The following is a 142,177-nucleotide window of genomic DNA, read 5'->3' as shown; positions in this document are numbered from 1 at the left end:
TTTAATCTAATGCTGGATCCAATAATTGAATCCTAATTATTAATTATTATTATTATTAATTCTAATTATTAGAATCGACTTTTGTGTAGTTGTTTTTTAACAACTGTCTGAGTTTTGAAAGTTAAGTTTGTGTTTTATTTGATTTTTCACTAAGTATGGACACTAAGTATCGTTATTAAATGATTCACATTAAAAAAATTTGATATGTATATCTCACATGATCGACTCCTTAAATACGCTCCTGGCGCTTTGGAGTCCATAGGCTTAATCACTCTGGTGCCCTCCCTCTCCTTATTCACACTACTAAGCAGGTGCGTACACAAAAAAAATGATGTGAGAGGTTTTAGGTTGTATATTTTCATACTTAAATAATCTATTAACCATTTTAACACTATAAAAATATATTTATTAATTTTCCTGAATTTCGTTGGAAGAAGTCCATCCTTCAGAAATGTCCAGATTTTACTACTCAGATCCGACACATCAGCCGAGACGGACCCAGTCAAAGTGCAGTGCCTTTACGATACATCATCCAGATCTAATGCCCAATTAATAAAAATGATGACCGACATCATGTACAGGAAGAGGAGGATAAAAGGCTGCTTGAGAGAGCACAAATCCATAGATAACTACCAAGTTCTATTAATTATATTTTGCCATTTTGACTTATCTAAAAATATGTATTTATATTTTATACATATATTGTAATGCGATAGGTAATACTAATTATTATTATATTAATTAAAATAGCACTGAGTAACAAACTTTTAGGTTTTAGAAATACGAATAAGTATAATCTATTTTATAACGCTTTGATTTTTTTTTTTTTTTAAATAAGCATAGTAAATTATTCTTAGAAATAATAGTGTTATAAAAATGCTATGAAAAAAAATCGTTAAATCGTTTAATTTAATAATTTTTGACCAGGTCGATAACTGCGCAGTTGAAAATTAATTATTAAATGATACTATTAAAAAACTATTAAAAAACTATTAGAAACTATTTAAAAACTATTAATTTTCTTTTTGGTATTAAATGATGGGTATTGCATAAATATTAAATAACAAGATCCCGCAACAGGTACCAAAACAATCAAGAATGTTAGTTCGAAGGATTATTATGCATAACGGTTAATGATTAGATGCAATCAGGGCAACGTTATTCTACGATGTCATCAACTTTGTCAACAGTTTATGATCAACATGTATGTGAAAGATAGAGAGTGAACGATTCAATCAAAAAAATCTGCGTGCGAAGGTTCTCAAAACAATTGTTAGATATCGGTGATGGGAAAGTTACTACAGATGAAACGGGATGTATACAATTACCGACCGATTTCTGCACAATCATTGATTCGCAAGATGCTCTCATTGGCCAGATATTTCTCAATGTACACAAACAATACACAAATCATGAGTGGCTGGCAGAAAAAGTAATTTTAGCAGCAAAAAATGTGGACATCAACGAATTGAATCTCAAGATACAAACATTTGTTACCAGGAGACCTGGTTTCATACAAATCTCTTGATACGGTTTGCGATGCTACTGAAGCTGTAAATTATCCAACAGAATTTTTAAACTCATTGGATTTACCAGGCATTCCACCGCATAATTTATAACTGAAGGTTGGATCTCCGGTTATTTTGCTTCGTAATTTGAACCCACCACGTTTGTGTAACGGCACGCGATTAGTCATTAAAAAATTAATGAAAAATGCTATCGAAGTCATCATTTTCAATGGCAAATTCTGATATGAAAATATATTATTACCTTGAATCCCTATTATACCCACATATGTGCCAATACAATTTAAACGCCTTCAATTTCCAATTAAATTGGCATTTTCAATGACTATAAATAAGTCTCAAGGCCAAACGATGTCTGTCAGTGACTTAAATTTGAAACACATCATGTTTTTCACGCTGACAATTTAAAATGGCGTGCTCTCGAACCATCCAGTTTGTTTGTGTTGGCAAAAAATGGAATAACAACAAATATTGTACACTCTGTTGCAGGCTGTATCCAAATTGCATGCCAAAAAAAAAAATGTCCGAATTGCATGCCAGGTCTTACAGGGGTCCATTAGAATTGCATGCTACGTCTCAATGGTGTATGTTCGAATTGCATGCCGGTTCGATTTTAGCAATTTTTTTTATTACTTATTTTTAATATCCTGGGATGCTGTATTTTTCCAATCCATTTCCCTCTCATTTTGATATCAGTTCTATCTTTCTTATCTATAATAGGTAATATTTCAAAAATTACATCATACAATTTTAAAATTAATCGTCTATACTACTTTATTTCTATAGTCAATACTCTATCTTATCGATATAATAATACTATTATCTGGTATTGGACATCAATTAATGTCTATACATACGTACGTATACATACCTATAGCTTAAAAATTAAATTTTAAACATTTCTAAAAATAAGTTAAATTCTAAATTGCCCTAACACATTACAATTTTTAAAAATTCGCCCAAACGGCTTTCCGGCATGTAATTCGGACATACACCTCTAAGACCTGGCATGCAATTAGAACACTCCAATTTATGTTTATTTTTTTGCCATGCAATTCGGACGCACCGCTGTTGCATTAAGGAATTTATATGGTTTTTTTTCTAATATTGTCATAATTAGCGATATATATATAATTTTAAAGGATTAATTTTAATAAATAATTAAAAAAATAAATGTTTGATATTTTTTCATTTTTATATTCTGTCCCCGTTCACAGCACTCCATACCTCTTCCACTTATATAGCACATCCTTACACACTTATATCAAATTTGTTAGTTTTTCTAGCAAAATATTCTCTAGAAATAATTGATATGACAAAACAAACGTTTGTCGGGTCAGATAGTTATGTTTAAATTTCAAGGCATTTAACACAAAAATGTTTTATATTCTTAATATACCTATTTAACATATTTACTCGTTACTTATTACGCGGCTATAATTATTACGTTATTTCGAAAATCGAAAATGTCTTGCTAGGAATATTTTTGGAATCTCAACTGTAATCTAATAAAATACTATATGTAATTAGGAAATTAAATTGATAGTTTACAAACAGTAGATGGATAATATACGGGAATATTATATTTATAATAATAATAATCTTATATAATTGTCTACTATTAAGTAATATTACTATCGTAAATATAGAAAATATAACTTAATTTTCATTATAAGTTATATAAAAAAAAAGTTTTAAGTTTTAGTTTAATTTTTGTAAACTTTAAGTCTTGTTTAGCTTTAATTGCGTTTGTAAATTAAATTTTCTAAAAATTAAAGTTTTGGTTTTTTAAACCTTAAAATGCAATATTTACCTTATTTAAGCAGTATATAGCTATTAACTTTAATTTTTTTTTTTTAAAAAAAATTGGTAATTCCTAATCTACAATCACCTTCTTAAATTTATAATCACTTAATTCATGGTAATGAACCATAAAAATTAGTAGTAAGTAATAACAGAAATTTCAGTTATTTTTCGAAAAAAATATTCAAACAGGTTATCGAAAGAAACCCAATACTCGCAGGTGTTAAATTACAATACTTATCATTAATCTAGTATTCATGTAAACTTGAATCGTATAACAAAATACAAGTGAAATTAATATATTAAATTATATGTAAATTTTATCATAATATTAATATTGTTAACATCAATATCAAAAATTATCTTAATGAAATTAGAAAACAACTGTACGATACGTATGTATTTTATCTTACTGAAAACAAAATTCCTCGACACAATCAAGAAGTGGTGAGAGGAGAATAAGGGTGTTAAATCTATTAATTTTTCCAAATAATTCAACTAGTTATACTTTTTTATTTTATACACAATATTTTTACTAATTTTAATTTTAGTTTGTAAAAAAATTATTGATAAATATCAGAAGAATTTTTAGTATTTTTTTTTTTTATATACCCAATTTTGTTTTGTATAAATATACTTTTATACATGTATACTCCATATTAATATATCCATTAATAACGGTAAATTATACACATAAAAATTATGATGATAGCATTAAATTCCCAATATTAGTTGAATCTTCTTAGTTAAATATATAAGACTATCTTACATGTCTTATTTATTTGTGAACATTTTTTGTAAAATAAATGGTAGTATAATATACTAAAATGGATTACAAATGCGAAATACTGTTTTATATTTTAACCTATTCAATCCATATAAACAGTTAATCTAAGTTGTGACTGTTTATCACCAAACAATAAATGTGCCTTTTTTCAATGGCCCTACGATGAGTTGATTGAGATATTATAGTTCCTCTTGAAATTAACTTTTGTTTTACTAAACTAAATTTAAACTAAATTCCTATTTTCAGAACTTCAATAAATACCTACGTGCAAATGTATATACAGTACAGTGTGTGATCAACGAATATTAAGTGATTCGTGGTCACACTATCCTACCCAAGCATCAATAAGGCTACATTTTAAAAGCTTTTATACGTTTTGTAAGAATTAGTTTTAATTGCGTCACTGCTCACCAAGTATTTTGGATTCTGAGTGAATGAGAAATGCTTGTAGGTTTTAAAAGGTATTCTATTTTTTTTTCGCTGATCAAACTTCCAAGTAGTTCCAAGTATCCAAGTTCACCAAAGTCCAAACATAAATTTAAATACATTACAGACAATTACTAAGCTGTGTTTGGAATAATTTTTAAATGTAAAGATTTATCTAATTAACATAGTTTATAATATATACAAAATTAAAAATATTTCATAGAATTTTTATAGAACATCCGTTCTAGTGACCTACGCAAAGCCCTACCTTTCCCCGTATATCCACCATCAGTATCCTGCGTAGTGATAAAAGAAACTACTTGAACTCTGTATCCTGTACATATTTCCAGTGGCGTAGCAAACTACAAATAATATAGAAATTTAACAGTTTATTAATGACCCCTCCCTACTCAACCAATTTATACTATACTCATAATAATATTCTCCTCCTAATTATCAACATTTTGAAAATATGAATCTATATATATGTTATTATTTAACTTCAAAGTAAATTAAAGTCATTAAAATAACCGATGTGGCACATTGTGTTAGTAAGTTTTACCAATAATTATTACTAGAACACTATAGTAGTAGTTTCTTAGTGTGACAGTAACTCAGTAATAGCGTTCACTCTACACCAGGGACGGCCAATCCGAATGATCTTGCGGGCCACTTTGGAAATACATTATGATCCCGAGGGCCACATATAAAATTATATAAGTATTTTGCCCTAATATAAAAAAATTTGGAGTAAACTTTTTAAACAAAATTAATTATTATTATAAAATAAGTTTTGGTGTATTAATTAATGTAATTAATTTAATAATTAACTTAATGTAATTCACTGTTTTTATTACTATTTGTATAACATGGTTCACCGATAATACTTGAGAACAAAGATTTTGTTGGTGAATCAAATAGTTTGTTGCGATTACGTTGTTAATAATACGGATTTTGCGCTGTGAGGGAATTCCAGAATATTTTATTGGGACAAAATACATTTTTTTTGTAAATGTTTAATAAATCTCGTGGGTCGCAAACTTTCCAAAGTGGGCCGCAAGTTGGCCATCCCTGCTCTACACCATCTAAGATTCATTTATACTTAACTACCGCCTTTCAACTTACCAAATCAATTACCAGTGTGTTACCAAGTCACGTTCCACCACTAACGCTCCTGAAATCTAGAAGTAACTGCTCCTGGAAAACATGGTTCGCCCTGCCGTTGCATTTTTCAACAATATTGCTGTACCATATTACCCTTCGAGGATGTTACTTTATAATAAATAATAAATAAATGAATAAAATTTATTTGTAATTTCTTTTATTTTATTGTTAATTTTGAATGTGCAATATTTTTAAAGCTAGGCTTATAAGAAAATAAACACCCTAACTATATAATTTTAGTAGTATTATGAATTTATTTTTTAATTCTCATACAATAAACGTGTCGTTCTAATTAAAACGAGCTGTTATCGCATTTCCGTTGTTCACAGAATGGTTAACATTTTATAATAGTAACCATACATACATTTTAATTATATTTACCTTCTTTCGATGATGATAAGTGAAATATAAATATAAATGTTATTTATTATCTTGGATTATAAACTGTTTTTGTGATATTTGTCTACTTTAAAAATATTTTCTGATGCGCCACTGCGACACTATCATGTAAGCAACCATATCATGAACCATATCATATAATATAATCACATATTCTATAGTTTCATTATTTTTGTAAACTATACTATCATATACAGGCATTAACCATAGTAAAGAGGTACTTCCTTGAAATTCCAACGTTGGCATAATATGATATGTTACACATTTTAAATTCTTATTGCAGCATAATTTAGTAAATGCTGAGAGTTTTTAATTTTATTTTGGTGGTATTATATTTTAACTTAGGCATTATTAAAATCATAAAATATTTTTAAAAAAATAAAAAATGTCCAGTTCATATTTTTATCACCTTTCCATTACATGAACTGTTTATTGTATTAGTTACCAAATTTAAAATCGACAAAGCCTCGTGTTACATGCATGGTGTACGTACATTTTTTTTGTGTACATTGATTCAAACCGATAAAACCTATTGATTTATCTATTAAGTAAAATAATATTTGCCTAAGATCTTTTTTAACGATAATATTACAGACAGACTAATACCTTTTAAAAACAATGATGTTGTTAACAGGCAATTAATCATTATTGATATATGAATGAACGTTGCACAGAATAATTTAGAATTGTTAGTATATACTTTGAAGAAACAGAAATCACAAAGTACCACATGTTACCATTAGTTTTTACCAGCTTTATTCTTATTCAACTTGCAAAGTAATTATACATAAATAAATAAATAACAAAAAAAAAAAAAAAAATTAACAGTAATAAAATACTATTATGTTCGAGTTTAAGAAACATTCTCCCTCAACCCTTTACATAAGTCATAAAACAATACGAGACTCGACGCAGACAAGCAATACTTAAAATAATAAAATTAAACAATCAATACTCAATGGTTTACACTGCATGTATAGCATCGGAAGCATATTCGTTTATCTATTGAAGCGGCACAGCAGTATCTAGTTTTGACTAATCCGAGATGTTGATAGAGAATAATACTATTATCGCATTGACGTTGATGTATGTTTAACGTTTTACTATAAGCACATTTTATATGATTTTAAATGGTTTGATCGGTAGGCATATATATAATTATATAAATCGGCAGATCCACAGCACTGTATATTATATCTGAACGAAGAGAATCGATTAAGTGCAGTAAACGTTTACGGTGTCCGGGCGATATGAATCCACACGTGGATTACGAGTATTCTAAGCATTGGGCAGCATCGGGTAGAGGAATGTCGACGTGGAATCTCGGCTTACGGAATTTTCCACGACACAAGTGTACTCACCCATGTCCGACCAGCTCAAATTGTTCAGGATCAGCTCGCCTTCGGTTCCCATCTGTGAAATCGACACCGTATACGGTTATTTTATCGTGCCGCCAAACAAAATCTGTATAATAATATTGTTGAAGTTGAAGTTGATAATTTACCTTACGCCGCGGATCCATGTCGGTGTCCACTATGTTGCCGAAGTTATCCTTCCAGTATTGCCGGTACAGTGAATTACCCGACGCCACGCAGGGGATCACCACGTTTGTGCCGATCATTTGCGTGATAATCGGACTCCACTTTGTTATTCTAGCTTTACCTTTGGAACACTGAACGGGCCTGCCTAAACATTTCAATAAACACGCTTGTTCAATATTTGTCAATGTACAGATATAAGGTGTTCACACACACACACACACACGTCAACAAAACATGGGAAGTTAAATCGTCATTGAATTCCGCGGCTAGTCGAAATTCGTTTTTAAATCATGAATATCTTATTAATGTTGTAGTACTGCTCATAATGATATGTCATTTTTAATCCATACCTTCAACTGAAATTGCCACGGGGTCACTAGCCATTGTCTGATCTCTTGCCTGACCGGTACAAGTGTACAACCCTTGGTGATGAGGTTGGACGCAATCGATTATATGCCTTATAGTCATTTTACCAACACTTTGAAATTCTCCAGAATCCTCGAATTCATTAGGACCCACTGTAATCTAATTATATAATAATTTTTTCACATTAGTTATACATAAAACATTTTATTCTGTATTTATTTATTTATTTATTACACGCTGGGAGGCCACTATAATTTACAGAGATTATTAATATTGGTAAGTATTTAAGTTACCTGATTGAGTTGTACTCCTCGAGTCCACAGAGCATGGGGTACGGGACTACCGAAAACCGTACATTCAAGTTCAACCCTGCCACCAGGAGGAACTCGAATAGGTTCCGAAGGTGTTGTTTTTACCATTACCCAATCCTTAAGTTCTAATTTCACAGTAGCTCTTTCATTATCTATCAATGAAATTAATTATTTAAGTGTTATATTTCATTTGACGTAAATAAATGAATTTTATTCTCATAGTTATTTACATTTTTTTTTTTTATGTATATTTAAATATATAATTTAAATCATTCAAATTAAATAAGAAAAACTAACCTCTGAATGTCGATTCATCCACAGAGTTCTGAAAAAAACAAAATCGAACATATCGAATAAATAAATAATTCAATAATCAATCAGATCGAATTAAAAATGATTGTATATATATTTAATAAAATAACTTAAAATAATTTCTTATCATTTATACGATGAACCCTCAACATTTATACATAATTTTTATTTCTTTGGACACATAAAATAAACTTTAAAAATGAAAAAAATAAAATTTGAAATATTAATAGCATATATTAATATGGTTCAATTAGTATAACGGAGCTATGTACGGTTGACCTATTTAAACAATATAATATATATTTATAACCAATGGGTTAGGTCTTAAATTAAATTGTATCCATTGTGGCCTACTATCGTTTTTTTGCATCAAAAGTAATAGTTTACTTTGAGTTTTATACATGCCGCATTACAATATCGCGTGTTATTCTTATAATGAAAACATTTTTCTGAAGATTAAATTTAATATTATTCGACATTCGAATTATATTATAATTTTTTTTTTATTAATATAATATCATGGATAATTAACTTATGGGGTATGAAGTTAAGTCTGTGTATAAATTATGGTAAATGTTAAATATATATAAATTGATAAAGTAATAGTAGATTACAATTTACAATAATATTTAAATTTAATAAAAATCAAATAATGCAAAAAAAAAAAAACAATAAAAACACGTACATTTTTTCGTATTGTAAAATAAATATAAGAGAAGACCGAACTTCGAATGTATACATTTGAAAGATAATTCTAAGATTAAATATCTGTGATTAAATAAAGTGTAGTTACTCAACAAATATTATTTTACTCAAAACTAAAGATAAACTAACAAATGGCTAAACTACTACTCATTTAAATTATTCCTAAAAATAATCCATAAAATAAAATCCTGATCGTAATATTAAATTTTAATGTAAACGTACACACATATTGATACTATTAATACCTTTGAGTAGAATGCAATACGAGCCTAATTCTATGCTAACAATACGATTTGATATGAAAGAAAAATATGCGCAGTTATTTCATTCTTTGATTGAGTATATTAATTCGATCGTCTAATCATAATAAAACTAAACACTAATTAATTATTTTATAAATAGTATTTACCATCACCACTTCTGAAACCGAAACTATTAAAAACTTTTTTAAACTTTTATACAGTTAGAACATAATATTTATCATTTTATCAGCAGTAACTTATGAACCATACTAAAATTAACTAATTTAATACTTTTATTTATTGTATAAGGATAATCATAAAAAAAAAAAACTTAAGAGCTTACCTCAACAATGTGGTTTATCGGTATGACTGCTGCGAATCCAGTGCTGTTGATCAACACCAACCAGGAAAATCCCAGTAGTATTGCAGAGTATCCCATAATTGCGTTTTTATGTATTTTTAAAATTTACTGTAAGAGACGAAAAATGAAATCACTATTTAAACGTGAAACTATTCTATTATAACCGTTATAATATTACAAATAAACCAATATTATACAAATGAAAAATTACTAAAATAAAAATAATTTTTTTAATATTATGTTATTAGAAGAACAAAAGAGGATTGGATCCTTGGTTTGGATTCTTTGTAGTCGCCGAATGGTGTTGAGAGTTGGATTTGGGAAGTAGTATAAGACATGTTTCAGGAATTTGGTGAGTGCTGGTTAAGCGGAAATCTGTATTAGTCTGTTTAGTGTGGTGTCTTAGAAAGGAGTGACTACTACGGCGTCCAGTTGGGTCTTTTATACTCTAGCATTATCTAAGAACTCTGTAATATTGCGTCAGCCGACGCAAACCGTTGAATTAGTATTCAATTTTTATATCAAAGGTCAAGTTTCTTAAATCCTGTTTAGATAAATGAACGTGTACTAACGTGTACTTAATACTTATACAAGTAAAAATAAATAATTAAGTTAAAATAACTTGTCTAAACTAAACATGGAATGGAATTTGATTGAAACATATTTTTAAACATATTCACTAATTCGCCGAACGAGTATAAACCAGTAACTGATGAAATATTCAGATCAACTTTTTTAAACATACCATTACTTGCTGATGTCAACGTCTACTTATATTTACAACATACCTGTATAAACTGTTTTAATAATATTTACGTTTTTAAAAAAATCTAAATAATAAACATTAAATAGACATATATTTTATACGTATTTGACAATCATCTTGACATTTCAACATTTTAGATTTTTCATTTATGAGATTAATTTTTTTTTTCATGTTCGTATACTGCAGAGTACTTAATATTAAATAGGCATGTCATACGATGATATGATTTCCGATCTCGAACTTATCTAAATAATAGTTATTATATTCTAAAGTAGGTATAATTACCATATGAATACATACATGTTGCTACTTACTACTGAATAGTACATGATATAAGTAGTATGATATAACGTTATGTAATGTTATAACACGATTAAAATAATATAAACACAGACAGATTAACATAGAATTTTTATAATAAATTTATGAATCGCGTCTTTCTGAGTAATTTTTAATCGCATACCGCATTTAATCAACTTTTACATTAATTGTATTTAATAACTACTTATTGCTTACAAGATGTTTGCGTAATGAATAACGCATTTTTTGTATTAAATTAAATTTGAAAATAATAAATGGTTTAATTTATCTGACCGAGGGTGAAGACGTAGGAATATAAACTATTAAATCATTGAATAGATTAATGTATTCATTAAATTCAATAGGATTTTATACATATATAAAGTAATTTTTTTAAATTTTATTCAACACAAATTTACTCGATTGTGGTACTTTTTACGGTAAATTACATTTTTTATTTCATATTTTGAAACCGAAAATCAAATTTCGAAGTAGTATTTTATTATTTTTAAATGTTCAATGTTTAAACGAGCATTGGCACTTCGTACGGTATCCCCAATAAACAGCCCTCTCTGCTAATTAATCTAAGCATTAAATAATTACTAGTTTTAAACTAGATTTTAGGTAGGTATCTATGTTTATAAATATAAAAAAAATTATTGAAAAATACGTAATTTAAAATATATTTTGTCCATAAACGAAATTAAAAAAATTAATTGTTACATGATACAAATTATAAATAATAAAATTATATTAAATGACGTGACTTAGAAAATGAGTGTTTAATGTTAAAAAAAACTCAATATATATTTATTTATTTATTTGTGTTAAGTACGCATTTTGAATCACATCTTGTGATCGATTTTAAAGTGTTTTACAGATATAATTTACTTTAGAGCTAACCAATTGTACATCATATTATGCAACCATGTCTTATCGAGACTAAAATATTTATAATATTTTGTTAAACTCATGATAGGTAGACATGTTCATACCGGCCCGGAAAAAGTAAATAATGTACGTTCCACGATTAAAATATATACTTATGGCATTGATGATGAACTCAATAAAGAAGGGCACGGGCCTGATATCTATTTATTTTTTTTACCTAAAGTATCATTATGCTCATTACATTATTAACATGTTGCAACATTTCTTCGAGTAGTCGCTGAGTCCGGAAACGTACACACATTTTTTGACTGCTAATCAAGAAAATATCTATGATATGCTTCTGCAGGAATCTTATCTACCATTTTACATGAAAAAAAGTCAATTTTTGGAAATACAATTATATTATTAATCACGTCCGACATAAATGATGACTGTTAATAATATTAAAATAAGTCTAATCTATAAATGCCAAACTTTTATAATATACTTATTGATGAGTATTAAATTAAGTACCCTTTGTTATACAATTGTTTTTAACTCTTAATTCTGAAAAATCGATAACCTCTCACGTGGAGATTTTTTCAAGAAGCAATTAGGATTATTTGATTGTAATATTTAGTACACGTGGTTCATACATTCGTAGTACAATTTATTTAATATTGTAAATTCCAAATAATCATTTCAACATTAAAACTATGATTTTTGTATTCATGAAAACAAAACTATAGATACTGCAGTAATAATCCTATTATTATTTTATTTTATTTTTTAATATTTTTTTTTAAAAAAACAGTCTATAAACGTGTTATGTTTATTGATCAATATAGACAATATTATTCATATGTCATTACAATATTATTTGATTTAAAATTTTTTAAAAATAACAAGTATATAAAAATATTAAAGAACAAATTTATAATCAACATTTTAAAATAGCCTAGATTTTTGTTAAATCAACGAAATATTAAAAACTGTTTGACCTTATAATTTTTTTTCGAATATTCATTTAATATTCATTACAATATTCAATATTCCTTTTTCAATCCTATATTTTGTTCCTTTAATTTAATATAAAATAACTATAATATAATAATTATTTAATACACGTTAATTTATTCTTTTCTTACATTTTGTAAAGTTAATTTTTAATTTTTCAAAACTTAAAAATGCATTACCTATTATCTATATTCGCAATCGTAAGTACGTAAATAAAAAAAAAAATAAAACATTAAGCCATGTTAAACTGTAAGGATAGTGACCCAACTACGGCGATTTCGGTACTTAATGCAAACAACCTCATTTCTTTAATCGGCTTCAAAGAATATTTCTATCATTTACATTTGATAAATATGTATATAGTTACTGCATATTCTTAAAGTCCAGAGTAGTTTTATGAGTATTTAAGTTAACTTCTTTTTCCTGAATAAAACTCGATTAGGGTTGCATTACGGTCATAATATAAGGAAGGCTACTTGATAAGGCTATTTCATCCAAAACAATTCAATTTTTTTATTTCAATTTAGTAAATTGTAACAAATATTAATTAAAATAAGTATAGTATGTTTGTATATTGTAGTATAGTCATAGTTAATTGATAATACAGTACTTTATACTTATTAGCCAACGATTATAAAAAGCATTGTGGTCCTTTTCAACTTACAACCCGGAGCTACAGCCACCTCCCTTGATCCAGCCCTGAACCCAAATACATACTTTTTCATCAAATCAGTGATTAAAACAAACATTTTGCATAGTTACATTTTAATAATTATCACATATCAAACTAAATCTATTTTTTAAGACAATTTTTTTATATAATATATACACAGTATATTTCATTTCGTGCCATTTAAATAATAATTAAGTATATTTTGCTTACGTCATTATTATAGATAATTTATAATATAACTTTCAAGTTTAGTAATCCTTGTATGTGGTTAAAAATAAAACATATGGCATCATAAAAATATATGTATATATTTAAAAAATGTGCATTGATAGCCGATAAAACAGTGCAAAACCAAACTATTGTAGTAAAGACCTTTGCCACATACTAGTACTTATTGTTACTATTATAAAGTACTAATTCATATAAGAATTATAAATTTAAAAGTGCTATGTTTTATGTATATCTATTGTTCGATTAATTTATACGGCGCAATATATAATGATTGTTTCTAATTTTAAATATTTTTTTATACATATTTATTAGTTACAAGAATATAATATAATATGTATACTAATAAGGTAAAATAATTCTATAACTTTTACTATATCTATGTTTTCAGAATATAATTTAATTATTTGATTATGATTAAATGTAAAATAAATTCAAAATTTATTCATAGATAAAATATCTGCATTAAAAAAGTATTCAAGTTTGTAAGTACACCTCTGAATCATAAAAAGTTGAGATCGAAAATTTGAATAAAGAAACGATGATAGACATTTTACATGTAAAAATTAATTATTTTAACGATAAAATAGACCTTAGTATTTAAAATTTTTTATGTGAATATTCAAAATAAACTTCTTGGTTACAATATGACATAACTATTGTTATTATTAACACTATATATTAATGAACATTGATTAAGCATAAAATTATTAAATACCTATCATTAATCCCGTTTTGAGATTATTTGTTTAATCGTTTGTCATTAGTAGTTAGACACGGTTGTGTCTGAAAATGCTAATAAGTGAAAGAAACATCTCTAATACTGGTATGCGTACTGTTCATTTTGTGTTCAATATGTGCCTACCAAAAATCAAAAAATACATAAATAAACTAAAAAATCTTAAATCATGAATTATTTAGACAAATTTATGAATTATCAATATCTTTTTAACATATAAATTCATTTTGAGATTACAATAATTAAGAAAATTCTATAAAAATGTATGATAGTGTGATAATGATAGTTTAGTGTCTAAATAGCTTGTGTAATTAATAAAAAAAAAACCATGTCTATACATGATAAGTGATAACCATTAAGTACTTGATTCTAATTAATTTGTTAAAATTATAAAATAAATATTGACTTGTAATTTTGTTGAGTTTATAATTGTTCATGAAATTTGAAGTTTAACACTAAGACTGTTATAAAATGTAGTTGACATTCTGTATAAATTATGTGTAACTTCTTGTCCATTAATTAATATTATTTATAACATATATAGGAATTTTCTTACGTGTAAATAATTATAAAACTTAATTTATTGAATTATGAAATAATAATAATACTGACTCAAACTATAAATAATTGTTTTAATTGTTTTATTATTTTACCTTAAATTTTCATTTAACCAATTATATCAAATTAAAATTTGCAATAAATTCTATATAACTTCATCTTATACGTTTTAAGTCGATATAAAAATATAATAATACAATATGAAATTAATATTTAATATAGTTTTAAAACTTAATAGTTGTTTATAAATAAAAGCAAGGGAAAAGAAAAATATTACAGTATTTTTTAATTTTTTGGTCATAAATATTTTCATGTTATATTTGTACAAAAATAATTAATGAAACATTTTTACTTTATTTATTCAGTACATTACAAGTGTTATTAAAATAAAATATATTTTATGATACATATTTCTGTTGAAATTATTCAGAGAACGAATTACGTTTAAAGTATAAAATGAGACATTAAAATATTTCGAATTTTGATGACATTCAGATAAGTTATATAGTAATTTACAACAAGTATTTGATTTGAAGTATAGTTTCCTTTAACTTAGTTTAAAATATTATTAATATTTATAATATTTCTGCATATCGTAAAAATGTGGTTACCAATTTGTTTTGTCATACTGGTATTAATGAATATGAAATATATTAATACCAATATTAAATTATTATATTGTGATCAGTGGTTGTGAATTAATTAATTAAATGTATTTTCAATAACTTAACACATTTTCATTTTACGATTTCTCTTTATGAAAAAATAAATAAATAAATAAAAACTAGTAATATGTTCAAATAAATTATTAGGTTTTTAAATTAAAAAAATTTCAAGAAACATGTTTTTATAATATTAGTAAAATTTATATAACACAAAAAGTAACTAAAATTTAAATTTAACTAATGCTGCTGTAAGTTACAAAATATATAACTGTGTTATACAGATTTAAAAAATTGATCGTTGTCTGAAAGAATAAAAAATACTATAAAATATTTTATGATTTAAACTTTATTACAACATTTCCTTTAATAATATTTTAAGTTTTTTTAGACAGTTGTATATTTAGGCTCTATAGCTTAGTTTATTTTATAGATTATTCCATAAATCTATGTCTTTCGTTCAAAACTTACAAAATATTTAAAAAGTTAAACCCTTCATGTGAAGCCAAAGTAAAAAAAAAAAAAAAATCAACACACATGTCGCAATAAAATAAATTTTTTTTTAAACCACTCCGTGGTAATATGTAATTATAATTATATTTTTCCACTAAAAATAAATTAGTAAGCCCTATGGAATTTTTTTAATCAAAACATATTAGGAGGTATGGAATAAGTTATCAATTAAAAAAAAAAAACCATTAACGTATAAGACAACAATGATATTTTTAAGTAGTTTAAAGAAGTCTATTTTTAATTATGAAAATTTATGTTATGTGTATAAATTAAAAAATAAAGTATAAAATGTTTATATACTATATTACTATATTTAATACGATCGAAGACAAAATAATTGTAAAGATTGTCAAAAAATAATTTAGTTACTCGAAATATTTCTACATCATCTGATATTTTTAAATTAATTTAAAAATGAAAAAGGTTATTAAACAAATAGAATTATAATCCAAACATTGATTACAACTCTGTTAATAATATTAGTCAGACAGAAACGTAGTAGATACTCACGTACTTGAAAGTGTGTTTTCTTAGCGAAAGTTTGTGCGCCGTGTTCAGGATTGAATGCAACAAGTCGTAATGATCTGAGTATTGGTTCCTCTAGACTTTATAAACCGTAGTCACAGCTGTTATGTGACGCAAGCGTCGGGTCAGGAAACATACGAAATCGTTATTAATCATCTTAGTGTGTGTGCATTTCTATAAGTAAGCTGATAGAAAAACCCCGTTGATCCTTAACAGGATATTAAACTAACATTATTGGCTATTGTGAACTTCGTGGGTGGTAAACATTACTCAATAATCTAAACAGCACCGCCAATCAATCCAAGACAATTTTTTTGTGAAAAAAAAAAATGAATTAATCTATCGTTTCATATTTATCACACGACGTGACGATCAATCTTAAAAAATTGAAACAATTATTACAATAACATATATAATGTGAACTCGTGTGCAGATAAATACAAAAATATAGCAACACTTATATATGTGTGTGTATATAAAATAAAAAAAAAACTGGTATATAAACAAAATATACTATTTGACAAATTACAGTCATATAACATAATTTAATTACTTGCCATCAGTGATCATTGTATTTTTGTCCTACAATGTAATATTATTGTTACGTTTATTTTGATTGATTCTGCTGTATACGTTATTACTTCGGCAAATACAATTTTTAATTTAATTGTTATTTTCATTTTCTAACAAAACCCACTGTTGTGTTTTGAACAGTGTTCATTAAATATTAATAAACTATAAATTTTCGGTCATAGATGTAAGATGGATAATGAACAAACTACATGTATTGTATATATATATATATATTTATAAACATCAGATTGACTCATTGAATATACTTACACTCAAGTGCAATGATTATGTAATATATCTTACGTAAATTTCGTACAAAATTAAGCATCATCAAGTATATCAAGCTATTAAAAATAGTCCTCAACAATGGTTAATATATTACAAATACACCTTCAATTTAAATTAAGGGTTTTGTTACGTCAAATGAATATGATAATAATATCTTGATTTTAGATTTGGTAAAACTTAAAAAAATCAAAGAGAGTATTAGTTTTAACATGAAGTTTATTAGTTAATTACTATATGACACAATATCTATGAATTAATATAATCTTTAGTTAATTATAAAATAATAATTTAATCTTTTGTCTTAATTTTTATTTTTTTGTTTAAGATATAGCAGATTTCTAAAAGAATCGTATTATCCCATGATTAGATATTTAAGGCATAAAATATGGTGTATTCAATAATGATGTCATTTGATCAAGGTATTCTACATTACTCACAAAATAAAATTTGATTTCTTGTTCAATGTAAAATAAATAAATTTAAATAACTTACAATTATTTACAAAAAACTATATTTTATATATATTTAATACATTTTACATTATTATTCCATATTGACATTAAATTAAAACGAGTTGTTGAGTTTTATTATACATACATTTTATTCTAAAAATGTTTCAATAAATTATATAAATTACTTAAACATAATTCCTGACATTTTAACATCAAATTACTTATATTATATTTAAAATTAAATATATTTGTTAATATTTAATTGAGATATTTTAAAAATAGTTTTCTTAGTAAATTTGTTATTTCAAATTAAATCACTAAAATTCTTTTAAAAATATTTAACATGCTTTAAATTTTTATAGAAAATAAACTTGTATAAACTGCAAACCTACTATTTTATAGCAAAACGTATTCGCATTCAACTATATTCTATTTGAGCAGTTTCATAGAAGTGAATGTTAAAAAAAGTTATCATTATAAGGAATTAAGGCTGCATAATATGATAATCACTACCTTTTCTACTATAATTGTATACTACTATAATCGAAATAAATAATAAAACAATACACTATTAAATATTACTTATACTATAATGACAATCATTAATTATGCACAATTTTCTGGCCAAATTCAAAATCAACTTCAGCATAAAATTAATGAATTTAACTGTACGTTTATTCATTATACAAACAGTTGATATTTTTTTCAAATCATTATCATGTGTGATATTATACAAACTAACTAAAATAATTATGTAATTTAAATTATTCAATTTATAGTTATGACTAAATATGATTCACAGAAAAATAAAACATAAAATTAAAAAAGTCATTATTTTTAATTAATTTAACATTTATTTATTTAATATCATCAAAAAATATAATGTATTACAACCTTTTCATTCGACTTTATAATTAGAAAAATCAGAACTATCGATTGTGTTTGTCTAAATGTGTAATGAAATAAATGGTTATTTAATTTACCACGTGTTTATTATTGTTGGGTTAAATTTTTACAGTTGATTTACTTAATTAAAGCATTAATTATTTACATAAATAATATAATTAATTTCATTAATTTTATTAGTAAAATAATATAAAATATTAATAGCATAATTGCATACTTTATGAACATACTAATAATATATTGTCCATGAATCTATTTAAAAATATGAATTATAGTATAAAAAAAGGATAGTCACGGTTTTTTTAAAAATGTAGGTACATTGCTAAGTAAAATAGATTTTTAAATGTCAAACGTTAATAATTGAATTTGTCCTTATCTTAGATAATTTTTTTTTAATCCCTATAACTTATATACTTGATGGTTAATAAGTCTGGATGATTTAAAGTTGGATTATCTATTTTTTTTTAATCCCTATAACTTATATACTTGATGGTTAATAAGTCTGGATGATTTAAAGTTGGATTATCTATTTTTTTTTTAATCCCTATAACTTATATACTTGATGGTTAATAAGTCTGGATGATTTAAAGTTGGATTATCTATATACTTATTAATGGATAAAAGTTTATTAATTTGTTGCAATAAGAAACTTTCGGTGGTGTTACTAAAACATCACTGTAAGATCAATATATATTTCATTTCACTTAGAACTAAAATTATTTTTTTCATTAACACTAAATATTTCAAAATATGTTATTGTTTTGCTTGATATTTTGTAATCACAAAAATCAACCACAAAAAAAATCATATATACTGGTTAAGAGTTGTGTAAAATAAATTAAAAATTTTGGTTGGCTTAGAAGTAATAAAGTACTCAATATTTTTAAGTTGAACATTTTAGTTATTTTTTTACAACAGAAATTTCAAGCTTTCCTTTCACATGCTAGATATTTGGTGAACATTTCAAAGTAAATTTCCAATTTTTTCGTAAATGAACTTTAAATTAAGAATTTTGTTGGTTTGTTGGTTTACTTGATTTACTCAATTTAATGTTTTAATGAAATATGACCCGGAAATATTAAATTATAATTTAAATTTATCATTGTGGTTTATAAAAAAGGAAGACATTTTTGATTCTTGACATTCACTAAATGTTTATAGTAGTATAGATCTTGATAGTGTACCGCCTTTTATATGAGTATTAAAATAATGCAAAAATGTTCTTACCAAACCACTACGTGAATTGTTTAACTTGTCGCTTTCTACTGGTTCTTTTCCATTATAACGGAAAAAGTTCTATATGTTTCCTATTTATAAAAGTTGAGATAAATGTAATTTTATTAATTACAGGCTAATCTCTAAATTATCTATTATTCCTAAATTATCTGGATCCATTATTATTAAATAACTATCAAAACTATTGTCTAATTATATTTGTCCTATTCAACATGGGTTAATTATGTTATTTAACATAGGTCTAAAAATCTATATTTACAAATATAATAACTTACCATTCTGATTTTATCTCCACTATCGAAAACAGCTTACAAGTTGATACTGTTTATACAGATTATAGTAAAGCCTTTAATAGAGTGAATCATGACTTACTTAAGCTTTTTGTGCTTTTTCTGTGTAATCAAATTCGTAACAATGTCGATTTCTTTTATATGTCCCGTGAAAGTTTAAGAATGAAAGCTTTATCTATTTTCTCAAATTAAACTTATATTACATATCATTTATTATAGTCCAATATCTATAAATTATCTAACTATTTATGTTCTAAAATTATGCAAATATGTTCTTTTTTTTCTTAATTAGTACACTTCCTTTTTGGTTATTATAAATATATTATTCTATATATAAAGGGTTCGTTCCATTCATGGGTAAACAATGAAACCTATGCTATGTAACTCGTATACAATAAAAAAATTATCTATATTCAATAAAAAAAATTGAAACCTAAAGTGTTAGTTTTCAAGTTAAATATATTAAGCAAGTACCTACTCGTAATATATAATTAAGAAAAATTATTTACTCATAAAAATTATTATTACTTTTGGCGATGGATGTTAACACCCGGAACCATATGAGCATTTAGTCACGTAGGCATACTTACTTCCACTTAACGAAAGAGTTTTTTGGCACATTTTTGTTCTATACATAGCAGCTTAACTCGTTTCAAATTATAAGCCAAAATCTTAAGATTATTGTCTATGATAAATTATAATTCCAATAAGTACAACAGTTCCTGATTTAGTAATTACCTAGTTCATTATATTTTCAATCTGAATATTCGAGTGAAAAAATAAAGTTTACGTATGATTAGGTATAATTCTACTTAAAATACATAGGTTTATTTATAGATAAAAAAAAATCAAAAACTAAACCTTATACTCACTTATATTAAGTTATCAATCAATTAAGTTATGTCATTAATGATGACTTTTTTATAAATACCAATATGTAATAAGTCTAATTGATTCATTCAGGCGAATTATGTAGGCAGTGGCATAGTTACGGGGAGGGTGTAAGGGGTTTCCACCCCCCCCCCTCATAGATTTTTTTTTTATTTATATTTGATTATTATTTATTAATATTTATATATTATAGTAAAATATTTTGATTTTACTATGATTAGGTATATATTAAAAATTGAATAACAAAATAATTTTCATTAATACGGGACATAATAACACTATTTTAAATGTAATATTATATATGATCTCGTTTTAAGATATACTACGAACACTTAAAAACTTACTCTTAAACACCCCCCCCCCCCCCCCAGAAAAGAATTGTATCTACGCTACTGTATGTAGGTATTGTTCTTTAAAATATATCAATATTTAAATAAATAAAATATCATAACATGTTCAATCTTGTAGCTTATTAAAGTAAAAAATCCCAAGCATATAAAAGATTAATATAATTAAAATACCTAATCAATATTTTTAAAGTCTTACTCAATCGGTAAAATTTAAATTTTATAGTATTTAATAATTAATGATAATAGAATTAATATAATACTATAAACATAAAAACATTTTGCATTATATTGTATTATGATTTAATGTTTATTGTCTTTTTTTATGGATATTCAAAACATAGCTTGTACTTAGATTTTAGATATACTCATAGTATATTTTTCATATTTAACTAATTTATATTAAATTATTGACTAAACGTCTGTAGATGCTTAAACGATAAATCTCTCATTTTACTTTTTTGAGAGACATATTTAACAATGATAAATACTATGATAAATATCTACTCATAGGCAAATTAATAGTATATACAACAATGTATATTTCCTATACTTTAAGTTCTCTATGACTATTGGTATAGAGTTTTTCTTAGTATAATATATAATTATAAACAAGTAACACTATAGTATATATAATATATATAATACTTGTTTTTTTAGATTCTAAGTGAAAATAGGAATATATTTTTTTCATTACGCTATATGATATAATTTGGCACACCTTTTGACTAAAGCCCAGCACATTACATAAATATAATTTAATTTCTATAAACTTCTTCACTTTAAAATTTTTATCAACATTTATTTAGTTTTTGCTGTTGTCGTTAGTTTATGTAATTGTTTTTTTTTATAAATTAATTTTAAAAGTTTTAGTTATTTGTAATAAGTTTAGTTACCTATACTACAAATATTTGCATATTATTAGTATTTTTATTATTTTTTTTAATTTGTTTTTATTTAAGATATTAAACATAACGTATATTATTTTGCACATTTAGTGATTAGGATATTATCTGTGCGTGCACAGACCTGTATTTTAGAGGATGTCCAGTGGCTTATTTGGGGGGAGTCTCAGGTCTTGAATTCCATCCAGAAGAAAAAAAAAAAGGTTATGGTTTAGCAATGTTATCAATAAATAAAAACTTCCTAATAACAACTTAAGATATTATTGATGAACTGACAAAAAACGTTTACCATTTTTATTATAAATAACTCTTCATTTGTATTTATAATAATAAAATAATAATATAATTATTAATTCATACCTTATATGTATTTTTTATAATATATATGGTAATCACTTTTTTTAAAAAAAATTTTAAGCTCTCTCCCACAAAAAAATTGTAAATACACCACAAGGGGTACCAAAATAATTTTGGGTCCTAACTTAACAAAACGTGTAGGTATATTTAATAAATTATAATATATAAATAATTAAATAAACATAACATTAATTTTTTATTTAATATTGTAGTATATTAGCATTAACGAATATGTTTTCCTTAATCTCGTATATTTTTCTCAGATAACTTAAATTATTTCTGATTTATACTTTTCTAGTCAATTGTAGCTATTACTATTTTATTTATTTTATTATTATTTACTATTGCTATTATTATTATTATCATGATACATTTTTGCATGAAAGTTAAGAAAATGAATAATTATAATAATTATATTTTCTATAATAAATCATATAAAATAAATTATATTTTATTTGAGCAACCTCGAGTAAAATAAGGGTCCTTTGCTCTAAGACTTAAATTGTAGGGCTTCATTCGCAACATTTCGAGGAGTGCCCGAGCACACCCAGTATCTCCCTGAGCACATATATGATATTAATATATATATTTAAACATTACATACATATCTATATTGAGGAATTCATCCAATGGCAATACATCAACATTAATTGCATCAGCTTACAATAGAAAATCGCCTTTCTAATTTAGTTTAAGTTTACAAAGAGGGTTATCGGATATTTATACTGTTGCCATGTTTTGATGTAAATAAGGAAGTTTTGTGAATCCTGTGACTTTTTAAATTCTCTAGCCTTTATGCAGTGAATAATTAGTCATGTACCATGAAGAACCAGCAATAGACGAAGAACTGTGTTCGAGAAATTGTATGGGACAATTGTTTAAAGATTTGAACAGTCACCAAAAATGCCATAGGTATAGATGGATCTTATCATTGTGATGTATAATAGCATTTTATTAGTGATTATATATATTAACATACTAACTACCGTATGTGTAATTATAATATATACATACTCAAACGTTTCAATTTGAATGATTTGTATTTTTAAATACATAAAATATAGAGAGTGAATTCTACAGTACTAATTCCTACACCACATTATCGTGACAACCATAACCAATCATTTACTACGTTTATATGATAGCGTTAAAACGGTTTGAAATTAAATCGTTTTGAAATTAAGACCCATTAACGTCATGTAAACACTTAAAAACGGTTTAAAAAATGTAAACCGTTTTAAAAGTTAAAACGCTCGCGCAGTTTAAGAATTTAAAACCGTTTTATATGCTCAAACCGGATTATTAAATGTATATATAAACGCGGGATATGTTTTGCATTAATACGTTTATCACAATTATTGTGATTCATGTTATCAGTTATCACTTATCAGATTTTGTTTTTATATATTTATTATTTAATTATATTAATTTTTATATATTATTATTTGTATAACTTAATAATAATTTAATAAGAACACAATAAATGCAAAATTATAAATTTATTATGAAAATATATTATGAATCAATATATTACTTATCAGATATCCTCCTGGAACAAACGACCAAAGTCATGAAGTAAAAATATTAATTTTAAAACGGTTTATAAAATATTAGCTAAACCGATTTAGTATACATATATTTGTATATAAACATCTAAAATTGGTTTAAGCTAAACTGTTTTAAATAATTTTAAAACGGTTAAATTTTAAACTGTTTTAACGCTATCATATAAACGTAGTAATTTACCGTTAATTTTAAAAAATACAGAAAATATTAAAAAAAAAAAAAAGTACATCCACAATTACTAGAAATATTTAATAATTTTTTTTTTTTTTTTTCATGATATATTAGTGCATAATTACAAATTCAATTTAAAACGTCTGTCAGAAATATTTTAAGACTTAATAGATAGGAAATTGTAGCGGTGCACACTAACTCGTTAATCATCAATTAGTCACCAAGTTAATTTAAGCCAATGTTTGTCCATTCAACTATGTACTTTAGTGGCAATCTAACCTGATTTACTTAATGAACGAATCACGAATATGTAAGTTAATATTAACAAATATTAACAATATAGAATAGTATAACGATAACAATAAAATATACTACATTGTAATAATATAAAATTAATATGAATCTATAGTCTACGTAATTAGATAGTTGGTGCGATTTTAGATATATTTGTAATGACTGTATTATAAGTTTTGTATAACTTCTTATATAGGTTCATAATTGAATAGAATGATGACTGAGAGTTTTAATATATACTTATTTTCAAAGCTGATGCTGCACTTAAAATTCTAAATAGCAAAATCTTTCCTATAAATATTCCTATGTATATATATATTATACGTGTACGATAATTTTTAGAGTTTTCGTTGCATAATTTTGTAAAATTACGTGTTTTGCATTAAATGTCTAATAATAACTAATATCACACTACTTCCAGAATAGTTCAGAACAGACATTCTGAAATTCTTGATTCAGAGTAGCATTGATTAAACTAAAATCATTTTATCGATCATAAAATTTACCAACAATTTTGAATGTAAGCATTCAAACAATTTATTATTTACGAATATTTTTAAAAATAATTTAAAAATGTTTTAGGTAAATTATAACCACAGTAACATAACATATATCTTTGAAAATTACCTGTGGTTGTGAAGTTCACGGAAAACTATTTTTTATAACAAATAAACTACCTTTGTGCACCGAAAGCTTAACTTTTATTTTGCATCGAAAAATAGTAAAAAAAATATACAAGTTCTATATACAATTAGGTTTTTTTCGTTAACAAATATGTTAATACAATATTTTTGTAAACATATTTTTCATTGCAATTATATTCAATCAATTATCAGTGACGTAAAGATTTAATCTTGTAGGTGTATCGCATCAATGATTATTGATAATGGTACATGGAATTTGTAAAATAGATATGTAATTCTTAGAATTTATAATGATGTATAAATAAATATAACTACTTTGCAGTATACGTATAAAAAGTATAATGCTATAATATTAGATTCGACATGAACTTTCTCGGAAAAAAATTTACAATTAGTTTGACAGTGGATTCCCCACGACTCATGAATTGTGATATGTTCTCATCAAACGTTAAAACGCTAAAGCTCTTGAGAACTATTGTGAAAAATTATTCGAAACAGCTGCTGTTATCTTTAAAGATGAGTTTGAAGTTCTTTATATTGCAGTTGACAAAAATCAAATTTTGTCACTGTGGTTTATTCCACAATACGCGTATGTATTCAGTATAAGCTACCTGTCGGTAATTTAACCACGGATATCTTCATAATATCTATACATCTTACTATAATATTAGCAGAAAAGGCAGTCCCTCTATAATTCGTTTCTCAGTAGGCATTAAATAAATATTTTTGATTTCCGGTGTGTAATCATTTCCATAATATACTTTCTTATCTAAACGAAGTATTACCCAGTCGTTTCACTGACATCTATTGAATATTGAATTTTCCACACCACAACGCATAAGCGTTCGACGATAAGATTATAAAAAGTGCTTTGTGATTATATACGCGTATTGTACTTCATCCTATAGAAGCATTGATAAAAATATAAACGTAGGCTAGAGCAGTAACAATCAAGCGAGTGTTTAAATCATCATTAACGTTATATTTACCGATAGCCATGAACAACTAATTTATTAAATTTTACCGAATCGAACATACAACACTATACATTTCTACAAAAAATATTTTATGCCTAATAATATAACTACACATTTTACCACTTACGTTGATTATGTTCACACGAGGTACCTAACTATTATATCGATTGTATTATGCATAAAAAATAATAGAGCATACAAACTATTGGTCCGAGAAAAATTAAAAAAATTTAATTGCAGAACTAAACAAAAATTGAGTTAAATTTTAATATTTAATATTATAATATTTAAGTCGCAGTTTAACATGAAATATCAAAATACATTGCAAAACTGTATATTGTAAAAAATCATTATGAATATAGGTGTTCCGCCTAAAAAATTCTTGATTGGCATTATACAAGTATTCATAAATTTTATATGGAAACCCTACTCAAGAACGTTTATTACAATTATATATATACATAATATTTGTATTACAATTAAACTATAGATTTTTAGAATTCGTTTATAAGTGGACACATATCATTAAATACTTTAAACAAAGAAACTCCGGAAATTAATTATTTTAATTATTTAAAGGGATTATAGTTTACTAAACCTTGTTTTAAGCGATTTTTACTATTATACCTTATTATCATACAAATATGTAAATATTAATTTGAATAAAAGAATTATGAACATGATGGAAACAGTTGTTCATTATTTATTGACATTTTTATGAAATAAATTCCAAACAAATTCGAAGTCACAACAAAAACATACATTAATTTAAGGGGCTTTTTATTGGAAATTTTACTGTAAAAGTGTATAATTGTTAAGATAATGTATACAAGAACTACAAAATGTTTCAATCGTTTCTAAACGAATTGATATTCGTATTACGATATTCTACTTATTAAGTAGGTACAAATTGTTCAAAAAATCATAATTTTTTCTCATTGACAATATGACAAAATAGTTATCATAGAGATATAATTATAAATCATATTCTAACTATATCGCATAATGCTTTGCCCATTGTTATTTTGTACATTTCTACATCCCATTTAATTTATGTTTAAATAATCAATCAAAATTCGTGATATTTATGCAGTTACATAATAAATAATATTCATGCAAATTAATTTTAAAAAAACACCATCAGTTAATTTGTATGTTTTTATTTTGTAATGAAAACATTTTTTGTACGATCATTTATCGTTGTTTTACCCTACTATCGAAACCTAGTTATTTCAGTAATAACAATATTGAGAGTTTTTAAGTGGCATAAGGCTATATCGATCAGCCGATTCTTTTTTTTTACAAATGAGAAGGATAATAAAGTGTACTTATTATTTTTACCAATAACCGAATTTGTGATAAGATATTAATGAACGTTATGTATATACAGTGGCACACACAGGATTTTTTTTCGGAGGGGGGATCAAGGTAAAAATATAACACATTTTACAATTAACAAAATTATGCAAATCCTTAATATATTTTGACTTAAATAATAGCATTGATAATAGAATAGACTATTCTATAATCAATGATACTAGGTAATCAATACTAGCTCTTCATATTTTAAACTTGTAAAATTTGTAAATTTTAACCTAGTTAAACCTTTAACTAATCGGAGAAAATTTCGGGGGGAGGGGGTACAACTCCATAACCCTACCCCCTTGCGTGCGCCACTGTGTACATATGTAATAATATAGTATTAATTCTTATAATTGTTACTGTTGTGAAAATTATCATGGAATTATCCATAAAATTTGTAATGAGTAGGTAGTCAGCGTGGGTTGCTGTTCAGAATTCGAAAGGATATTCTGGGAATGCTGCAGGAATTTCTACGATTTTTAAAATACAGTGAAGTAGCCAGGAATTATACAATTAAACGTCAAATGTACAGAAAATCAAATGGAACAGATTTAATATTGGATTTCAAAAACATTAATCCGTGACCACCCTTATACTGTAAAAACAATCACTTCAAAAGTATAAAGTATACCTATATTACGTAGGTACAATATTATTTCAGCAATATTCATTATTTACATTATTATTATAATTGACTAAAAAAACATAGAAACATTGATTTACAAAATAATGCGGTTGGTAGATAAATAATAAAATTTGCAATTTTAAAAAATAGCTTGAAGAACTCGAATAGATAAGTTTAAATAATTTCCGAGCACCAACATACAATATAATTGCATATTCTTTAATTATACTTCAATTATAAGTGTATTGTTTTTATCTGACAACGAGACTCCCGGGTGATAATTTACTAATTTAGATGAAAGCAATTACTATTTCAGTGTAAGAATATGTATATATTTTAATATTTATATTAATTTACATCACCTCAATCGATAATTATGAAATCAACACAAAACATATAAAACATTTCCTGTTAGGAAATTTTCCTAGATATCCAAAGAGTGGAAAAATGTATACAGGCCAGAGCACAAAACTGTTTGTTCCCTTATAAATGCGATTTTCGAAAAATCTTTTCTTAGTGTCTGTCAGAGAATGGTATTTTAATTGTATATATATATATATATATATATATATATATATAGATTGGATACGTTAAAATTATTTTTACTATCATTTTTGATGCTAATCGTTATTTTATTGTTGTTATTTACTACTTACCTATTATTGTTAGTATTTTGATCATTCTCGTGCGCAAGATTGTTTGTGGATACGTGCATCTTCTTGGGCCTATTTTATGAACGATCGAAATTTAATTTTCTTCACTTGAATATTTTGCAACAAATCAATCATTACAAAAAATGTTTGAACCCAATGGAGAAAATTAAATGTCAACAATTTAAATCGAACAAACCCATAGCTTTTTACTGATTGTGTATAAGGTTTATGATCTATACAAAACTGATAATGAGAACCTTAGTTCCAAGTTAACTCTGGAACTTATACCTAAAACCAGGGAGTAAAAAAAGGTAACCTGAATTTTTTCAAGCTACGAAACACGAACAATTTGAAACAGTACGTGACAACCACTCTATAATATTCCAAATATTATATTCATCGTGTTGAATAAAAAGTATTTATACAAACATAGTACATTGGTACTGTTCTCGAGACAGTATCGACTGATGGTTCTCGAGACCCCATATATATTAATTCATTAATTATTTAAATAAATCTATATTTATTAATTTTATTATATAACTAAATAGGTGTATACTATAACTATATTTTGAACATTCATCGATCGTCGTCGACGATAAACAGTTTTACAAGCATATGCCTGTAAAGCTATGTATGTAATTGGCACCGTCTTGATTTTCGCCAATAACAACCCGTTTCTTGAGAAAACCACAAAGGCCGTAATTTGCGTAATACTGCGAATTTTTGTTTACAGATAAAATGGTATTCGTAATACATAACATGCAGGGCCCCATACAAGCAAGGGCCGGTACAGTCGTACCCCTTGCCACCCCATAGGACCGGCACTATCTCCAAGATATTACAAAACTATTATTTCAACTGCGGTCCGAAAAACATAATATTATTATTGAAAATATTATCTTTTTTTAATTATAATATTTGTTGATTTATTTTTCTGTAGTGAGCTCTGCTTCCGCACTGCCCTAGCTTAAAACCGTTTTTAGACACGAAACCCGTAACCTCAAATTTATGGACCTGTTTTTACTCCCTGTTTAATACATGCTTAGCAGTTTCTATTCTAATTTGAAGAAAAAAAAATCGCATGCAATTGGATAATGTAAGTTGTTTCAAAGCCATACCGTAACAAAAATTCTCATATAAGTGACAGTGGCATATTTTCAATTTTTTTGTGGGGTGTTTACATTTTTTCTTAAAAAATAGGTGATTTTATAATATTATAAAAAATTCATATAAGGTATGAATTAATTATTACATTATTATTTTGTGATTATAAATACAAATGAAAAGTTATAAATGTAATAAGCACCTATGTGTTCATTACTTTATAATCCATGCCCATAAGCTGAATATGAATACTAGTTATTTATTTATTTATTACTGACCTATGTCCAATTACAAAATAAGCAGTAGTTATCCAATATCAATGCTTATTATTGCTATCCATTGCCTATTGCTATAATTTTATATACATTCCTCTGAGTTAACCAGTTAATAAAAACCAGTTTCTGGGGCGTCGTAGTTTGGGGTTATCAAAATATTTCAATGGCTTTCAATCTTCTATAGACATTTTTCCAAAAATCGGACCAGTAGTTTTTGAGACTTAATTTAAAATACATTAAAATATATTTTAGAACACATTATATATTATAAAAATATAATATATAATTTGGTATTAGTACATTTTTATAATTTTGACGTAAATGAATAAATATAAAACTTAATAAGTTATATAAAATAATTTTTAGTGATATTAATAAATTAAATTTAAATTTAAAATACAGTCGGATTATACTTTTTTTTGTTGTTACATCTTCCCCGCCATGTTGGGAAATCGTAAATTTTTACAAATTCCAATAATCAAGATAAGACGATGTAAAGATATAATACATAATATAATAGACAAAAAAATTTTTTTTAGTAATATATATATATATATATATATGAAATATTCAACAGTTTCAGTTAAATTTATTAATAATAAAATGAAAATAACCTATACCTATACCTGTTAAATATATTTTCATTTTAATGAATAAAAAAATAAGGAAATATTACTGTATATAATGAAGTAGAATAAATATTTAAAAAGAATATGAATTATAAAATTTTAATTTATTTAGTTTATTTAACAAAATCAAAAAATTTGATAAATTAAAAAACATTCTTAACAATATTATATATTAGTTAACTCTGAAAATAAGTTAGCAACCATGTAATCATCACGCTTTTCTAACATTTTTGGAGTCTTATCTATTTTATTATAATTTCTAGAATCTTGTGGAATGGTTATTAAATCTTTAACATTATTTGTAATATTTAAAGAATGCAACCAACTTTTAGGAATCTGTTCTAGAAAACATTTTCTAAATACCATACAATGTAAATGGGTTAGCTTTACATATTTAATACGCCAAAATCCTAAACTACTTAACGATATCTTCCAATTTTTCATTAACATCGAGTTGGAAGAAGCATGGTTTGAATCTGGTGTTATAATAACTAATAAACCACCAGGTCTTAAAACTTTATAAGCTTTTTCACAACATTTGTACCTTTGTAGTGGTGATGGAAAATATTCAAGAAATAATGAAAATACAACTATATCAAAGCTAGATAATGGTAAAGTTTGACAAACATTTTTAAAAATGTTTAACTTAGTGTCTAATGGTACTAAAAGGAAATCACATTTTATAACATTTTCAGTTGCTGGTGCTATGTCTATAGGCAATACTTTAAAAGGTAAATACTTTTGAAAAGGATTATAACAACTTCCAACATCAAGAAGATAAAAAGGTTTTTCTGGCATGCAGATTACATTATTATCAACCCAATTCACAATAAACTTTTCAGCTAAAGATTTTTCTCGAACTACTTCATGAAAATAATCTTCTTGGAAATATTTTAAAACGTTGTAAGTAATCCATGATATTCTACAACTTGAAGGATCATTTTTGTTGTTTGCATCCCAAAATTGTGATGCCAGTTTATGCATGCTTTGAGAATAATTCTGAAACAAATACGGTCGTAAATACACAAGTAAATAAATATTTGATTTATAAAAGTAAACAAAAAGATAAGAAAATAATGATAATAATAAATTTGAAGAATACTAATTCATATTTTTACTTTTAAAAGTGACTCGTCTAAACAGTGATTTGTCCATGCTTCATCTGCACCAATATCCATTGAATTTATTCTCAATTTTAAATGACATTTTTTAATAAATTCAGCATGTTGTAGATGTTCATCGTCTGCTGGTTTACAAGAATATTTTTTTCCTTTCTTGTTAATTCTAAAAAATATTTAACCTTTAAAAATAATCAAATGTTTTAAGACTTCAAATATAAACAAAAGATTGTTGTTATTAAACTAAAAAATTTCAAAATATGGATATCAATGTAAAATGTTTAATTTACAACAGTGGTATACCTATGAGAGCTGTATAATTATGTTTAACAATATACTACCTATGTTTTTTATTAAATTTTTAAAATTATGTTAAATGTATCCAAATAAGAGTGAACTCTGTGACTAAAATCTGACTTAAAAATATCGAAAAAATGCTTAAATAATTATACCTTAGTAAATGAGTATCTCAATTGTGTTAATATATGAATAATAATCAACAATAATTTTTGAATGGGAATGTTTTTTTTTCTTCTATTAAAAATATTATATAAAAAAATGTATGTAGGTTAAGAAAGAAAAGAAGAACTTGATTAAATTAATTGAAATATAAATGTTAATAAAATAATAGGAAACGTGCAAGATTTGATATTTAAACATATAATGATTAGAGACCAAATTTTGGTTTCTACATTACAGAATTAAAAATATAAAAATATTACTTACACATTTGACATATTTATAAATTATGTTACATAAACTATGTGGTTATAGTGTGATATCGGGATAGGAACATCAAAATATGAAAGAAAACATATTTATCATTCGTCAATAACTTTACTACCAGATAAACACATAATGTTTAAATTCAATTAAAAAAATTATTTATTTTATGTAACAGAAATAAAATAAAACAATAGACACATAATTTAAAACATTGATTATTAGTTTTTAAAACTAAGAATACTGCAATAATTCCAGCAATACAATGTTTCTATACATGTCAATATTATTGATAACTATTGCTTATATTGATAACAAAGACATTATTGATAATCATACATGGCCATGAAGTTATGTATGTGTTTCATACTTCATTCATACCGGAAAATCGGACCAATGAAATTTCGCCAGGTCGAGTTAGGATAATATTCTGTAGTAACATAATAAAAAGTTGTGGGCATATTGATATTGAATACATTTTGAAATGTTCCTAACAAATTGTTGTGTATGTGTCTTAAATTATTTTCATTAAACTCTTAAAAAAAAAACCCTTTCAAATAACTTAAATACTATAAGTTTAATGTATAATATAAATCTTTAAATTTATTACAAAGGGATAGAAAAAGAATTGTTCAAGTGTGTGTGAATATTAAACTATAAATTCAAAATGGATATTCATATATTATTAGCTTGTGTGTTCTTCTATGTACAAATATTACAAGTACAATCACGTTCATTTGCAGAAGAAGATTGTCCAGGTTAGTTAAAATATTATTATAAATATTTTAAATATTTAATTTTATTTTTATTTGTACTTATAGTTTGTGTGTCTACAATTGATAAATTTTCAAAAACACTTGAAGGTGAAACCAACACAAAAGTTATTGAAGAAAAATTCAGGAAATATTGTCGTTCGTCAAGAATTGATAAAGAAAAAAGGCTGGTTAGTAGAATGGAACTTTTTAATTTTGTTTAAAACAATTTCAATTTATTCATTCAAAATCACTTGTAATATAAGTAAAGATTAGTACACTGACTTTTTGTGTTTTCAGTTATTCAGATTCATTTTTATAAAAATATCTGTACATGTTTTATTTTTCTACATGCATCTATGTTTTTAAAATCGTAATTGTTTTATAAAACAAGTTGCCCTTAAAACTAGAATTTATTTCAAGATGATGACTAAAATACTCCTTGGTAGTTATTATAAACTATTCATGAAGAATATTATTTACAAATATTTTTAAGATATATTATAGTTAATCTGGAGCATTAAATATCTCCTAGGATCTACGGTTACATTTCAAATAATGATTATTTTGAATTTTATAAACCATTTTTATGTTATTGAAATCCTTCAACTTCCTTTTCTTTGGTTCATTTTACAGTAATTTAATAATTTAGACTTATTCATTCTCCTCTTTCAATACACTGATTAATGTAGTGATACAAAAATTGTTTTCAAAACTGATTTCTTCAAGGTTTTCATAATGATTTCATTCTATTAATCGTGATGAATCTAAATAGAATAAAATTGAAAATTCAAATAAATGCATTTTTAATACATTTAAAAAGTTAAAATTTATTTTTAAAATTCTTGTAAAATCATTAGATCAATTAGTATAATTAAAAAATGTTAGTCTACTATTGGCGTAATAGACTGAAATAGCCTAACTACCAAGGCTCTTAAGACAACTCTTAACTATTTCTTTTAATTATGTAATATTACTAAAAATAAAAATATTTCAGTGTTACTATTTGGGTGGTGTAGAAGATTCTGCAACTGGTATTTTAAGTGAAATGTCTAAACCATTATCATGGTCCATGCCTGCACTTAAAGTCTGTGAACGTTTAAAGAAAATGGATGCTCAAATTTGCGATATAAAATTCGGTAAGTTTTAAAAAAAATATTCATAAACTCTCGGAGAAATCAACATGTATAAAATAAAAAATAATTATCAATTTCATTTTAGACAAAGAGATAGATTGGAAGACAGTTAACCTCAAAAAACTAAAGGTTAAAGATTTGAAGAAAATATTAGATAACTGGGGAGAAAATTGTGATGGCTGCCTGGAAAAAACCGATTTTATTAAAAGAGTTGAAGAACTAAAATCCATTTACGTCAAAGAAGATTTATAAATAATAAAATTTATTTTACAAAATACTGTACAAATATGCCGTTTTTTTACTACAATATTATCCTTTGTATTATGTTTTATAATTTATTTAAGGTATAAAATAAAGGGCTTAAGTTAAATTTAACAATAATAAAATTGAATAAAAAACGTCTTACTTTTATTTTATTTCGATATATAACATTAATTGTTTTAGTATTTAATATTTATTACAAAGTTATTACTATTCATTATATTTTCTTTATAATATAAAATTTTATAAGATTGACAAAATATAGATATTTAAATAAATTGGACATTGGATCAGTCAATTCACAATACTTCCATTGGACTTTGGCTAAGACTGTTATCAGCATGAGAAGACAACAAAGATGATACCTCATCATCCATTTCTTGTAAGTTTGAATCCTCCTCATTCACATGACAATTAGCTTGCATTCCATTACTAGTAGATGGTTGCTCAGAATCATCCCAATTGATCTTAAATCTGGTTACTCTAGGTTCAGTTCCCAATATATTTCTAGTCATCTTAAACATAAAATTACTAATTTGAAGAAAATGTAAAAAACTATAATTCTAAAATCAATTAAATAAAATAGTCAAATTATTGAAATTTATCAAGTTAAAATTAATAAAAATCTATAATACAAGAATTATAATTATACATATATGTATTTTTTTTTTTTTTTAAGATAAAGTTTCAAAAATTGTTATTGGACTATATAATTATAATTATATGAGGCTATATTTACATTATTAAAGCATGAAATTATTAAATTTATTTCATCATTGATATATCAATATATAGACGCAATGTTTTTATCAAATAGAGAAATAAAATTAACAAATTTTGTTTTAAAATCAAAACATAAATATATTAGAACAAATATAATGTTATAATTTGATATATAATATTAAATAGCATCATAACCTACAGAACAATTAAATTTACCAAAATGCTATGAAGTTCGATCAAATATATGAATTGAAAATGATGGGTTAATCAAAGAGATTAATTAAAAGTAATCAAAATTAACTAAAATAGTTAAATAAATAAATATAAAATATAATCTTATATTTTAAAAATAAAAAATAAATTGTATAATATGAGTAAATGATAAACGTAATTAACTGTTACTAATAATCAAACAATAAAATAAGTAATTAAAAAATTAATAGATAAAATAAAATATTATTTTTATCAATAATTGATATAGTAATAATAGTCCATTAAAAATGATTTTAATGATAATTGATTGTTCTTCAACAATCAATTGTCAAAAATCAACAATCATCTAGCCCTAATTGTAATATAAACAATATGAAGCTATTGTTTTTATTAAAAAAAAAAAAAAAACCAGTAAATATCAAATCATAATTTATAATTATAATATTAGAACAGTTTGTCAAATTGAGAAAATGCAGTATACAATTATATATTTTAATTATCATAAAATAAATTAAATATTTTAAATAAAATAAAAATTATTAAATAATTAATATTTGTAAATAAATATATAAATAGATCATATATATTTAGAAATAAATAAATGATTAGCCTGGAATATTATATTTGTAATGAATGACTGGTTTTGAATTAAAAATTTATCATTATGTGTATACAAAGTTAATAAAATCATGACTGTATGGCTAAGTATTTATTTATTTCTACTAACTATTTATTAATATTTTTAAAAGATCAATTCAGTATTTAAGCTATCTAAAAATACCTTATCAAACTGAGGTGTAGCAGGAGGATTTTCTTGAATTTCTGGATCGGTGTATTCATTGTTGATAAAATATCCAACTCTGACAAATTCTTGATTTCGGTAGCAACAAGTCAATAGTACAACAGTTACACCGACAGCATCTTGTTCAGGAATTTTAGAGACATCAGGTGGATTGGCCTATAGAATAGTTTTTCAATATCAGTTTAATTTATTGTACATTATATTATAAGAGAAATGCTACGTGTGTGTGTAATGTGTTTAAAATAAATATATATTATTATGAACAATTGAAATATAAATTAATAATATAAATAACTTTAAATGTAGTTTCATATAGGTTATTAACTTATATTTTTATTAATTTATAATAATAATGGGTAAATTAATACATTTTTTAAGGGAATCTGAATGTAACAAATTATATTAAAAAGTAAAAATTGAAATTTAGAATGTCAATTATTAAGATACATAAATTGTTCATGTAATAGATTGAATATTTTGAAATAGCATTAGTGTATATGTGTATACATGATATAAATTTAAAAATTAATAATAGTAATAATTTATAAAATGTTATTGGATTATATCATCATACATTACTATATTATCAGTAATTATTAGCTATCATATTTTAATAAATTATTAAATTTAAAATATTTTTCAACATTTCCATAAAAAAAAATAAATAGTACTTAAAAACCTATTAGCAATGTAGTAAATGACTTCCATAAATAAATTTCAGTTAATTAATATTAATCTAGGTCTTAGATTTTACGAAAATATCTAAACCTGTCTATAGTAATTGGATGTTCAAATATGGTTATGGAAAACATTTGTGATAAATTACAAAATAATTTCATATAGTAATAAATTATATTTAATTACTTAATAAAAATATTCAATGAGGTTAATATTATTAATTTATTAATTAGAAAAATATTCAAATTTTAACACAAAATATGTTACAGACATTTATCATAACCAAATTTTAATTTCATAATTGGTCTAATTTTGTAACTAAAAGTGCAAGTGATTAAAATGAAATACAATAAGCTATAAAACCCATTTATTCTTTTAAAATTGTTTTTATAAATATTAACTGGTAATATGCATATTAAGCTTTCAGGATTTAAATAGTTATGAATGCAGAGGCGGATTTATCTTTTTTACGGCTATAGGCACCAACAATTTGCCGCCCCTATAATAGATGAAGAAGTTATATTACCCCTTCCAAAATACCTAATCTAAATATTATATATACATATATATATCTATATATAAACGTATGTACCTAGATCCATTTGAATTTTTAGACTTTTTTTCGCTTTAATTAATTAGTCTATTATGAAAAAAATGTCAATGGATGTCCACTAAATTTTATTAAAAACAGTTTTTCATAATAACAGAATAGGATTATAAATATAGAGTCGAATTAGTAATATAGTGTGGCAATGGGGGTATTTAATTTTCCCCGAAATTCCGACGATAACATAATAACAAAATACACCCATTATTATACAATTATTTTTCGTAAATATAAAGTAAATAATTTTCCAATTTTTTTTGCATACATTTGATGATTTCTAATAAAATACTACAGAATTAGCCGCCCCCAAATTTTGCCATCCTAGGCAGATGCCTACAGTGCCTAATGGGAAATCCGCCTCTATATGAATGAGAAAATTGGAGTATACTCAACTTTATTGCAATTTACTTTTGATTTAGGATTTAACAAATATAAATGCTACAATTGTTACCTCAAAAACAAACATATGTCTTCCTTCAGGAACAGGACCTACATAAATAGTATCAAGTATTTGATCATGTTCTTCACTTTCAGCTGAACCAACATAAATCATTTTCCATTCCAGATCTAGAAACATAATATTTGAAGAAATACATTTAAATACATATTTATATACATTATTTATATATAAATACCTTCGTTTAAATCTTCAATGCACTCAAAAGTAAGCTCAAATTGAAAAGGATTTAAAAATGGAGATGGATTATCTAGGACAACCACATTTGACAGCTGTACCTTAGCCATAATACCTGCTTATAAATCAAATAAAATCATACCAAATAAATTATTAAATTAAACAGTGTCCTCAGGGGAAAAGGCGAATAAGGCGGTCCTGTAATAACCTTTTTTTTCTTCCAAATTTTCATTATTTGTTATTTATATAATACTAAGAAAATACATAAATAAAGTTTGACTCCCCCCCTCCATATAAGAGTCTAGGGACGTCACTGCAATTGAACAAATGTAGCCAATAATGTAGATGCTTAATATAATAAAATATAATAATGACGATACAAAAATATTTTATTTAAAAATCATAGAAAAATTATAAATGGTGCAAACTGGATTAGATCTAATTAAATGGTACGACACGGTTAAAGAAAAGAATTGATAACTGTAAAATATATTAAAATATTTTAACACAAGCAAAGGTGCCAGATACACTGAGTAAACAGGGTAATTGGTTATGCGTAATGGAAACACAAAAGTATTGAATCTAGTGAAATGAGAACAGGATTCCACCAATAAATTAATGTAAATACATCAAATTCGTCTAGGTTTATCCATAACTGGACTTTAATTGAACTAAGGGCGGTTTTGCTCTCAGTGAGAGAAGTATCTTATATGATTATTACTGTTCCATGAACTAAAATCTTGTACAAAGTTTAATACTTTAAATTTTGTGAATTATCATAAAAACAATTTTTTAGTATTACTACAATCATAAGTGATACATAGGCTGTACTATAATAATTATTCATATTTAATTACAGCAAGAGATAATATATGCATAATGCTTTTAAAGGGCAGAAATACACTTAAATTCAAACTGAATAAATAAATAACAAATTAAATTAATCCAATCATATTAACAAAATATATAACTTACCAGTGCTTTTAATATGATACACTAGTATAAATGAATAACAGTTAATTAATTAATAAACAAAAGATGTAATAGAACTATACTTTACATGAAAAAAAACAGTTGTCGCTATTCAAAACGAGCACTGAACATTGAGTAGAAAAACACACAGAAATAGAAATTCGAATCGTTAATAATTGGAAAAAACACTTATTAAGAACGCGACAGGCAAATAGTACCAATATCCAACATCATTTTTTCATTACACAATCTGTTAACAAAAAAGGAAAACAGTTTTTCCCTCCAATCAGCCATCTTTTTTTTTATCAACCAAATCAGCTGTTTATGAATTAGTTTTCGGTAAAGGTAAGCCCAAGGATATTATATAAATTAAAGTTCACAATATAAATTACGTGGTATGTACGAGCTTTTTATTTTATTTTCTGTTAATTTTTTTTATTTCATAAAACAACTGAGCTTCGAAAAGGATATATACTTGAATATTTCTACAACAGTGATTATACTCACTGACGTCAGTGTTAATGTCGTAGAACAATTAACACGAAACACGTAATACAGCCTGCCAAAATGTAATTTGACTGTGTACGTTCTTCGTAATCCGTTGACAAAATGTCGCCCACCAAAAATCTATCTTACAATGCTACCAACCGTATATTTGAGCATGATTGTTATTAATTTTTTTTTGCAATTATGAAATTGTAGTTCAACGAAGCCAACCGTCGTGTAGTCGCAGAACCAGTGTCGCATTTTGACAATTTGTGCTCCAGGACAAAAATAAATTGGCGCCCCTTACAGGAGCTTGCACATAGAGAAATAGATCCCACATGAGCTATTTAGATTTTGAACTAAGCAAATAGTGTATTGGTTTTACACAATGCTCGACTTGGAAAAATTAAAGAAGAGGGATTCTATTTACTTTAAAAAAAGAGCGTCCCCAAAACTTGTTAAGCGTTATAATTGTAACATAATAATAGTAGAGGAACGCTCAAATTTCTGAAAATTAGTTGGGGTACTGGGTACTGGCTGGGGACTTCAGGCAAACACTACCTGTTGTTCCTCCAGTAACTCGTGCTGATAAGGTAAGGGCCTGCCTTAAATCATCCTACCTATGGCCCAAGATCCAAGTCAAATCCTTACGAGTCAGCATGAGAGTATACCTTAAAGGCGATCCTGAGGCAGAGGATTTTTCCAATTTACTCCTTCAAATAGGAAATGGAGATTTACATGAAGATGATGATAGGAAAGTGAACATTCCAAACAATTTGTGTGCAGTCGTTAAGGATATAAAAAGTTTGAGTGAGCAAATATATCTGAATTTAAATAATTTACATTCAGAAAACCTGACTTGGCTTAACGAAAGAGCCATTCTTACACCAAAGAATGACACTGCAGCAAGCATCAATGATTCCTTATTGGACCAGCTTCCTACTGAAATAGTGAAATATCCATCTGTGGACTCTGTTGTGGAGTTAGAAGATGTAGTTAATTATCCTGTAGAGTTCCTTCACACTTTAAATCCACCAGGAATTCCATTTCACAACCTATGTTTGAAAATTGGAGCTCTGATAATGCTATTGCGTAACCTTATACCTCCAAAACTTTGTAATGGCACACGAATTCAGGTTAAGACCTTACATAAAAATGTAATTGAAGCAACTATCTTTATAGGCTGCGGTATGGGAAAAACAGTTTTTCTACCAAGAATACCTTTAATTCCATCTGACTACCACTTTCAATTCAAACGGCTACAGTTTCCCGTAAAGGTATGTTTTTCCATAACAATTAACAAAGCACAAGGACAGTCTTTGAAAGTGGCAGGAGTGGATTTAAGGAATGAATGTTTCTCCCATGGCCAATTACACGTAGCCTGTTCACGTGTAAGCTCTCCTGATAGTCTGGTAATACTGTCTCCCGAAGGAAGAACCAAAAATATTGTATATAAGGAGGTACTATAAAAAATGCGAAAACGACTTTGCATAAAAAAATAGTTAGCACACAACAATATTACCCATAACATTTTAAAATAATATTGTAAGTATGAAAAAAATATACACATGGATGAAGCCGGATAATTATAAAAAAAAAGCAAAAACAATTGACTAAGTATAACAAATATATAGCACTCAAAAATATTACCCATATAATTACACATGTGACTACAAATTTAATATTATATAATTTACATTTAAAAAGACATTCTTCTTTTCGACAACGCTTCCACAGCGTTTTACACCTAAAAGGAGTTTTTCCGGGCAATGCCGGGTATTTCAGCTAGTATATATATATATATACAGTGGCGTACATTCAATCTTGCTCTACTGTGGGAGGGGGGGGGTTAACAAAAATAATCGTTATCTTTTTTTTTTCTTAGCACAGATAAATAACTGCTATAAATAGATATTATTTTATACAAATTTTTTATCAATTTACAGTTTATTTTTACATTACAGTTAATTAATAGCTATTGAATTATAAAAACAGCATAGTTAATAAAACTTTTCAAACACCTATCAATATAATTATTTAATTATTATAATATTTGTATAGTTGTATATTTTAAGTTCAAAACGTAATAATGGAACTACGAATATATTACACGTCATCAATAGTAAAATAATTTTCTTTTCTTTTTTTTTTGGCCCTGGGGGGGTTTGACCCCGCCCCCCCCCCCCCCGTATGTACGTTTCTGTATAAATATGAAACTTGTGATCGAAGGAAACTTACTGCGGCCCAGCAATTTATTTCTGCATTGATATTTATTTCTGCATAATCGACCTTTAAGAACAGACCGCACCAAGTATATGCATATATATGGGCATGTGTGTGCAAGCTTGAATGTGTATGTGTTTGTATGTGTGTGTGTAAACGCATAGGGGAACGCATGGAAAGTCAAATGTTTTGAATAAAATTATTTACGAGTTAAGTATTCAAAACAAATGTGGTAGAACGATTAAATGTCGTGTGCAGTCGATTTTGGATAGAATCATATCAATAAAGCAAACCGACCAAATTCTATCTTAGACTAATAAATGCAAAGGAAACGATTAATTATTTGAAGATAAAACGAAAAACTTTTTATAGCATTAAGATACTATGGTGATTTCAAAAATATTCATAATCACGAAACGAAGATTGATTGACATATTAAAAGATCTTTATCCTAAAAAATGTCCGTACACTTATAGAACGCAAACATAAAAAGCTTCATTCTATTAATGTTTATTTAAAGTTTTTTTTTTATTATAGAAAATATTAGTTCGATATTTTCTTCAAAAATGATGCCAATATTTTTATTTCATTTTATTTTTTTTTTGTTAATTTATCGCAAACGTTATAACCAATTTCAATTATTTCATGTCACGTTGTTACGTTATTTTTGACATTTTAAAAAGAGAAAAAGTACGATAATATTTTAATGTAATGCATATTACATAGTAATATAATTTTATATACAAAACTTTAAATAATTGTCTTGTAGGTACTCTTCTCCATAAATAAAAATAATAATCAACTAATAAACTATTTTTAACTCGATATTCGACCGTGCAGCATGCACGGTCTGCAGCTACGACGCGCGATGGCGTGATTACGGAATATTATGTATTATGTCGTGTAAGACGTTAATGTTTTGAACAACGACTTGCGGTATTTAATATCCCATATTCGTAATTTGTCATGATATTGTCGACTAACTTCGGTGCAATGTTAATACTAGACCAAGTCGTTGAAAATGAAATTAACGACCAGCCGCTAATAGCAGTGGTGGGAATCATCACGGCTGCACGTCGTATACTCGCACTGCAACGCTGATCGCCGAAAACTTATTGTTTATATCTGTGCATCACTGCATCAGTATTGTACTAGTACTATTGTTAATTATTATTTACTATTTAGTTCTATCTTTTATGCATTTTTATTGCAATTGATTGATAATTCAAGACAGTTACTAGGTATTTATTTTTTTTTAAGATACTCTTGGTATTAATTTACAATACGTGTCTTATAGTAAACTTATTCCATATTAACAATATGTGTAACCGTAGCGAAGTTGTAAATCAATTAAAACAAAAATGCTTTTCAAGACTTTCATTTGCTGAAAAAAAAGTTTTAGTTGAAAATGGTAAACCGTGTCCAGATCTTGACATTTTAACAACAGTAAAAATTAAAAAGACAACAGATAATACTCGGCATTTTCGTAAAGAGCTTTATAATATATCTGATTGGTTATGTGGTTGTGAAATATCGAATAAATTTTTTTGTTGGTCTTGTTTACTATTTTCTACGAAAAAAACTGTTTGGAATAATCAAGGGTATGATGATTAAAATCATTTAAATACAGCTGTTAAAAAACATACTGAATAAGAAATTCATACAGGTGGATATTTTAAACTTAAGACATTTTTATCATCATCAACTGCTAGAATTGACACATCATTAGATAAACAAAGAAAAATAGATATTTAATTACATAATGAAAAAACAGCAAAAAATAGAGAAATATTAAAAAGATTAATAAATGCAGTATGTTTTTTAGCTAAACAGGAATTATCTTTTAGGGGACATAATGAAAACAAATATTCAGTAAATAGGGGAAACTATATGGAGTTATTGATTTCCACCCAAGAATTTGATCCATTATTACAAGAGCATTTATATACATCTACTATTTTTCGAGATACTTCTGTTTCCATACAAAATGATTTAATAAATTGATGTTATTAAACATGAGATATTTAATGAAATTCAAAATACACAATACGTGGCAATTATGCTTGATGAAACAACTGATATTAGTAATAAATCACAATATCGACAGTACTGAGATATTTTTCAAAAAACGAAAACAAAATTGTTGAACGTTTTCTTGGATTTGATGACATGAGTGCTGACAAAACAGCAACCTCTTTATTTAAACACGTTAATCGAGTAGTTGAAAAATTTAAAATTGAAAACAAATTAGTGGCACAAACATATGACGGGGCAGCAGTAATGTCTGGCCATTTAAACGGGTTGCAAAGTAAAGTATTAGAGAAATATCCTAAAGCTATATTTACTCATTGTTATGCGCGTGTTATTAATTTAATACTTCAACAATTATTAGAATGCAATAAGGAACTTAAAATTTTTTTTCAAGGTCTTAACTCTTTACCTGTATTTTTTTCTCACTCTCCTAAAAGACTAAAAGCACTTTCAGAATTTATGACCAAAAAGTTACCCACATTAGCTACTACTCGTTGGAACTTACTTCACAATTAGTTCATATAGTTCATAATCATTGAACATCATTAGTTGATTTTTTTATGTTTGTTTATGAAAGTGGTGATTTTGATAATGTTATTGGAATGACAGCAAAAGGATTTGCAAATTTCCTTCAAGAAAATAAAAACATTTTTATTATACAAATATTATCTAATCTTCTTATTTTTACTGACGTATTGTTCAATATTTTACAGTCAAAAAATTTTTATATTTTATTTTGTAGTCAAAAAATACTTGATTTTCAAAACCAATTATACCAAGAAAGCGAAAATTTTGATACTTTATGGGCATCATTTACTGAAAATGCTAACGAACTTTTTGTAAGCAATCGCAGGGCTAGACAAATAGAAACCGACAAAAAAGATTATTATAGACGTCTTTATTTTGATATTATTGACAATATACAATCTCAAATTAATATCCATTTTAAATCGTTTGAAAAATTGCAATGTTTTAACTTACTTAATCCTACGAAAATTAAATGCATTGCGAAAAAAGATAATTTTCCATTTAATTTAATTAAAAATTTACAAGATATTTATGGCGATTTTTTCAAGTATGGTAAACTATAAAATGAACTTCATGTATAGTACACCTTAAAGGAATTATCCGATAAAAGCTCTATTGAAATTATGAATTATCTTTCTGAAATGAGCTTAAACAGTGGATTTTCCGAGGTGTATAAGTTGACTCAATTAATATCTACTATACCAACATCAACCGCTTCAGTGGAGAGATCATTTTCATCTTTAAAAAGAATCCTTACATATTGTCGCTCAACTCAAACACAAGAAAGAATGAACAGCTTAAATGTAATATCAATAAAAAAAAGAATTGGTTTTCAAATTAAGAGCAAACAGAAATAAATTTTATGAAGATGTTATAAACAAATTTACTGAAAAAGAGGGAAGAATCGAATTTGAATTCAAATAAAAATCAATCTATAATAGAATATATTTATTAAAACATTTTCAGTTTGTATAATAATTTAATTTTATAAATATTTTATGTATTTTTAAAAACTTAAAAAGTATGTAAAATAAATAACTTTAATAACATGTTGATATTTAATAAAAATTTATTTTTCATACGGGGGGGGGGGGGGTCCTAATCAATCACACATTAACGCCTAACGCCGAAAGTCAGGAAACGCCACTGCTGAAATTAATAAAATAGTAATCTTTAAGGTATGACATTTTCACTGAATGCTTATATTACAGTACGCTATGACAATATAATTCCTAATACATTTTTTTTCTACTATTTATAGTAAATCTTCTTATAACTTATTACAGTGTTTAATTAATTTAAAATACTTTTAAAATTTGTTTTGTACTCGTTCACGAAAATTATCATAGCATTGGAATGGTATTGATTAGACACTCAAATGCAAACAAATAATTGATGAGAACCTTTAATTCAAAAAATCATATCATGTCTCAAGTTTCTATTTTTACTGATCTAAAAGGTTTGGACACGAACAGCTAGAGTGCGCTGCAAAGCACGTTTGTCATAAAATTCGTCATTGAGTAAAATATTTAATATTATACCATAGTTACAGGGGCGTAATATAGTTCAATACAGGGCAAAATAATGAGACAAAAAAAATTTTCGTCGCTTCACTCGGATAATTATTTCTTCAACTCCACATTATTATTGAGTTTCACACTTTATTGATGTAGATTACAACTATATATTTTTGACTTAAAATTAAATTACATTATGTTGCAATAAAATAAACATTGATATAACCTTCATGAATGAATATAGTTTAGGTACCTACATTCATAATCATAATTCATATTTTTGTATCTGTTTACATGCAAATATATGTAAATTATTATATTATTAATTATTATCTTTATAGCCAATATGATGTACTATATGAGAAGAAATTATTGTGGCTTGTGTTATTATTGAAATATAGTTATAGAAAACTCTCAAATAATATATCAAAACTTCTATATTTTTAATTAATATCAGTAAGATAATAAGTAGGGTCAGCGACGGATTGGCCCACTGGGATATCGGGAAAGTTCCCGGTGGGCCAGTAGTCATACTATAACACTGGGTCGATGTACTTGGATTAAAAATGATTTTATAAAAATTATGTATTAATAAGTATATTATATTTAATTGTAAGATTGTGATAAAAACCTAGTATAAACGTGATGTAAACAGTTCTACAAGCATTTAATCCATGAATAAAGGAGACTTTTATAGACAATAATTATTATTATTATTGGATGGTGGGCCGATTATGCGGTAATTTCCCGGGCCGAAATGTTTAACCAATCCGTCTCTGAGTAGAGCTCGGGACTTCTAGGAATTTGCATGTTTTTAAATAATCATCAAAAACATAGCTAAGTAATATATAAATTTGTTTTATAGCAATATAAGTTTGTATTTAAAATTTATAGTTGCATACACAGGCGGATAGGCTAAATTAATGTTACCGGGAAATATATTTTCCGTACGGGCCCAATAAAAGTAAAAGAAATACATTTTTACCACGCACATATAATTCATATTTTTCTAACTAAAACTATCTTCTACAGTTAAATTACTTTCAAGTGATTCTAACTTTATATTGGCCCTTTGAACGAATTTATCTGCCGCTTCTTTGGTGGCAGAAAATCTCGAGATATATCTTTAATACTACTTATTATATTTGTTACCATCCTATGAGCTTGTAATAAATCTAGACCTCGCGTCTGCAAATATTTTGATAAATGTGTGGTGTGTTTAAAGATACGTAAAAATGTTTGGGCTGTTAAAATAGTTTCGTATTTAAAAAGAGATTCCAATAAACCTATTGACTTGTAGCGTATATCTGATTTAATATTAGAATCTGTGTATATCTCTTCTAGCGTTGTTATTAACTCAATATAAAGACTATTTTCTTGTTCATTAAAATGTCCAAATATTTTTGATAAAGCTATATATTTTGCCCACCATCTAGTTTGTCTAATGGTACCAAGTCGTTTATTTGAACACTTTTCTAACCAAATATCCATTCTTTTGTATGATTCTCTAATAAATACAGTACAACTATTGAGTAAACCAAACAAAGATAATGCTTCTACTTTATTTTCAGTAACATCGCAAATGACTAAGTTTAAGACGTGTGCATAGCACCAAATATGTAGTTGGGTAGCCCCCGTTTCACTGAGTTTTTCCGAAAACCCTCTATATTGCCCCTGCATATTAACCGCTCCATCAGTTGAATTTCCCACGCAATTTAATATATCAATATTAGCAGTTTTAAGAACATTCAGCAGTAGTTCAACAAATGCTTGTCCAGTCGACGATTTACATTTTACCATAACTATTAATCTTTCTTTTACACTAAATTTTGAAACGTATCTTATTATTATTGAGCATTGATCATTTATTGAAGTATCTTGGGTTGTATCCAGTTGAATTGAGTACAACCCAGCCTCGATAACTTCTTTTTAAATACTAGATTTTATCATAGAAGAACAAGTATCCAATATATAACCTACAGTAGTCTTAGATAGAAATGTTAAGGTACCACCTCCTTGTTTAGAACCGGAATTATGACATAATTTACTTTTTTCAATTGAAGAGTCAACGTGTAATTTTAGAATAGAGTCATATTTACTTAATAAAATAACCGTTTCAAGAAATGTGCCATGGTCTATTGTATGGTCATTTAGGGTATACGTAGCTTCATTGGAACTTGTTCCTCTATAACTAAGTCCACGTTTTCCTATCATTTTAATTATATCAATGTTTCTTGTTAGTACCTGTCTCTTTTCATCTACTTGTTTTTTCTCAAATTACATTGGTCATATATAAGTAATTGATCAATCGAACTACTACTATTTTTCAAGAAGTAAACATCTACACTATTACCATGTGTTTTACTTTTTTCATGCTCTTTAATACGTTGGTAAATATGTCGCCAATCATTTACGCCTACTGTAAATGTATTTTTGTCACTCACAGTTCCAAACGCTAGATATATACTACAAAATAAAGCTGAATGTTTGGAACTTTAAGTTAACCAAATTCGTTTACTACCATCATAACGATAGAATGCTCTATTTGATATAAAAGGAATGTCTCTATCTGGTTGATTTGGATGATACAACATAAAATGATTAATAAAATTATAGTTCGGTTTTCTAAAATAGTCTATCTCATTAATTTCATTGATATTATTTATCGGTTTTTCAATAATAATGTCCTTATTTGTTTTCAACACACTCTGCTTATTCTGACTAACATCATTTTTATTTAAAATTTCAATTTCTAATCCAATTGTTTGATGTTCAATAGGTAAAGGCAGTTTTTTGATATTATTAACATTTTGTTCAACATTATCAGATGTTTCAAAAGTTGTTGAAAATTTAAAAAAATTATTTATTTTCATACAAGTTTTTTCTTGTTCAATTAATAATTGTTTTTGTTTTTCTAGACGTTTTTCATGGCCACTTTTAAATTTTTTTATTTTTGGTTGTTGGTCATCCATATTATCTACTTGTTCGATCGAATAATATAATTATTAAGTGTAAAATTACTTTTACTCACTTGAAAACAGAAGGCGGAGACTGAGGAGAGTATTCAAAAATAAAAATCTTTGTTGTTTCGGTAGCGAAATAAGGAAAAATATAAAATAGTTTATAACGCAGTCGGATCGTCAAATAATATTATTGTGACAGTTCATATTAGTATTTCGTACAATAATTGTACAATTATTGTAGAATGTACCGATATTCGATAAAACTCCAATTAGATAAGGTCGACCGCCATGCGCCGATGCTATATAGATTCTATTAATGTAAGTATGTGGGGCCATACGTTCCATTATTGTTAATTTTAGTATTTAGCTTAATTTTTATTATTTGTAAAATTATTATTTATTTTATTAGGTATAAATTGTATAAAAAGTTACATATTAGGTCGGCCCAGTGTGGATGTGTATATTTTTAAGTATTGACTATTGAGTAGCTACTATATCGAACTCTGTAATTATAAGAGTGTATAAACAAAAAAAAATTAATTTAGAGAGGAGGGCCTACCGGGATTTGCCCGGTATCCCGATGGGCCTATCCGCCACTGGTTGCATATTTTGCATATTTGACCATTTTTCATTTATAAGTGAATATTTGACAATTATTTATATGAAGGAGTAAGTTTATACATTTTATAAAAAAAATTATGGATTTATTTCTTCATATATCACTCGACTAGGAACTTAAGGTGTTTTATTGGTGCACCAACTGAATGCATTAAAATAATTAAAACTACAAAAAAACAAATACATTCTGCAAAAATTGAAGGATCTGCACAAGTTAAGGGCTATTTATGACAAAATTAAAAATTTTTGGAGAAAAAGGTTGGATTTGATCAACTACAAAAAATATCGAACACTTTAAAAGGAAAAAATGAATCTATGGATGAATTTCCTGTAGATATTAGTAATAGTGACCAACCATTTTTAAAGTTTGCTCCTATAAGTACCGTAGACGTGTAACGTTCCTTTTCTAAATATAAAAATATTTTGGCTTATAACAGGCAGTCATTTAAATTTCCCAACTTAAGAAAATATCTTATATTCCAATGTAATGCTCAAGGTAATTATAACTTTATAAAAAATAGAAAAAGTGTTTTCAATTTAATTTATTTTTAAAACCATTTTAAATATTTTGTTTTAGATAAAAACTCAATATAAGATAAAAACAAATTTGAAAAGAAGAAAATAATTACCTCAAATCATCATAACTATCGTATAGAAAAATATTATTATTATTTATTACTAATTACATTTTTTTATTTAATTAAGAGTATGAAGTCCCTAGCCCTAATAATAAGTAACCCAATAATTCACATAACCCGCAAATATAGCGGTATGACTAAAAATATTTCCACCAGGGATGGATACAGAGGCCTTAAACGGGGGGAGGGGGAATTTATTAGTTATAGACTAAAAAAATATCATCTCTTTAAAAAAAAAAAGATTTTTATTTTTCAGATAATGAAGAACTTTATGTATTTATTTAAAAAAAACTTATTAATCTTTATAAATTATCGCTAATTATTATATATGATAAATATTATATATAAATTAATTAATAAAATATTTTAAATTATAAAATTTTTTTTTCTATAATTTTTTGAAAATATATCTATCACTTCATCTATGTCAATATGTAAAAATCAAGAAAAATCAAGATTTATTGATAATTTGTTACGTGTACTCAACTTAATCAAAATAAATAGTCAATAGTAAATTTACTAAAATGTATTCTGATGTATTAGTTAACTCTATATAATATATTTGTCATTTAATTTTTTTTTGTCTAATCTTATCTCATTTTTTTTATTATTATATAAAAATAAGTCCGGTTTTCCTCCCTGACGCTATAACTCCAGAACGCACGAACCGATTTCCACGGTTTTGCATTCGTTGGAAAGGTCTTGGGCTCCGTGAGGTTTATAGCAAAGAAAATTCTGGAAAATTCAGGAAAAATTCAACAGAAAAGTGGGGAAATCGTTTTTCACATACAGCGCCATCTATTATACATAGCATGTACTTCAAACCAATAGCAACGGTGCGTGATAAAGTGTGTGATAGATAGTCATTATTCTCTGCTCAGTTAATTTCATTTAAGCTCAGTGTAAATTATGTGGATCGTGCATTTGAAGTTAAATTCAACACTCTGTCCATAGTCCAAAATGCCTAGAGAACGACGTGCGAACATCGGCCGCCGCACAAGACATGCAAGCCAGCAACAAGTCTATTCAAGGAACTTAAGAGAAGAAAGAAAAAATATAATAAGAGAAAATGACCGAATTGCATTCGGCATTCGGCCAAATCAATCAAATATTTGTGCAAGTACGTCACAAAAGGCAGCGACATGGCTGTGTTTGGTATTGCGTCGGAAAATGTGAATGACGAAATCAGCAACTTCCAAATGGGCAGATACGTCAGTACTAATGAAGCACTGTGGCGATTATTGTCATTTCAAATTCATGAAAGATATCCCACAGTTGTACATTTAGCAGTGCATTTGGAAAATGGCCAAAGAGTTTACTTCACTGAGGCTAATGCGGCACAACGAGCTGAGAGACCACCATCGACAACATTGACTAGCTTCTTTGCAATGTGTGAAGCAGATCCATTCGCAGCGACGCTGATGTACGTTGAAATGCCCAAGTATTACACTTGGAATCAATCAACAAAGAAATTCCAACGTCGCAAACAAGGAACCCCAGTTCCAGACTGGCCACAGGTGTTTTCAACTGATGCACTAGGTCGTATGTACACTGTTCATCCTAGAAACGATGAATGTTTTTATTTGCGACTGCTGTTAGTAAATGTACGTGGACCGAAATCATTTGCGCATTTGAAAACTGTGAATGGCCACCAATGCCAAACATATCAAGAAGCATGTCAACTATTGGGTTTGCTGGAGAACGATTCTCATTGGGATTTAACACTTGCAGATTCAGTTGTTTCATCAAATGCGTACCAAATACGAACGCTGTTCGCAATTATCATCACCACATGTTTTCCTTCACAACCAATTCAGTTATGGAACAAATACAAAGACGCCATATGTGAAGATATCTTGCATCGCTTGCGTATTCAAACGAATAATCCTGACATCCAAATAACCGATGAAATCTACAATGAAGGATTGATTCTGATTGAGGATCAATGCTTGACTATTGCAAACAAGCTACTGATTGAAGTAGGAATGATTGCGCCAAATCGATCGATGCACGATGCATTCAACCAAGAATTAAATCGAGAGCTGCAATACAATGTTGATACATTGCAGGAATTCGTTAGAAATAATGTTCCGTTGCTGAATGAACAGCAAAAACAAGTATACAAAACATTAATGCAAGCGGTGGACAATAATACTGGTGGTCTATTCTTCCTGGATGCACCTGGAGGAACAGGGAAAACATTTGTCATTTCATTGATTTTGGCCACTATTCGATCAAGATGTGACATAGCTTTGGCGTTAGCATCATCTGGAATTGCGGCGACTCTTCTATATGGCGGTCGTACTGCACATTCTGCGCTTAAGTTGCCACTCAATTTAAACACAATTGATACTCCAACGTGCAATATTTCCCGATCCAGTGCAATGGGAAAATTGTTAATGCAATGCAAGCTCATTGTTTGGGATGAGTGCACAATGGCACATAAGAAATCACTTGAAGCACTTAACTTCACACTGAAGGATCTTCGGAGAAATAACAACATCTTTGGCGGCTTGATGATATTGTTGGCAGGCGATTTCAGGCAGACGTTGCCAGTAGTTCCCCGTGGAACGCCTGCAGATGAATTGAATGCTTGCCTAAAGGCATCACCTTTATGGAATAACGTAAAAACATTATCGCTAACCACTAATATGAGAGTTCAACTTCAAAATGATCAAAGTGCTGCACAATTTTCCAAACAATTGTTAGATCTTGGAAATGGAAAAGTCCCAGTTGATGCGACATCTGGATTAATTACTCTTACCAACGACTTTTGCCGATTTGTAGACACTCAATTAGTTCTTATTGAAAATGTTTTCCCAAACATTAGTGAGAATTATAAGAATTATGCTTGGTTAAGTCAACGAGCAATTCTTGCAGCAAAGAATAATGATGTCCACGCACTGAATTTCACCATTCAATCAAAAATTGCTGGCGATTTGGTGACATACAAATCCGTTGATTCAATAACAAATCCCGATGATGTAGTAAATTATCCAACGGAGTTTTTGAACTCTCTGGAGATACCAGGATTTCCACCACATAACTTGCAACTGAAAGTTGGTACAGTTATTTTGATACTGCGTAATTTGAATCCACCGCGACTTTGCAACGGTACTCGACTTTTGGTAAAGAGACTTATGCCGAATTTAATTGAGGCAACCATTATTAACGGAAAGTACGCAGGTGAAAATGTATGTATTCCTCGAATACCAATGATTCCGACTGATCTTCCGTTTGACTTCAAACGATTGCAATTCCCAGTTCGCCTTGCGTTCGCAATGACAATTAATAAGTCGCAAGGCCAATCGCTTAGTGTTTGCGGGATAAATTTGGAAAATCATTGTTTTTCACATGGACAGTTATACGTTGCGTGTTCACGAGTTGGGAAACCATCCGCTTTGTTTGTGTTAACGTCAGACCAAAAAACAAAAAATGTGGTTTACCAAAGAGCACTACAATGAAACAATTAAATAACACTTCATTTTAGTAGGTAATTGAAATGAATTTATTACTGTTGTGAAATGAAATAAATATTTTCCTTTTCAAATATATAACAAAAAAAATTTTTTTTCTTTATCTTTTAATCACCAAACGAAATGTTACATAAAACGAATCTGGTGGCGAAACGGAGTTCGCCGGGTCTGCTAGTAATTTTCTAAAATCATTTTGGATATCTTTGTTAAACATTTTTTTATTGCAAAACGTACAAGTCAAGCAACAGTTTTTATAATAAGGTTTGTATCTAATACTCATTTTTCCTAATGGTTAACCAAAAAGTGTTAAGTATTTACGATTTTTTTTCTAGAGAGCAACTGGTACATAAGTATAGGTAACAAAGGCATAATAGAAGAGGGACGAATTATGAAAGGGCGCTAATTATATAATTTTCTCCGAGTAAAAAATATGTTAGACTCCACCCAATCATATATAATAGTTACACATATTCTATATTATTTTTTTTTGTAAATATCTTAATAGATACTATTAATTAAGACAGTCGAGTTATCAATAATACTGCTAAATATAACTTTGTACATACATTTTAAATTTTAGTTCTGGAAATAGTGGCAATTTTGAAGATAGCTTTTTAGTTGGTTTTAGAAATTGGAAAAAAGCATGTGCTTTGTATTTGTGTTTTATTTATAATTTTTTAATTATAATTATTAATATAAGTATATTATATAAATATATTAATATCTTCTCAACATTCATTGATGGTTGAAAGTAATAAAAAATATATGAAAATGTTAGTTGATATTGTTTTATTTGTAAGTTATCAAGGAATTGGTTTAAGAGGACACGATGAGACGACGAGACAAAAGATTCTTTAAATCAATGTATTAAACTAAAAACTAATATTACTAATAGTCTTAAATGATCTTAAATGTAAAATATCTAAATATGATAATTATTTGTAAAAAAAATTAATATATTTTTAGGAAACTTAAAGAATTATGTAAATTGTGAGCAAAAAGTAATGAGGAATTTGGAAAAAAAATTAATCTTAAAACCAATTACTCAAGTCATAAAATTCAAGATGAACTTTTAAATATATGTACAGATGTTGTGAAAGAAATAATTGTGAAAGATATTGAAGACGTTGAAGTGTTTGGAATTATGTGTGATGAAGTAAGATGAAATATAAATTATGTTTTATACATGGATTTCTTAATTTATTTTTATTAAATTAATTTATATGTGTTACAAACAAGAACAAATGGCGTTATGTGTAAGGTATGTTAAAAATCTAGATGTTGTTGAGAAATTTTTCGGTTTTATATATTATTCTAAGAATCAAGATGCTGAAAGTTTATATCATGGTACCAGAAAAAGTGTAAACTTAGTTCTAAACCACAAATAGTTGCTCAGTCATATGACGGTGCAAATGTTATGTCTGGCAGTGGCGGACGCAGGGAGGGGTTTTGTAGTTTCAACCCCCTCCCCCCCGAAATTAATGGATGATTAATTTTAAACGTAGTTATCCTACCTTATTTACCATAAAAAAATGAATTGTTCAAAATACTATTAAAATATGCTAGAAAAAAAAATGATTTGTTAAGAAAAGTGAATTTGTAATAATTTGTAATTTTCCAAACGTTCTAAAAGGTATTGGTACTTAAAATAACATTTTTGAAAATCCATGATGGCAATACTTCGTAAAAATAATGCGTGTTTGTAAGTCGGTTATTATTAGTAAGTAAAAATTAGTAAATATACCTAGTCAGTATTATATTATTTACAATGGTACATTATGATTGAAAGTTTCCCTAAATTTTGTGTTTTATGGTCATGTGATAACGATCAACAATCTATAGTCAATAGTCAATTATTTCAAAATAACGATAGTCAGGCCCGTATTTAAAGGGGCACGGGTAGACACATGTCCGGAAGTGTCAAGTCTCAAGGGCTGCAAAATATTTTAGCAAAATTAATTTTAAAAATGATGTACCTAATGAAAAAAATAAATAAAACAATAAAAAAAGAAAATAATATGTTTTATTATGTTATAATTTGTTTAATTTGTTAATTACAAAAAATATTAAACGATTTTCATTCATAAATTATATTTTAATATTAAAAAATCTCGATTATGGACGAAATAATAAGTGTTATATTATTATTATTTATTTATTTTTTTTTTTTTTTTTGGGAGGGGACATAAATTATATGCCCGGGGGTGCCAAATTTTTAAATACGGGTCTGACGGTAATTATTCTTATTTTTTCAACCCCCTCCCCCCCCGAAATTTTTTTCTGCGTCCGCCCCTATGTCTGGGAAATTTAACGGATTACAAAACAAAATAAAAAATCAATATCCTTACGCTATTTATACCCAATGCATTGGATACATGTATGGCTCATAAAATGAACCTCATTGTAATTGATATGTGTAAATATGCAGTGGTGTATTGGTAAATATATTTATGGGTATACGCTCCTAAAAGTAGTTTAATATACCTATATATGCCTACCAGTGGCGGATCCAGAAATTTATCAAGGGGGTAAATAATCTGAAATCTGAAAAAATGGTATATAATAATGTGATAAACCTATTTTTTTCACAAGTCACAATGTAATAAATTTGTATATAATAAACTCAAGGATGGAGAGAGGGGTATTTACCTATTACCTCCCCTTAGATTCGCCACTATTGCTTACCTTAAAAAATGTTCTTGCTCCACTCGAAAAATCATTACACTTAGTATTTAATAATCTTTTATTACTTTATTACAAATACTTACCCTTCATTTGTATATGTATATGCAGTGGCGTATATAGTGGGGGGTTTACCCTATATTCACCCCCACCATATAATTAATTCCTATATACTCCATTGTGTGTAATATGTACCAAGTATCATTGTATTATTTTTTTTTAAATTAATTCAATTCATATATATCATAAATAATACAACTTTTTATTATCAAACTTAAAAAAAATGTACAGTAAAATAATGGACTACTTATATATATAAAATAATAAACAACTTTAGATAATATACAATATTTATTAGTCTATATTATCTATTTATCTATGTTAATAACACGTCAAACTTCAAATATTATTATAAATAATTTTAAAAAATTAACAACTGTCCATAAACTTCTTTTATAATAATATATATCTTCTTCTTTGTAGTTTTTTTTGTTCTGGTGTCATTTACTGATCTGTGTTGAACTAACCAACTTTTAACATAGGACTCAGGGCTCCATAACTTAAGTGGGAGTCCATTTATATTTATCAACATCAAATTTGAAATATTAGTTTTGTTTAATGTAGACCTAAGATCTGTGCAAATCAAATTTAAAACACTGAAGCCACGTTCACATTCAGCAGTTGAGCAAGGAAAAGTTTTTATACAGTTATTCAACTCTAGAAATACATCTTGAGGATATTTATCTTTATCAAAGTATGCTCTCAATCCGTTTATTGCATTATTCTTGTTTAACATGAAACGTTTGACTTCTTCTTCATCATATCTTATGTCTATATCAACTGCCCAAGTACTTTTATCAAGAACTGTGATGTCTTTCATCAAACTTAAGTCATTAGTATCTTCTAATAATCTACTTTTTAGATTATTACAGATACTAGTTATGAACTGATTTTTTTTAATTGGTACAATTTTTGAATAATTTATTAGCTTCTGATGTCGGGAATAGGTGACCACTTAAATATGAATACAAGAAAATAAAAGGCAATATAATATGGAACGATAACGGACCAAAAGGCACCGCCTGCTATTATTTGTAAAAAAAAAAAAAACAATAAATCATTCAATTTTGGGGAACGGGAGCCCAAAGGTTGTGAAAAAAAATAATAATAATAATGGTAATACAAAATATATAAGTATAACAATAAAACGAGGTGCCGTATGGGCAATAATAGAATAATTAATGATAATTAATACCAAAGTGCAATATTGGCAATAATACAATAAAAGGCATAACCTGATCGGTTGACCACGACAAAACACCCGAGCTGACGTTGCCCTCTGGATCGACCTGACTAAACGGCTACTGTCCGCCGCAAACCCACGAACCGCGACACCACAGGACAGACGATAACGGTCGTTGACAACTTCGCACTTTGGTTAATTAAAACACGGACGGCGAAAAGGAAATAAAACGCACACGCGGCAGGACGATGTTTCGTGCGACGACCGGTGGTACAAAAAAAACACGTTGACGGCTATGTGCCGTAACTAGCAGGTGAACACACGACAACCGCGACAGTTATCCAGCCAGGCGGTGAACAGGCCGTTAAATAATCGCATCCGCGGTTATCGGAGGAAAGGCCGTAGATACGGCAAAAATAAGTTTATATGGCAACCAGCTCGAACAGATACTATGACTGAATTGTCTGATGATAAATTAGAAGTGTGCGTATACCCATAAAAGACTAATTTTCTTAAAGGTATACGCATAAATCCAAAAATAGGGATCCGGGTATACGACGTATACCCGCGTATACTCTCCAATACACCTCTGTAAATATTTAAAGGTAATGAATATTTATATACATTTTAGATCTTCATGATTTTATATATTACTTATATTAATATTAGGAAACAAGGCATGTGTTCAACACTTTAGAATCCCTGTACGTACATTTTTCTCATCCGTCAAAAAAATTAAAAATTAACTGAGATTCAAACTAAACTAGGAATAAAACATACGACAATGATTCGACTTAGTGATACTAAATGGAATTGCCGTTATCGAAATATAAAGTCTGTTAAAAACAGTAATAAAGCAATTATTCAAGCTTTAGAAGAAAAAATTGAAAATGAAGATGATAGAGATATAAATGAAGCAATTGGTATAATATAATAAGTAATAATTAATGATTCAAAGTATTTAAATTTCAATATCATTGTTTTAGATATATTAACAAATTTAAAAAGTGGACGATTTATTGTTTATTTATATATCTTACATAAAGTATTAATTAATATTATTATTGTTTCTAACAAATTTCAAGAAAAAAATGCAACCATAGGTAAATCTAAAAATATTATTGAAGATGTGACTTTTAAATGACTTTTGAAAATTCTAGAACAACAGAGTATTTTTCTTTGCTAATATCCTGCCTCAAATAAAAATAAAAATAATCAAATATTAAAAAAATGTTGATGAAACCAAATATCCAGAATATTATCGTAAAACAATAGAAAACTCTATGCGAGGCTCAAACGAAACTACACCTAATGCCTTTGAAATAGCTGAAATTTTAGCCATATATATTGTTGAGGGGGATAAGAAAAATGTTAAAATTATTGTACGGCGTATGTACTGAGCTGAACAAATCCCAATGGATGATAATTATAAAAATGCGGATATGAACATGTTATATTGGTTAGAAGAAGAGTTCAGAGTACAATATGACGATATTTACGGTAAATTTTATATGGCTTTTATAACTAATATTCTAGATCCTCTAGCTTGGTCTGCTGATGGACCAGACCGATTTTACTTCTCTAAGAAGTATGATTTTTTAACTGGTACTGTTATTGCGGATTATCAAATTCCAAGTGCAGCTAAATTGACTGGAAAAGAAGTATATGTAAATAATCAATTTAAATTTGTGGATGAAGATAAATTGCAGTAGGTTTTCACCATTTCACAAAAAAATCAAACCACTCAGAGGACTAGATATATTTGTTGGTTGTGGTGGGTTATCAAAAGGCTTGGAAGAGAGTGGTTTGATTACAAGTAAATTGGCTATAGAATCTGATGATAAAGCAACTGCTGCATTTGAATTAAATAATCTAGAATGTACCGTATTTGTTGATGACAGTAATTATTTATTGGAGTTAGCAATGTCTGGTTTTATTACAAATAGTAAAAATCAAAAAATAACTCAAAAGGGTGAAGTAGACTTTATATGTAGAGGACCTCCTTGTCAAGAATTTAGTGGAATAAATCGGTTTAATTCTGGCCAATATTCATTATTTAAAAACTATCTCATTGTTTCATTTTTATCATATATTGATTATTATCGTCCAAAATATTTTGTTATGGAAAACGTTAGAAATGTTGTATCATTTTAAAGAAGTATGGTTCTTAAGTTAACTCTTCGATGCATAACACGAATAGGCTATTAGTGTACACTTGGTGTCCTTCAGGCTGGAAATGTTGGTGTTCCTTAAACCAGGAGAAGATTAATATTTATGGCAGCAACATCTGGTGAACAACTACCACTTTACCCAGAGCCCATCCACGTATTCAATAGAAAAGGATCAAGTTTGACTGTTCAGGTCGGTGATAAAAAGTTCAAAACAAATTGCAAGTATAATGAATCAGCTCCAATGAGAATAGTAACTGTTTATGATGCCTGGTCTGATTTACCTGAGATATCTAATGGAGGATGTGAAAAATAACTTCCTTATGTATCCAATCCTATTACACATTTGCAAAAAATACTTAGATACCCAAATAATGGATTCTCAGAATCTATATTGACTGATCATATTTGCAAGGACATGTCACCTTTAATACAAGCAAGAATGGAATTGATTCCTGTAGGCGAAGGGAGTGATTGGAGAGACCTTCCCAATATTGAAGTATAACTCTCTGATGGAACTATGACAAATAAAATGTTGTATTCTTATCATGACATTAAAAACGGTGAAGGTCATAGGCGTGTTCAGACTTTGGTGGCCGAGGGGGTACAAAAATATTTAAATTATAAGACTTATTTTTTTTTTTTGTTTAGACATGAATAATAAAAATACATTTAAAACTCAAAAAAAAAAAATACGTACATTTTACTACTATACTAAAACTAGGTAATGAGTACAGATCGTATTACTTTTTTTTATCCTGGCACGGTTTTGTTGGAGGAAAATCTCGCCGGGGGGTCAGTGGCCCACCCGGCCCCTCCCGTAAACACGCCTATGACTATTACCTATATACCTATATACCTATTCGTATTCCTCAATGTTTGTTTTGTTTTCGCATTTAAATAATTTACAAGATTATCAGATAATATATAAAATAGGTACATACATATTCTATAGAAATGCGTTGCTATTGATTTGGATGTTTACAGGTAACATAGTTACATCACACTCTTGTTTTACATTGTACTTACAGCATAGTGTATTATTTCAAATTTTGAGCTCGTCTTAGAAAAATCTGTATTTATATTTTCGTAATTGGATATAAACAGAGAAGGTAAGCATTTAAATGTTGAATATATTACTTGGAATACATGCTTAGGTATCTCCCTTGGACACTTCTTCGACAATAGTACAAAATTCTATATATAACAAAAAAATGAAGCGTTTTACGTAATGGCAAAAGTATTCGGTTTTTTTTTATGTCTAAGATTGTACCAAAATTAGTGTATTTTAATTTTTAAGTTGTTTAAAATAAGATTTGTAAAGCTTGTGATTCTATTCGATTCAACTAGAACTTATTGCGCAATGGTGCCCAGGCATATAAAAGAGGAGGCACATTACTACTTGGAGAAGGTCAAAAGTGAATCATCTAATGGAATGTCATCTAATGAATTTTTGGATAATTTGATGTATTTAAATCAATCATCCATCAAACAGAATAAGGTATTAATTGCATAACCAAATAATTTAGATAAAAAACTTGTAGTATATGTTTCTATTTTAAATATTATTTGACGTTATTTTGCATTGAAAATATTTTTATTTTGTGTAACACTGATTTATTAAATAAATACACACTTTTAACAAAAGTAAAAAAGAATATTCACAAAAATATAATTTATAATGATTATTGGCAAACATGTTATACGTAGTTTATGATTTAGATTATCAAATTCGCAAATAAAACCCGTAGAACTTGATGTCAATAAACTTTATATTTTCGATTTTTTCCGGGTAAGGTAAATTTCGCGTAAGACTTATGTTGAGACTCAAAGTAAATCTTATTACGTTTTCAAATATGAAAAAACAAATGTAATTCTAGTATTTATTGGTATCTTAATATCATATACACCTAATGTAAAGTTTTAAGTTTTAAAAACAGTTGAAAATGTCACACATTTTTCAGGAAGTATTTTCATATCTCATGAACAAGTTGCTAGACGAGCGAACATATTACGTAGGATATTCTCGTTATATCCTTATGAAATATGCTAATATTTATGGTGGTATCATTGAATATGGACTCATTCCGTAAGTAATTTTTGAGATGAACATTTCTTGAACATATCCGTTTGAAGCAAGCCTGGGCATTAACGAGTTAATAAGTCAAAAGTTAAGTTTATTTAACTTATTAAATTAACTCATTTCCTTATAGATTAACTTGAAATGAACGTGTTATTTTTTCATTTATGCAATTAAGTTAATTTTGATTTTAAGACCAGAAAAATATTTTTGTAAAATACCGCATTCGATAACAAGTTCATAAAATTTAGAAAAATATAAAAATAAAAATGTCGAAGAATTTTTAGATGAGTCTGTAATATTTATCTTAGTATTAAATAATAATAGGGGTCCCACCGATCTCGGGAAAAGTACTCAACCGTCTTAAGACTATTGAGTAAAAATAGCCATGTCACCCATGAATTACATTATCATTGTCATGAAAAGTGGTCGTAAATCTACATTACAAAAATAAGTACATATTATCATTATCTAAATAATTCTTAATAATAATTGTACTCTTTTATTATTAGAATTATTCCATAATCTATGATATTATTAAATAAGATTGATATTAATAAATATTATTAAATAAATAAATTAAATACATATTTTATAACTAAACTATTTTAATGATCTTTATTGTGTATTTGGATAATCTATAAATACTTTATAATTAAATGCAATGTTTATGGGTAGGTATAAAATGAACCGGTTTATATATATTGTCTTATATTTCAAACCGCTTTTTGAAAATGTTCATAGTATTATAGTATTATTAGTATTATGTAGTATTAATGTTCATAGTATTATAGTATTATAGTATTATTAGTACTTATAGTACGAACAAGAAATAATAAATTGTGTAATAGAATTGAAAAACGGATCTTCACCCGAAATTGATGGTATAACGGTTGAAATACTAAAAGAAAATATATCTCCTTGTTTTTTCCATAAAGTATATATTTAATCTTTGTCTTTCACAATCAGTTATACCTGATGTATTTAAACTATCCATAATAACACCAATCTATAAAAAAGAAAATTCTAATTCAATAAATAATTTTCAGCCCATATCTGTAATCTCTAATATAGCAAAAATATTTGAGAAAATAATTAAAAAACAATTAGTTACTTATTTAGAAAATAACAATCTTTTACATTTTTTTCAATATGATTTTCGTCCGGCAAAGGAACTGATTAAGCAATAGCAAAACTAACTAATTTTATTTACAAATCTTTAGTTTATCTAGATCTAGCTAAAGCCTTTGATACAATAGTATCAACAATATCACAACATTTTTATAACTAAATTAAACCAAATAGGCATTTTTGGTGATAATCTAAAATTATTTTCTTCATATTTAACTAACAGAAAAATAAATAAATACTTCAAGTCCTTTTAAACAAATTAAATGTGGAGTCCCTCAAGGTACTGTTATTTCACCAATTTTCTTTAATATACAAATAAATAGAATCCATGAACTTCCTCTTAAAAGTTAAATCATCTGTTATGCGGATGATACTGTAATGCTATGTGAAGCAGACTCATGGGAAGAAATATTTGAATTAATAAGTAGAGATCAAAATTAATAAATCAATGGCTCCTCCAAAATAATCTATTTCTTAGTTTTGAGAAAACTCACGTCATTCTTCATGCTTTGACCAAAAATTCAATACCAACAAAAAAATGTATAAACATTCATAATACATTATTACCAGTAGATTGTTCTTGTGAAACAATTGTTATATCTAACTCTGTTAAATACTTAGGAGTTGAAATCTGTAATAAAATGAGGTGGAAAGACCAAATAAATATTCTAAGTAAATAAGTAAGAAAAAAGATTTATATATTTAGAGATTTGTGTAACATATTAGATTCGACTAAATTGTAGCAAGTTTATTTAACATTAGTAGAATCGGTCATTAACTATGGTATAATTGGTTAGGGTGATACGTTCAATAATGTACTAAAAGAATTACAAATCTGTCAAAATCAAATATTGAAAGTGATCTTCAATAAAACACTAAGATACCATACCGAAAATCTTTATAAAGAATTAAAACTACTTCCTATACAAAAACATATTATAAAATGATCGTTATATTCCTAATATATACCGCATAATATTAATACCAGGTATGCTAAAAACAATTTTTTAATAAATTGGTGGAATAAAACTATTTCAGGTAGATATTTTCAAATAATAGGTACCAAAATAATAAATAAAATTCCTTCTGATATCTTAAATCTTCCACTCAGTTTATTTAAAAAAATAAATTATTCAATAGTTATTAGATTTAGATGATTCAATATGATAATAGTAGGTAAATTGTTTTAATTTATATTTGTAACATGTATTAATGTAAGAACTCCTGGATCCCCCATACGAATTATCTCAGTGGGGCCCAGTATTCATTGTATGAATTAAAAATTAAATAAATAAAATAAAAATAAATAAATTATTAAATAAGAGAAGAAACTCAAAGCTGATCAACATTTTTTAGATGATCCTTTTATTGAGATTCAATTGGTATTTTTATTAACCTGTCCTTTGTATTGTTTAGATTTTAGTAAATTTAAATAATATATATTTATTTTAATGTTTTATATCTACTGTATACATTTATTGCCTGTATAATTTTATAGTTACACTTTTAGCTGCAGTAATTATTTTTAGTTTTCATACTCTTATTGAACATTAAAAAGAATACTTTTTTTTAATTATATTTATCATATGTGATTTGAATGAAAAATTAATAAAAAAAACCATACATAAATTAATATAAATTTGACATTTGAGTGCATTAAAATAATCCCAATGAAGATATATATATATATATATATTTCTCTATTCTAATTAGAGTCTAATAAGATTTTTCTGAATTTTCATTATCGTTAATGTTAAATAAAATCTGTTGTTAATCGTCATTATATATATATCACTTATATCTGTGTTTAATGTACATATATTTTTTTTTGTAATTAACTTAACTTATTAATCGAAGTTAACGATATTTTTTAACTTAATTTTTAATTTAATTGATGTAATTCTCATGTTAATTAACTTAACCGAGATAAAAAATAACATTAACTTACCCAGCCTTGGTTTGATGTATATATGTATTATATGACGTATGTATCGTAAACGTGTATAATATATATTTAATTTGTGCACAACGTTTTTTTTTCGTTAGCAATCCCAAGGCATTAAGTAAAGCATTGAATTTCGTCCTGGTCTGCTTGAGTAGTAGACCACAATCAAAATTGTTCGATTTCGGAATAAGAGCACTGAACCGGTTCCACAATAACTTGAAAAATCGCGGAGAATTTTTCAAAAATGTAGCAGCCATTGCGCATTTCGGAAAATTCCCCTCGAATTTAATATCGGTAAGTCTCATTCGAATAACGTGAACACTAATCGGCAACCCTGTACATACCGTGCACACGTTCTACGTGTATAGTTGTATTTACCTGCGGTCACGGAATAAATCATAATTTAATAGCAATGAACATTTTGCAGTCTATTGCGGAATACCGGGAATGTACGACGGAACACGTAAAAGAAGTTACCAATAGCCAACAGTCACCCGTGATCTGCACCCCGACGACAACGTTGGACCCAGACACGAGGTCGGTCGATCAAGTAAAATGTGATTTTGAAAAGCTTGACCGGACTGCAATCGGAAAAGATAGGATTAGGTCTATCATTAACAATTTGTATGTGAACAAAATACGTGAAAAGGTTAGTCACGGTTTGTTCGTACCGCTCATGAACACGTTGTGATCCACGCACTACGAGAATCGTCTGAATTCGCAACACACTTACGTTTCTTTACTGGCGTATCCCGTCCGCGTAGTGTTTCCGCTTTAGGCGATTTTTAGTGTGTGCACATTGTGACCGTGCGCCCTGTTTATGATTTATCATTTCATTCCGTTTCAGAGCGACGAGATCAAAGCCATAATGGGGGAAGAACTCGTTCAGTGGTTCGCGGCTTATTTGGTCGAACAGCGTATACAGTTCGAATTCAATTTACAGTCATTGTACTTGGACCTGCTGGACCAAATTGGCAACGAGCAACTGAACGCCCTTATCATGGCAAAAACGACGGAGAACATCCGAGTTAGTAACGCGGTTTATCATGGGCGAACAGGGAAAAAAAAACAGCTTAAAAAATATTACGTTTTATCATTTCAGTTGCTGTTGGATAACAACACTTATAATAATAAAGCTTTGCTCAAAAACCTTGGCCATTGGTTGGGTCTTATAACGTTGGCAAAAAATAAGCCTTTACCTTTTGACAAAGGTTATCTAAAATCAATAATCGTAGAAGCGTCTGGAGTAGAAGAATTGATGTATACTGTTCCATTTGTCGCTAAAGTACTTGTGTCCTGTGCCAAAAGCCAAGTATGTTTATACATTTATTTTCTCGATTTTTTTACCGTTTATTATTATATTTTATGCAATCGGTAAACTTTTATTTACAATGAGCATACGCGATAATGATGTTTTTTTTATTTTCGTTAAAATTACGATAGGCTTTTGCACCGAAAAGTCCGTGGACGTTGAGTATTTTGAAAACCCTTGCGGATGTTCATAAACTACCGAACATAAAGTTAAATTTGATGTTTGAAGTAGAAGTACTTTGTAAATCATTGAACATTCATCTTGAGGTGAGTTTTTTCTTATAGTAAAGTAAAATTTGGACAGTGTTAACGTTGAGAAAAAGCAACAGCATATTATAAAAAGGCTTTTTTAATACCATTTGAACATTATTTTACAATATATTTTTGAAATTTTATGTCTCGTTCGATAACACAACAAATTATACACGTATTTCAAACGATAATTTTTTATTAATTTGTGAAAAATAAATATTATCGTTACAAGATAAAAAGTATTATGGTATTCACTTGTATGTTTAGTCGATGTAGTTTTGTTTGAAATAGTCTTATATTCTTATAAACCTGACGACTTACCGTGTTTCGCACGGAACACACTTTGACACTGGAAGATAAAAATCGGTCCAATAGTTTTTGAGTCTAATAATCTCAAATATATAAACACCATCCGTTTATAAATATTTACTAGCTGATTTACCCATCTTCGCCCGTGTTGGTTTTTAATTATTTTTAATAATTGTTTTTATTATTTTATAATACGAAAATTTATCATTTTTACTCAACTAAATACTATCAAATATAAATATTACCTATCAAAATCGGTTAAATAGATACAGATTTCATTGAGGACAAACCGTCGAACCTATAATTTTTATGTATAAGTATTAATATATAATATATAAAAAATATATAATTTCGGACTTTTACAATCATTGATTGTTAATTCTAAGATTTACTAAAACTCGTTGGTAAAAGCCCGAACTGCCAAAATCATTCGGGGTTTAACCAAGCAATAATATATGTTCTAGGTTTTACCGGTATTCGTACTATTACCGTAACATAGTAACATATATATATATATTAGAATTATCTGAAATTATGATATTAAAATAGTACGAAAATGTATAATAGCTTTAATACTTTATAACAATTAGTGCAGACTATCAAAAATATCCCTGTACGGCATCGAGTACGGTAAAATGCCCAACATTATACATAAGTGACTGGTCCTCGTCAGCAATGATGTTTAGTGTTCACTATGCAATTGAATATAGTTGCCTTCACGGTATTTTACTCTGAAACAACTGTTAGTGCTTAGGATTTCGGGCCTCCTGGATACGCTACTGATACTATACTATATGGCTGCATACAAAATGTATCCAGAAATCCCTTTTCCACACGAACTGCGTCCCGACGGTATTTAATCTCTAATCTAATATTGCGTCTCGGAAATATTTCACCACTATACACTATTCCGACAATATTTTCCTTCCCATAATTTGAATTAATTAGTTATGTCTCATGGTTAAGTTTATTGTTGTGTTCTTCTACGGGCTTTCTTTTTCGACTGTTAGTGTTTGTCTATCGACTAACTCAGCACCATCTTGAGTATGATTTAAAACATTAGTACTTTCTATGATGTAATTTATATAATTTAACTCGATGTATGACTTAAGTATTTTTCTTTTTTTTTTTACAGAGACTTCAAAATTGAATATGATTTTTCAACGTTTCACGTGTGTTAACGGCATTTTTAAGTCCGTATAAATCTATTATTAAAATATAATGTTAATTAATTCAAAGAAAAATAAAATAAACGTGTTATATACTTGTTAATCTAGTGTACCACATAAATATTATAATTATTATAATTTAATTTGTGAAACAGCTGTTCATTACAGATAGCAATCTGCCATTTATAGTTATAATATTCAAATAATACCTGTTCAAAGTTAAGTTTACCTCCAATTCATAAGAAATTGAAGTTTTAATAATTATTTAATATTCATATGTACTAAGTACATATGTATCTCTCTTTTTTTTTATTTTATTTTTTTTTATTTACTAGTGTTATTATATTTCTCCTTTTTTTTATTGTTGTGCGACGTGCCAAGATATCCCGGCCCACAACAATAATATAAACGCCCTTTATTAACTTAATTTTTGGTCAAGTCAAGGAGTAAAAAAAATAAATAATTTTGTACATGCATCCCTTCTAAATACGCACATCTTATTTTCTCTGTTTTCACGAAACGAGCGAGAAATGTTCACATTATTTTTACATGACGACACAAATTTTCTGACGGTCAATGTTATGGTATATGTAAATATCTCATATGTATGCATAGATCACAGAGTAAAGATTTTACATAAAATCGAAAATAAAATCTCGTATAGTCTATGCACGTTACGCTCTAATGGCTCAATGTTATCGCGTTGTTGCTGAGTTGGTATATTTTAGTAGAGCAATTCACATACTCGTATCAATGTACCACAGCTGTATAAAGAACAACACCATTGGTATGCAGCTATTGATTACGGATCAATGTGTAGTATTCTAAGACATTGAACACCATTATGTATGTGTGGATCGACATTCATAGTTTATCAATGTGGCTCTTAAATAATAATAATTTTAAAATCATATCCAATTCGCTACACTCAGGATTCAAAATGTTGTTTAAAATCATAATAGTTTTTAAATAGTAAAATAAAATGAGTTTCTTGTTACCGTTGATTATCAAATTATTTTTCAAACATACCTAAATATTATAACAAAAAATGCAAATCTTCACTTTTAATTAGTAACTAGTTTTATGTGTAATTACTTATTTTTTATTTGAATTACTTTTTTAATCAATCGTACAACCAAAAGTTTGGTATGTAGAATAAATTATAACTATTTTTACTTTTTACGATCGACTGAATCATCAATTTAATCAAATTTATCAACTATAAAAGTCAACATTTGTTATTTATGCCTTTCATTTATTCATTATTTTTTTTTTTTTAAAAAAAAAACGTTTTAACCATCAAAATACCTATTATATTTCTTAGAAAAATAATCCGTATGAAATACCAATATTACTTAGCTTTAATAATTATTAAATATTTTTATCGTTAAATGTTAGCTTTTGGGTCAATAATTTTGTCCAAAGAAATTGTTTCTTTTCAACTATGGATTCGCATTTTTTGTTATTTTTCAGTTGCTTATTGATACTAAATGCATAGTGAAATACTTATAGTTCGATGATGACTAATAAAAAAAATATATGTATTATCTCAGTGGTCCGAACCATCACCATCTACACTTAATGTATGTAAAGAAATCTAAACGTATTAGGCCAAGCGTCTATCAAAGTCACGAGGCGTGTGGAATGGTAAATTATGTAGCAAGTGGCGTGCATCAAGTATATGTATTTGTATCAAAAATATGTAAGAAATATATTTATTGCCAACGATTTACACAGTGATGCACGTACCAGTGTTTCCTGGTAAAATCTTCCTGTACATTTATATTTAAAAATGCTGTATTTTTTTTTTTTTTTTTATCAATTTATAACTTTCCAATTTTCTGTAATCGACTCTAGTCGTATCGTTCATCAAATATCAAGAATATAAGTCTTAGCAATAAGCGAACAGTTCTCGTAATCGAGTAAAACGTAGTCGGTTTGAAAATTGATCCCGTAAAGTTCAATGATTTGTCGCTCTCCGATTAAAAAAAAAAGAAAAAATCTCTAGTCGCGGCAGTTAAAGCATGTGGAATAAAATATATTGCACTACGTTTTTGTATAAACGCCAACTTTTATTAAATACGAGTATATGTACGAACAATAGATATTTACGCAATATGTACCTAGTGTATCTACTGTAAATAATTGGTTTAATCAAATTTAATAATGAATACATTTGGAATAGAAATTTTCAATGTTCTTTTACTCGAATTCTTTATTTTTTTTCTCGATAATTCGTAGTCCGGCCAAGTCGAAAACCATTACGAATAAAATTTTCAACTCGTTCACCTGAAATTCGAATAATTCTGTCTTTTGTATAGTGATCACTCCGAAGATTATATTATGTACATTTAATAAAAATAATTTCATAGATTGTCCAGATTACATTGTAGTGATATACCTATTACCATGAGCGTGTTCAGATTTTGGTGGCCGAGGGGGCACAACAAATTATGACACTAGACTTGACTTTCACTTGAAAGATGCACAGACTGAGTTGTTACTGGAGTTAACATTGTTTAGACTATCCACTTGGACCAATAATTGTTTTTATCAACAACTTTAACTCTGGTAGTTCCTTAAGACATTGATGATAATCATCGTAAAAACACTCGAGAGACCTAGTTTTTAAGGAAAGACACATGTAATATAACATGTAATAACAATTATAATTTTATTAATAGTCGGTACGGGATGACGTACCACCCGTAGCCCGGCGAGCGGTCGTAGGCGCGGTGTTGGTGGACGTCGGCGGGCACGCGTATCATCGTCGCCGTCCGCGACCAGCCGACCACGGACAATTTTTTTTAATAATTAATTTATTAAAATAATAGGATAATATTGCCCCCCCCCCCCCCAGATAATCCAACAGTTCAAATAGTACCTTTTATTAATGAACTCTTATGGATATTATTTAACAATATTGGTACCTAGTACATGCTACCTACAATTTATGTTTATCTAAACCATAAAATGAGTTAAAAGACTTATGTAAAATCAAACAATTAGATATGGTGCATAAAACAAATACAATAAAAATGTGAGGGGAAGGTAACATTTTTCGTAACTGTTGATTTTTCCAAGAGCAAAATAAATTATCATCATAGGCGTGTTCAGACTTTGGTGGCCGAGGGGGTACAAAAATATTTAAATTATAAGACTTATTTTTTTTTTTTGTTTAGACATGAATAATAAAAATACATTTAAAACTCAAAAAAAAAAAATACGTACATTTTACTACTATACTAAAACTAGGTAATGAGTACAGATCGTATTACTTTTTTTTATCCTGGCACGGTTTTGTTGGAGGAAAATCTCGCCGGGGGGTCAGTGGCCCACCCGGCCCCTCCCGTAAACACGCCTATGGTGAAGATTATAATGGTGCATTACTCAGTGTTTGCCAATGCGCTACTGGAAATAAATGCAATCCACAGGATCGTAAAAACAATACTATTATACCATGGTGTTTACCTCATACCGGTAATAGACATAATAACTGGGCAGGTTTATATGGTTGATTGGCTTGAACAGGTTTTTGCTCAACCACTATAACAAATCCTGAATCAATGGGTAAACAGGGTAGAGTTCTTCATCCTGAGCAACATCGTGTGGTCAGTGCCAGAGAGTGTGCTCGATCACAAGGTTTCAAACATTTATTCTTATTCTATGGTCCAACCATTAATAAACATCGACAAATTGGTAGTGCTGTACTTCCAGCAATGGATACGGCAATTGGACTTGAAATTATCAAAGCTATGTACAGATATTAAGCTTAAGTATTTTGTTAATTTTCTATATTTTAACAATGGAAAAGAAGTTATATAATTTTAATTTTTATTTTATGTTTATTAAAATATAATGAACAAATATTGTTTTTACTCTAAGAAATTTGTATTTTGTACTTTGTTATTAAATATCAGTTTCATTTTAGTTAATTTTTATTAAGGAAATAAGATTTGAACTAATATTCATTTATGATTTTTGTACTAGATTTTTTTTTTTTAATATACCTTGAAATATAATAGAGATTTATGTTGTTACTTTTGCCTACATAATATTAAATACTATTAGAAATAAAAGAAGGAAAAAGGTTTACTAAGTATATGGATTATATTTATTATTTTTTTTTTTTTTTATTAAATTGTTTAGTTTCTGATTAATGATGATTATCAGTATCTTTAATATTGTATTTATATTGTAGGTCTTAAAATCATCTTGTGTTATACTTCTGTATTTCAATAAATCAATCATCAAAAATTATATCAATTGCTTTCAGGATAGGTTTTATTGCAATGTATAAGATGAATAATAGTATTAATTTTTATTTTTTCTCTTATTTTACTGAATTCTCCACGCAATCACATCTCCGACATCAGCAGAAGAACCGCTATTACCCAGAAATACATTAACCGTTCTATTGACTTATAACTTCCAAATCCAACATAAGTGAGTCCATGGGAGTATTTAGTTAGCAAACACTTTAGTCCCAATTATTCTCACTGGCAGAAGCTAAGCACTTGAAACAGTGTAAAACAATCAAAGCAAAGCATAAGTATCGACACTCCATTATTCCATTCACAACGATTAAATCCAAAAGATAAGAAGAATAGAAGCACCCCATGGCAATTACGACGACAACGGCTGTGGCGAATACGACGAAGGCAATGCGGCGATCTCGAATACAGCGACAGCAACCTCGACGACTGCACAGCGGATGCGGCAACCACGGCCGTAAAAAACAACCATGAATCTGGTTCCAGCAGCATTTACACGCGGGGTTCCACGATTCGTAGACCTATTTGTCGACACTAAAAACGACCCTTTTCGGGTCCAATATCCGTACAAACCTTTCCGGCGCGCTTACACGAGTGTCTGCTGGTAAAGTGACACGGTCGATACGCTCGCTTGCTACGTCTGCTGTCGACCGTGTATCCAGTTCTCTATAAAGAGTGCAATATTGCACCTGCTCAGGTCCGATACCACCCGCCGCGGCCGCTTATTCGAGCCAGCCGCATGACCCGGAATAATTTTATTAAATTAATTGTATGACTTTTATTTAATGTTAAATAAATAATTTGATATTTATTTCGTGTACATTTATATAAAGATCCGGGTGTCGGTAGCCCCGACATACCGTTTCAAAATTTTAATTAAATAATTGTGTATTCATATTATGTTAATCTTGTTTATAAAACGTATAAAAAAAAAAAATGCGTAAAAATATTCCAAAAGTAACCAATAATAAATAATTATAAATGGTTCTATGAATTTTATAATAAATTGTAAAAATGTGTTATTTATTAAAATTTAAATGGCTTTCATTCAGTCAAAATTGGTTTTAGAGTCATGATTAATTGGTCAAAATGACTTAAAAAAATCAGTCTATCCGAATTTGGTATTAAAAATACCGGTTGCTATAAAAAAAAATAAGTTGCATTGCGCATGCGCGTACCGAGAGGGTTAAAAATTTCAAATTTATCTGAAAATGTGTATTTATATACCACTTACTTGTAAAAAAAAAATTCGATTTATTCCAACATATTCCGGCCGAGAAATTCAATGTTCCCTAAATTGGTAAACACACGGTATATATATATATAGATACATATAGGTGGGGAATAGTAAGTTCCTATATGAGAGTAGCAGGTAAAGAATTACATACGTTAGTTCGGTAGCTGATAAATTGGGTCCCGGGAAAATAAAAGCAGTAGGTAAGTTGGGTCCCACGAAAAAAAGGTAGTAGGTTAAGTCCAAGGTAAACAATTTTTTTTTAAACATCTAATAATTTTTATTAGAAGTCAATTTTAATATTATTGTGTTTTTTATTGCATTTTCGTTAAAAACTTAATAGATACGAATTTAAAAAACTCAAATCGACGTACAGTATGCAATGCACGCTCTGAAAGAAACGAGTAGGTGGAATCGTTCCGATTCGTTCCTCCTCTGGAATCGTTCCAAAGGAATGATTCGTTCATGAACGACCCATCACTACTAGTAGTAGTGGTTCAAGTCGAGACGTTGACTTGTGCGTTGTTTTAACGATGTTAGTCCGCAGGATTAACTGGTACAGATAATTAAGTGTATTTATTAAAGTTGTTTTACGTATGAATATTTAAGTGTTTTTATTTAATTAAAGTTAACAATTCGTTGCCACACCGGAATAAATGTACACGTATACGATTAAATAATCAGGAACTTGACGACCCGAATATCGTGATGGTCTTGGAAACGTTGAGTATTATACAATATGAACTGCATATACGTCTCTTATATCATGCGTTCTACAGTATTCGCCAACGCAGCCGCATACGTGACAAACAATTCCTAGAATCATCTATCTATTTTAAAAGAGTTCAAGAATTTTGAATTTATTTTAGTGTGATGACAGGGCAAGTTCAATATACCTTTTCAGCTTTATCTCCAGTTTTAGTAAAAGAAATACTAACAGTATGTGTTTATTATTATTATTTAAATTGTATTGAATTAGGAAATTAAAATTGTATATTTAAATTTTTCATTAAACTTCAGTATGAGTAAAGATTTAATATAAAATCATTAAATTTACTGGGTAAAATAATGAAAATAAAATAGACATTTTAATAATATTTAAAGGGAATTTTTTCCACTATCCAGCAATAAATGTGATATAAAGAAATAATTAGAAATTATTAATTATTGCCTATTACAACGGCTATAAATTTGAAATTAAATTTTAAAATCTATGATTATTTAAAAAAAATAAAGATTTTAAACACTAAATAAGTACTACAAACATTAATGCATGTTCAAAGAAAAATATGAATAAATATATTTGTGTAATAACTGAGTGTACAAATATCTTAAAATAATAATTTTTGCTTCTTAGCAAATAAATAGGATATTTACAGAAACAAATTAGCAACAAAAAATAATAATTTTACTTATAAAAACCCATTTCTTCATAAATGCTTACAGCCGCGTGGGTGTTTTAAATTGACTCATCAACTTTTTATCTGGTGGTTTAGTGTGAACAATAGTTAATGGAGGTGGTCTTCCATAATTATTAAGCATTTTTATTCTTTTTTGAGCTGGAGAATATTCAGATTGAGATGTATTGGATGTCTTCATTATAGTCGTGGATAGTTCTCCATATGACCTATTAAATGCATTTTTTGAAGTGTTTAAGCATTGATACTTTGAATCTTTATTGCATATCTTTGTTACTTCTATATTTTTATTACTAATATCATTGAGTTTATTTTGGCAGCATTTGATAAAATCTTGATTCTGTTAAAAAATTATTCATAATTAATAAATTAGTATTAAATATTGACTTATACTTACTTAAATTATTTACATTAAAAAATTATAAGATACATTAAGTATAAAAATGCATAGATTGTATAGCAAAATGTATGCTTTATTTTTTTTTTTAATCTAATATAATAATATTAATTATATAGTTATTATATCCATTTAATTTTTAATTTTATTTACATTAATTACATTATAATAATTGCTCACAAATGTAATCAACACACATTAGTAATAATAATAAAGTATAATTTAAATTTATAAGATAAGGAATATGTAATAGTTGAAAGAAATATTGTTTAATGTTTATTTTAATAAAAAGAAAGATTAAATATTTGCTTTAATGTTTTAAATTTTAGAACCAATGATTTTATGAACATTTGTTGAAACTAAGAACTTAAATATTATAACCTTCATGGTATGATTTAATATAAGATGAGATTTAATCAATTTTTAGATATTTTGAAAGTAAAAATGTAATGGTCATTTTAAAGGAAAATATTTTCTCAAGATTATGATCTTGATCCAATATCTCTAGAATATTTATGAATATAAAATATGATATTCATAATACACTACAGATGAAAAACAATATTACCATTTATTTATATAGGAAATGTTTCAATATAATGATGTCAAAAAATATTTTTCAAATACTTACAAAAATATCTAGGGTGACTAATCATGGGCAAATCCAGATTTGACAAATCCGAATTATTTGGATTTGTCAAATCTGGATTTCATGAATTATTCAATACAGTTTTTCTGTTCAATGACTCATTTTTATACTCACATAAATGTAGTAAAGGTTAAAAATAAGTTAATTGAGTAATCAATCATGATATCACAGTAAGCCATTGAGATATAAAATAAACTCAATAGTTTAATAACTTAAAATAAATTATAAAAACTATTGAATTTATGATAAATATACTGTCATCTTAGAATATAATATTAATTTATTGTTAAATATTAATTACAATAAAATAAAATAATTTATTTTACTAGAAATTAAAACTAAGTCATGTAACAAAGTCACATAAAAACCAAATTCATAAATCCAGATAATCTGGATACTTCAACAAATTTGAATTTGAATATCCGGATATTTGGAAAATTCAGATCTACGGATTTCATGCTCATACCTAAGGGTTAGCCAATGTGATATTTCAATAAAAATAAATAGATTAGATTAGATTAGATTTTTAACTAAATATGAGAAGCATCATGGTAGCCTGAAACGATTAACTCCACTATTTACATTATTTTGAATTTATATATCTTCATATAATATTCTGTGTGTATACACAGAATTAGTACTAAGTAAAAAGTAAAAATAAATTTCAAAGATAAAAATTATTAAAAAAACTCACTTCAGACTTTTTCATAAATATTTTATAATCATTAAATATTTTTAAAATGTGTTCGGCTTTTGGAATAGTTGTAAATGAAGATTGTTCAGTATTGTACAATTTAGGTATAGAAGATTTTGGATTGAATCCTTTAAATTGGATATTGGTTGCAAATATTATACTTCCTGGTGACATCAAATCATCACATCCATATTCCTAAGGAATATATAACATGTAATTTAATGTGAATTTATAAATTAAGTTTTGATAAATTACCTTAATATCACCTTGAAATAAAATACTTATTATATTCATTTCTTTGTCAGATATATAAATTTCATTACAAAAATTTATATTTTTATTGATATTTGAAATTACAATACCAACAAAATCTAATTCTCCAAATAATGGTAAGTAAGTACCCAACCAAATATTTTTGAAACTTTTTTGAACTTCACGTTTTGCATATTCAGATTTAAATCCTTGAAAATTAAAACGCGTATTCTTGTTTGCTGATATTTGTAGTTCGCCATTTCTAAAAGTAATATTATAATTTGAATTAAAACTATAAGAATATTGATTTTATTTATAAATTTTCATACTTAAATCCATTAGTAGTAAGATGATAGAATTTACAATATTGGCCTTCACAAGATTTGTTTAGAATTGTAGAGACGTCTTCTGATGGATTCCATATAGAAAGTATAGCAGATTTTAAACCAGTAGAAGCATATTTTTCATCAACTACCCGTAACTATAAATATTAATAGTAGAACAATTATTTTCATATTATTATTATATTCATTTATTATCTTTATAATATCTAATTGAAATAATAAATATAAATTTTATTTACCTTAAACAGAGGAATAACTTTACGATCATTCTTAAATTGATCATTAAAAATTTTATTTACTCTTTTTTGAAGTTCATTATAAAATCTTTCTTGCTCAGATTTTTTAAAATTATTAATAGCATCTAGTTTTTCTTGACTAAGCAATGACTATATTAGCAAATTAAAAAATTATATTATTAATTTTCTTTAGTATAGACTAGTGGTGCGCAATCTGGATGTTGCCAATAATATAGAACTAAATGAAAATATATAAATATTGAATATATAATTATGTTGGTAGAGGGTCATAGATTAAAAAAAGGCTGTACACCACTAGTATATATTCTATATTAATATATTTTAATGTTAAAAACTATATAATTACTTGAATTTCTATAGGGTCTATGGAATTTTCAATCAAATTACTTAACTCCTCTATACTTAATTCATCTACGTTTTCTTTTTTAATCCTTAGAAAACATTTTTTTGATTTTTTATTTGTAGAGGCCATTTCAGAAATCATTTCGGTTTCTACCTTATTTGAAATAATTTCTAATGACTTTTGTTTAGATACTTCATACTTCTCTGCTTCAATAGCTTCTGCTTTTTCATTTCTTAAAACTAAAACAATATATGAAATATTAAATTAAAGATTTCATAAATATATTATAATAAAAATATACAAATATAATAAACAACATAAAATGGACATAATACATACTAGATTTTGAATTTGTTCTCCTTTCAAAATACATCATAGGATATTTTCTAAGTATTATTAGGGAAAGGGATCCTATTATTCCACCACGTGGTAAAACTGATTCTAAAGTAATAGGTATAGGTAATGAAGCATTTTTATAGAATCCTAATTTAGTATACCAGCGTACTCTTCGTGTACTATTAGTTGAGATTTTAAGTTTTATACCATCATGAACCTTAAATATACAATTAAAGAAAAAGTTAGTGAAATAATTAAGTAAATATTCAATTAATTTTATGGTATTTTTAAAATCAATATAATTTAAAAATATGGTTAGTACCATCAATCTAATTTTATTAGAACAATAGGTACCCATGGTATTAACATTAAGGCACATCAATAAAACTATTTATTTATTACTTATAAACTATTACAAAGTAGTTAAATATTTTATGTATACTATATAGTATGGTACTACTAAATAATTTATGGTAGTACTGTATAGTTGAACTAAATTGCATTAAATCTTTAAAAATCAATTTGGTTTTGAATTCAAACTCAAAGATTTAAACACTTATAAATTAAATTATTGAGACTAATTAAGTTCAAATCTATTTTATAATATTTATATTAAAATATAATTTATTTTGTAAAAAAGTAAGATTCACATTTTAATTAAATAAAATTATAAAATTGTTTTGTATAATATGGGTTTGTCAAACATAATTAATTTTGTTATAATAATAATAATAATAATAATAATTATAAATTATTTTTTTATATATTTTGGACTTATTATATTTTAAAAACAGTTCATTAGTCAATAAGTTCAAAAAAAAAAAGAGAAAACTTTTACAGTGTGATAAATCATAGATATTTATTTCAGGGAATATAAACGGATCCGGAAATGTTGAGTCCGTGTTTCATGTCCGAAAACAGTATTCAAAATTTTTCAGGTTTTGGTGTTCATGTCCGAAAATGGTTAATTTATTCTAAATATTATTGTATAATAAAGTAAAAGACGAACCCCAACAATTTCAATTAAGAAAGATGCAGATAATTATATATTGTACTTATTTTTATATTTATTATACTTTATTAAAGCATGATAGAAAATAAATTATTAAAAGAAGATAGAAAAGACATATTAAAAATATTCTTAGAAGAAAAATGTGAATAAATGTGAAAAAATATATAATTCAACTAAAACAAAATTCATAAAAAAAATTCAAAATTTCATAATGCAAATGATACACAATCCATTAAGTTGTACAAAAAAATATTTGATCGATACTATAATCTCTCTTTTTAAATAATATATTCTATACATAATAGAAATAAAATATATTTACATCTAATGGATCAATTCCTTCTCTGGCACCAATAAGTTCTGCATTGCAAATCATAAGTTTAGTACCAACTTTAACAATACCTTTATGTAAAAGTACATTCATCTCATAATCAATAAGTCCTTGGATACGATACCAGCCATCGGTTAATTCAATACTAAAGATTTCAGCAATATTTGTCTAAAATAAATAATAATTAAAAGTACAAAGTTCCTAAGAGTTTTAATTTGTAAATATTCAAAGTTAAATTATTTAAAAATACTATATATATATAACTACAACTATATTATATACTTATATAATAAATATTTATAAATAACCATCAATAAACAATTATAATCTCTTAATTTTTATCTTAGTTAAAACCATTTTAGACTACCATAGTAACTTAGACCATTGAGTATAAACATAAATGTATTGGCACTTGTAGTTTAAATGAACATGGCTTAAAATACTAAAAAAATGAAAAATTACCCATCTGCAGTCTAGATATGGCTTAACCACAGTTGTCAAATAGTATTTGCAGTTAACCAAGTACAAGAAATTTGTCATAGGATTTATTATTTTTGTTTATTACTGAAATTCATTTACCTTAATTTTAAAATAAATGTAAGTTCTTAATTTTTAAATGTTGAAAAAATAATATAAATACATTAAAAAATAAAATTTAAATGTATTATAAAAAAAAAAAAAAAAAAAAAAAAAAAAAAAAAAAAAATTGAGAGTGTTAACACTCATTTTAATAAAAACACTAGTTTTTTTTACATATTCCAGGACAAACTGATATGAAATATTTTAAAAATAAAAATAATAAATTATGTCTTTTATAAAATAATTCTTATAATTTACTTAATTATTATTAAAAACTGAATATTATTTTTGTTCTATTTTTAAAATTAATAAAAATAATATATTTAATAATTTTTAAATAACCTAATCTGTAAACAACAAAGAAAAGTAGGTACAACTTTTAAAGCAATTTTATATTTCTACCATCCCAAAATGTGTTTTCAGAAAAAAAAAATGTAATTAGATAAATTGTGATACATTTTATAATATATTACACATATATAAATTTTATATTTAATATTATGAAATATATAAAATAAACTTTTACGACTTACTTTAATCACTTTTGAAACACATAGTATAATTCTTTTAGTTGCACTTTCATCTTTTTCAAGAATCTTTTTTAATGCAGATCTTTGGCATTTTTCAATTTCTCTATAATATCTAAACAGTAATTGATGTAAAATATTTTCCGCGGTTAAAAGTCTAAAAATGAATAAATTAAATTTTAATAAATAATAAATTAAAACAAAAATAAGTAAATAGTTAATAATATTTACTTAATACATAAATAAATAGTTTGTATATAGAAATAAATAAATTAATGTGTTACGTGGAATATTATTATGTATGTAATCTACAACCGGTTTCCATATTAAAAATTCTTCATCAGATATATACAAAGTCAATAAAAGTCACAATTATATTAAATTTATATACACCTGTTGATGAATTTTTAATTTGAAAATCAGTCATACATTACACATATAATAATAATCCAGACTACGCATTAATTAATTAATTTATTTCTTTATAGGTATAAAGTATTTATTTATATATGAACAATTATAATTAATTTATATATGAATAATCATAATTAATTGAGAAAAAGATAAACAGAATTTAAATATTTTTGTATTCATTTTTTTATATTACTTGTTTCCAAAATGATTAGGAAAACTTATTTGGGTTGCAGCAAGTTTCCAAACTATTAAACTAAAATGATTTTCTATCCATTTTTTTGGAACAAGTTTAACGTTGACAAAATGGTGTGACAAAAAAATGGTTTTTATATCTTGAAAATTATAGATTTTATTCTTACATAAATCAGATAATTTATTATTCCTATATTAAAATAATTTAATTAGAATACCTCTAATACAAAAATAAGAAAACCAAAAGTTATAATATTAGTATTTACCAAAATAACTTCAAGTTGAAGGCATCGTCAGTATTTAATTTGAGTATATCGATGTTAGATCCATGTTTGGGTACCTGAAAAAATTACACTATAATTAATGTATGTATTTCAATTTTTCATAATTTAATTATAATATTAAAATTGTTACTTTTAACTACCATGCTTGTATAATAAATATTTATAACCATTGGGATTAAAATCAATGCTTTAATTAGAAAAAATTAAATAAAGAAGCTTAATACAATGATTTAAAAACGGTGTTTCAAGAGCAAAATTACTTATTAGACTAGTGGAAGGGTTTCTCCCTAAAACCCCTTGCCAACAAAGCCAGTATGGTCCATGGAGAAGACACAAAATAGTACATTAGACTTCAATCTAATAAACCTTCTTTACATATTAAAAATGTTTAAAATGAAGCTCTTTTAATATAGAATGCATGGTAGGCCTATTGAGTCAGTCTGGCATTGCAGTCACCACCATCTTACCTGAATATTAAATACTACATTTAAATATACATATTTCTAGTATCCATATACCTTAAACATTTACATATAAAGTCTATGGTAGTATCATATAAACAAATAATAGAAAATAATATAGGACCATACCATACCATATTTATTGATATAAACAACCATAAAAAAAAAATATATATATATATATTAAAATAAAAAGTAGTAAAATTCATTATATCTTTGACATAATTTTTAAAGTTTAACTTAATTTTTAATAAAAATTATTTCGGACATTAGTTTGTAGCATCCCCCTGACCCAGTTTAAAAAAATAGTTGGGATACGCAAAAAAAAAAGTAAGGGTGCTTTGTTTCCCTGCACACCTCCCGCCAATTTTAGCAATGGTTAAAATATTAATTTTAGCATACACAATAAAAATAAAATAAATACAGTAAGTTTTTAATAAAATACTCATCAAATGTATAATATAATTTAAAAATAAATAGATTTTAATTTTCTATACAAAATATTTACTGAAAATATAATATTCATATTTTACCTTTAAATTTTGTGTTTTTGGTGTAATCCAGTCAACAGCTTTTGGTAATAATACTTTAGGTCCATTTACTTTTTTTGATAAATATACATCAAATGAAGTCTTTAATGCATCATTTTCCCATTTTTCATCATATACTGTTCTTTTAAATGTGTGATTGATTTCATAAGTAGGGCTACCAGGGCGTTTATTACTCAAAGTTGGCTTTGATTCAATTTGATCTCTTTCAAATTTTTCAATTGTATCAATTAATGATAAATCTTCAAGAGCACTTTCTTCATCATTTTTTAAAATGTTTAACAATTTTGATTTTGAATTTTTATTAACATCCAATTTTGGGCTATTTAATCCTTCATTAATATTATTACTATTAATAGTAATGTCTATTGTTTCTGAAGAATTATTAAATAATTGTAATCCACTGAAATCATCATTTAACACGTATTCTACTTTTTTTATAGCTGAATCTGACACCTTGATAGATTTACCTCCAGCAGTTGAGAACCCTTTACATATATTAAGATTTGTGATGGTTTTGTCATTAACAGAAGTAGATAAATCATCTAGTTCATCTGTTAGTATAGATCGAACTTTTTGTAAGGCATCATCTGATACTTTAATAGATTTACCTCCTGCAGTTGAAAAACCATTAAATACATTAGTATTTGTAATGGTTTTATCATTAATTGAAGTCAAGGAATAATCCAGTTCATCTTTTAATAATGATTGTGCTTTTAGTAAGGTTTTATCTGATACTTTGATAGATTTACCACTAGCGGTTGAAAACCCATTACATACATTAGTATTTGTAATGGTTTTATCATTTGTGGAAGTCAAGGAATAATTTAGTTCATCTTTTAATAAAGATTGCGCTTTTAGTAAGGTTTTATCTGATACATTGATGGATTTACCTCCAGCAGTCGAAAACCCATTGCATACATTAATATTTGTATTGTTTTTATTATTAGTAGAAGTCAAGGAATAATCCAATTCATCTTTTAGTAATGATTGAGCTTTTTGTAAGGCATCATCTGATACTTTAATAGATTTACCTAAAGCAGTCAAAAACCCTTTACATAAGCTAGAGCTTATATTGGTGTTTTGGTAAGTAGTTGTTGAAAAATTATCTCTGTCATTTTTTAATGCTGATTGATTTGATTTAGTATACAATTTGTTTTCTATGTTATCTAATAAATAATTTTCTTTTAAATTAACTTTGTGTTTAATAACATTTATTGGTGATTTTAACACTGCATTAGGTACAATTTTATTAACATTAAGGGAATCATTGTTTTGATCTTTCACATTAGTTAAAGAAAATACATTTTTACTATTATTGGTATAATATTGCTGTGTCCATTGGTCATCAAATGATTCTAATGGTTCTGTCATATCACCTATCTCACACATTTGCGTAATATCAGCTATTTCACACATTTGCGTATTTCCAATATCATTAATTACCTCAGAATCTAAAAATTTATGTTTTGAATCACAATCATAGGTTTTTAACTCATCATTTTTAAGTAAGTTAGTTTTATTATTTTTCAATTGATTTAGGGAGGTAAATTCTCCTTTAAAAGATAGTTTATTATTTGATTTGATTTCAGTCAATAAATTATCTTCCATGCTTAAAGCTAATTCTAGTAATTCATTTTCTTCTTTTGTATCATCAAGTTTTGTAGAATTATCATTTCCATAAAGAAAAACAGCCAGTTTATTTTTTTTATTATCAGCTTTATTACCTATTTGTATATTTTCTGGAGAACTATTATCAATAATTTCCGACATCTGACATACTTCTTCTAAGATATCTAAGGAAATATTAAGAGAATCTTGATCATTATTAAAATTGGATACACTATCAGTCTTTTCATTTTCAAACAAGCACCTTTTAGCTTTTTCATTTGTGTTAATAGGTAAAATGGGTGAATTTTGAGCATTACATTCACTGGTTGATTCTTTTATTGGCTCAACATTTTTCAATAATTTATCAAACTTATAATATCGCTTTTCAGCCTTTTCATTTTCAAACAAGCATCTTTTAGCTTTTTCATTTGTGTTAATAGGTAAAATGGGTGAATTTTGAGCATTACATTCACTGGTTGATTCTTTTATTGGCTCAACATTTTTCAATAATTTATCAAACTTATAATATTGCTTTTCAGCCTTTTCATTTTCAAACAAGCATCTTTTAGCTTTTTCATTTATGTTAATAGGTAAAATGGACGAATTTTGAGTCTTACATTCACTAGTTGATTCTTTTACTGGCTCAACATTTTTTAATAATTTATCGAACTCATAATATTCCTGTCTATGATTAAAATTCGACAGTGAAATATCATCTATTTTCTTAAATGAATCTTGACAATTATTCACATTTGTTTTTCTTGGGGATGCAGATACTATTGGACTGAGACTATAAAACATTTTAATAACAAAATAATTAATAAATAATAAAACTGAAGTCAATTCTATAAACATATAAATCTCCAAACAATATATTTTAAATTAAAAATTATAACTAATGAACAGCAAAATTAAAGAAATACTACGGTCGGTGGTGTAGGAAGACTCGCCAGTGCCTCTAGTAAATTGTACAACAAAAAACGCTTTATAACCAATTAAAATTTAATGTTACGATATTTTTTTAACCTTTAATTTTACTAATTTTTTTTAAGTACACAATTTATATTTATAAGTTGTTATTACAGTGTTAATTTTAAACTTGGAAAATTTGCTTTTCTCACTTTATGACTAGCAAATTCATCAATAATTTCTTCATATGAAATTTTTATTTAAATGCCCTTGTGCTATTTTTATAATTTCATCATTAAATTAACACAAAATGTGTATAAATAGAAAACATCAATATATTTCAAAAAGTATAATGGAAAAATTTCAATTTGATTGTAAGATAAAAATACAACTTTTGCACAATTTTGCACCCCTTTGCAATTCGCGACCCTAGTGTAGGCACAGTTTTCCATACCCTTGCTACACCACTGATTAGGGTATAAAATACTGAGATAGTCTGAAATTTAATTTTTTGGTTGGTTTAGTAATTAAGGGTTAAGAGCTTGAGAACTGAATATCTTGACAAATTGGCAAAGATTGAAGGAATAGTAAGAAAATGTATGAGAAGGTTGTAATTTTCAGCATCATTAGTTAAAATTTCTAAAAATAAGTTTTTCAATTCTCTTTAAAAATGCTACTTAGGTTTAAGGTTGTACAAGTAAATTGCAGATATTATGGATAGATCCAAGATAAGATTTTCTTTTGTTTAGGAATTGACATTAAGATCCTATATTGTTTTAATTTGAACTTTAATATTTTTAAATAAATAACTTTATACAAATAAATCTTTAGAAATATAGATGATTAAATTTAATTATAAAAATCTTACTTCATTATTGTTCTTGGATCTGTTTGAAGTTTGTTTAAATGATGAGTATTTGGTGTTGATTGTAAATTATTACATACATTTAAATGACTTAGTGATTTTGTAGGATGAATAATTGGAGAATCTACTAGAAGTTCTTTTTTATCTTGAATTTCCTAGAACATTTTTATAATAGTATTATATAAATTCATAAATATTAATTACTACTAATGATCAAGTAAAAATATTAATCAAGCGAAGAACTTTCAAAAATATGTATATTAAAATAACATATAATTATATTATATATTTTATAATAAATTATATTGTATTCATTTAAAAACATAAGTTTTTATTATACTCCTAATATCCTTAGTATTTTAGTGGAAACCAATAAATAATTTTTCAAAAATGTCGTTATCGTGAATCAACACTTTTGAATAGTTCATAAGAACCATTTACTAATTACATTTTTTAACTATACATAAAATAAATTTGACAATTTTGATTAAATTTTAGTAAGATAAAGTTTTAATTTATTCGAGTATAAAAAATTACAATCAACAGCAATTGTATATAAAGAAATTCAAACAGTTAGTATTAATTTAAATCAAACTTAATTTTAATTTTTTCAATCAGTTAATTGTAACCATTATATTTATACTGTTCTAGTAAATTAATTCACTATCACAGTGTAATAAAAATATTTCTCTTGAATATTTTCAATACATTTTAATAGCATTTTAATTTTTTTGATTTATGAAAATTTTATATGTAGGATGGCCAGTCTTTTATCAGATTAATTTTAATAAAATTAAATTATTGATTTATATACCCAATACCATAAGTCACACCTATAATAAAAACAGAGAAACTTATTCAAATTTTGAATTAGTAATTAATTTTTATTAATATTTTAGTTGGGTGGATAGAGGATCAACAACATACTCGTAATTTAAGAGTTAAAAATTTTAATATTGTTATATACCTTTGAAATTGTATTCAAGCCATCTATATTTGAAATGGAAAGAATATTACGTTTTATTAGTTCCATTTTTACATTAGTAGACATAAGTATAGGACTTTTGGGCCTTAAATAAAGTTTTGGTCGCTTTTTCTTGTCCATCTGTAACAAAAAGTATTTATATAACTATACACACATATATACCAGAATAACCATTCAAGTGATAATATAATTCTTCAAAAAATATGTAGTAAGAAATGTATAAATATTAAATGGCATACATTTTAAACAAGATCATTTATTTTTAAAATATTGGAATCTTAAAATTAATGATTATTATTATGAAATCGATAAATTTAAAAATGTATTCGAACTACTAAAAATATCATTGTTTCCAGTTACATTCTGAGTGAAATGGAAAACCTATTACAATTTATTATAAATACTAACAATTATAAAAACTTATTATATTTACTAAGACATATTTTTAATTGAACATGGTATCAATTTTTCCTTTCTTTTTTTTTTTAATAGAAGAAATACAGTAATAGATTTCTATAAAAATAAATCAATTGATTGACAATTTTATTTATTAAATTTTTTTTTTTTTTGGTAACATTTTAAATTTTTTGGTAATCTAAGAATTAATTAATATAAAAATATCCTGATAGTCCATATTGGGATAAACAGTAGACTCTCATTGATCCGGACATCATTAGTCTGGACTTCGTTTAATCCGGAAGGCCATTTATAGTACATAAATTACACTAGTTTATCTAAACTATCTAAGCATTGTCATTAAATAAGTAGAAGATAGCAACAAAGAAAACATATGTGCGTATTATGAGCATCTAAGGCATCTCCGTAAGTTAATCATTAAACAAATCACTGTGAAAGAAAGACAACCAGAGATTAGCAATTTTTTAAACCACTAAGGATGTTAAGTATGAATAATGAAGGTAAGCCTTAATATGTACTGTATTTATTATGTAATGATTATAATACATTTATGTACTATTTTTTAAGTTTAATATTGTAAGACATACATATATATTAGAAAAAAACTAGTAGAATAAAATACACTATACATTTTCTTTAAATTTATAATTTACTATTTTTGGTTAGTTCGTTTAATCCGTACTTTCATTAATTCAGACTACCTAGAGCCCCGATTAGTCTGGATTAATGAGGTTCTACTGTACTTGTTATTTCTTTAAAATAAAAAATTAAAATATTTTTCATGTAGGAATATCATATAAAAAATAGAGAGGGGCTAAATTAAAATTAGTGCTCAATTTTTTTTTTTTTGAGGTAACAAAATTTGATTTTGCCTAGTGCACTATTTTTGCTTGAGCTATTTTATAGAAAATATAATAGTATAGGAAACAACATATAAAAAACATATTCAAGTCAAGAATATAAAATATATTCAACTGTTAAATATACTTATAAAGGCTTTTAGATTATTAAAATGATAAAAATTGATATTAAGAAGGGGAAAAAATTAATTTAGATTGATGTAGGTGTTTTAATTAAAATAAAAATACTATTAAAAAAAGTATTAATTATTTTCTATCTGTATTAGATACAAAATATAACTACTTATTATTTTTTAGTCATAAATGTTTTAAATATTATATAATAGTTATTCTATATTTTATATAATAACCTTACTGAATTCAATAAATTGTGATATAAGAAAATCATAAAACTGTCACCATTAAATCATTATTTTATCATACATTGGAAAATGATAAATTGTCCTTAAACATAATATTTATATATAAAATATAATTATTTGATTCAAGAATATAGTGTAACTCAACTCGGATAAATAAATAGACTTACTATGCTTAGTGATATATTAAAATGATGCAAATTGCAGAGATTTTAACAAAATAAATTGAACATTTTTGAAGTCTGAAAATTTAAATAATACGATACCTATCAGCAGTTATCAACTGTTTATATCACCCTAGATTATAAGAACTTTATAGATAATAAAAATACCTTATCATGGATTAAATACTAAAGAGTGATATTGACTAAAGAATAATTTATTCCATAAAACAGTTTATTCAATAATCAATGGTAATCAGTGCCGCAAAAACCGGGTGTGCAGTGTATCGCGCACACAGGCCCCTAGGCTTACATACATTTGGGGGGCCCCCTAGTCCCGGCTTAAAATAAATTACATTTTACAAACACACAATTATTTAATAATATCATATTATTATTTAATAATAAAAAGGAACTTTTTTAAAATTTATGTAAGGATGTTATAATATTCTAGAGTAATATAATTAATTAATTATTTTAATTAATTAAATAATGAGACCATTGAGTATTTGAGACAGGGGCTAAAATACTGTGTACTCTGACACTCTTTGTGTCCCTTGAAATGAAAGTGTGTCCCCTGAATGATAAATGCGTGTCCTAAGTGTTTTATAACGATTTTTTTTGTTTTGATAATAGAATTAAGTAATAACAAATATTTAGGAGTTTCAACACAATTTTATTATAATTTTTATTTAAAAACAAATTGAGAATCATTATCGATTTTTGAATTTTATACAAATATCGAGTGATAAGCACTCGTCTTATATCATACACTTTAGCGGGATATTTGCAAGAGCGGATCTAGGGGGGGTTCAGGAGGTCAGCTGACTCATAGTTAATATTTGATGACAAAATTGGCCTCTTGGAAATTTTTTTCTCTTTTTATACCTTGATTTGGACTCTTGGACAGTTAGCCCATCGGAGTTAATTGAAAAATGAATGAAATGAAATTTTTCGATTCTTAATTTATATTTTATATTATATCGTTTTAGTAGAAAGTTAAGTACCTAAATCATATTTTATTCCGTACGTTTGTTGCGCTGATAAAATTAGATTATATTTATTAATCGTAAATAAATCATTATCGGTGGTATCACTAATTCTAAAATATAATATAAATATACTTCTACACTTTTATGAGCATATTGTGTTTTTTTTTTTTAAAAGGTATTAATTTCTAATTAAATTTCATCCCTAATAAATGGCCTCTTGAAATGGCTTGACCCACAATTCCCCGACTCTGAATCCACCCCTGGTTCCCAGAGCCGCATTTAGGGGGGATTTAGGATGATACAACCCCCACATGTGTTTTTGCTATAGAAATTTGTCGAAGCCCAAAAGTAACAGTTAAATTAATAAGTGAGTCCTCTGAAATCAGATGTATTTTAGGTCTTGATTAGAGTAAGCATACAGCATACTTACTTAAACAAATTTACTACATAAATATGTAGTGAATTATAATATACAACAGTTGTAGGTATTTAATTTGATACATATACAAGGCAGGGCAAGTTAATGATTTTTTTTAACTCGTTAAGTTATTTTAAAATAATAAAGTTAAGTTAAAAGTTTTTAATTTGCAAAAATAAAAAATTGCACACAAAATACTAGTTTTTTTACGCTCAAAAGAAAATTACTGGGGAAATTTAAAATAATACATAAAATTATTAACTAGCTAATTAATAACTAATTAATTAATAAAGAAATAATAAACTTTTACAGAAATATAATAAGCTAATAAAGTAATAAACTAATAACAATATATTATAAATTCTAACGAGATGTGAACATAATACATGCTAGTTAAATTATGAAATCAAATTGGAAATTATACCACAGTTGTTTTGTGATTAGTCCCCATCGACACTCGCTCTCAAGGTATTTACTATTTTAACAGAATATTAGGATTTCCATGGGTTTATAGTGTTTATACAATAACAATGTTATAAAAATATAATGATAAAATATAGCCCATATAATGACTATTAAAGTTATTTTTCATATTATTTTCGTCTACAGGAAATTCATATTAAAATAGTAAATTATAAATATACTAAAAACCTCATTTATAAATTTCTCCCTTGTAATTTGAGATATAAGTTATTAATGGACTCAAAAAAATCTGTTAGGTACTTATATTATTTATCGGTTATCCGTTACTGATACCCGATAACGGATATAAAGAACCGTTCGATTATTTTTTTTTCTCTAAGTTTTAAAATAAAAATAATTTAATCAATAAAAATTGTAATTCGTAATAACTGCTTGCGCTTCCCCAGCATTGTATACACGTCCCCCGGTTTGGGAACCAGTGGTTTAGACGTAAAAGTCTAAAAAAATTATGCCTACTTAGAATTATCAAATTTCAATAGGTACTATAAAAAGATTTGATTTCATCGACAAATATTCTAGGTTATTCTAGGTGGGAACACATTTTTGATATTTTTTTTTTTATAATTGATCTTAAATCATATTTTGATATCTCAATTTTTTAAAATTATTTGTGTTTTTTTTAAACAAGTTAAGCAATTATTCAAAAATCGACTTCTACAATAACCTAGAAGAAATAGTGATGAGTTCAAATATGTTTACAGAATTAAAATCTGATCATTCTCAGCATATGCGTAACTTGGAAATTTATTAGGGGGGCAAAATTATAATTACATATCTAACGAAAAGGGTGTCCGAGGCTAAATTTCGCTTTACTACTTACATATTAGGTATTATATAAAATTATTCATTTTCTAACATTATGTTAGATAAGCGAAAATTTAAAATTGAGATTTAAAAAAAAAAAATTTACAGTAATAGCTATAACTAGAGCACTTTAGAAGTAGGTATGTGCATCCGCCATTTTGTGTGTAAAAGATTGTAAGATTATAACCTATTATCAAAAAAGGGTATGTAAAATTGATAAAGCTTATTAATGTTTATCGCGATAAATATATTCAACAGTTAACAAATTAATACCAAATAGTAGTTGTAGAATATGATTAATGAGTGTTGATTTATTTATTTAGTTTATAAATTATAAATTAATTAATCAAGGAATAATAACTTCTTAATGTTTTATATCTGATTTCTATGCAATATAATTTTTGTTTAATTTTTTGTAGGAAAACAATCATGACTGCAATAATTTAAAACAGAAAGCTGAGCAGGAAATAACTAATTTAAAATTAGAAATGAAATTCTGTCGAATACCAGTTTTTTGAATTTTTACACCTAAATCTTTCCATAGTGATCTGTTTTCATTTCCCATATCAGAAGATAGTGAAACAATTTTCAAACCGGCATGTTTACAAAACTCTATGCAATCAAAAATAAACTGCTTAAATAATTCAGGAGCAGGGGCCCCATCTGTGATATGAGCACCGATTACTTGTTTCCAATTATTCTTTACACTACGTAGTAACACTATTAAAAGTTTATTTCCATTACCAAGAGTAGTCTTTCCATAACGTTTACCACGGTTCTTATCATATGATTCTTCACAGCTAATTTCCATTTCATCAAACGAAAGAACACAGAATCTGTCTTCTTTCTCCAACTGTTGAACTTTATAGCAAAAAGGTTCTAACATTGATTCAAACAATCCAAATTCTAATGTAAGAATCTGTAGTTGACGAGTTATGGTGCTATAACAGGATAATGGAAAATTAATTTCTCTTAAAAATGAAAACCATGAACGCCAACAGCAAAACGAATTTTTAATGCTTTCATAATTGTTTCGTTGTCCCATTTCTATACTCATAGAGCCTTACTATAACCAGCTGTTTTGTACTTATTTAAAAACAAGATATTTTTAATATCAGAGGGGGCACTGCCCCTCCTAATTTATTCTAGGAAGCAATTGCCCCCCTTTCCCCCTCCCCAGTTTACACCTATGATTCTAAGTTACCGTATTTTTGTTAGGCTTTAGCTCTCAATTGATTAAAATTAGTTTCTAGTCGGAACGAAATATTTTATTTTAGTGCGTGCGAAGCACTAATTGTTTCCCGGAAACGTTCGATGCCAGCACGTAACTATATTTATAATTTGGTATGTCTATGAAATCTTTATTAATAAATAAGTTATTGTACTTGACAAATTGCCCTGAGCAATACCAACCAGTGACGATTTTTTTTTTTGTAAAATTTAAAATTCAAACTCCTATTAAAAAAAATGTTTTACATGAATTTGCAATATTTTTTAATCTATTTAATATATTTATCTATATATATAATATATAATCTATTTATATAAACATGCATTGGAAAAAAAATTATTTCTATCAAATGAATATGATTATATGGATGTGTATCAACATAAATTTGGGGGGCCTATAATTATAACTGCACTGGTTCATGAAAAACCTGTGGGTACTACTGACTGTAATTGTATCTATACATAAATACCAGCTGTTTCTGGATATTATTTTTGATGTTATATTCATATAGGTTGAAAAATATTATCGATAAAAAGACAATAAACATGAACATTATTGAAAAATTTCTGATTAATACTTTACTCAGAATTTAAATTAAAATGTCGTGCCTACAAATTAAAAGAAACGAAAAAATATGCATTACAGAAAATGGCATCAACACACATTTGATGTTTTTGAAATGTATAACAAATCCAAAAATATTAAAGATATACCGTTATGAAAAATTATAAAAATATTTTTTTAGTTTAGTTTTATAAACGTATTAAAAAAAATTAATAATTTATCTATAAGTATAATGAAATATTAAAATTTAATAATTTTAGAGTTTTTAATTTCTTTTTCTGTCACGACAGCATTGACTGCTTTGCATTTTATTCAGTTTTGCGTTCTAATTTATTTAAACATTTATATTTAATTTGAATATTAATACCGCCATTTGTAATATTTTTCCAACATCTTTGATAATTGAAATGCTTTAAAAATTGAATTGTTTACTACTAGTTGGTTATCATTGTTATCATACATCTTGAGTATTTACTGTCTACCATCTATAAAAATAATTGTATCTCATTATTTGTCATTTTAATTGGGTGTTATAACTTTTAAGCTTCCGTCATTTACCAATTACCAATTTATTTATATTTAATTTTTTACTATTGTATATTATTTCTTAGAAAATGGCATTATAATATTATGTTTGTCATCAGTCAAAGTTGAATTATGTCAAAATTGTCATTGTTTAATTACGCATTTATTTATGTAAGTATAAAAATATTTTGAAAATTAAAAGATTCTTGTACTTTATTTTTAGTTCTTACTGTATACAGAACTTAATTAGGGCTGGGTCATCATAACACAACTACCCCAAAGTTTTAATAATAAAAAAATCTTGCACAAAATGTTATTCAGACTGTCCATAGGTTACATAGAAACTAATATATTTATTTAAAACGTTTTTCTTATTATTTTCCATTGTGTATAAATATAATTGTTAAATAATATAAATTAAGTAATATTACTTATGGTTGAAAATAAAAATCGTACATCATAATAATAATTGATCAGATTAAAAAAAGGTATAATTTTTTATTATAAATAATTATATGTAGAGTATACTTAATTTAATACTCTTAACCTTTTGTATGCTTAATTTATAAATTTTTTCAAATTCTAATTTTCAAAAAATGTATATTTACCACCTTTAAGCTTGTTTTTTAATACATAATTATTTTATACCTTCTAAGGTGTATACTATAACAATGTCTAATTTTGATTTCAAAAGGAAACACCAATTTTTTTATGCTTTAATTATTCCATTAACTTCTCTGTAATTTATTATGTATATGATCAAAATTTGGTCCAGTATCTAATTTTTTAATTATTTAAATTTAAAATTGTTTGTATAAAGTATATAATTATTTGAATATTGATATTATTGGTATAGGAAATGAGATTATGCAAAAAACGTTCTTATGATTGATATTTATTAATTTTATTTTATCTCTTATTTTTTTAAACTTACTGTCCCAAGTTATGAATTATATTCTATTTGAAGCTATAATGTTAAAATAAATTATATTTCTATATTTTGATTAGTTTTTTAGACGTAATATGTAGATTGTAGGTATAAATGTTTATACAAATAGTTTTATATCAGTAGTATTTTCATTTTTTTTTCTTTTATAAATATCTTATTTTTAATTAATATAAATTATACAATTTAAAGTGACAATATTTTTTAATATAAAAAATTCAAATAATATTCTAAACTGTTCATAAATATAGTTATTTGAAGGTAATAGTTAATATTGTTTACTAAGTCGACAAAACAATTATAATAAATTATTATTCATATATATATAATATAATATAATATTATTATTTGTTGAAATAACTTGTATTTTACGGTAGTAGAATATTACACTTAACAAAAGTAAAATTTTAATTACTTATCATTGGCATATGATGATTGAAAAATAAGGATGAATTTTTATTTTAATTCTGATAAAATTTCAATGTTTTGTTTTCTAAATGGTAAAATTAGGCTGGGAAATTTATTATTTATGAATTATACCACACTGAACAAATGTAAATTTACCATGCTATTTGCCTTTGAGATGTAAAATATAATAATAATGATTATTATTATTAATATTAAAATACATATATCTTTGTTATTCAGCCAAAAATTACTTCAAATTTCCAACAAGGTATTCTTTAGGATAAAAAATAAATAATTTTAATATGGCTAAAATTTTATTTATATCCTAATTAGTATTATAATAATATTTTTGATATAATGTATTAGTTTTATTTATAAAAATAAAATCGGCTAGAACCAAAGCCCAGCCCTATTTTTACATTCAAATTAGATTGTTTTAATTTGGAGTGATTAAAATGTATTATGCTTCTTCAATGAGAAACTAATTTTAAAATTAATAATTATCTAGTGTTCAATACTATACTATAAAAGTAATATACTATATATCTAGTGCTAAATGGAATCTGTAAACGTCGAAACTAAAGATGAAATTTTGCAAAGGCATAGAAATGAGAAAAAAGATATGCAATGTAAGATTCAATCAATGAAGAAATCGGTAGCAAAAGGTGATCGAAAGAAGAAGAAGGAAGTTGCTGAGCAAACTGCTGAAATTGAAGAAAAATTAAAGTTGAAACATTTGGATGAACTTAAAAATAATTTTACAGTTGAAGAACCTTCTCTTATAAAAAATCTGCAAGAAGTTAAAATTAATGATGCTACTCCTAAAATTAGTAGAGCTGAAAAACGACGTTCAAAAAAAATCACTCAAATGAAAGAAAGGCAAGCATTAATAGAAGAACATGATATTAAAAACATTGGTGGTATACGACATGTTGAAACTCAAACTTTAGTAAAAAAACTTAAAAATCTTGGGTTGGTTATTTTTGATATTCCTTCAGACGGTAATTGTTTATATAGTGCTATTGCACATCAACTTAAAGAAACGTGTGGAAAGATTATTACAGTACCCGAAATCCGTCTTAAGACTTCTGATTTTCTCAAATGTAACAAAGATGACTTTATTCCTTATTTAAGTCATCCAGACACTGGTGAAATGTTAACTGATGATCAATTTGAAGAATATTGTTATCAAGTGGCCAATTCAGTTCAATGGGGTGGTGAAATTGAACTCCGAGCTTTATCACATATATTTGAAATGCCAATCAAAGTAATTCAAGCTGAAGGATCTGATATCACTATTGGAATAGAGTATACTAATTGTAAAAAACCATTAATATTAGTGTTTCATCGACATATGTATGGTTTAGGGGAACATTATAATTCTGTTTGCTCGATTTAGTGTATTCATGTTTTCAACTGAATGTAACTAATATTGGTGAAATATACAATACATTTGAAAAAAAATTGCATTTTTTAATCAAAAATGATTTGTATCGGAATATTACCATGGATTTACCCAAAATAGATTTTAATCTCTATAATAAATATGATAAAAACAAAAATAGCTAATTTATGAATGTAGATATGAATGCCTCTATTGGCGATAAACAACATATTAATGTTTTGGTCGGCGGAGAGTGGATGTGTAACATTCGACTGTAAAAATAACATTATTATTATAATAATAGCATTATTGTTATAAATAATGCATAACGTACCCTTTACAGATTATCATTTTCTATCGCCAATAGTCTAATTATTTCTAAATAATCATCAATTTTTAATTTTCAAAAATAACTTTTGTAAAATTTTACAAATATTTGGTTTTCGAACTATCGTGGCCAGTAAGTCTGGTTCGACAAATATTTTCAAGTTCGGTTTTCGAACAGTAAAAGATGTTTGATAGTTCGGTTCGATTTTTTTTCATGCCTAGTTCAAATTTCGAACCGAACCGAACATCAAGGGTTCTGTTCGGTTCGAGATTCGTACAGTTTGATCCATCACTAATATACAATTATTAATCATTTATTATACAGTTATAATTTTTTGTTTTATTAATAATTATTAGGGTTATGATTTTGATGACTTATGCATTTTTTTTTCATTTGATTCTATATAATGCTATCCTAGCTAAAAATTTGTTTCATGCTCCCTTGATGCAGAAAATTCTAATTTTATTTTGCATTTTTTTGCATATTTAGGCATTTTTAGCTATAAAATTTTTTTTGTTTTTTTAATGTCATTTTTCAACATTTTTAAGTCATTTTTTTTATCTTATGACGCGGACCCGTGCGGCAGCCGTTATCGAAACGGCAGTCGCCGACCGTGTCCTTATCTTTCTCATCAACCGCCACTCCGCGGCACGCAACGCCGCAGCGACCCCCGTCCACCCATCTATCACCGGACAGGGGACGCGAGCGGTCGCTACGACGTCCGACAGGTACCACGATATAACCGGGCTGTTTTTCCGATATCGTGTACCGAGACACAACTCACGTTCTCGACTCACATAATTACCTTTTTCTTTTATTGTGACATTTTTTTTACGGTGGACGTTATTGTGATTATTATTATTATTTTTTTTTCTTCTCTTCAACTTAAACTGTGTGTCCACATAAATATACATTTTGTGTCACCATAAGCCGAAGTTGTTTTTTTTTAATATTCAATTTTTGCCCACCGCACCGCGACCGTGCACACACACGCACCTGTGTGCCGCGACACTTATAGTTCATGTTTTGTATTTTTTATACAATGTTAGTCATTTTTCTCAAATTTTAGATTTTAGAGCAATTGGTAATAATTTTATATAATATTTAAAATGTAAATGTATAATATTGTTTATTAATATTAAAATGTATGTTTCATATTTTAAACTACTACACACCCATTATCACACCCATATCTTTAATAAAAATTATTATAAATATATTTTTTTAATTTAATTAGTTTTTTAGATAATTTTTAAGGTAATTTTTTTTGAAGTTTTTAGAACATTTTTGTACTTTTTTTAGGGCATTATTGTGTGTTTTTTAGGTCATCAACATCTTAACTCTAATCTTTATCTATTAAAAATTAATAATAATAGATCGAAACAACTAAATCACTAGTTTTTTCTTGCAGTTATAAATATAAATATTTTTAGGAAATTATTGAAAATAGTTTACTATTTTAAAAATACAAATATTACATTGTAACTATTACATTTACTGAATAATTATTGAATTATTATAAACTTAATATTTTCTTAGATATTTTCTAATATTTGTTTACTTTTAAAATATATTCCTAGAAAATTAATTAAATCATTTTTAATCATAATTATCTAGTTAAAGCTTATAATATACTTAAATAGAAAAATTTGAAGTATAATTCACACATTTAATTGAATAATTATATTATGTTCTTATGATAATTATCTGTATATGATTTGGTTGTATTAAAATTATTTAAATTAATGTATTGAAAAAAATTGTTATTAGGTACAATATAACTTTTTGTAAATTAAAAAATTCCATTAATTTGGTTTGTAATTAAAAATAAAACTTTTATTTCTACTTGCCCTTAAATTGGTTCTGTGTATATTTTACAGTTCTTATTCTAGTTAGGAAACAAAAAAACTTTATTTTTCAGCTTTTAGAGTTCATATTAGTATCTTCTACAAGTTCTTTTCAAAACATTCTTCTTCATTCAATAAGTGATACTGTTACAAAAAATAATTTCACCTATTATACACTACATAATAGAGGATATATTTCTATTGTGTTAGTTTCAGAGTAAGTAATCATTTAACTTTTTGTATTTATATTTTAAAATATATTTAATTATTTTAATTTAGAGAAGGAGACGCTGATTTATATATATCACAACCGCATATATCACATCTTCCTACTTTTGATCCAGAATCATATTGCCTTCAGTCTACTACCTGTGGTGTTGATATTGTGTATATATCTAAATGGTAATTTTACAAATTATTGATTTATTATTAATGAATAGTCAGTTTTATTTTTATTATTATTAATTTAACAGTTTTATTTTTAAATATTTTTTAGTTAGGGAATTTTTAATAATTAAATAAATAAACTAATACTATTATCAAAAGTAATTTTATTATTACAATAACTTAATAATTTGAAGTTAAAGAAGCACTGGTATGTTTATAGAGTTAATAAGGTTAATATTTATCTCTTAATGAAATGTGCCTTTTATTCCATCTACTTGACTTTATTATAGAAACTAAATTATATTATATTTTTATTTGTTGTTGATATAATTTAATTAAATTATAGTTAAGATATAACTGTTTAATGATTTGAGTATTTTATTGGATAATTAATTAATTTATGACATTTAATAATTGTGCCTCTTTACTGACAGTCATATTGTATCATGAAAGTAATGCCAATTTTAACGGTTCATTATTTTATAATATAACATTTTTATTCATTTAGTGTAAAATTAAGTAGTATGATAGTATAGTATAAAGATATTAGCATAAATAGGCAATGTAAAAAATATAATAACTATTGAAAATAGTACAAATAAAGTCTATAAGAGTATTATATCTCTTCATCTTTGCAGTCTGACAATTTCTGTGCTTCCCTAACCCTAATTTGGACCTATATTTTATAATGGACAATAATCATTATTTAGCAATTGGAAAATAATATTGTTTCCATTGTTTTTAATTTTTCAACAATTATTAACGAACATTCTTTATTATTTTATTAAATATATTACAGGTTTAAACGACCCATTTATCTTGGAATTTATGGCTATCCATCTAATGATTTTTCTAGATATAAATTAGATATAATTCAAAATTCAAATCCTGGCGAAGAATTTAATTTAAATTTATTTGAGTGTGAAGAAGAAAATGAAACTCAAACTCTAAATATTGAGGAAAATGATGTAAGGACACATTTTATTTAGTTAATTATAATAATACAAATACAATTATAATTTTTTTTTTCCATGTTCTTGCCCAATGAAAAATAAACTATAATTGTTTTATAATTTTTTATATTATACATATATTGTAATTTTTTAATCAATAAAAAAATAAAAATAATAATTAAAACATGATTATTATTTCTATATATATATATATATATATATATATATATATTATTTAAAATTTTCATTAAAATAATTATTTGTTCTGATATTAAACACTATTGTGTTTTATTGTCATAATTTTTTATAATATTGTTTTAGGAAATTCATGAAAGATCTGAAACTAGAATAGAATTTTTTTTTTTTGGCATACCCTTTCAATTAATTTGGAATTTTATTAGTATCACCATTGAAGTATTATTTTTATGATTCATTTTTTTTTTGCAAATATTCATAATGTTGCCATATGAAAATCAAATGTTTTTGGATATTTTACATGAGGATGCTTTAGTAATATGTGCTAAGTAAATATTCTTATAATATTTGATAATATAATAAAAAATATATAAAATTTCTGACCAAAAAATGTATGTGTACAGGGGTCTTGGATTAGAAACTGTATTGTTGAATATCATTAAAGTATATTGTGACCCTGGTAACTTAGTACTAGTTATTGGTTCATCTTCTCATGATGAAGATTTTTGGATCACTCAATTAAAGAAAGATGGTGTTAAACCATTACCTAAAGTACTATCTGCTGACACTTCAATAGCTGAAAGGTAATTAAACTGCATTAAAAAGTAATTTAATTGTATTTAAAATATGTGTGTACATTTCATTTTTATACACATTTTATAGAGAAAAAATTTATCTTCAAGGCGGAGTATTATTTGTTTCATCAAGAATATTAGTTGTAGATCTTTTAAAACATAGAATTCCTATACCACAAATTACTGGTATTTTGGTTTGCCGATGTTATAATATTTTAGAATCTTGCCAAGAAGCATTTGCTTTAAGATTATATCGCATGGAAAATAAAGTAATTTTAATATGTCTATGCATAATACCTTGATGTATAAAATTTTATTAAAAATTTAATAAAAATAGGTGTCAAAAAATCCAATTTTATTTTTAAGATATAAATTGTAAAAATTAAGAAATTAAATTTATATTTATTATATTAAAATAAAAATGTTTGATAATAATATCTTTTTAGCTATTTTAAGAATTATAATTCATTTAACGAAGGAGAAATTTATTTTGAGTTCATATTTAAATTTGTTACTTCTATTTTGGCATTAAAAATATATTTTCTAATTTTCTTGTGCTATAATTATAATTCTGAATTTTATGAATTAAAAATATTAATTATATTTATATATATTTTTATTTTATTTTTTCAAATAATTATAAATTTTGTCTTTAAGAATTTTAAAACTCCCAACGTACTAAAAATTGTAATAAAATTATTTTATTAATTTAAAAAAATATTTGTTTTTTGATAACTATATTATTTAAATTTATAAAATGTCCTATTTAAACAAATAATATTTAATAAAATAATAAAAAAATTAAATAAATATATACTTTATATATAGAAATAAATAAATAAAAACTTAGCCTGGAGTGTTATTATATATATATTTATATGTTATTTATGTGTTAATGAAATTGCAACTGAATATAAAAAAAAAATAGACGAAGAAATACATTAAAATAAATTCTATGTAAAATGATTTTTCTAAATTTAAATAGATTTCTCAATCTATTCTTTTATTTTTTTATATTCAGTTGGCTATTTTATTTATTTTTTTCTTAATATTCTGTCGCAATTTTATTAACCTTGTATATATCTGATGAAGAATTCTTAATTTGAAACCGGTTGTACTTTACAAATATAATAAAACTACATCTTAAGCTTTTATATAGTTATTTATTTCTGTATGTAAATTATTAGTTTTTATCTATATACTATATTATTATTATACTTAAGTATCAAACTATGATGAGATATTTTTTAGACCGGATTTATCAAAGCGTTTTCCACATCATCACAATCATTTACTTATGGATTCACAAAAATTGAAAGAATTATGAAAACTTTGTTCGTTCCTAAATTACATCTCTGGCCTAGATTTCATCTTGCTGTAAAGTCTAGCTTAGACAAAATAAGTGTAATATCATATAATTAAGTTTTAAGTGAATAGTATTACTATTTATTGAATTTTTGATTTCAGCCTGAGGTTATAGAGTTACATGTAGAATTAACACCAGCTATGATGGAAATTCAAACATCTTTACTTGACCTTATAAATTATTCAATTAAAGAATTAAAGAGACTCAATCCTTCTGTATGTGTTTAACAATTTTAGAATCATTATTTCAAAGTTTTCTTATGATTATTAGTTTGTTTATAGCTTGATACTGAAGAAGTAACTGTTGAAAACAGTTTATCAAAATGTTTTCACAAACTTTTACAAACACAATTAAATCCAATTTGGCATCGATTAAGTAGCACTACAAAACAATTAGTGTCTGACCTAAAACTTCTGCGAAATTTAATGATGTTAGTATAACTTATTTATTTACTTCTATAAAATATAAATATGTGTAAATTAACATTGTAATTTTTATATAGTTTTTATTTTCTGTGGAAATTGATTCATCAATATTTTAACAAAATTTATTTGAAGAATATATGTTATCAATTTGGTTTAATTCTTTAATTTATCAAATTTGGGATTTCATATGTAATTCAGTTCTAATTAAAATATATTTATTTTTAATTTATAACTATATATTTTTTCTATAACTTATAATATCTTAGGTCTTATTTTCTGGCGCAAATCCAGGAGAGAGATATTCGTGAGCGTCATGTAATCCCCCATCCCCCCAAAAAAAAAAAAAAAATATATCAAAATTAGGTTCATTGTGTTTATTTATAAATTAAAATATGCAATAAAACAAAGGAGATTAAAATTTATCATTTAATTTTAAAAATTAACATTAATTAATAAAGTTCTAATTTTAATTAATAATTTGCTTTAACTATTTTTTAATTGTATATTATATTTTTGTCCATTAGATAATTTAAACCCTTCCCCCAATTATAATTCTAGATACATGCCTGATTTTTTGTTAATTATATACATTTAAAAAATATCTTAAAATAATTATAAAAATATAACATAACAAACACAAATTAATCTCAAATATTATTAAATAACATAATTATTACTGTATCAAAAATATACATACACTCTATATATTTATATTTTTTCTAGATCTTTGACATCTTTAGATTGTGTCCGATTTCAATCTATGCTAGCAAATTATTCTTCTGTAGATTATGCACATCGTAGTTCAGGTTGGTTATTACTTGATGCTGCAGAAACATTATTTGTAACAGCAAGACGTCGTTTGTTCAATTCTAATAAAGGTATTTCACTGTTTTCTAATGCTTATAGAAATACTTCAATTAATATAAATATTTATAATTTAACTTAGAAATTTGTCCTGAACCTAATCCTAAATGGGAAGGATTAACAGAAATTTTAAAAGAAATTGGACAGAATTCAAAAAATAATGATGAAATTGTATTAGTTCTTGTACACTCTGCAAAAACTTGTTGTCAATTAAAAAATGTAATTACATTTTTACATATTTTGAAAACATATATACATAGATACATACATACTTATGTATTTATAAGTTATGTATAATAATATTGCTTTGTGGTTTATGTAGCTTCTTGTCAAAGGAGCAGATACTTTACTCTTAAATTTGTATAAAACACATATTAAACATAAACCAATAATACCAACACAGAAGAATGCAACTGATGAAAAAGAAATGGAAATATTCGATGATATAAACGATGAAGAATTAATTGAAGAAGATTTTAACAATTGTTTTACTTTAACTCAAAATAAAAATGAAGATGGATTGACATTTACTGAACGTGTTAATGAGTCTCAGGTATTTTTTTCTATTTATATACAATAAATATTTATTTGCAGTATGTTTTCAACAATTACAATTGTTAGGTAATTTTTGTATAAGTAAGAATATGTAAAAATGTAAACTATTGTATTTTTTTATTTATCAAATCATATTGAGTTTTATAGCAATATCTAAGAAAATTTTTCTAATTATTAAAATTCTATTATCAAGTATTTACCGTAAATATCATGTAATAAAGTTTAATGATTTTACTTAAATAATACATTTTAATGCAACATTATATGAACTATAATAATTATTATAACAATTTGTTTTAGAATGAAACATTAAAAGAACCTATAATTGTATTACAACAGTATAAAAAGGACGGAGATTTTCTATCTCTTCCTCGTACTTTGAGAGAGTTGCAACCTAAGTATATTGTAATGTATGATGCAAATATGACAGCAGTTAGACAAATTGAAGTATTGTTTATTTTTTTGAAAAATGTCAAATACTTAATAAAAATATTTTATTTATTTCATAGGTATTTCAAAATTCAGAAGCCAAATTAAAGATGACCATTTATTTTTTAATATTTGCTGGATCGACTGAAGAACAAGCTTATTTAACTACTCTTAGAAGAGAAAAATTACTTTTTGATTTTTTAATTAAAGAAAAAGCTGTAAATATTTTTATTTTTAAATAATTATTAAACATTATTTTATTATTGAATTTGATACAATCATAGGTTATGGTTGTACCAAAAGGTCAAGATGGTAAAGATGAGGATTGCCCTGAGCTAACTCGTGATTTGGGTGTGCACCCATCAGAAATGTTAGATGATAATGATGATAAAATATATAATCCTGGTAAAAAATCTGCCAACAAAGAAATTCCTAAAGTTATTGTTGATATGCGAGAATTTAGATCAGATTTACCTGTATTACTTCATCGTCGAGGCATTGATATAGAACCTGTCACCTTACAAGTATTATATTTTATTACATTTACCATTTTTCAATATGTATGTTATTTTAATTTCTTGTATATTATTATATTTTTTTTTTTAGGTTGGAGATTACATTTTGACACCAGAAATGTGTGTTGAGCGAAAAAGTATTGATGATTTGATCGGTTCTTTAAAATCTGGTAGATTGTATCATCAAGCATTAATGATGTGTCGTCATTATGTAAAACCAATATTACTTATCGAGTTTGATCAAAATAAACCATTTGATTTACAGGTAATTAAATTGTCTTGCTTAATTCATCATCATCATCATCATCTAAAGGCCTCACCTTGTCTTGATAGCCATAAGTCTCTGTCATTTGCCATGTTTTTCAATTTTGAATATGTTGTGAATATCTTGCTTAATTATGCTCTAAAATTTATAATTATTCAGTGTCATAACGGTATATTTTATAAAAAAATTAATTGTCTTTGCAATGAATGATTTACCATAAGTGGTGGTATTTTACTATGATACATATTTCCTTGCAACTAACTAATTGGTTTCGTTGCATTTATTTTTAATATGAATACTTTATTTTTTTTATTTTACTATACAAAACAAATTATTTACTTAACAAAAAATAAATATAAGATTTATAATCGTACATAATCATTATACAATCTAAAATGAGATTGTTGAATTTTCTTGTGAAAAAATATCACAGAATATGTTAATAGTAGGGGTTACTAAACACAAAAGCACCATACACAGCATACAAATAAATAAATATAAGGATATTAAGTTAAATATGTTCTGTTCACAAATATGAATTATAAATTAAAAACTCATGTATATGTATGAATGAAAAAAAAATCTCTAATTATTAAGTGTTTATATAAATAATATATTTCAGGGAAGATTCTATCTTAGCAAAGATATGACAACTAGTCATCGGAATGACATAACTTCAAAATTACAATTGTTAACATTACATTTTCCAAAGCTTCGATTGGTGTGGTCTCCTAGCCCTTTTGCAACAGCAGAACTATTTCAAGAACTTAAGGTATTTATAACTTGAAAATAAAAACGATCTTGTTTAAAATTAATTTTATAATTTAAAATATAGGACATCTTCTAATTTAAATTTCTTTGTCTAATATCTTAAATTATAAATTTTTCATATGATATCTTTTATAATCTTTACATTATATATATTTGTGTTGAAATAGGAAGGGAAAAATCAACCAATATCAACAGAAGCTGCTGCAATTGGTTTAGAACCAGGTCAAAATTTTGATGAGGAGCAATACAATGCTATTATAAAGGTTTTTAATAATCATAATTCATATTAATCATCTAATGGGTTATCAATTAAGAGGATGTTACATTCTCATGTGTTGTCTCCGTTTGACATACGTAAAATATACCAAATTTGCGTTCAGTGATTCAAATGTAGTGATTATAGCTTTAATATAAGAGTAAACTGACCTATAATCAAATTTTAAGAAAAGAATATTTGTGTTTTGTTGGTCAGTTTTTTCTGATATTTTAATTTTTTTAGTCAGTTAACTAACCTAACCTTGGTGAGATAGAAATACTAGGCTTATATCTAATGCTATATCTTTGATACTGTTGAGGGAAGACTTGTACTTAATACAAAAATTTAAAACATTGCTTTGTTAAATGATCAATAATTTTTATTGAAAGTAGCTGGCAGAGCTGATAAGTTTTTTCCAAACTGAAAGTCTAAGTGGAAAGTTTATAACTGTAAATATGAATCAATAAGAATATCTTAATGATTATTTTTCTTATATGTGGTTTTTATTATTTCATAAAAATACCATAATAATATCATATGTTTATACTTCGGAAGCTTACAGTTGTTATTAATAATATTTTGGCGACATGTATCATGGTAATATATGACACACTGGTTGAAAACCATGGTTATAGCCTATAGTAACAGTGTATTATGATTGTGATTGTGAAAATTCAGGATGAAAACATAAATAAAAAACCTAACTATAAAATTGTATATTTTGTAATATTTATAAATAATTATTTTATTGTAATCTGTTTAACATAATTTCTTTTTATTGTTTTAGGATTTCATGAGTAAATTACCTGGTGTTACTACTAAAAATATATTGAACTTATTGAATAAAGGACAATCACTGACGCATATGTTAACTATGTCATTGCAAGAATTAAAAAACATTTCTGGAAACTCAACAGATGCAGAAACTTTGTATAATACACTACATAACAAATTAAAACCAACCATTGAACAATCTAATATTAAGCCTCAATCTGGAAAAGAATTTCGTGCAACAATGGGTAGAAAAAGATTTAAACATACTAATACAAAGCCTAAATGATAATTTTGTATAAATATCTTATAAAACATTGTTTTTTGTTAGGTATGTTTTTTTTTTTTTTTAAATTAATTTGTATAAAAACTAATTTATTGCGTTTTCTTATATTAATGTCATGTGTGTGTTATTTCATAAAAATATGTATTATTTCACATAATATTGTGTTTTATTTTGATGTATAATTTTTTTTTTAAATCAAATAACATATATGAGATTTAGAATAAAATTGTTTTCCACCTTTTCTTTTATTTTGTACCTATGTATAACTTTAGTAACCATCAGAAACTAATAGTGTCATGTAATGTAATGTTTACAACATCAACTTCAACCAATTTAAATAATTTAAATTGTATTTAAAAATGTAATAAGTTTATATTTGAAATTTACTAATAAAAAAAATGTGAGTACTATGTAATGTAATTACAATATTTTGAATTAAATTTAATGTATATGAAAAGTGTAGTTTGTTGTAGTGCAGATATAATATTCTAAATATATAAAAATATAAAATATAAAAATTGGATATACTCGTATTATTATTTATTTGTTTCTTTAATAATGCTTATGAGCAGAAAACTGACCTTAAATTAATAATTGCCGAAAGTATAATATTACAGGAAAAAATTTCTTTAGATCCATACAGCATATAGGAGGTTGGAAAATGTTTCAAGACTAAACTAAAATTTGATTCAAATAGCAATTTTCTTAGTCAATATGTCTCTATTGCACGGCGCTTTGCATAGGCAATTTAGGTGCATCCGTGTGCACAAATTATTATGGTTGCTTGGTAATGGATTATTGACGTTAATTGGTCAATCGTCGTATAAGTGTAAATTATGAACGAATGGACAATGACCATTGGTTTCCAAGCTGCGACCGGTACGTAACGACTGAACATTGCGTGTGTACTGGTTTCCAATAATATGACTGCGGCAGGCATTTATTTTCAGTTTAGTGTAGCTCGATGTTTCGTTGTGCACACTCGTATTTTTTTTATAATTTGTCGTTCACAGATTACTAAAAATGGAACAAGTGATTGCTATTAACAATAAAATAATCATACATTTATTAGAAGAGGAGGGAGAAGGAGAAATAGTGTATATATCAAATATGTATAGGAAGCCAATAGGAAATTTGTATAAAACGAGAGAAAAACAAGGCTTCTTTAATGTATAATATCTATAATGTATATGTATAATATCTATAATAATAAATAGGCACTTAAGAGAAAATAAAAATAAATTTCGCGAATTTTTTCGGAAAAACTATGATAATTTTTATTTTATATTGGCATTAATAAAAAATGATATAAAATTACTGGCAACAAACAGAATAAGAAATCCAATTTTGCCAGATGAGAAATTAGCTATTTCTATAAGGTAAATTTATATTTTTCTATTAATCAATAATAATAATAATTATTATAATTATAATGCATAAATCGGTGGTGTTTAAATAAAATGTCTAAAAGATCAAAGTTTATATACATTATGCATATCACATACATATCTAAACATAATAAGTATATTAAATAGTTAAAAAAAATTAATAATTATTTCTGTTGTGTGTTTTTTTTTTATTATTATTAGCTTTTTGTTAATACAATTATAGCCCGAAAATTATTAGGTGGTAAAAATTACATTAAATTGAGAAAGAATACAAAAAAATACAATATTACATAGATTAGATTTTAAAGCCAGTCTCCAGTATAAAGGCTATTAATAAGTTAATGACAATTTCAGAGTTAGAATTGAGAATAGAATATAGGTTAGGGATCATTAAAGATACACTTTCGATGTTAAAAAAAAATGTCTAATGCCAATTTTTCTATCCGATGTATCAACTATTGACTTAAATTAAAAAGCATTTGAATTTTGGACCAAATAGAATTTTCCAAACTGTGTTCTTGCAATAGATGGAAAATACGTTCGAATTAAATGTCCAGAAAAAAACGGATCGCTTTTTTTTAACTACTATGATTATTTCTCGATTGTAATTTTAATAATGATCGTCAACAACGATAAATATATTGCCATTGATGCTGATTAATTTGGTAAAAAAGGCGACAGTGGTATATTTTTAAAATCTGCTATAGGTCAAAAGATACTGAATGGATCATTTTGTTTTATAATTTTAATCACCTGGATCTGATAAAGTATTACCACACGTAATAATATGAGATGAAGCTTTTAGACGACGCCCAAATATTATGAAACCATATACTCAACAATCTATAAGATACCATAAATCAAAGGCTGACGTTTCGTCAACATTGGTAATTTTATTTAAAAAGGTTTAATTTTGTTTTTGTACATTTTGAATAATAACAGCTCTTCCAGATTGGTTTTTGAAGACTTTTTAGTTATACTTGGATTTAAAATGTTTGTTTGGTTTTTGAGATTCATTAACATTTGGATCTTCAGTGGATCTCTCAGTAATATTATCTTCTTCAAATACTTTGCTAATTTTTTCACTTATAAAATCACTTTAAGAATCATTTACAATAACATTTGTTGTTGTACTGAAATATTTAAATTTAAATATCTTAATAATTTAATTTATAAGTCTTATTTATTCATTAATAAATTAATTTTAGTATGATACGTTAATTTTTATCATTTTATTTAACAGTATAATATGAGTATAAGGTTAAAAAGAAATTATTTTTAATTTTTATTAAGTAACGTTCTAATATAAAACTTAGACATAAGTATATTAAGACACAAGAAACTCCAAACAACATAGAATAAATAAATATTAATATTCCTAGATACAGTTAACAATTTAAAGTATTTTTTTGGTATAAGTACTTAATTTTTTTCGTATTCTACGTTATTTAAAAAAATGTTAAATTGTGTAGTGAGCTCAATAATCAGTATAGTTAATTTATGAATTTCAATATACTTAAGATAAGAAATTATACATGTAGTATAATTTATGATGATGTGATATAAATATAAATAACTAGAAATCCAGATCAAAGGTGAAAAACAACAAGTTGTTTTTATCTATTTGCATAATAAAGCAAACTTGAACCTAAAAGGAAGTGATACAAGAAAATAGGTTAAAATAGGTGCATCATGTAACTTACGTCATGATTAGAACCAGTATAAATACAGGTAGAGCATTTGGCATCAATTAGAGAAGGTTAAGTGAAGAGTTAGGAAGTAGTTACTTGCGTTCACATTATCACACACACGTTTCACCCATGCTTATCCATTGTCTCTAGGGAAACGTTATTCAGAAACGCACAGTACTGCTTAAAGACATAGTTTTAAATAGTTGTTTTTATTTATTTAAAATATTTACAAGTTTAAATTGTGTTTTACATGTTAATAAAAATACTCTATTTTCATTTAATATTTTACCAGTGTTTATTTTATTAAATTAAAATTTTACCTTCTCCACACGTCTTGAATTCGTTTTGAATGTGCTACGTCGTTTAAATAATTAATTATGAGTGCGTAGTGTCCTGTACAGCGATCATTACAATGATTAATCCAAGTCCATTTTTTCTTTGATAATGCTGACGATTCGGTCCTAAGTTTTTTTAATGTTTCATATACGTATCGTGTATATTACGCCATCGTTTTTTGCAATCTTCAACTATTACACACATGTGTATTGTTAGTCGAAATTGTTTTTTATTATTTATATTATATTGTTTATTCTTATAATATGTTATACTTACTACAATGCCCAACAACGTAAGATATATTTTTCCAAATTCCAATCTTAAAATTTATGTCTGTATGCTTTTCATGTACGATATACAACACTTCTTCTTGCTAACTTCTTCAATTAACATCTCATCATGAGTTGTAATGAATTGAATTTTGGACATTTTTAGATTCGAAATCGTAATAATAATATTATTAGTAATAATTTATTACACAATCGCAATGCGTCGCATACAATACACTGCTCCCAGAGTACTGCTATCGTCGAACGCAACGGCTATTGTTTACATGCCACACCGATCGCACATTGAGAACCATGAAAATTCATTTATTTATAGATCAGTCATTAACGCAGTTGCAGCTTGGAAACCGTACCTTTATACTTCTGCCGTACGTTAACTCTTAATGGCAGCTGAATAGCGTTTACACCAAATTTGCGAAAACGGATCTAAGAACTCGTTAAACGCGCACTTCTGTGCCATGTGCAGTAACTTGAGTTCAAATCTTATGGATGCTGCATTATGAACCTATCCCTCTACCATTACTTATAGCCAATATTTAGATTATACCATTATTATAATCATAACACCATTAAACGAGGTGTGACTATTAATAACGAAACTTTCATTTTAAAAATTTTTTATTTACAATTTTTAATTACATAACATTTTTCCCCTTCTACATATTTTCTGACGAGTTTGATACATTACTCCATTTGCATTTTTCATTGATTAAAAATGTGTTGAAAATCTTTTACTTGTAGTGCCTTTAATACCTCTATCAATTTTGGTTTTAAAGTTCCAACAGATTCAAAATATGTCCATCTTAATGCGTTTTCTGGAAAGAGCCAAAAGTTGCATGGAACGAGATCTAGCATGTAACACTGGAATTTGATTTTTGATCAGATATTGATGTACAAATAAAGCATTACAAGCCTGCGCGTTGTCTTAATGCATGATCCACTAATCCACTAATTATTCTAATTGCTTTTTTCTTACTCTAAGTGTTATCAAGTTATCTGTTTTTGTTTCCGATTTATATGATATTTATGTCTGGTGAGGTCTTTAACAGGTTAATTAACATGATATCCCATACTGGATCTTCCACTGGTAATCCTGACAGCAAAGGGGTTTTTTTTTATGTTGACTTAAGAAAAAAAAATTGAAAAAAAGTTATCTGATCTCTTTTATAGTTTTTAGGTATATTTTCAAATACCTTTTAAGGTATTTCAAATATTATTTTATATTTTATGGATGAGATCCAAAATAGGACACTATAATTATAATAAATAGTTTAAAATTCATAGAATTTGAGATCTAAATCGATCCATCAAATTATCATTAAATCTTTATACTATTTATTTATACTCTTTATACTATTCATTATGTATAGAAAAACAGAGTTTTTGCTGTACAAATATATAAATGTATTATTTAAATAATGATGGTGGAAGTTCGTCCTTAGTTTCTTCGGTCCTCGAACACGATAATAGTAATAGGTAAAGTTGCCAGATTTAATCTAACCATTATATTGAATTACTCTTTTTTTATTTTGATGTGAAAATTAAATAAGCATATAGTTTTGTAATTTAAATATTTATTGGCTAATACAAAAATATATTATTATTGTATACAACCATACCGATTAGATTACTATAATATAATAATATAATGTACAATATTATTCTATGTTTTATTATTAAATAAGATAATATTAAATGTTATTTTCTCTCAGCTTCTATTAACCGGGATAAACTGAATGATCGGCCAGGACACCGGGACGATTGGCAAGCTTAGTAGTAATATACTGAGTTTTAAAGAAATGATAAGTAATTTTTTTATCAAATCGGTTCTGAGCAAAGGTTCAGTATAAAAATCGATCATTTATAAATATATTTGACCATTTTTAGTCTAATTATCAGTAGGTTTTTTTTTTATCGACCTATTTTACATTTTAATGTTTGACGAAGAAAAAATTTTTGTTTTTTATCAAATATTTATCTGTATTCAAAGTTTCATTATGATTAGATGAACCAAATTTTTTTAATAAATATTTAATGTTAAAAATTGATGTAAAAACAGTAAAATCCGTAAAAATCGTTGATATAATAATTTACTTAAACGCTTATGAAATAAATTTGAGACTAACGATTTTTATCATTTTTTTAGTATCGGTAAATAAGTACTCGTAAATGATTAAGGTGATATTATATTTCTACTTAATGTCCAAAAAAAAAAATTTTATTTCATAAAGACTTTCAAAAAATTAAGTATTTTTAAAGTTCAAAATTAAAACAAAAGCGCTTTTTGAAAATTTTATCAATTACGAAAAGTAAATATCTTTGTTATAAGGTAAAAGTTTCAAGTTCCTAGCCACATTACTTTTGGAATTATGACTAAATAACTAAAATCTGAAAATTAAAAGTCTTATTTACAGTGAATTTTTCCGTTTCAGGATAGTTTTTTCCTCACGCCTGGAAAAACTATTAAGATTTAAAAAAATGACCTATCTAAAGTACCACCGTATGCCAATTTAAAATCTAAAAAGTTCCTAGAAAAAACTTCTGAACCAGTATGTCTATCCGAAAAAGTGTTAAAAAAATATAATACAAACATCATTTAAAACCATAATAGCCTTCGCTTTACTCTGAATCTAAAAGTGATTAAGTGATGAAACATTTGTGTTTGCATACGGGTAATTCGTGCAATAAATATATAAAATCAAAGTGAACTATTTAAACTTAGATTTATTCAAATATTTACCAAATATTTTAGTAACTATTGAATTGTACGTGTTGCGGGTGTCTATACCCATTAAGGAACATGAAAAAGATAGAAGGGCTTCAGCACCCCCAGATTTTCCTTTGAAATTGCGCCCCTGATTCAATCAGGCTCTGAGTCTGATGAATAATTATTAACGGAATACAATTCACGATTTGCAAGGAGGGTAGAAATTATAGATAATGTATGTATTATCTATGATATTGCGGGACAAGGTTCTTATCAGATAACTGAGCACGCGGTCGATCATCAGTCAGCACATGTCAGTGCTCAGTTTTAATTCATGGATTAACATTTAAACGTACTCGTATGTCAAAAATCGTGGTCTACACTTAACAGTGTTAAATCTCCAATGTTCGTTTTACATTATATATTTTCTATGATTTGAACTCAATATTTTTAAGCACTCTACTTACTTGTGAGGTGTGGTATTTATTGACGTTCATACCAGTGAATTTGAAATTTCTACTTCGCGTTTTAAAATTCAAACAAATTGCGCTACGTGGACTCATTCTGTAAGTATATTTTCGTCTATAGATGGTTGATTGACTGCTATTAGTTTTTGCATAATTTGATTAGCCCCTAATATTAATATTTGTATTAAAAAAAAATATATATATTTATACTGTCTACTTATTTCAGTTTTAAATTATATAAAATTTTTTTTACAATCTGATACTCGATTATAATGTATCTGTTATCAGTTTTTAAGGTGGTAAATTGTATTTGATGTTAGTAATTTTTTGTTACATTTAATTTAAAGACCCAAATTTAATTTAATTTCATACTTTTATTCAACGTAAATATTTATAATTGTAATTTCTATCTTAAATATTATGATCTTGACTGCTTTAGTGTTGAAAGCATGTATTAATAAAATAATCACACTAAGTTCTGTGGTCTTATATTTAAAATATTATATTTTTTAAGTTAACATACTTATAATAAATATAAAACACTAATGTTTGCATATTTTGTTCGTTTTAGGTTTGATGGTTGTGATAAAATCTTTATTTAATCACGACAATGATGAAGTATGGCTAAGTGTTCTAAAAGTTCTCAAGATATAAATCATTTTATTTAGTATCCTAGTGAATTATTAAGTATTGATGAAGAATAACATTACTAAGGTCATATTTTAAAATGGATAATATACTTCAAGTTTAAGTGTATTTTTTTTAGAAAGAGTAGTTGAAAAAAAATTGTATTTATTAAAATTACCAGATAAATATGACAAACAATAGTTAACATTTTTTTTTTTATTTAAAAAAAATTATTATTATAGCTATTTAATTTATTTTTTATTTATAAGTTTAAAATAAAAAAAAAAAAAGTTATAATTTACTACAATAATTATCCAATATAGGTGAATTATTCTTATATCTTTGAAGTTAATGTACTATTGGTTTTGAAAAATAATTCTGAGTGAAGGAAAATAATTGGATTAGAACCTATGTTTATAAATAGTTTACAACTAATTTTACATTACTATATTAATATACCTAAATACCAATTAATTTCATAATAAGGTTGGTTAAACTGAATTTTATGAAAAAAGAAAATAATTGTTTCGTATAAGTATAATCTTTAAAATATTTACCAAAATCAGATCTTAAAAATAATGTGTTAAATATAAAATAATGTTATAGAATCATAGAATTATAAATTTATACTTGGGTATTTCCAATTAATTATTTATGCACATCTTCATTTGGAAGGAAGGAGTGTTTTCCCTTACTTATGATAATATATATCTAAATATTATATAACACATTATCATATTTGTTATTTTTTATTATATTATTTATTAATGTTATATATTCTATAGGGCTGCAGCGTCTTTAGCCCTCTATACATAAATTTAGAAAAGTTATTACTTAAATAATTAGGTTATTAATTTAAGTATACTTGTATATTGATGCAATAGTCATACAATTGTAATGCCATTACTTTAAGCTGAATCCAAGCAAATATTAAAAAGATAAAGCATTTTATTTTGGAATATATATATTATTATATATTTATTGTTAGACTGTGTATTATAATTTTTATCAAAAAGCTTATTACATCCAACTTTAAATTCTTATTAATAATTTAATAAGGTAGATTCAATAAAAAAATTCAGCTAAAAATTACTTAACTATTAATAAAAATAATTACTAAAATAATCACTAAATAAATAATGATTTAATTTAGTATTTGTCACTACCTATGAGGTGAGGTGATTGATTACTTACAGATTGATTAAATATATGTTTATGATTTGGTTGCACCTTATTAGAATCACTAATGATTAGAAACAAAGTAATAATGAATATCTAATGATTTCATTCAGTATTCGTCACTACCTATGAGGTGATTCCTTACAGCAGCGATTTTCAAACTTTTTTAGCCATGGAGCAGTAAATTTCCTCGTAAAGCTCCAAGAAATATTTAGTATTGAGTTTTATTTGGCTGTGTTCTACGAAGCATTTAACTCATGATATGTAATTATAGAGGAGGAAACCCAAAATTTGATAGTGTACATTTAATATTATATTTATATACAATATTTCTGGCTGGGAAGTAACTAGAATGGGAATGCATATTTAAAATTAATAATTTATATTTTTCTATTGGGATTTTAATATTGTTTTATATGTATTGGTGTATTATATTTGAGTTTATGGATTCTTGTAAAAATATATACCCTCGATATTTTAAATACTGATCAATAATTATTACATTTTTACATTTTCTATGGTTAAACGAACGAAGCACTTTACGAAAAATTGCAGAGCCCTAAGGCTTCTTTGAAGCACAGTTTGGGAATTGCTGCCTTACAGACTGATAGAATATATTTTGTTGTTTTGGTTGCACTTATTAGAATCACTTATGATTAGAAACAAAGTAATAATGAATATTTATTGATTTAATTCAGTATTCGTCACTACCTATGAGGTGATTCCTTACAGATAGATAAAATACATTTTGGTGGCTTAGTTGCACTTTATAAGAATCACTTATGATTAGAAATAAAGTAATAATGAATATTTATTGATTTAATTTAGTATTCGTCACTACCTATGAGGTGATTTTGTTTAATATAAAGGTATAAAGAGAATCATGCTCACCAATTTCATGACTACTCTTTGGTCTTCAAGTTCTACTTATTACCAGCTTTATTGGCCATTGTATATATCAGTCATATTTTTTTTTTTCTTTGAACTTCAAAATTCCTTAAACCTATTTGTTAGTTTCCTTCTTCTAGCTTTATTTATTTGCACACTATCTAGATTCCTCTCTTTATCACTTGCTTAAATCGTGCTGCTAATCCTAAACCTATCTTTTCTTTATGTTTTTGGTTCTCATAACTTAATATTAAGCTCTCTGTACTTAATTATTTAAAATTTTCTTTACTATTTTATTTATATTATATCTTTAATATTTGCTTCTAATTTGATCGATAAACAACAATTATTTTAATATTTTCAATTAATGTTAAGTTTTATAAAGTTTTATTTACAATAATTGTATGGATTTGTTGTAAAATAAAATATACTTTTACAATATTGTGATGAAATATATTTTTTTTACAAAAAAAAATTAAAAATTGTATTTTAATTTTTATTGGTTGAATATTTAATATGTTAGATGCCGTTAGAACAATTGATATTTTGTACAATTTGATAATTACGAATTTCTAATTTTTTGTATAATTTTAATTAATTATTCGTCCTATTATGGCAATTCTATTCTGATTTACTGGCTGAAAGTAAAACAACCCTCAGCCCTTATCAACCAATCCTCACTGGTCCTTAATCTTAATTATATAATTTTCCTTTAATATTTGGGTCAAGTGCAGCAAAACTAGACTACTGTAATCATAATCAATGCAATTTTCATGTTTTAAGATAAAAATATTTGGTGTAACCAAGAATTGAAAAAAAATAATAATCATTTAAATTTAAATTGTTAATATTATATATTTTTTTAATTTTTCATCTAATACCACCATTCTTATTTAGCATTAATAATAAATATGATGTAACAATTATCTATTACTATAGTATGTCTATGCAGACAACCATATCATAGGCCCACATTCAGTTTAAAACTTGGGAGTATTAAAATGATCCACCCCAAGGTGATCCGTAGGGAGCAAAGCTTCCCTACAACCCCCTACAATAGTGGTTCACAACCTTTTCCATCTTATGCTCCTTGGTAAATTTTAAAAACTCTCATTTCCCCCCCCCCCCACTCCACCCCTATTAAATTACAGTTATGGTAATTTTTTAGTTGTTTGTGCGAATCAAACTTTATACCGATCAATATTAGATTAAATGCAAAAAGGTCTATCTGCTATTATTATAAAATATAATTGTTATTGATGCAGAATAATCTGAAAATATATAGCGATTTCAATTTTACACATTGTAAATGTAAAATAACAATCATTTTTGTAGTTTTATCAATTCTATATTCTGCACTGAGCCAACTCTAAATCCCCCCCCCACCTGTTGGGAGCCATTGCCCTACAGTTAATTACCATAAAATGTTTTAGTTTTACCTTTTAATTATAAATGTAGCAATTTTCAATATTATAACTAAATATTAGGCACTGCCCCAGTAGAATGTGCTTATAAGCTGTCTTTGCCTTATACTTTATATTTAATGAGAATATGAAAAAATGAGTTATTACTATGCCTACTGGTCAATTCACATAAAATTATATCATGTCTATGTTATGTACCATACATAGATGATTAAAAAAATGTCAAGAAACTATCTTAGAGAAGAAGACTTTGGTAAACATAATAATTTAATAGGTATGACCCATAGATATATATATATTAAATATATATTTAATATATATATCTGTGGTATGACCTCAGTAAATTTACTCAAGAAATAAGGATATAATAAGTTAGTGATAAATATAGATGAAAGAAAAAAGGAGAAGGTATAATAAATCCTACAAGGATTGTAAGAACTTAATAAAAGAAGAAAAATGAAGGTTTTACTAGATGATTTAGTACTGATTATTATTGGATGGGATTCTATGGTTAAATTGTCTTTTAAAAAATGTCATATTTAATGACAAAATGTCCATTTAAATGTCTAATATTTATTTATCCCCGGACTAATACCTACTTGTATAATGGGTTCTATACTGTTTTAAATATATGCTGAATTAAAAATTGTGATCTAAATAATGAATAATTTCGGTTAAAAAAAATTTGACCTATTCAATGCCGATGCTACTTCGACACAACGTATTTTAGGTATGTAGATTGATAACAATTTGTCGACCACTAAGTCTTGGTAATACATATTCCTTATCTTTACGAGTTAAATATTTAACGTTACACAACACGTCATTTAGTGAAAATCCAATTTTACTTGGAATTGTTAGCATCTAATATTAATTTAATTGTTTTAGGGCTTGGGCACCGTGTTCCACAGATTGGTCACATTGTGCCCAACCCATCGTACGGTCGCGACTTACTGCGAACGACGAATTGAGAGTTCCTGACTGATCTTTTTGTATATTATATAATTATTGTATTTATAAAATGTACCTGTTAACAAAACCAACGGTTAGTATTGTAGAATGTATAAAAATATCTATTGGATCAAAGAAAAAATGTGCTTGTTGTCTATGACTTCTCCACCTTTCAAAACTACATACTTCTATTCAGTGACACCGAAACCAAACAATTCAGGTATGCAAGTGTTTATAAAACGATGATACCTGACCATGATTGGATTTAGAGCGTAATAATAATATTTGCAAATATTATTAGATAAATAAGACACGTGGCTTAAATTCAGGGACAGTGTGTTTAACCGTGTTTGTTTAAAATTTAATATAACTAATGACTTGCTGACCGGGAGACTACCAACTCATCCACCACTGAAATATTATGAGATAGGGTATCTGCCCTACCTGGATTTAAGGTTTGGCGTCACTGCTTCTATTTAATCTGCATTTGAAAAATTTTCCATTTTTGAAAAAAAAAAAACAAAAACAAAACATAATATGTTAGCATTAAGAAATTTTAAATTCAAGAAATTAGCCGCTTTCCAAAAATTTGCCATCTTGACTTTCCATTTAAATACTACCCGATTTAATCTCTAATACAATCAACAAAACCTCGGAGTTAAATATTTTAAAGTGGTTGTACAATAAGAGTATTGGTTTTATATAGGGTTACCAGATTTTGAAATCCCTAAATCGAGACATCATATCGAATGACTTTTTTTTTTTGATGTAACGTTCATATGGATACTAAAATACATTATTATTGTAGGTAACCATGATATAATGTACAATATTGTTCTATGTTTAATTATTAAATAATACAATATTAAATTTTAATTTCTCAGCTTCTATTAACCGGGACAAACTGAATGATCAGCCTGGACATCGGGACATGCCTTAAAAACAGGGATGAATGGCAAGCATAGTTATATATAGTCTATCTACTACCTACCTATAACATTCAATGACTAAATCCTGATAATTTCAAAATATTTTTTTCTGTAAATAATTACTGAAATATTTAAACCTTATTTAATTTACTCAGAATCGTATTGTATCTACTGAGTTAGGCCAGGTTTATTTGATTTCGATGAACATGTCTGAAAATCGAGTCACAACTTGTATCATTAGTTTTGTGCCGACATGTTATTAAAATGTTCCTAAAAGATGTATTGTTGTTGATCTTAATTACGATATACACCATATTTACTAGCTGCATATTTACTACTACCCCAATTGTTACAAAAAGTTAAGCGTATTCATATGCCAAGTATGTCAGTACGTACTCTTTAATTGATCAAAAACGTAAGTAAAGATTATTTATGGGGTGGGGTTTCATATATTTAGGCATGTAATAATTATTTTTAATATTATCTATTTATTTAATAGCTGGGATTTTGGTGACGGTGAGGGGATGAAACTCTCTTAACTTCTACTGCACCTAATCATATTATGTACCTACCTTCTTAATAGTGCAGGAACGAACTAATTCATAGTCAATATTATTTCGAAACGTTAATTATTGTTAGTTATTGTTGAAATATTGTTGGATTAAAATGTTATTAAATTCCAATACTTTTGACTTTCTAAGTTCTGATTATAATATATTATAATACATATGCGTGATTTAAAATTTAATTTAATGTATTATTTAAAATAAATGTTCAATGATTTACTTGTATTTCAATATAGTTTTAATTTTGTTTAAATAATCTATATCGTATGTATATATAGGTACATAAATGCATATTGCATTACATTTTTAGGAGCACCAAACAAATCTTAGACAAAAGTTCTCTAGGTGCATGTGTGTGGTTGTCACAAGGCTTGGGGCGTCAAGCATTTCTTTAATTTGCACCAATGACCAAATATTGGATAATATTCCGATCAAATTAAATTTGTTTTCTATATATTGATTACTTTTTTATGTTTTTACTGAACACCGTACGGATTATTTAAAGAAACTTTAACGACTTTTTAGCCCGGAATGTTTTTATTAGCTCGTACATACAAATGTCCTATATTATTTGGTGTAATTTCGATTATATTTAAAGTAGAGATGAGAAAATCACAGCTCGACCCATATAATAGGTGTGAGGATTGGGGATGTCTAATTATGATCTGTACCTAAACAGGTTATTATAAAGTTTTGCATAAAAACGAATAGGTATTTACTGCAACTACGATCTTCGTAAACGAACTATGTTGATTTTTTATGAACAAATCTTCCCCCAGTTAGAGGGTAGGTACTAGTTCACGGTTAGACGATTTTGGCTCCGATTACTGTTGTACGATTGCGTTTTAAGTTTTAAATACGAATTCATAATATTAAACAAATATGATTTCTGGTCAATTTCAATGAAATGCATAAGACACGAATGTGTGCACCGGGACAGTGGTAAATCCTGTAAGCACAACGACTTATGTTGCACGGAAATGGTAGCGGATCGTGTTCAAAATATCAGTCAGCTGTTCGGTGTTTTGTTTGCCATCGACCGCAGCAACCGACGGGCCGGTAACCATGGTAACAACAGTGTGCCGGTAAACCGGTTGACCCAGTAGTCAGGGCAGCCTAACTTTCGATCCTGGCTTTGTCGGCCGTTCGGCGTGGCGTTTCGTGTCGGACCATGGAACTTACGAGAGCCTACGAGCCGTCGCCAGTGCGGTCGCGCAACCGTGTCGAATCCCATGAGACTGAGGCAGCCCGATCCTGAACGACCGGCGACGGAACTGGTTGCGGTTTGCGAACCCCTGGAAATGAAATAGGTAACCTTTAAAATTATAAACAAAAACGGTTTTTTATTACTACAACTCTACATGTATATTTATTATATACATATATATTTGAATAAACTTTCATATACATGTATGTATGTGAATCATTATTTTTTTTTTTTTTGCGGCATTTCCTTTGTTCGGGTACCCAAACGCGCCAGGTGTTTTTCACGGCCAACGGACTTAACAGCCGCCTGACGTTCACGCACACCCCTGAGGCCGTACCACCACTACCACTACCACCACTGCCGCCACCACCACCACCACCATCAGAATCGGCAGCAGCCAGCAACAATAGTAGTAGGTACAGCCACTGCCATCATTGCCGCCACCACAGCCACCATCAGCAACAGCAGCAGCAGTTGCATTGAATAGTCCCCATACTGTCTCTGTGTGTGTGTGTACATGTGTGGTTGTGTGCGCGCGCATAGGAATCCACCGGAAGTGCGTTGTCGTCGACCAAACGTGCCAGGTCCATCGAGTGAAACCAACTCTGCGTCCTAAAGGTTTTTCGTCTCAGATCTTGTCGTCTGCCGACGGATTCTCTACGTTATCCTGTTGCTCCACAGGTGGTTGCCCAAAGGATTTCGCGTGATCCGTGTCAAGGACGTTCTGTTGTGAAACTCTCGCTCAGTGTGTATATGCTTGATTCATATATTAGGTTAGGCATTCCCGGCTGCGATCTTGTCCGGACAGTTGATCAGCACCGAAACTCTTCTGCCAGCCTTCACAATGGTTGCACCGCTGTCCCGATTGCAGGCAAAGACATTTCCAGCCATGTCGTCCATGCTTCAGGAAAAGGAAAATTATGAAGAACTCAATCAGATTGGAAATGGTGAGTGGCATCCACATGGTTAACATTGGTTGTGATTCCATTCCAAGCATTATTTTTTCTATTTTTTATAATTAAAAGGTGCGTATGGTACCGTATACAAAGGACGTGATCTTGTCAACAAAGGAAAATTTGTCGCCATGAAAAAGATTAAAATCCCCTTAGCTCAGGATGGTGTACCTATGACTACTTTGCGTGAAATTGCTTTACTCAAACAACTTGATCAGCAACAACATCCAAATATTGTCAAGTATAAATAAAGATATATATTTCTAATAGGTTTTTCTTTACACTCATTCTTTCTTACTGTTTAGGCTTTTGGATGTGGTACATGGTCCTCGACTATATAATGAAAAATGTATGACCCTTTATTTGGTATTTGAACATATTGAACAAGATTTAGCCACCTATATGGCACGATGTCCAAAACCTGGAATGTCTTCTGAAATCATTAAGGTATTCTTAAAAATGTTATATATTATTAAATATGTTTAAAACAAAAAACAACTAATTTTATCCCTATATTAAAATATTCAGGTTTCATGTAGTATTTAATTAATTTTTGAGTTATTTAAAAATATATATATTTTTTAAAATCAATCTGTTTATTGTAATTTTATACCTTGAAAAGACAAAAAAACTGTATGTATATATTTATTAAACTTTAAATGTTTTATATCGAAATCAGAGTTCAGTTTAATCAGTGGTCGCCAACTGGTGGTCCACAGAAAAATTTAAACGTTACTTATAGAATTTTTTTGTCGTTATTTCCCTAAAAAATAAAACCCTAGACATGGTATTTATGTGTATAATAGATCCATTTGCAGCAAACAATTAAAAAACAAGTTAAATATAACTGAAAAAAATTGATTTATTTAATTTTTTAAATTTAGGTAAAAAGTTATTTTAAGCTAAAAGTGGTCTGTAGAATTTAGAATATGTATTTAGTGGTCCGTGAGGTCCAAATGGTTGGCGACCGCTGAATTTAATAACCTATTTTTTATTAATTCATTATTATTAAGGTTTTTAATTTAATCATTTTTATTAGATGTTCATTGCACTGCTATAAAAATAATGTTCTCTATAACATTGCAGTTGATATCATAATGGGAATTAAATAAATAGTATATAATCTTTAATATCAATTTCTAGTCTTCCAATTTAATATGGAATTTCATGTAGAAATTGGACAAAAAAAATCTTTTACGAATATAAATTCTAATTAGGATGTAAAAAGCTACAATTAAAATGTCTCTTTTAAAATGTTCATATTATATTATAAGTATTTATTTTTAACCATTGTTTGTTATTTAAATATTTCTTTTTGTGAATTGTTAGCTTAATTTCATTATTTTCAATTATAAAATAATGAGTATAAACTAGTTTTTTATTAGTTACCTACCTAATCCTAGATGTATTTTATAATGCGTTATGGCTGTACTAAGTGGAAGAGATAAGTGCCACTAATTCATTGGAAATACATTAATCAAACCTCATGATTACTTTTCAAATCAAATAAACACTATTGATAATTATTATAGGTAAATCACAATCTAAATTGTATATTAACAATTGTCACTTAGCAATGAACATAATTAAAATTATTTGTCTTCTAGTATTTTTAATATCTATAGATATACTCCCTTTAACTTAATTTTTTTCTATTCAAATCATAAATTAGAAAGTGTAATTTTTATTTTCTCAACTGATTATAAATACTAGTCACATACTATTTTTTATTACAAATATATTTAATAAATGTGACCTATATATTATTGATTAATTGGATAAATATTTTGTACCAAGTTGGCATTTTAATAGGTTTTCAGTTTTAAAAAATTTCATAACTATTTTTTTTTCATTAAACTTAATTTGTTTACACACACAAAAAAAAAAAAACAAATAATTATCAGTATAATACTACAAATGTAACTAGAATAATTTCTTTCTATTAAAAATTATTCTAGTTACATTTGTAGTATTATACTAATCTGTATTTGTTTTTAAATATTAGTCTCTGTTAGAACATAAATTAAAGGCTAAGGGGAAAAATTATAATAGCCAAAAAAAAATTGATTAATATATCATCTTGTCATTTGTTTTAAAAAGTAAATCTATTTTTTTTCTTTATTTTATAAAATATTAGTTGTATTACCACAATACATTTTTTTTTAATTATTTCATACTTAATCTCTTATTTTTTTGAGTTCTGAGACTTTAAAACTGCAATATTAAACTGTAGACATATTTGACTATTATTGTTTCTCCCTGTAATCTTTCAAATAAGTATATATTGAATATAAGTATAATTTTTTTCTGAAATAATTTAACATAAATTAAAGTATCTTTTGAAGCTAATATTTTAACAAATTAATATGCATGTAATTTTAAGTACAGATTTACTATTCAAAATATTGATAGTATATCATAAAAATAAAAAATAATATTGTAAAATCACAAATGTATTCATTCCTTGCTTTGTTTGAAATCTCAAATCAACATAATGTAAGACTAAAAATTAATTTAAAAAGTTAGTTGAAAAATATGTTATAGGAATGTGTGTTTTTAAAAGGTTATTAGTTTACTCCCATTAAGCCACTAAATAATTATGTTGTTCTATACTTCAATGCAACAAATTAGCAATGTAGCATATGGGTTTTTTTTTTTGTAATAGTTATAACCCTCTATAAATTATGTATAAATTAATTACTGTACAAATATATTATTGAAATGTTAATTTATATTTAAAAGACTTAGCTACCTGCATTTATTTAGAAGTTTTATGTATATTTTATGCCAATTTTGTTGATAACATATAATAGTGTTAGTAAGTAATATAATAAATTATTGCAACATATGTGGGTATATTTTTCATTTGTGCTGAACATAATATTATATGTAATAAGAAACATTAAATGTTGTTAGTATTTTGTAAATAATTTTATTTGCTATTATGAATTAGGTCTGTATAATATGATTCTTACTAATTTTTTTGACAACATTTGTAGAAATTATAACTTTGATTGAAATTTAATAATGATAAAAAGTTTTGTGAATTGTATGAAGAGTATGTTTTGTTGAGTCTGATAAACAATATCATAATTGAATCCAGATATTTTTTTTAAAAAACATTAAGTTTTATATATTATTAACATTTTATTAACAGAAGTACTTAGTTAAATAATAAAATTAATGACAAAGGATTAACTAATTATTTATAATATTATTACTCTTTTGTTGATTAACATTTGAACCTTAATTTTTCAAACCAATTGACACCATGGCTAGTTTGGCTATGTGAAAGTTGGGATTTGGAATTTTTATTGATAGAGAATGAATGCATATATATATATATGTTATATACATGTATATACATTAGGGTGGTCCTTATTTTTTTGATGTAATTTATTTAATACAGTACACCCCTAAATTGTTAAGTCATATATTTAAATATTATAGGTAAAATTTGGAAGGTGTCACTCAACCCCTTCTGGTGCCGCATTAGGGTTGAAATATGGCAAAAGAGGGTAGTTTTCTTGTTTTTTTTTAAATTAATTCAGAATGTAAAGGATTTAGCGTGAACATGCAAAGAACTTAATGATAGATTTTATTAATGTCTATAAAAAAGCATTCAATGCAAATTCTCCTAGGTCCATTGTTTTTGAAGAAAAATTAAAAAATATCAGAATTTTCTGTATATTTTTCGAAATTGGATTTTTTCGGTTTTTTAAATATATATAACGTATGGTTGGGTATATGATAAAATATTTTGTATAAAAATTATACAGAATTAAATAATCTAAAAAAAAGTTTTTGTGTAAGATTAACTTTAATATAGGTTTTGATTTTATTTACTTGAATATCATGTAATTTTTCCGAAAAAAAAAAAAAATTACAAATACCTATGAATTTATTTAACAAATGTTATGCACAATTAATTGATGCCTCTTAAATGGTTTATTGAGTGTTTGTCTATTACTTTGTGGGTATTTTTCCGGTAATTTTTAACGGTCTAAAAAATATTGTGAAATTTTAAGTTTGATTTAATTTTAAAATAGTAAAATTATTTACCTGTAATACAAATTGTTTTTGTTAATCGATTCCAATCGATTTATAATTTATCAAATCAACGAAAAGATCTTTTTGAATAAAATGTGAAACATCTTCTAATTTAAGAGCTATTTTTTTTTCAAATTCGATTTCTTCCTCGTCATTGTTTATGCTACAATTGTAAGAACTCAAGATTCTTTCAGCCATTTTGTGTTTTGTATTATTATCTACACGATCGTCAAATATTGAAAATGTAACACACTCTGGATTCAAATACCACAAATGATTTATTATTTTTTTTAATCGTACATCTGCGATTATTTTACTATGGGATTTATATTCTTCTAATCTTTTTAAAAATAATATTTCTTTAAGTGGGACTTTAATTGCATTTGTAGACGAAAACCAAGCACGGACGTAACATTTAACTATAAAACAACAAATATCTTTTAATGCCTTTTGTTCTTTGCTATTTAAATTGATCTTTAAATATAAATATTTTTAAAGAATATATGTCCTTAGCCATCCATCTGGCCAAATGGTATGCGCCATAAAAACAATGCCTCAAGCTGGAACACCACCTAAAAATATAATAACTAGTTCTAAAAATTCTTGGTAATCATCTCGAGGAAGATCTTCGAAAATCTTTTTTTTTGCATATACAATAATTTCATCGACGTCATTTTTTAAAATATTATGAATATAGGTATTAGAAACCGACGTGGATATTTTGCTTTTATCAATATTTTCCCACATATTTTGAAATCTTTTAAAAAGCAATATATCTGGTCCAGTCATGGAAAATAATTTTACTTTTGTAAATACTCCTTGTAAAACAAGTTCAAAAATGTGATGTCGACAAGTCAAAAAACAATATTTCTCTATCTAAACTTTTTTCTAAGAGTGTACATGCTCCATTCAACCTCCCTGTGTTAGAAGCTGTAGTATCAAACAAAAATACTAGGACTTTTTAAAGTAATGACCACCTTTGTAAAGTACCAAAGACAGTTGAAAATATTTCATATCCTGTTCCAGAACACATTTTGAAGACTTAAAGAAGTTGTTCAACATTCGTTGTTATTGCAATAATAGCCAAACGATCAATATTATTCTTCCCGGTTAGGGATGGAAGTATTTTTGAATCCCAACGAATTACAACATAATTTAATTTTTTTTCGTGAAATACCAAATTAATATTTTTTTGATATTTTTTGTCGATAGGCTTCACGGGACTTTTTAATTAATGTTCGGTTTATAACATAAATACTAGAATCTAATAACAGTGCTTCTACACATGCAGTTAACAAATGGACAGCATCCCTATCACTTATTTTACATTTATCAAGAGTGGCTGATAATCTAGGCGTTAAAAGTTCTATACTACCTCTTTTATTTTTTGATGGACCTGTAACTGGAGATAACTGTCTAATTACTTCATCTTCGTTTTCCGATTCTTCAAAATTTGACGTTGATAAAAAAATTGAGTATGGTTCTAAATTATATTAAGTATAATTTGTTAATTTATATTATCACATTTTTTAAAATTATTTTACAATTTTAAATTACCTACCTGTTAACAAAGTTTCGGAATGAGATTTAAGCTTTTTATTGCTTATTTCATTTCTAATTTATTTCCTTTGTTCAGCTCTAGTTAACTTCATATCCACATCCATCATACAACCAGGACGACCTGATTTTCGTTGAAGTTGTAAAAAATCTATATCATCTTGAATTTTCATTATATTAAAAGCATTCGCATGAGCAATATCGAATAAATTGTTTAATTTATCTTTGAAATCTTGTTCTCTTTTTCTACATAAATCACTCTTTCTCGTTTTACTTTTTTCTAGAGTTCTAAGATCTTCATATAATTTTTTTAATTTTTTATAATATTAGATTGGTCTTGAGTAGGTATACGAGCTTTTTTCCAATATATTAAGCATTCGTCTACAACAAGTGCAGCACTTTCACGCAAATTTAATTTTACAATTCGTAAATTATAAAAGAGATCACTCAAGCAATTTCTTTGAAATGGCAATTTACTACCAGTTATTTGGTAGTCCATTGTTCACATAAGAAAAACTCGATTTCGTGGCATATAAAATTACAATTAATTACTTTTGATTATAACTTAAACTTTATATTAAGCGACGAACGACATAGAATATTTGATAGTGAATCGAATACTATTAGTTGGATTGTAGTAGTGCGTTATGCATTCAAATATAAAGATGAAATCGCAAATGTTTCAACAAATATGTGTTCTAACCAAAAATATAAGATAAGATAGGTTCCCAAGATAAGATTAATTTATTTCATAGCCGTTAATAAATTTTTTGGGAAAAAATCACACGAAATTCAAGTAAATATAGCTAAAACCTATATAAAAGATGTTTTTATGACATTTGTACCCGAAACCTTTTTTTTTAGATTATTTAATTGTGTTTAATTTTTATACAAAATATTTTATCATATATCCAATCGTACCTTATATATATATATATTTAAAAAACCGAAAAAATCCAATTTCGAAAAATATACAGAATATTCTGATATTTTTTAATTTTTCTTCAAAAACAATGGACTTAAGAGAATTTGCATTGAATGCTTTTTTATAGACATTAATAAAATCTATTATTATGTTTGATGCATGTTCATGCTAAACCCTATACATTCTGAATTAATTTAAAAAAACAAGGAAACTACCCTCTTGCCATATTTCAACTCTAATGCGGCACCAGAAAGGGTTGAGTGAGACCTTCCAAATTTTACCTAAAATATTTAAATATATGACTTAACAATTTAGGGGGGTACTGTATTAAATTTTTGAAGTAAAATATTCCACCTATATAAATAGGGACCACCCTAATACACATGTTACAAAAATTAATATTTTCAAATGTTCAATATTTTTATAGTTTTGTATATATTTTATGCGAAATATATATTTATTTATGATACAACACTCTTCATATATTGCCTATTTGTAATTTTTTCCTTTTTTTAAAATTCTTAAAATATAATTTTTTTTAAATTTACTACTTCTAACTTTAATAATCAAACTAATCAACTAAATACTGGATCTTATGTATATTTATAAGTAAATTATAAAAATAATTTTATCAAATTATTTATTATTATAATTGTATACTAAATTTATTGTGTTAGTTTTAATTTGATCTAACATTAATTTTTAAATTTTTCTGATTTTATATAAAGTTTATTAGTTATTGTTTCTTTATTTTTATTTATTTTTTTTTAGAGTATAATGCGACAAATATTATCAGGAGTAGATTTTCTTCATTGTAATCGAGTTGTTCATCGTGATCTCAAACCACAAAATGTTTTAGTGTCCAGTGACCTCAGAATTAAAATTGCTGATTTTGGATTGGCCAAAATTTATGATTTTGATATGAAATTGACTTCAGTTGTAAGTTGGAAATGTATTCCACTTTATGTATTGTTCTAAAATTATATTATTGTACTTTTTTATTTATTTCAATTTCCTAAATTTCTAATCTTTCAATTTATACAACTTTAAACCATGTACACAATTTTTATTTAAGTTCATTAGCTTATGTATATTTCTTAAATTATTTTTGTTTATTTTTGTGGCTGTTAGCATTCTAACAGTTTTTTTTCAATTTTATATTTACTTTAACTGTAGATTTATTTAAAATTGTTGATACATTTTTTTTTTTTTTTGATTTATTTTGTAGGTATATTATGAAAAAATATGTGATAAATGGTAATAATTAAAAATGTTATACAAGATAAATATTTCATTTAGTTTTAATTTCTTGTTTAATTTCATATTGGAAATTTTTAAAAAATTTTCAATATTGAGGTTTTCTGTCACTTGATTCAAATGTCAATATTGCTGAGTTAAAAGTTAAATCATTGATTATTGGGAGCATGATTGAATTTAGAGGGTAAAGCCCCCATTTTCTCCCTGAGCTTTTGCCATAAGTTGCAAATAGTTTAAATATTTTAACTAACAATTAGTGACTAGTTTATACATTTTTCTGATTAATCTTAAATAAAATAAACAATAAATTTATTAAACCTCTATAACTACAATTAGTTTAATTTATCATATATTTTTCTAGAAATTGTGTTTTGAAATTTGTGGGTTTAATGCAATAGAATCAAATTACTATACCTAAGGAAAATACCTTTGAGTTAATACTTATGTCATCTCCTGCTAATTGTTTATCTTAATTTAATGTAGTATTAATGATTTTGCTTATGTTAAATTATATAGGTTGTAACATTATGGTATCGAGCACCTGAAGTCTTACTAGGTTTACCTTATGCCACTGCAGTTGATGTTTGGGCATGTGGGTGTATTATGGGAGAGATGTACAAATTAACTCCATTATTCGATGGCGAATCAGAAGCTGAACAGTTAGATAGGATATTTAGGTATTCAAAAATATTTATATTACTTATAATTATAATGCATAAATTAAGATATCAATATTAAAATGTCTAATTAATTATATTATAGGGTGATTGGTCTACCATCTGTTTTAAATTGGCCAAAGAATGTTTCTTTGTTAAGGAGTTCCTTTGAATCTTATCCACAAACTTGTTTGAAGACTGTAATTCCTGAAATATGTTCAAAAGGAGAAGATTTACTAATGGTATGATTTATTTGTGTTCGTATTGGTTTAACTTTTTATTAAATTATTTAGTTATTTTAATTATATTTAAAATAGAAAATAGAACTATAGTATTAAGATAATTTTTAAAATAAATATTTTTAAAAATATAACTACAAGTTTTTTAAGTTATTACTTAAACTATGTTTGAGTACACTAAATAAACTTGCAATTTAAAAACAAGGTTTTTTTTTTTTTTAGAAAATGTTAATGTTCGACAGTACAAAACGAATATCAGCTCGAGATGCTTTAAAACATCCATATTTTAATGAAATATAAATTTGATTGTATCTACCTTGGAGACTATTAATGTAAGTATCATTTCTTAATATTAGAATGCATCAAAAATAAGTGATAATCATAAAAATAATTTAATGGTTAAATTTATTTTATATTAATATTTTGGCAACATAAATACAGTTTATTTTAAAATGTTAAACAGAATTCATTAATTTTTGCAAAATTATTATTAATCTTAATTTAAAGTTTGATTGATGTAAATGTTTATTTACAAAAATGAATATATAAATTACAGACGTAAATATTATCTTTTGACATAATTTTTAGAATTTAGTTCGAGTTTGTAATTTTAGTATTTTAATTGCACTATAATGGTAGATTATTAATAGGCAGTTAATGTATAGCATAGTTTTAAAATTAATTTACAAAGTTTTTGAGGAACAGCATTTATATCTGAATCCTTCATTGCTTGAAAATGTAAAATTTGGTAATTGATATAATTAGCAAACGAATTGAATTATTTAGTTTGGCTGATGATAATAATGTTAATCCAAAAAATTTTTTTACTTAATTTCCTTTTTCATTAGTGTTACAATATATTATAGCAAGATCTAATGTATATATATATATATATATATGTATAATTCTAAAACATGTCTAAGCTGGAAATAGTATTATTTTATTTTACTCATAAACTACATTAGATGAATGACTCAGTGAATGATTCAAAATCAATGTTAAAAATGTCGGCCCTATTAAAGTTAAATAATATGTTAAGTTTAAGTTCATCATTAGTATTAAATCATGTGTCTATCACTGATACATCAAGAATAATGAACTGGGACATTTTGTTCACAGTTAGTATGTAGCTATAAATGTCAAAATGATTTCTTGTAATGATCTAACCTGTTTATATATAAATAAAATAATTTATAATTTAATATAATTTTTTTTATTTTGCAGAAGTATATTTTAATGCATGCAGATACTTAGTTTGTGTTAGTCAGTCCAAGGCAACGTGTAAGTTATTATACTCAACAGTATTGCAAGTCTTGAAGAAAAAATAGCATTCCTAATTAGCAGTTATAATTTGAGTTTCAGTATGATTAATCATTTGCTACGTAGATAGTAGAACAGTTACCAAAATATTATAGCCAGTGCATATTTGTTTACCAACTAATTAATTTTAAGATCTCTGATTAAGTTGTATCCAACTTTGGATCTCTAAATATAGTAACCGACAATCCAATTTGAAAATAATTTTTAATTTTGCTCAATGACTACATCTTTATAATCAGTGAATCAAAAGACTTGCCAATTTTCTGTCTTTACTGACAAATATCAGTGTTCACTTCCTTTTGTCTGTACTTGTATAATTTAAGGTTTTTTTTAGAACTTTTTGTGCACTGATTGGATAATAGTGCTAAAATGCATTTTTATTTATATATTTGTAAATATTTTATCTTATGTATTTTTAATACCTTGGGTTTTGATTTTTTTTAAATTGGGTCGTACCTCATTTTTAATATTAAATATTTTTTATCTATTTGCTCGATTTTTTTTAGTGATTTAAGTCTTAAAAATACTTTTATCTTTGGATTTTAAATAAATGGACTGTTTATTTTTATATATTTATTTATATATTTTTTATTTCTTTTGTTATTCAGGGACATCCAATTTATTGGTTAACCCAACCTTACCTAACCAGCATAATTATTATTGAGTAATATTATTCTTTTATTTGAATAATGTAATTGTAGTCAAAAGTTCTAGCAAAAAGATTTTAAAAATCATAATCTTTCAGAAAATCTAAATTATTTTTACTGTAATGTTAAAAAAAGTTAGAGCTGTTAAAGGTAACTATATTTCATCTATGTTAACTTTTAATTGAACATGGGAATAGAGTAAAAAATAATTTTATATTTCTTTTTGTGCTTATCAAGTGCAATTTTTTCTGTTTAGCTGATTCAAAATAATTTGATATTAAAAACTTAAAATATGATAGAAAAGAAAAGAAATGCTGTATTGTTTAATAAAGTATATATCCATTTAATTTAATCTAAGATAAGATCTTATCAAAACTCAACATTGAACACTTGAAAATTTGAAATGTCAGTAATATTACACTAGTGGTAAATAAAAAATATATTTTACTCTATCATAAACTATTAAGGAATTGCAAAGATTATTTATAAAAGCACAAATTATAAATATTTATGTGCTTTAAACAACTGTAGCTTTTTGACAGTATGAATAATTTATACAACTGAGTTGCTTTTAAGCATATTTGTAGTTCATTCGATTAATGATCATGCCATTAGTAAGTACTGAATGGGGCTAAGAAGTTGAAATTAAGAAATCTTTATTATTATTATAGTAGTCCTTGAAAATTTTACCTATTTCTCATTCACTAGCTGTTTACGATGAAGTCCAGGATTGTTATACATTTTTTTTTTTTTATAATTATATGGTAATACATATAATATCAAGATTAATATAATAGGTACAACAATTTATATAATTTCATGAACACATATTCCCTTTAATTATTAAATTTTTGTTGTAAGTATTTTGCAACATATTTATGGTTTATAGATTATTGATTTCTGAACACCTGTAAGTTCCAGTTTGTGTTTGTAATCCTTATTTTATTAGTATATTGTCAATGTCAGTTTGCAATAAAAAAATTGTAAATCATTATATATATATATATAAAAATGCCGTCATTTATTTTACTTTTTCATAACTAATACCAATATATTTTCAATTTATTTTTACTTTTATTTTGAAAATATTAGTTATTTTTTTAAGTTAGTAGTGAAGCAAGTTGTTCTGTAGAGATCGAGAACGTATTAAAAATTGTTTAAATTAAAACTTCATTTAAATTCGGAATAATTATTATTATATTCAAATAACAAAATAATTATGTATATATATGTTACGGTAATAGTCCGAATACCGGTGAAACCTAGGATATACATTATTGCATGGTCAAACCCCGAATGATTTTAGAAGTTCGGACTTTTACCAACAAGTTTTGGTAAATCTTAGGATTAACAATTAATGATTATAAAAGTCTGAAATTATATATTTTTTCCAATTTTGTGATAATTCTTACTTGTATTTATTCTTGTGCATTTGTGTTGATATCAATAGTTTTAATTTAATTATTGACTGTGATACGAATTATAATAAAAGTTAATCATTGTGTCTTCAATGATTAAGATTTGGAACAGATTAAATAGAAGATTAATTTAATAATTTGATATCGGGGCTAATTGCAGGAAGTAATTTTACGAGCAGTATTTGTTTTACAATTGTCGCGGTTAGTATTGTGAGTATACACATTATTCAATATGTCGCTTATAATACGATTTTATGAAATTTTATATGCTGTTGTAGAGTTAAAAAATAACAAAAATAATTTATATTTAACTGAGGAAAAATATAATATATTTTTAAGAGAAGTTAAAGTAGCTAAATCTGTTAATGTGAATAAAAACAGTTCATTATTGGCGACTTAAAAGGTTTGATATTGTTAATATTACTGTTGAAAAAAAACTGATTGTACCTATGAATGATGACTTCAAAGTAGGTAATGCATTATTATGTACCGGTATAATGAGTTATATTATGCTCATATTGTAACAGGCCATGTAGGTAGAAACCGTATTATGTATGAAGTAAATAGCACATACGAAAATTTTTACATTGAGTCAATTTATATAGGTAAGAATTATAACAGAATTGGAAAAAATATATAATTTCGGACTTTTAAAATCATTGATTGTTAATCCTAAGATTTACCAAAACTCGTTGGTAAAAGCCCGAACTTCTAAAATCATTCGGGGTTTGACCAAGCAATAATGTATATCCTAGGTTTTATCGGTAAATCCTAGGTTTCAACGGTATTCGTACTATTACCGTAACATATATATGTTACCGGCAATATGGATAATCCGGTATTTTGCAAAATGTCTAGGCATTATATAAAATTCCAAAAATTACCCGGCAATATACATAATACGAGCTTTGCCTAGGTATTTTGCATAATGCCAATCATGGAGTAGGCAATATGAAGAAAACAAGTAAAATTGACATCGCCTATTACCAACAACTTATCGTTTATTATAAATGTGCGTTCACGATTTAATGCAATAAAGATTGATATTATTTTACTACAATGCATAATAATAATTCTGAGATACAATATTGAACGTACTAATAATTTTATTACAATATCGAAATTAAGTCGTCATTTTCGTGTCTCGTTATGGTATTGTAACTATGGATACAATTTATATGAAGTCAAATTTTTGTAACAAACTACAAATTTTTTTTAAAAATTTGGCCACTAATACTAGTTTTTTATGTGATGAACAGTATAATGAGTTGATAAACATTCATTCCACAAGAATTGGCCGAGGATTTTTAAAATATGTTTCTAAGTCCAAGTGTCAAAATAAAAAGTGTATTTGCTTTAAAAATAAAATTTTGTGTACCTACTTCAAAATGTCACTTTTCTACAATATGTTTTAATAAGTACCTAAATAGTAGTTTAAGTAAAATATTTATATAATAATATTAATATAATAATAGATAAAAATTAAATTTTGTCTGTAATATGAGTAATAATGTATAATATTTATAAGAATTTTAATGTAATATAACATATAATAAAATGTTTTGTATACTTTGTCTACAAAAAAATTGGCATTTTGCATTATGCCTAGGTATTTTATAAAAAATCCTAGGTTATATGTAAAATACCAAAATTATCCATATTGCTTGTAACATATATATATATATATTTATATACTAGCTAGTTGACCCAGACGTTCTCTTTTCTTAATTATGAATTAGTATTTAATTGGTATAATTAATAAAAAAAATATTTCATAAAAAGTGTTTATTATTCTAATGTTTTATGATGTACAATATTCTTATTTTTTTTTCTTATGCGTATATAAATAGTTTTGTTGGAATTCCGACACGGGAACAGGCGACATATAACTGGCCATGGGAAAAACATGGATTTTCAAGACTGATGCCATAAACACTTAACGACTGCCCTTGAGATTTATTTATCGACATTGTAAATGTTAGCCACACTGGAGATTGCAACCATTTAAAGTCGAATGGCATATCGTTCGGAATCAAAACGTCTTCGTCAGGGCCGGCGTAAGGCTAAATGACGCCCGAGGCTAAAATGCCAACTGGCGCCTTTTTCATATAATAACCCGTAATATCATTATACTTAGAAAAAATTATATATTATGCTTAACTTGTACATCATTTGTTATTGTCTAATTTTTTAGTCACGAGTCACAACGACTCGATCCTGATTGAACAATAACAGATATTTGGGAATTATAGCAACATATATGATAAAATATTCTACGCTAAACCATAGTAAATATACTTAAAATATACTTATATTATCTTAATATACGGCTAAACGAAATAACCATAATTATTAATGAATATTTCAATACAAAGTTATAGGTATTTTATATTAAAAAAAAATAAATAATATTATTGACATTATGTGCAAAATTGTAAAAAAACAATTTTGGCGCCCCCCTGAAAATGGCACCCTAGGCGACAGCCTGAGTCAACTTACCCTCACGCCAGCCCTAGTTTTCGTCTTTGTAGATCCCTTTCAAAATTGTGGCTTCGATGACGTTCATTAATTTCTTCACCGCAAGTCGGGTGCTATTACAAAGACGTGGCTGGTTTATATTCCACAAAATATTGACTACCGATCTGATTTTGATTATGATACGGGGCTGCCTGTCTGACGCTGGAGTGAAAATTTTTAAATATGACAAAAAACGATATTCCTTTACCACCTGAACCCATATTAATAAGATGGGAAACTTGGATAAATGTTACCATATACTACTGTGAACATTTAGAGAACATTCAGTCAGTTATAAAAATATTCAACAGCGATGATGCCGTTTCAATTAAAACAGTCAAAAAGTATTTGGAAAAAATAACCATAAGTGTAACTTGGCATTTATTAAATCGAATTCCGGATTTTTACCCAAATCCATAACATTTTTGGAAAAGAAAGGAATAAAATTATCTGATTCATTAAATACCGTCGAAGATGCGAAAAATAAAATTGTTGACTTCAAATATATAAAAGGCAAAGCAGTCATACAAAAGTTAAATGACGTTCTAGAAAAAATCCTGGTAATAAAGCTTTATTAAAAATTTCAAAAATTTTAAGCAACAAATTTGAAAATATGGAAGAATTCCCTGAGGACTTGACAAGTAATGATCTAATTTATTTTATGTATGCTCCAATGTAGTCTGTAGATGTGGAAAGAAGTTTTTTCGTATATAAAAATATACTGTCAAGTAATTGTCGTAGATTCACGTTTGAAAACATTAGGAAATATCTTATTCTGCTGTGTAATTTTTAAGGTAGAGAAATTAATAAAATACGTAATAATAATTAAAACATTTAAATATTTAAACATTGTTTTATTTTTACTTTAGGATCGGAAGACACTGAAGGATACTAACATTTAAACCAATTACTTTTTAAAAATTTAATTTATTAAATAATTTTCAATTCAAGTAATAATATTCTAATATAGTAATGTATAATATAAATTCTGATAAAATAAATATTGAATTTTACCACATATATGTTATACTTGATTTTTTTTTGGCATATCTTAGTGCATATATGGTTATTTTTAGGTACATATTTTACAGCATATTTGGCCATTTTTTGGTGTTTATTTTAGAGTATTTTTGGCCATTTTTTGGTGAATATTTGGGTATTTTTTAGAGCTACAAGTCTCTAACCCTGCCATTGCCAATATCGAGCAACTGTTTGGAAAAAACTTCTACAGATTAATCGTTCTGCAATTCGACTCTCATGTTCATATTTAATTTGAGCGTTTTAACATCTTTCCATAAAATGCATGACTTTAAACATGCGTTAAGTTCGTCGGCTGGCGTTGGTCGTGGTATTACTAGTAGCGTTTGGCGAAAATCACCTGCCAATAAAATCATTGCACCACTAAACCGGTTTTGGTTCTTTTGTAAATCTTGCAACGTGTGGTCTAATATTTCCAAAAATTTTTTGTGTGCCATCATGCACTCATCTGAAACTATTAATTTGCTCTGCTTGCAACATTTTGACCATCGCAGAATTTCTCAAAAGGTTGCAAGTGTTTCATTTATTTATGCACATTGGCAACTTGAGTGCAGAATGAGCAGTTCGACCATTTTTCAACAATATAGCTGCAATACCTGACGCAGCAAGTGCAAGTGCGATACTATTTTGCGATTGAATCGTAGCCAAAATGAATGATATTAAAAACGTTTTCCCAGTCTTATCGGGAGCATCTAAGAAAAAAATCCGCCAGTTCCATCATTCACTACTTTCATTAGCGTATCGTAAGCCTATTTTTGTTGCTCATTTAAAAGAGGAACGTTTCTTAGAACAGTTTATTTTAATGCCTCGGAATCATATTGGGTTTCGCGTCTCAACTCTTGATTAAATGCGTTGTGCATTGGGCGATTGGGCGCTGTTATTCCTAATTGTATTAATCCTTTGTCAGTAAGCATCAAGCACATATCTTCAATTAAAGTTAATGCTTCATTGTACATTTCTTCGTTAATTTGCAAATTTGCATTTGATGTTCTAAGACGCTTCTGATGTAATATATCTTCGGTCATGTGATCTATGTATTTGTTCCATAAATCAATCGGTGTTGATGGGAAGCATGTAGACAAAATTATGGAAAACAATATTTGTATTTGTTTAGCATTTAATAGAATCACAGCATCCTCGAGTGTGTGGTCCCAATGAGTATCATTCTCTAGCAATCCCAAGTATTGATAGGCTTCTCTGTATGTGCCACACAATACATCATTAACAGTTCGCAGATGTTGGAATGATGTTGGGCCACGAACATTGACTAACAGTAATCGCAAATAAAAACACTTGTCTTGGCTGGGATGGACTGTGTAAAGACGTTCTAGTGCATCGGTGGAAAATACTTGAGGGTAACTTGGAACTGGCTGTCCTTGTTTCCGTCGTTGAAATTTCTTTAAAGATTGATTCGAGGTATAATGTCGTGGCATTTCGGAATAAAGCAGTGTTCTAGTAAAGTCATCATCTGGCACATTTCAAAGAAGCTTGTCAATATCGTGGATGAAGGCCTTTCAACTCATTGTAATACGTTTTCCGTTCCAAAGTACACCCTTTGACTATTTTCCAGATGTTGGGTCAAATGAACTACAGTGGGGTGTCTTTTATGTATTGGAAACGAAAAAATATGCCTCATCGCATTGTTACTACTGACATAGCGTCCCATTTGAAAATGAGTGATCTCATCGTTTGAATTTTCAACAGCAACTCCGAACACAGCCATGTCACCTTTGTTCACGTGTTTGCTGATATATTTTATCGATTTTTGCGGAATGGCAATATTCAACATTTAACATATTCAACTTTGACGATATTTGCAGCACGCATTCTGCCAATTCTATGTCAAACGTCAAAAGGTTACATTAAAAGAGTTCATATTGTCCAAAGCGCTAAGGTTAAATTAGAAATAATTTTATATGGTGGTTATGTTTTCTTAAATTTTCTAATTTTCCACGAAATTTTCTTTATTTTTTCTTTCATAAGAACCTTCTCCTGACAATAAAAAAAGGATAAGCGAAATCGGTCCAGCCGTTTACGCGTGATGGCGTGACCAAAGAAAATAGGTTTTCATTTATACATATTTATGTATGTATATATATATATATATATATATATATATATATATATATGTAGATATTAGTAAACAGATAATGTAATGTCTTACAATATTACTTTTACTAAAATCAAATGTGTAGACGTGGAAATCGTTTTCTACATTTTGATAACAGAATACGTATTGATACTGATGTTCAGCTTTCGGAAAATCTAATGAACCTATTGCAGCATATAAACAAAATGCCTAGAAATTAGATGTAATTTCAATAAATTTATTATTTTGTAAGTACGAGCATAATGTTTATCATACATTTACAATTATATTTTTCTTAATAGATGTTTCTTTTGCTATTGTTGTACGGTCTTTTAAGGTAATTGATGAAATGTAGTAGTAAGTAGTTTAAGTAAATTCTCAAGAAAAACCAAGAAAATAAAAATGTAAAAAAATTAATTAAAATATTTGGAAATGTTAATTAAAACAAACTAAGATAGCAAGTACTCGCAAACTAATAAGATTTTGAAGGGAAGGGGTCAGGGGCGTCCTCAAGGGGGGGCGAATGCGGCAGTCGCCCCCTCCATGACCTTTATTTTCTTTCTTAAAATATTCATTATTTATATTAAAATATAACACTAGGAAAAAAATATATGCAATGTGCCTTTAGATATTGATAGTATAATTAATCCCTTTGCTAAATCTAAACACAGAATCGATTTTATTCTTTGATTTATACATTTTTTTTTGTTGCTTTTTTACTATACATCTAAATTAGATGATCTAATCAATAAAAATAATATTTGTTTTGTGTGTTAATATTCATTAATTTACATTTAAATAATTTAATATGTACAAAAATATTTTAATACTGTGACTCTGTTAATTAAACTTTGTTTTTTGTATCTATAACTATGCC

General features: G+C 26.4%; 12 protein-coding genes, 2 long non-coding RNA genes and 2 pseudogenes across 18 annotated transcripts; 11 read left to right on the top strand and 5 right to left on the bottom strand.

Moving 5' to 3' along the window:
• Positions 1 to 6,838: 6,838 nt before the first annotated feature.
• Positions 6,839 to 16,881, bottom strand: LOC112693576 (neural/ectodermal development factor IMP-L2). 2 transcript variants are annotated; one of them, XM_025568695.1, is made up of 7 exons: positions 16,784 to 16,881; positions 9,926 to 10,051; positions 8,621 to 8,648; positions 8,306 to 8,475; positions 7,997 to 8,171; positions 7,610 to 7,791; positions 6,839 to 7,518 (listed from the first exon to the last, which is right to left on the bottom strand). In XM_025568695.1, exons 2-7 carry the CDS (start codon positions 10,019 to 10,021, stop codon positions 7,384 to 7,386), a joined length of 786 nt encoding a protein of 261 aa, XP_025424480.1. In that variant the 5' UTR covers positions 10,022 to 10,051; positions 16,784 to 16,881; the 3' UTR covers positions 6,839 to 7,383. The 2 variants fall into 2 exon arrangements, with proteins under 2 accessions (XP_025424480.1, XP_025424481.1); XM_025568696.1 differs by having other exon boundaries at positions 16,780 to 16,866.
• Positions 16,882 to 31,496: 14,615 nt separating this feature from the next.
• On the bottom strand, positions 31,497 to 33,405 carry LOC112693541 (S-adenosylmethionine sensor upstream of mTORC1). Of its 2 annotated transcripts, none has more exons than XM_025568651.1 (3): positions 33,187 to 33,405; positions 32,461 to 32,642; positions 31,497 to 32,341 (listed from the first exon to the last, which is right to left on the bottom strand). In XM_025568651.1, the coding sequence occupies exons 2-3, from the start codon at positions 32,518 to 32,520 to the stop codon at positions 31,508 to 31,510; spliced, it is 894 nt and encodes a 297-aa protein (XP_025424436.1). In that variant the 5' UTR covers positions 32,521 to 32,642; positions 33,187 to 33,405; the 3' UTR covers positions 31,497 to 31,507. The 2 variants fall into 2 exon arrangements, with proteins under 2 accessions (XP_025424436.1, XP_025424435.1); XM_025568650.1 differs by having other exon boundaries at positions 32,461 to 32,626.
• A 243-nt stretch (positions 33,406 to 33,648) lies between these two features.
• On the top strand, positions 33,649 to 35,357 carry LOC112693542 (mesencephalic astrocyte-derived neurotrophic factor homolog). Its single transcript, XM_025568652.1, has 4 exons — positions 33,649 to 33,941; positions 34,005 to 34,126; positions 34,933 to 35,074; positions 35,157 to 35,357. The coding sequence occupies exons 1-4, from the start codon at positions 33,851 to 33,853 to the stop codon at positions 35,321 to 35,323; spliced, it is 522 nt and encodes a 173-aa protein (XP_025424437.1). The 5' UTR covers positions 33,649 to 33,850; the 3' UTR covers positions 35,324 to 35,357.
• Positions 35,358 to 35,543: 186 nt separating this feature from the next.
• LOC112693551 (histone chaperone asf1) lies at positions 35,544 to 40,226 on the bottom strand. 2 transcript variants are annotated; one of them, XM_025568665.1, is made up of 5 exons: positions 39,965 to 40,226; positions 38,991 to 39,107; positions 38,807 to 38,922; positions 37,050 to 37,226; positions 35,544 to 35,847 (listed from the first exon to the last, which is right to left on the bottom strand). In XM_025568665.1, the coding sequence occupies exons 2-5, from the start codon at positions 39,097 to 39,099 to the stop codon at positions 35,632 to 35,634; spliced, it is 618 nt and encodes a 205-aa protein (XP_025424450.1). In that variant the 5' UTR covers positions 39,100 to 39,107; positions 39,965 to 40,226; the 3' UTR covers positions 35,544 to 35,631. The 2 variants fall into 2 exon arrangements, with proteins under 2 accessions (XP_025424450.1, XP_025424451.1); XM_025568666.1 differs by having other exon boundaries at positions 38,991 to 39,104.
• An 880-nt stretch (positions 40,227 to 41,106) lies between these two features.
• Positions 41,107 to 41,916, top strand: LOC112693526. Its single transcript, XM_025568635.1, has one exon. The coding sequence runs from the start codon at positions 41,107 to 41,109 to the stop codon at positions 41,914 to 41,916; it is 810 nt and encodes a 269-aa protein (XP_025424420.1).
• A 10,191-nt stretch (positions 41,917 to 52,107) lies between these two features.
• LOC112693525 lies at positions 52,108 to 54,043 on the top strand. The gene is made up of 2 exons (XM_025568634.1): positions 52,108 to 53,952; positions 54,035 to 54,043. The coding sequence occupies exons 1-2, from the start codon at positions 52,108 to 52,110 to the stop codon at positions 54,041 to 54,043; spliced, it is 1,854 nt and encodes a 617-aa protein (XP_025424419.1).
• Positions 54,044 to 54,098: 55 nt separating this feature from the next.
• Positions 54,099 to 54,452, top strand: LOC112693557. Its single transcript, XM_025568673.1, has one exon. It carries the CDS (start codon positions 54,106 to 54,108, stop codon positions 54,427 to 54,429), a length of 324 nt encoding a protein of 107 aa, XP_025424458.1. The 5' UTR covers positions 54,099 to 54,105; the 3' UTR covers positions 54,430 to 54,452.
• Positions 54,453 to 55,182: 730 nt separating this feature from the next.
• Positions 55,183 to 56,831, top strand: LOC112693524 (annotated as a pseudogene).
• Positions 56,832 to 61,445: 4,614 nt separating this feature from the next.
• Positions 61,446 to 68,782, top strand: LOC112693523 (CCR4-NOT transcription complex subunit 1-like). The gene is made up of 9 exons (XM_025568632.1): positions 61,446 to 61,646; positions 61,885 to 62,035; positions 62,499 to 62,623; positions 65,792 to 65,984; positions 66,118 to 66,339; positions 66,538 to 66,717; positions 66,793 to 67,002; positions 67,134 to 67,268; positions 68,698 to 68,782. Exons 2-9 carry the CDS (start codon positions 61,898 to 61,900, stop codon positions 68,710 to 68,712), a joined length of 1,218 nt encoding a protein of 405 aa, XP_025424417.1. The 5' UTR covers positions 61,446 to 61,646; positions 61,885 to 61,897; the 3' UTR covers positions 68,713 to 68,782.
• A 6,733-nt stretch (positions 68,783 to 75,515) lies between these two features.
• LOC112693555 (breast cancer type 2 susceptibility protein-like) lies at positions 75,516 to 89,486 on the bottom strand. Its single transcript, XM_025568672.1, has 15 exons — positions 89,454 to 89,486; positions 87,630 to 87,767; positions 86,666 to 86,817; positions 83,263 to 85,678; positions 82,251 to 82,324; positions 81,986 to 82,174; positions 81,385 to 81,535; positions 80,264 to 80,440; positions 78,933 to 79,146; positions 78,597 to 78,832; positions 78,233 to 78,379; positions 77,979 to 78,130; positions 77,653 to 77,911; positions 77,398 to 77,592; positions 75,516 to 75,997 (listed from the first exon to the last, which is right to left on the bottom strand). The coding sequence occupies exons 2-15, from the start codon at positions 87,765 to 87,767 to the stop codon at positions 75,680 to 75,682; spliced, it is 4,818 nt and encodes a 1,605-aa protein (XP_025424457.1). The 5' UTR covers positions 89,454 to 89,486; the 3' UTR covers positions 75,516 to 75,679.
• Positions 89,487 to 94,430: 4,944 nt separating this feature from the next.
• On the top strand, positions 94,431 to 108,306 carry LOC112693513 (DNA repair endonuclease XPF). The gene is made up of 20 exons (XM_025568624.1): positions 94,431 to 94,632; positions 99,449 to 99,591; positions 99,654 to 99,776; positions 100,561 to 100,683; positions 101,167 to 101,238; positions 101,314 to 101,493; positions 101,573 to 101,753; positions 102,736 to 102,888; positions 102,952 to 103,065; positions 103,132 to 103,280; positions 103,999 to 104,153; positions 104,222 to 104,358; positions 104,462 to 104,692; positions 104,995 to 105,141; positions 105,204 to 105,341; positions 105,408 to 105,647; positions 105,730 to 105,903; positions 106,526 to 106,675; positions 106,842 to 106,937; positions 107,718 to 108,306. Exons 1-20 carry the CDS (start codon positions 94,594 to 94,596, stop codon positions 107,988 to 107,990), a joined length of 3,018 nt encoding a protein of 1,005 aa, XP_025424409.1. The 5' UTR covers positions 94,431 to 94,593; the 3' UTR covers positions 107,991 to 108,306.
• On the top strand, positions 96,533 to 97,279 carry LOC112693512 (deubiquitinase OTUD6B). Its single transcript, XM_025568623.1, is given in 2 exon segments — positions 96,533 to 96,661; positions 96,664 to 97,279. Coding segments are annotated over 2 exon segments (588 nt in total). The 5' UTR covers positions 96,533 to 96,624; the 3' UTR covers positions 97,215 to 97,279.
• Positions 108,307 to 110,210: 1,904 nt separating the features above from the next.
• LOC112693522 lies at positions 110,211 to 111,831 on the bottom strand (annotated as a pseudogene).
• Positions 111,832 to 114,691: 2,860 nt separating this feature from the next.
• LOC112693575 lies at positions 114,692 to 115,608 on the top strand. Its single transcript, XR_003149491.1, has 2 exons — positions 114,692 to 114,962; positions 115,435 to 115,608. It is a non-coding gene; the product is annotated as an uncharacterized LOC112693575 (long non-coding RNA).
• Positions 115,609 to 122,355: 6,747 nt separating this feature from the next.
• On the top strand, positions 122,356 to 134,005 carry LOC112693550 (cyclin-dependent kinase 4-like). 2 transcript variants are annotated; one of them, XM_025568664.1, is made up of 10 exons: positions 122,356 to 122,737; positions 122,908 to 123,252; positions 123,316 to 123,581; positions 123,660 to 123,828; positions 123,893 to 124,034; positions 130,891 to 131,058; positions 131,893 to 132,053; positions 132,139 to 132,274; positions 132,494 to 132,603; positions 133,496 to 134,005. In XM_025568664.1, exons 3-9 carry the CDS (start codon positions 123,479 to 123,481, stop codon positions 132,569 to 132,571), a joined length of 957 nt encoding a protein of 318 aa, XP_025424449.1. In that variant the 5' UTR covers positions 122,356 to 122,737; positions 122,908 to 123,252; positions 123,316 to 123,478; the 3' UTR covers positions 132,572 to 132,603; positions 133,496 to 134,005. The 2 variants fall into 2 exon arrangements, with proteins under 2 accessions (XP_025424449.1, XP_025424448.1); XM_025568663.1 differs by having other exon boundaries at positions 122,908 to 123,581.
• Positions 134,006 to 134,132: 127 nt separating this feature from the next.
• On the top strand, positions 134,133 to 137,975 carry LOC112693556. Its single transcript, XR_003149490.1, has 3 exons — positions 134,133 to 134,664; positions 137,507 to 137,774; positions 137,851 to 137,975. It is a non-coding gene; the product is annotated as an uncharacterized LOC112693556 (long non-coding RNA).
• The last annotated feature ends 4,202 nt before the right edge of the window (positions 137,976 to 142,177 follow it).

Source organism: Sipha flava, unplaced genomic scaffold (genome assembly GCF_003268045.1).
Source record: "Sipha flava isolate LNK unplaced genomic scaffold, YSA_version1 88_pilon_pilon, whole genome shotgun sequence".
NCBI lineage: Eukaryota > Metazoa > Arthropoda > Insecta > Hemiptera > Aphididae > Sipha > Sipha flava.
The sequence above is the reverse complement of the archived record's forward strand: the minus strand, read 5'-3'. Positions and strand labels throughout refer to the sequence as shown.

Excerpts from the sequence above, each read along its gene's own strand:
- LOC112693576 (XM_025568695.1), bottom strand. The coding sequence starts at position 10,021 with ATGGGATACTCTGCAATACTACTGGGATTTTCCTGGTTGGTGTTGATC. Across the intron at positions 8,172-8,305 it reads GAGGAGTACAACTCAATCAG|ATTACAGTGGGTCCTAATGA; the intron begins GTAACTTAAATA and ends TTATATAATTAG. Across the intron at positions 7,792-7,996 it reads CGTGGCAATTTCAGTTGAAG|GCAGGCCCGTTCAGTGTTCC; the intron begins GTATGGATTAAA and ends TGAAATGTTTAG.
- LOC112693541 (XM_025568650.1), bottom strand. Across the intron at positions 32,342-32,460 it reads TAGACGAGTCACTTTTAAAA|AATTATTCTCAAAGCATGCA; the intron begins GTAAAAATATGA and ends TATTTGTTTCAG.
- LOC112693542 (XM_025568652.1), top strand. The coding sequence starts at position 33,851 with ATGGATATTCATATATTATTAGCTTGTGTGTTCTTCTATGTACAAATA. Across the intron at positions 34,127-34,932 it reads TTGATAAAGAAAAAAGGCTG|TGTTACTATTTGGGTGGTGT; the intron begins GTTAGTAGAATG and ends AAAATATTTCAG. Across the intron at positions 35,075-35,156 it reads AATTTGCGATATAAAATTCG|ACAAAGAGATAGATTGGAAG; the intron begins GTAAGTTTTAAA and ends ATTTCATTTTAG.
- LOC112693551 (XM_025568665.1), bottom strand. The coding sequence starts at position 39,099 with ATGGCTAAGGTACAGCTGTCAAATGTGGTTGTCCTAGATAATCCATCT. Across the intron at positions 37,227-38,806 it reads GACATATGTTTGTTTTTGAG|GCCAATCCACCTGATGTCTC; the intron begins GTAACAATTGTA and ends ACTATTCTATAG. Across the intron at positions 35,848-37,049 it reads CTACACCTCAGTTTGATAAG|ATGACTAGAAATATATTGGG; the intron begins GTATTTTTAGAT and ends TTTATGTTTAAG.
- LOC112693526 (XM_025568635.1), top strand. The coding sequence starts at position 41,107 with ATGAGAGTATACCTTAAAGGCGATCCTGAGGCAGAGGATTTTTCCAAT.
- LOC112693525 (XM_025568634.1), top strand. The coding sequence starts at position 52,108 with ATGGCTGTGTTTGGTATTGCGTCGGAAAATGTGAATGACGAAATCAGC.
- LOC112693557 (XM_025568673.1), top strand. The coding sequence starts at position 54,106 with ATGCCGAATTTAATTGAGGCAACCATTATTAACGGAAAGTACGCAGGT.
- LOC112693523 (XM_025568632.1), top strand. The coding sequence starts at position 61,898 with ATGGTGCCCAGGCATATAAAAGAGGAGGCACATTACTACTTGGAGAAG. Across the intron at positions 62,036-62,498 it reads CATCCATCAAACAGAATAAG|GAAGTATTTTCATATCTCAT; the intron begins GTATTAATTGCA and ends CACATTTTTCAG. Across the intron at positions 67,003-67,133 it reads TGTCCTGTGCCAAAAGCCAA|GCTTTTGCACCGAAAAGTCC; the intron begins GTATGTTTATAC and ends AAATTACGATAG.
- LOC112693555 (XM_025568672.1), bottom strand. The coding sequence starts at position 87,767 with ATGGACAAGAAAAAGCGACCAAAACTTTATTTAAGGCCCAAAAGTCCT. Across the intron at positions 81,536-81,985 it reads CCTAATCATTTTGGAAACAA|ACTTTTAACCGCGGAAAATA; the intron begins GTAATATAAAAA and ends ATTCATTTTTAG. Across the intron at positions 78,380-78,596 it reads TAGACCCTATAGAAATTCAA|TCATTGCTTAGTCAAGAAAA; the intron begins GTAATTATATAG and ends TTGCTAATATAG.
- LOC112693513 (XM_025568624.1), top strand. The coding sequence starts at position 94,594 with ATGTCAAAATTGTCATTGTTTAATTACGCATTTATTTAT. Across the intron at positions 101,239-101,313 it reads GCTTTAGTAATATGTGCTAA|GGGTCTTGGATTAGAAACTG; the intron begins GTAAATATTCTT and ends GTATGTGTACAG. Across the intron at positions 105,142-105,203 it reads CAGCAGTTAGACAAATTGAA|GTATTTCAAAATTCAGAAGC; the intron begins GTATTGTTTATT and ends TTTATTTCATAG.
- LOC112693550 (XM_025568664.1), top strand. The coding sequence starts at position 123,479 with ATGGTTGCACCGCTGTCCCGATTGCAGGCAAAGACATTTCCAGCCATG. Across the intron at positions 123,582-123,659 it reads ACTCAATCAGATTGGAAATG|GTGCGTATGGTACCGTATAC; the intron begins GTGAGTGGCATC and ends TATAATTAAAAG. Across the intron at positions 124,035-130,890 it reads TGTCTTCTGAAATCATTAAG|AGTATAATGCGACAAATATT; the intron begins GTATTCTTAAAA and ends ATTTTTTTTTAG.